The 144179-nt window shown below is 29.6% G+C and overlaps 1 protein-coding gene across 1 annotated transcript; it reads left to right on the top strand.

Annotated features, from left to right (window-relative positions):
- Nucleotides 1-24062: 24062 nt before the first annotated feature.
- Nucleotides 24063-111098, top strand: LOC145270299 (uncharacterized). Its single transcript, XM_080125946.1, has 4 exons — nt 24063-24994; nt 106829-107151; nt 107318-107528; nt 111062-111098. Exons 1-4 carry the CDS (start codon nt 24231-24233, stop codon nt 111096-111098), a joined length of 1335 nt encoding a protein of 444 aa, XP_079982072.1. The 5' UTR covers nt 24063-24230.
- Nucleotides 111099-144179: the final 33081 nt, after the last annotated feature.

Genomic DNA, 144179 nt, shown 5'->3' with positions numbered 1-144179 from the left:
ATATATATATATATATGTATATATTTATTTATACACTTACCTATTATATCGCCGGATAATTCCGTTTGAATCATTATGTTAGGTACGGGCAAAATGAATGCCGATGCTCAAAATGTATAAACATTTTGACCGCTCGCTTTACTTAAAAAATCACCAAAAATCAGGAAATAAACCAATTTTAATGAAATGTTCAGTATTTATCCAATAATGATCGAGGAATATAATGAACTAATTATTTTTATTTAAATCTTAGTGGAAATTTATTATTTTGTTTAAACAAAAAAACCTTCACTAAAGTTATAGTTTTCAGTAGTAAATCAATAACGCAAGAATTTTGTTTTTTATTTTTTTATATAAATAATTATTGTTTGTATTGTTGTTTTTATATAAATAAAGCATCGTAATTTGTAAAAATAAGCAATAAAACAATAAAAAAAAATAAAATAATTTTCACAGTAACATTACGAAAAAAAAGCCCTCAAGTCCATATTAATGAATTCGATATAACTCGAACGAAAATGAATTTCTCGAACTACCGATATTATCATTGAATAAAGCATTGTTCATTTAATATCTTCACACACACTAAAAAAAAATTATAATAGCAAAAATATTTCTACTTTCTTTAAATTACAGATTTCGCATAACTTTTATATGCAAGATTTTAATAATTTCCTTACTCGCAAGAATGTGAAACTTTCGGCGTCACATAATTTTTATATAATCACATAATTTTGTTTCATATAATATTGAACAATATTGAAACTTATGATAAAAATTGATACCAACGTTCAGAATTGTGATGTTTGGATGACCGTCTGGAGGGGGGAGGAGAAATCTGACCCCCCCACCTCATTTTACTATCATGACTTCATTTTGAAACAGCGTTTTGATTGTCTGAAATTTAGGCCTTCCGTATAATCATGTTTACAACCTGTTATCGGTTGCGTTTTGCCGAATGACATAATTACTTGATTTTTGAGGGCTAATTAAGCTCTGTTTTGTATAAACAAGGTGTTTTTTTAAATTTAATTCAATATTTTAGGACTTTACTTTACTAATTGTCTTTGAAATAGAAACAGAAAACTAATATTAATCTTTTAAACGATTTTTACAATGAATTTGTTTAACTTCAAAATTTAGCTGAATTAGTTAGCTCGCCGTGAAAACATTTTCATGACTTTTTTTCACGTGTACAAATAGTTTTTTTCCTTTAGAAAATTAACTTTAGTTTCTAATCTTTCAAATACAATTAATAAGTAGTCGGAAACCTACAAAAAAATATGATAAATCGGCTTTCAAATTATGTTTTATCCAATATTTAAGATTTTACAACATTGATCAAATTCTTTTGTAAAGTTTACATAGAATGAGCACATATTTATTGGTCATCACCAATTAGCAGTAATTTTATGTAAAAAAAAATATTTAAGATTTTACAACATTGATCAAATTCTTTTGTAAAGTTTACATAGAATGAGCACATATTTATTGGTCATCACCAATTGGCAGTAATTTTATGTAAAAAAATATTTAAGATTTTACAACATTGATCAAATTCTTTTGTAAAGTTTACATAGAATGAGCACATATTTATTGGTCATCACCAATTGGCAGTAATTTTATGTAAAAAAATATTTAAGATTTTACAACATTGATCAAATTCTTTTGTAAAGTTTACATAGAATGAGCACATATTTATTGGTCATCACCAATTAGCCGTAATTTTATGTTAAAAAAATATTTAAGATTTTACAAAATTGATCAAATTCTTTTGTAAAGTTTACATAGAATGAGCACATATTTATTGGTCATCACCAATTAGCCGTAATTTTATGTAAAAAAATATTTAAGATTTTACAAAATTGATCAAATTCTTTTCTAAAGTTTACATAGAATGAGCACATATTTATTGGTCATCACCAATTAGCAGTAATTTTATGTAAAAAAAAATATTTAAGATTTTACAACATTGATCAAATTCTTTTGTAAAGTCTACATAGAATGAGCACATATTTATTGGTCATCACCAATTAGCAGTAATTTTATGTAAAAAAAAATATTTAAGATTTTACATTTTGGCTTTTACGCCTTAAAAATATTTACTAATGGATTAAAAAAATAATAATACATTTGTTTTTAGATTTTTGAATATGAATCACTATTCTATATAATTCAACATAATTTTTTTAAAAATTCAATTTCACCTAGAGATCGGAGGTCTTTATCTAATGTTTCTGCCATTCCCTTAGATATGTGCTTATTTGTTTTCCCCTCGTGCCTGTTATAGTGGTGTCATCAGCAAATATACCCATATAAAAAACGATTCTATCAGGGAGGTCAATTATGAATATCAGGAATAATGCAAGTCCTAGGATAGACTCCTTAGTTACTCCCGCATGTATATCATATTGTTTAGATGTATGACCATCGAGGGCAACTTGGAGTTTTCTCTTACTTAAAAAGGATGTAATTGCATTATGTATTCCTCTAGTGATACTACATGATCTGATTTTCCTTAGAAGACCATCGTGACAAACCCTGTCAAAAGACTTAGATATATCGAGGGCTGCCGCTTTTCCCTGGGATTACAATCAGGATATCTGCTGTGGAACAGGCCTGCCTAAATCCATATTAATTGTTGGTCAGAAGTTTAGCAGCTGTAAGATGATGGACTACTTTCTTACAATTACTTCTAGCTTCTATAAACTTCTGTCTGTTTAAACTAGACTTTTGTCGGTTTAATCTGTGGTACGCATATTGTCTTTGAGCAATGGCAGCTGCACAAGTAGATATGAACCATTGGAGAGAGTGGCGCTTGCCATAGAATTTCCGTGGGGGAACATGTGATTCAATTGCAGTTTTGAACTATTCAGTGTCTCATTTGCACTGTTCAGCAGGAAGAAAAAAGACATTTCCTGATGGGGCATCAATAATGAGATCCCTGGTGGCTTCCTAGTCAGCCTTTTTCGAAATAACTCCTGGTTTTTAACAGTGGCTCTTCAGTTTTGCATCAAGAATTTGGGGTTATTTCTATAATTATCACAACGTGATCAGCATTCCAGAGTGGGTTTTGCGGATTTGTTATATAATCATTGGTGGTCAGAAATAGATCTAGAAGTGAGGCATGTTGATCTTGCTGCTCTTTGAAACATGTGGGAAATGTAACCGTTTGTGATAGGGAATGAGATATAGAGAAGCTATGTGTTGTGCTACCAGCTGCGTCTGTTAAAAGAAAGAATCTAAGCCAGTTACAGTAGTGGACACCGAATTCACTAACTACATGAACTTGTGCGCTATTATCAAGGGAAAATGCTGTATCTATGTTGTCAGAGACTTTGTATATTAGGGTACAGTCCTGGGTCGAGGGAGAGCAGTAGAGAAAATACAAGTAGCTAATATTGCATGTTAAGTCTAAAACACATACAAGTATGGTAATCTGATTCTAGTTTCGTTTCTCCTGTTAGGGGGAGTGTGTTTTGAATATAGACTCCAAGCCCGTGATTATGTCTGTCTGAGTCCTATGGCAGGACAAGTGGTTGTGCAGAATGCCAAGTAGACCATCAGTTGACTCCTCATCTACAAGGATTGTAGCGTCAGTAAAGCCTAGCAAAGATGAGTGCAGGGTTTCTTTCCATTCACTACATGGCACTACAATAATCCTGATATTATACAACTGTTGATAGAGCATCCGCTCTAAACGCTACCAAAGAGTTAGGGAACCTGTACGATCAGTTGTAAACAGCAGCCAAAAAACTCAATCCGGTACCCTCAACCTATCAGAAAAAAACTCAGCCCAATCCAACTACACTGGCAGCATATATGACACTCAAGCATCATCAAAATGTCCAGCTGAGGGGGATGGCATGTGCTAGGAATGGTGTTCATTGTCTTAGTCAGTAAAACAAATTGTAAACAGGAGCAGATATGAATGAATATATGAAAGGAAATAACATAGTTTAATAGACGTTACACAATAAAACATATTGTAAACAGAAGCAGATATGAATGAATATATGAAATGAAATAACATAGTTTAATAGACGTTACACAATAAAACAAATTGTAAACAGAAGCAGATATGAATGAATATATGATAGGAAATAACATAGTTTAATAGACGTTACACAATAAAACATATTGTAAACAGAAGCAGATATGAATGAATATGTGAAAGGAAATAACATAGTTTAATAGACGTTACACAATAAAACATATTGTAAACAGAAGCAGATATGAATGAATATGTGAAAGGAAATAACATAGTTTAATAGACGTTACACAATAAAACATATTGTGAACAGGAACAGATATGAATGAATATATGAAAGGAAATAACTAAATTTAATAGACGTAGAGATTCAACATCTCTATCAACTGCGCCATGGGCCCCAAAGGGCGATCAAGGTTGGATTTTTTGATCTTATGAATCCACGTTTATTAATTATTTGATCTTCCATGGTCGGGTCCATACGGAATGGTATATATATATAAATTATTTTAATTGGAATTCATTATTGAGATGAGTATTATTTATATTAATTTATTTATTGCAAACTATTATCTTCATCTTTATTAGTTGTTGTTTCACAACCTTTCGGCCAACTATTCCTCTGGCCTTCGTCAGGTGGTAACCACGACAGATACGAACTTCGAATCTCTCAACTGCATTCTCATCAATCATTGCCATTCATATTGTAATATATGTTTTTCTTCTAATTTTGATTTACATCCGTGTATCTATAAAAGTGAACGTGTCTGTCTGTGTACATTTCTCTACGCAGTAACTCTGTCAATTTTCAGTCTACAGACTCGAAATTTGATATACAGAGTACTGAGATTTGGCAAAATCTTTGTAGTCATTTACAGCCAGAAATTTGCTGTTAAGGGGTCAAAATTCAATGATTTGACCTTTGAGAACTCTACCAAACTCCGCCAATTTTGGGTCTAAAGACTTGAGATTTTATATACAGGTTCCTTTAATATGGATCTAACTTAATAACTTTATTTGAGCCCAAAACAGTAAATATTAAGGGGTCATAATAGGCGTAAAAGTTTTAAAAAATTTACCTTTTTTTTGCTAATCTTACACCTCCAAACACCCGGGCAAGTCATGGTTGAAATGCTCGTCATAAAAAAATGCTATAATTTCAACAGGACTATATCTTGAAATAACACATGTATGGAGTGGATCTGTTTCAAGTTAGAAATATCTTTTTATTTTCGTAAAGTGTTTTGTATAACTTTTTTTAGATTAAATTAATCTAGATATTGAATTCAATCTAATAATATTAATAACAATGAACAAACATAATACTAATATTTGAATACAACTATTAAAAATATTGAATTTCATTTAATTTTGCAGATGTTCCTGATTGGACGCTATTATTCAATTTTAATGGAGTCTCATTTTCCTAAGCATCATCCTATACACAATTATTACTTCATTTGAAAGAGTACACCGACATCTGATACAAGATTTTACTTTGTAATGAATTTTGTGAAACATTGGTGAAAACATAACACATCTTAAAGGTAATATATTTTTGTTGAATAGAGACAAAAGGTAATAAGAGATCAAATTGCAGAAAAGTATGTGAGTTTAAGAAGACAATATTTTTACAGCACCCGAAAATATAGCAATAAGAAACATTTTGTGGAAAGAAAAGTATGTGGCTTTAAGAAAACAATATTTTTACAACACTCGAAACTATTAAACTCATAAAAATTTTGTAGAAAGAAAAGTATGTGGCTTTAAGAAGACATGATTTTTACAGCTCTATAGTTTTATAGAAGTAAGACAATATTTTTACAGCTCTATAAAAATAAAAGTATGTGGTTGTAAGAAGACGGTATTTTCTACAACACCCGAAAATTATAGAACTAAGAAAAATTTTGTGAAAGAAAACTAACACCTTATAAAAGCTTAATTCTTTGATGTAGCAATTTGCAAAGATCACTCGGTTTAAATATATAAGGCTGTGGGTAAATGTTTGGTATTTTAAAAGCTTATTATCTTCAAGTTTAACAAATTAATAATAAAATTGCAATAAAGATAAAATTAATGTTTCCCTAATGTGTGTAAACCATTGTTGAATTCACACTATAAAAATGCGACATTCATGTAGATGGTGCAGATATAATTGTTTTGTTGATATTCTTGTTCTAAAGCATCAGACTTTGTTCAACATTTAACACTTGACAAATTCTTATGAAGTGCGAAGATATTCTTGTTTTACTAAACAAATGTCAATGACAAAAAATCATTATAAGTGAAACATATGAGAACTCTAGACAATTGCACTTAAGGGAACAAAGAGAATACTAAAAAGAGCTCTCGCTTGATTTCAATAAAATAACACGGCAATTTTTGCAGATGGTTTGGCTTCCCCATGCCAACCATTACAATCTTCAAAGGAAAACAATATGTAAAAGGGAAAAGCCACATACTTGTGAAGTGTGTGAATATACTTCTTAAAAATAAGTTTGTAATACATATGAAAATCAACACTCCTGAAAAGCCATATACTTGTGAGGTGTATCAATATTCTCGTTCTACAAAATATATACTTAGTCATACATATGAGAACTAACACTGGGGAAAAGCGCCATTTGTACATAGTGTGTGGATATTCCTGTTCCAAAAAAACAAATTTAGTGAAACATATGTGAACTTACAGTGAGGAAACCCCACATATCTGTAAAGTGTGTAAATCTGTTTTTAGTCTTAGTCTAACATAACTCACACTGGGGAAAAGACATATACTTGTGAAGTGTGTGGATATTCTTGTTCTGAAAAATCACACTTAGTCTCACATATTAGAACTCACACTGGAGAAAAGCTGAACTTGAATGCCTACTAGACACTATCCTCGAGTGTCTAAGGTCTCTCTGTACAGGGGTTTGTCAGAACAATCTGGCATGAGGATACTTTTCCAAAGAAGTTAACCCTGACAGGTGCAATTGTCTTCAAAATCATATAGTATTTACAGCCCAAATAAGATCTCCTCACTACGGTTACCCCACATCTTTTCGGAGGAATGGTGCACCTTCTCCAAGTGATATTACCTCAAGTAATAGCACGAAGCTGGATACTCCACCAGACTAGATAAGATCTTTTCCTGGAATTCAGTAAGACCATGAGACCAACATGAAAGATATACTACAACGTATAAAAATGGTTAATTGGGAAGAGGAAGATTATGTTCTCAATTTCTTTACTAACTTAGTGCTTGAGAGATAAATAACTTTAATGGAACATTCGAATATCTATGTATCTCATATAGACTTCAAGTGTTAGCCCCAGGTCGTGGACCCCTTGATTTCTGAGAAATTCAACTGAAGTAAAATAAAACAAAAGAGAAAAGCCACATACTTGCGAAGTGTGTGGATATTCTTGTTCTGAAAAATATATCTTAGTCAAAAATATGAGAACTCACACTGGAGAAAAGCCACATGCTTGTGAAGTGTGTGGATATTCTACTTCTAAGAAATATGTCTTAGTCACACATATGAGAACTCACACTGGGGAAAAGCCACATATTTGTGAAGTGTGTGGATCTTCTTTTTCTAAAAAATCAATGTTAGTTAGACATGTTAGAACTCATACTGGGGAAAAGCCACATACTTGCGAAGTGTGTGGATATTCTTGTTCTGAAAAATCAGATTTGGTCATACATATGAGAACTCACACTGGGGAAAAGCCTTATAGTTGTGAAGTGTGTGGATCTTCTTTTTCTCGAAAATACGGCTTAGTTATACATATGAGAACTCACACTGGGGAAAAGCCACATAGTTGTGAAGTGTGTGGAGCTTCTTTTTCTCGAAAATACGGCTTAGTTATACATATGAGAACTCACACTGGGGAAAAGCCACATACTTGTGAAGTGTGTGGATCTTCTTTTACTAAAAAATATGTCTTAGTCACACATATGAGAACACATACTGGTGAAAAGCCACACAATTGCGAAGTGTGTGGATCTTCTTTTTCTCAAAAATCAAAGTTAGTTAGACATATTAGAACTCACACTGGGGAAAAGCCGCATACTTGCGAAATGTGTGGATATTCTTGTTCTGAAAAATATGTCTTAGTCAAACATATGAGAACTCACACTGGGGAAAAGCCACATAGTTGTGAAGTGTGTGGATATTCTACTTCTAAGAAATATGTCTTAGTCACACATATGAGAACTCACACTGGGGAAAAGCCACATATTTGTGAAGTGTGTGGATCTTCTTTTTCTCAAAAATCAATGTTAGTTAGACATGTTAGAACTCATACTGGGGAAAAGCCACATACTTGCGAAGTGTGTGGATATTCTTGTTCTGAAAAATCAGATTTAGTATCACATATGCGAACTCACACTGGGGAAAAGCCACATAGTTGTGAAGTGTGTGGATCTTCTTTTACTAAAAGATGTAACTTAGTCACACATATGAGAACTCATAAAAGGTAAAAGCCACATAATTGCGAAGTGTGATAATCTTTTTCTCAAAAATCAAGCTTAGTCAGCCATAAGATAACCCACACTGGGGAAAAGCCACATACTTGCGAAGTGTGTGGATATTCTTTTTGTCAAAATGCCTACTAGACACTGTCCTCGAGTGTCTAAGATCTCTCTGTACAAAGGTTTGTCAGAACAACATGGCATTAGGATACTTTTTCCACTAGAAGTAAACCCTAACTAAATATTCAAAATCACATAGTATTCGCTGCCCAAATAAGATCTCTTCACTATGGCTAATCCACCCACATTAGTTTTTACAAGGAATGGCGCACCCTCTCCAAGTGATATTACCTCTAGTTACAGAACGAAGCTGGATACTCCACCAGATTAGATAAATTCTTGTCCTGGAATCCAGTAAGACCAAGAGACCAAAATGAAAGATATGCTACAATTTATAAAAATGGTTAATTGGGGGGGAGGAAGATTATGTTCTCAATTTCTTTACTAACTCAGTGCTTGAGAGATAAAGAACTTAAATGGAACATTCGAATATCTATTTATCGCATATAGATTTCAAGTGTTAGCCCCAAGTTGTGGGCCCCTTGATTACTGAGAACTTCGAGTGAAGTGAGATAAAACAAAAAGGGAAAAGCCACATACTTGCGAAGTGTGTGGATATTCTTTTTGTCGAAAATCAGAGTTAGTCAGACACATGAGAACTCACACTGGGGAAAGGCCACATATTTGTGAAGTGTGTGGATCATCTTTTAATACAAAATATGTCTTAGTCACACGTATGAGAACTGACCCTGGGGAAAAGCCACATATTGCTGAAGTGTGTGGATCTTCTTTTACTCAAAAATCAAATTTACTCAGCCATAAGATAAGTCACACTAGGAAAAAACCACATACTTGCGAAGTGTGTAGATCTTATTTTTGTAAAAAGTCAGACTTAGTCAGACATATGAGAACTCACATTGGGGAAAACTAACTCAGTGTTTGAGAAATAAAGAACTTAAATGAAACATTCGAATATCTATGTATCTTGTAGAGTTCAAGTGTTGCCCCAGGTAGTGAGCCCCTTGATTTCTGAGAACTTCAACTGAAGTAAAAAAAAGGGAAAAGCCATATACTTGCGAAGTGTGTTGACATTCTTGTTCTGAAAACTCAAATTTAGTATCACATATAAGAACTCACACTTGATGCCACTGTATGAGGACCCCAAACAACACTAAGAGGGGGAGTGGATACATACAATTAAAGAGTCTGTCAAAGGCAAACGAGATATGCCACCACTAAAAATAACGAAAGATTCTATAAGAAAAAAAATCACCCACTTTAGCAACTTTAAAAGCCTAGGAATTGACAAGATTCTAAATTTCTGGCTTGAAAAACTCACAGCACTTCATGAACATAATACGCAGGCATTTACTCGCATTGTCAGCGGTGAGGAAGATTCACCAGAGTGGTTAATTCTTGGTAAAACGACTATGATAACCAAGAGCCAAGATACTCACTTGCCCAATAAATGCAGGCCTATCTGCTGCCTCCCAACCACATACAAGTGGCTTACAGGAATGATTGCAGATGTAATCAATCAACACCTGACCGATGGCAAATACCTTGAAAACGAACAAAAGGGATGTACCAGGAATAAACTTGGTACAAAGGACCAACTTCTCAACAAAACCATCCTCAAGGACTGCAAAAAGCGTCAAAGGAACCTGTCAATGTCTTGGATAGACTACAAAAAGGCATTTGATAGTGTGCCTCACTCCTGGATACTGCGATGTTTGGAGATATATAATGCCCATGAAAACATAAGGACATTCCTTAAAAAACAAATCACTATGTGGCAAACATCAATTGCACTACGCCACATGGAAGGGACAATGCAAACTTCAAATCTCAGTGTCCAGCGAGGTATATTTAAAGGTGATAGTCTGTCACCACTGCTCTTCTGCCTTACTATTGACCCACTCAGCAAACTCCTCAAAAAATGTGATGCTGGGTACAATCTTAGTAAAGGAAGGAAAAAAGAAAAAAGCAAAAGAGTTGATCATCTACTTTTAATGGACGATCTCAAACTCTATGCAGAGACAGAAAAACAGCTTGTCTCTCTGATAGAAAATGTAAAGACTTTTACAGAGGATGTCTGCATGGAGTTTGGATTTGACAAATGTGCCAAATGCACAATAAAAAAAGGAAAAAAGACGACATCCGAAAATATTCGGTTCAATGATGGCTTGATTGAAGATCTAGGAGAGGACACCACATATAAGTACCTCGGTATAGAGGAGAATGTAACTGTGGAGCATGAAAGAATGAGACATAGGGTGGAACAAGAATACACATCACGCCTTAAAAAGATCCTCAAATCAGAATTAAGCCCCAAAATAAAAATAACTGCCATAAATCAACTTACAATCCCTGTCATCACATATGAGTTTGGCATGATTGACTGGCCTCAATGCAATATCAATAGGTTATATACAAAGACCAGGAAACTCCTAACCTTACATAAAATAATATATCGAAACACATGTATGGACAGGATATACCTATCACGAAAAGAGGGTGGCCTCGGTCTCACTGAAATAAACCATGCATATCGAGCCACCATAGTAAGCATGGGGCAGTATATGAAAAGCTCAACAGATATGTCAATAGAAATAGTGAGGGACCATCATGAACGCCTACCCCAACCAACCTCAGTCACAAAGCTTGCTGAAAACTGGGGGTGTCATACTGGAAAATACCGTCAAGGTATATGATGAACCAGCAACATAGAGTGCAAGAAAAAAAAAAGAAAAAAATACACCGAAATCTGGATAGACACAAAAAGCAGGGATGGGAACAACATAAAAGAGCAGGAAAATTCCTAGAGGAGCTTAAACAGGAATATATAGACAAAGATGCTTCACTCCAATGGCTCAAGAGCGGGAGACTTCCATTTGATGAGGAAAGACTCATTATAGCCAGTCAAGATCAGGGCTTACTCATAAATGGATTGAAAATAATGGTGGGCCTACAAGCAAATTGCCAATGCCGGTTTTGCCACTCAGCAATTGAGAGCCCATACCACCTATTGTCTACAGGTCCAATCTTATTGGCAGATGGCCTCCACACTTTCCGCCACAACAAAGTATGTAAGTACCTTCATAGGAAATCTGTGGAGAGATGCAACTTGACAGAGCGACGAAAATTTGGGAACATGAACCACCACCAATAACATCAAATGGAAAAGTGACCATGTTCTATGACAAAGACATACAGGCGGGCAGATACATAAAAGACAAGGCCATCAATCCAGACATTGTAATATTGAACAAGCCTGAAAGAACTGGTCTCATTATCGATGTCACAGTCCCAAATGATTTTAGAGCGGAACGGGAAAGGATAACAAAATACCAAGACCTAAAATATAATCTAAAAACGACTGAAAAAATTAAACATTATACCGGTTGTGATGGGAGCAACTGGCTTAATAAAAAGGAATCTTCATAAATACTTAGAAGCGATCCATTGAAGACCAAGCTGTAATGAAATACAGATAGCAGCCATAAAGGGAACAGTATCTATTCTTAAAAGAGCCCTCGGATATAAATTTAAATCATAACAGAATTAAGAGTTAGCTCCAGGAGGGAATCACTTGATATCTTAAAACTTACTTAAGTAAAATAAATTTTAAAAAGTGAAAGGAACAGTGATCAAGTTCTAATTGAAAGAAATACAGGCAGAGAGATACAAAAAAAGTAATTAAACCATTAAATCAGACGTTGCATATGAAACGGTTGAACCAGACATTGCATATGAAACCATTAAACCAGACATTGCATATGGGGCCATTGAATTAGACATTGCATATGGGACCATTAAACTAGACGTTGCATATGAAAGCATTAAGCCAGGTGTTGTATATGAAACCGTTTAACCAGACGTTACATATGAAACCATTAAACCAAACGTGTCATATGAAACAATTAAACTAGACATTGCATATGAAACCATTTAACCAGACGTTGCATATGGAACCATTAAACCAAACTTTGGATATGAAATCATTAAACCAGACGTTGCATATGGAACCATTAAACTAGACATTGCATATGAAAGCATTAAGCCAGGTGTTGTATATGAAACCATTAAACCAGACATTGCATATGAAACCATTAAACCAAACGTATATGAAACAATTAAACCAGACGTTGCATATGAAACAATTAAACCAGACGTTGCATATGAAACCATTAAACCAGACTTGCATATGGAACTAGCTTGAAAGAACTAGTTGTGATAGGAGCAAGTGGCTAAATGAAAAAATATTTCCCATGCAAAATTTCACAAAATGATGCTTCCCCTATTAAAATACTATTCAAGGATTTGAGTTTACATAGACGATGTAATTGATTGTGATGATGGTGATTATGAGTTTACATAGACGATGTAATTGATTGTGATGATGGTGATTATGAGTTTACATAGACGATATAATTATATATAGCAGAACTTTCAGTGAACATTTAAACATCATTAAACAATTTTGTCTGAAGCCTGAAGAAATCAAGCTGTATGCAAATTTAAGCAAACGTGAATTCTGCCAAGCGGATTATGTCGGCTATACTATTACTCAGGGACGGGTGAAGCCTATCTCGGCAAAATATAGACGCTATTGTAAAAGATACTGTCATTAGCAATAAAAAATCAACTGTTGCTATTTCTTGGCATGGTAGGATTCTGTCGAAGGTTTGGTTAAAAATTCTTATCAATAGCAAGTCCTCTCACCAATGAAAATTGCAGTGAGCATTTCAATAGAATTAAGTCGAGTATAATCTTTTCTAAAGTATTCAAATTACAAGTCGATGTCATTGATGTTAAATTGGCTGAAACACCCGCCCAAGTAAATTATAAAGGAATCGACAAAGCCATTCTCTTAAAAATTAATAACTTACCAAAAGAACTACTCTACAATCAGAATAGAATGTTTTGCAGTGCTACCAACCTTGCGACCCTTTGACTTTTATTTCAGTGTGACTGTGCATCCTATTCCAATCTATACTGACCATAATCCTTTAACTTTTCTACAAAAGATGATTAATAAAATTCAAAGACTCACGAGATAAACTCTACATCTCTATGAATATAATATTATAATTGAACATAGCAAAGAAAAAAGAATATTATTGCAGATGTTTTGTCTAAAATAAAATTTTATCTTGTAAAACAAAAATAAAAAATGCATGAAACGTATCGCATTTTTTTATATTTGATAAACATGTTTTTTGCATTTCTTTTTGTTTGCTTCCAAACTTCTATTTGCATGAACTATTTCTGCTATGTGCAATGAAGTGAATTTCCACTCAGCATCTTAACAAGCTTAATAAATTAAAGAATCACGCAAAGAAAAAAGAAAGACAATTAAAATATGGAATTAGTAACTCGCTAGCCGGCAAGACATGTCCATCTGTCTTATAAAGAATATTTGTATAGAGTAACATTTTCGAAAGAATAGATATTTATATAAAGAGAGTTAACTTAATAGACGTTCAATATTCAGAGTTCAAATTAAATCCCTATTTTGTTTATTTTTAGAAGATTGATTTGTGCTCATGAAAGTAACCGCATTCCAGAGGCGTTTTAATCGTACTCCTTTCTAGGGCACGTTAATAAAAATCAAGGACTCACGAGCTAAACTCTACTCCTGTAGGAATATAATATTATAACTGAACATACCAAAGAAATAATAATTTTGCAAATGCTGTGTAGAACATAATTATATTTTGTAAAAGAACAAAAATAAAACATAAAAACGTATAATCATTGCATGTTTTTATATTTGAGAAAACTGTATTCCTTTTTGCATTTGTTTTTGTTTGTTTCAAAATTGTTATTTACAGAAATTATTTCCGGTATATGCGGTCAAAAATAAAACGCTTAAGATTTACATATATATATATATATATATATATATATATATATATATATATATATATATATATATATATATATATATATATATACAACCTTCAGTTCTTAACACATTTTAAATTCACAAATGTCTCTTTTCGTCACTGGATGGAACTCAGGCGGATAAAGAGGAGGTCGTGGAGCGTTTTGCAGAGCTGATTCCTTCTCGAGATTTCGGCGCACTCTGTTTTTGAGCGAGTATTGGCTTTTATATTAAGGTCATGGGTTGGAGTGGACGATCCACCCAACCAATCAGCGATCCGTTTCCTGCGGATTTTCAGATCTAAATTGCGCATGTGAAGTTCAGCCATAGTAGAGAGTTTTGTAAATCTGAGACCAAAATGAAATCAATTTCATATGACCTCGGGATCAGTACCCATCATTCAGAAAGCCAGTCTGAACGAGTGCTTTTCAATATAAATCTCGTTCCACAATAATATATATATATATTGAGCTTTGGATAACTTATGTGACAGGAAATAAATCAGAATTTCCTCTAGTATGCCAGGCACGGAGCCTTACTTCTCAGGACACGGTTGGGTCAGCACCGCCCCTATACATGTGTCACTCGCGTCCGTATACAGATGCATAGGCTTACTTAGGTCCGGATATGCTCCTTCAGGGCGTCAAAAGCCCTCTGACATTCTGGAGTCCATTTATAGCGGGCATACTTTTTCGTTAACGCTATTATAGGAGCGGCCAATCAAGTAAATGCAGGTATAAATCGGCGAGAATAGCCGATCATTCCAATGAATCCTCCCACTTGTCGCACGGTTTTCGGCTCAGGTAGAGACCTGATAACCTCCACCATGTCTATGTCCAGTCTTATTCCAGCCTCATTAATCACAAATCCCAAATACTTGGTTTCCTTCTTAAGAAACTGATATTTGGGCAACTTTATTTTCAGTTGATGTTGGCGTAACCTCTCAAATACTGCAGTCAAATGTGCAAAGTGCTCGTCAGGCGTTTGTGAGAAGATTAGAATATCGTCCAAGTATGGCACTGCAAACCCTTCCAACCCCCGAAAGACTATCGACATCAACTGGGAGGAGACCACTTGTGCATTATAGAGGCCAAACGGCATTACTCTGAAATTAAATAGTCCCCCATGACATGCAAACACCGCTTTCCCTTGATCCTACCTATTGAAGTCTATCCGCCAGTAACCTGATCTTAAGTGTAGGGTGGTAAAGCATCTCGCTTTACCCAACAAAGCCAGTATTAGGGGCAAAGGCACCGCTAAGGGTTTGATAATAGCATTCAACTTCTGGAAATCCACACAGAATCTGTGTCCCCCGTCTTTCTTTTCTAGGATCCCCACGGGGAAACTCCACAGTGAGGTGGAGTGTTCAATTATTCCCGCCTCCAACATCTCAGACACCACTTGCTCTACAATTTTTCTTTTATGAATCGGGGTTCGGTACAGTTTCAATCTAACAGGCAGTTGGTCTCGCGTATCAATACTCATCGTTACTGTGTTTGTACATCCCAATTCCCGATCGCCGGAAGCGATAATATCTCGATTATGCTCTAGCAGTTTTATTACCTCCCTTTGGTACTCAATCAGTGCTATCACTTCCTCTGTTTTTATTCTTGATGATTCCCTCCGATTCCTTGTCGCCTCTCTACCCCAGGTCCCTATTCTTTGAACTGTTTCAACAGGGTAGGCTTATCCCACCTGGGTTCCACGTTTAACCCATACCATCTTACAGGAATTATTTGTTAACAGCACCAGGAAGCTTCCAGGTCTACTCACTATAGCATCTCTACGTCCCCATCTCCCTATTCTAGGAAGATCACGTGGTACCCACCAGGGCTTCCCTTCCTTCGCTCCTGGATCTTTCCCGTTGTGGACACTATTGTTCAGGGTGGAATTTCCGTATCCTCTGAGGTCACCACTGGGAGGTCCTTTAGCTGTGTTCGGCCACTTTGGGGAATAGCCCTCCTCCACCTCAATCACAGGGTCGGTGGAGCAAAGGTGACCGCTGCTCCAATTTCTTCTAGCCAATCGTATCCCAATATTAATTCTACACAAAAAACGGGGGCCACATAAGCCCGCAATTGCCTCATCATCCCCTCTACCTCATAGGGGAGCCTGGTCAGTCCTTCCAGGGATAGTTGTCCCTGATCCGCCTGTGTCAATTCTTACGCCTTTTTCTGTTCTGAAAAAAAACCATCTTGTTTGTTACTTATTTGCTGGTTTATTTGACCAAGATATTGTAATACCCGGAGTCCGTGGAAAGTTTAAATGTGATGTTAGTTTTCAGCATACCCGAAAACCAATAAAAGTCGTAATTTAAAAGGTGAGTGTTGTTACATATGGAATAAACACGAATGATCTCCATTTGACTTAGTAACTGCCGCCGTCACTCTTGACTGCAACCTCCCACTACCGTTGAGTGACACTCTTTTTAGTAGTAAACTGCTTTGTTTCTATTCAGTGTAAATAAATTCCTCGTTACCATACCACGTGCGTTTCGTCTCTTCAATGAATGCTCCACTAACAAATTACTAACATGATTCTGACTAATATTCACCTGTATCAACCCATAATATAAAAGGTGTTGAGCTAGAATGCTCTCTCCTTTTATTTATTTATCTTTTTTTATTTTATTTTCTTTTGAACGTGAAATATCATTTAATAACACATACTTAACAGGAAGAGGCGATGATGTTTAGAAATTGTCCTGTTGGACCGAATGTATAAAAATGGCCAATTTTTTTTAATTTAGGAAAACTCGTCTCCGGAAAACTCGTCTCTGGAAAATTCGTCCCTGCTTGCTAGGTAGGAAAAATGGTCTCTTATTGAATAAATAAGGGGACAGTTTTTCTACCAAGCAAAAAGGGACAAGTTTTCCGGGTACAAGTTGTCCAGAGACGAGTTTTGCGGGCACCATTTTTTTGCAGCGGGGGCATTCTCAGTTTAAGAAAATGGCTTTTTCCACTAAGTGGAAGAGGGTGAGCAATCTCAGAAAAGTGTTTCCGGTAGGTGGCAGCGTCAGTCGTAGATAAGTAGATTTGCGGATGATCGCCAAAATACGATTTTTTTTTATATCTGTATAACTACTTATTTCTGCAAAGTTTCAACGCGATTTTCGTATTCAGCATCGAAATCGAAAACCGTTAAAAGGCGTAATTTTAAAGAAAATGGTGGAGGTGGACATGGGTTAGGGTTAGGGTTAGGGTTAATACCTTTTTTTTGTGCAAATCTATTTTTGTCCTTTGGTTGACTTCGCCGTTTGTGCTGTTCCGTTTTCTTGTTTGATTGAAATTATGTTAAATATTCAGTTTTTTGGATTTCGGACATCTTGAATATTAACAGTTGTTCGACTAATCCAAAATATAATATATTTTATTTTTAAATTACTTCGACACATAAAAGGTAGATTTACTAATAAACTCACAACAACTCTTAAGCATTGACAAATATAATACAAAATTGACAGGAAAACAATTCGCCACACTTAACTAATGAACGGACATATTTTATACGCGGAACGAAATAATGATTTCACCGTGTGACGATGACCTAAATTCAGTGTTCTTTAGCAGTTAATTTTCTATTTAAATAATTTCTAGTTTAAATGGTGGTTTTCATCGTTTAATTTTGATTCTTTTATATTTCCATATATTTTAATTTCTTAATGAATTGAACACACAAAACAAAATTTGTATCAATTTACTAAAGACATCCTAACAAACAAAACAAGTTTCCTATTTTGGACACAATCGAAAAAGGAATTCATCCCGTCAGGTTGTAATTCCTGGAATGAAAGGTAAGGGTTTTTTTTTTTTTAGTACTTTTTAAAAATCAGGTGTGATATATATGGTGCTAGTGCACTTACTGAATCGCGCTATTTTTTTTAAATCGTATTTCCAAGTTTAATTAAAGTTTTATGATATGTTTGTTTTTTATTCAATTGTAAGGTATAAAACACCATCCCCATGTTAAGAATGGCTTTTTTTTTAAAAATAATACCGCTATTATTTACGTCCGGATCACTCACTGCACTAGCACCAAAAATTCTATTCAATAACTTATAAACTACTTTTAAACATTATAAAACCGTTTATTTTTTGTTGCTATTCAATAAAACAAAAATATTGATCCCACCATGCATTATAACAGACTTGCATATAAAAGTAAAAATCTCTAATTAAAAAAATCTCCTAACAATATATTATTTAATTTGACATTAGATTTTTGTCAAAAAAGTTTAGCAAAGTAAAACTTATGGTATTTTGAAGAAAATAGTAATGTTCGTCATAAACAGAATAATTTAATTGTTTTCTTTTCGATATTTAATTGTTTTAACATTTAAAAAAATATATTTACACTTTTTCTATTATGTCGCTAGAGAATTCTGTTTGATTTTTTAATGTTTTATCAAGTATTTCAGGTGTTCAAATGAGAATCGCTTTCTTTTATAAAGTTTACATAAAACAGGCACACATTTATTGGCCATCACCAATTAGCAGAAATTTAATGTAGAAAAAAATATTGGTAAATCTTTACAATCTAAATCTACTTCTTCTTCTTCTTCTTCTTCTTCTTCTTCTTCTTCTTCTTCTTCTTCTTCTTATTATTATTATTATTATTATTATTATTATCATCATCATCATACACAGCCTTAAATACCCTTTGCAGGTTGAACAATCACATTGTCCTTTTTTTCTTTTTTTTTCTAAGATGGTAAATGAATGCCGACACCCTGCCTTTACTTAAAAATTCACCCAAAATAACGGAATTAACCAATTTTAATAAAATTTTCAGTATTTATCAAATAATGATCGCAGAATATAATGAACTAATTATTTTTATTTAAATGTTAGTGGAAATGTGTTATTTTGTTTAAACAAAAACACCTTTACTAAAGTTATGGTTTTCAGGAATAAATAAAAAAAACGTAAGACTATTTTTGCTTTTTTTTATGTAAATAAAGCATCGTAATTTGTAACAATAACAATAAAATAAAATGATTTTGGTAAATTATTTGTTAAATTTTGTGGGTTTTCAAGTACGCTGAGGGCGAATATCGCATTTATTTTTTGCGAAAATACGCAATCATCCCTATTTGAAGACATTCAGTATCCAACGTAATCTCTCTCATTTTTAATGGCGGCCATCTTGTTTTCCAATAACGAAAAAACGCCAAAAATGACTAAATATGCTACATGTAACTGGAATCCCCTCTTCCCCACCACCGGCGTTGGCGCAAAAAAAAAAAAAGGTTTATTGGAGGGGGGGCAATTTTCAAGAAATCTTGAGCGAAATGAAAGAACGTAAAGACAAAACTACAAATTAAAAACAATATTTAGAGTAATATTTATTAAAATAAATGAAAAGGTAAATATTACCTTTTCACCACAGCAGAACAGAACACCGACCACTAATTTATTTATTTTAGGGATATTCGATGTTGCTGGCCACAAATCTGATGATCAAATCTGATGATCAAATCCGTCACAAATTTACAGTTTGCATTGTATTAACCCCTTTTAATTGATCTAAAATATTAAGTTTCCACGAGCGGTTTGCAAAAGCATATTTTATGTTTTTCATTCTTTTTTTCAATTATAGAACTGTTTACATTTGGGGAAGGCGGTGGAGGGGCAGGCCGGGTGTGTTGTTGCGGCCGCGGCCACCACAACATACCCGCCCCCACCCCTCCACTGCCTCCACCAAATGTAAACACAGAATTTCTGTGAAATGTTAAAGAGTATTCTACTCAGTAAATGTTGGCGCGTTATATATGGAAAAACGGTTGATTAAACTGCAGAAGCACCTGTTAAACTACACAAGTTCTATAATTGAATACCCCTAAAAAAATAGAACGAAAGACATAAAACATGCTTTGTAAACCGCTCGTCGAAACTTACTAACAGCAATATTTTTATGATTAAATGAGGTGAAAACTTTTTATTTTATGAAAAATATTTCTTGTCATTTAAAATGTCCACTATGTGAAAACGTCAAGTTACTATGTCAAAATGTCCACTTGTGAAACGTCAAGTTACTATGCGCGTGTGCGCATTTTAGTAAGAAAGGTAAAAAATTAAAAAAGAGAAAAAAATTAATCTAATTAAGAAAGTGAAGACAGATTGTCTGCTTCGAAATCGGGGAGCGGAAAAATATCTTAAAGGGTGAATTGCAGGGAGAGTGGGTTCATTTCGGCCTTGAAACCGAAAAATATTTTTTGGGGTCATGTTTTGGCCCTTTTAGCTCCGTTTGGCTTTTTTTGGCGTTTTTTTTTCTAAATGAGATGGCCGCCAGCAAAAACAATAGTGATTACTTTGGATATTAAATGTCTTCAAATATTGATAACTACTCGTTTGTGGAAAAAAAAATCAATGCGATATTCTTTCTCAATGTACCCGAAAATTTATAAAAGTCGACAAGTTAAAGGTGAATGCGGAGGGGGCGGTAAACTAAAAAAATACCATAATTTTTGCTGGAACATTACGAAAAAAAAAGTTTGTATTAATGAATTGAACATAACTCGAAGAAAATTGAACTTCTCGAATTATCGATATTATCATTGAATTAAGCATTGTTTATCTAATATTGTCACAAAAAATATATAATTGCAAAAAATATTTCTACTTTTTTTTTAAATTACAGGTTTCTCATAATTTTTATATTCAAGATGTTAATAATTTCCTTGCTTGCAAGAATATGAAACTTTCGGTGTAACATTATTTTTTATATAATATTGAACAATAATTTTAAAAAATTACAAACAGGAACATAGACAAATAATTAAATTAAAAAATGGAAAAAAATTATACAAAAGTTCAGAATAGAAATGTACTGATGCACATCTGAGAAAAAAGTAAACTATCACACCCCTTCCTCCCTTTTAATTACATGACGTCATTTTCACAGTCTTTCAACTGCCTGAAATTTTGGGCCTTCGTATATTTCATGTTTACAAAATTTTTGTTTGTTGCATTTTGCGAACGACAAAATCACTCGGTTTTTGGGCTAATTAACTTATGTTTTGTACAAACAAGGTGTTTTTTTTAATTTAATTCAATATCTTAGGGTTTTACTTTACTAAGTATCTTTGCAATAGGCACAGAAAACTAATATTATTCTTTTAAAGGATTTTTACAATGAATTTATTTTACTTCAAAATTTAGCTGAATCATGTAACTTGCCGTGAAAACATTTTTCATAACTTTTTTTTTTCACGTGTACAAATATTTTTTTTTTCCTTTTGGAAATTAAGTTACTCTTTAATCTTTCAAATACAATAAAAAGGAAGTCAAAAACCTACAAAAAATTATGATAAATCAGCTTTCAAAACTAAGTTCCCCTATTTTTGTCTGCCAATTTTTGTCCGTACCTACCTTTTAAAGAGCCTTCAATGCCCTTTGCAGGTTGGACAACAAGTGCACATTGCGTTTTTCTTTTCTTTTTCTTTTTGCTATAATGTTTAAACAGCATTATGCCAATTGAATTTTATTTTCTTTACAAACATATTTATTCCAATAAAAAAGTTGGTACTTATGCATTTATGCTACCGTGCGGAAATAATAACGTTATTATTTGAAAGGACATTTTTAACATGGGAAACGCGTTTTGTAACTATTCCGTACTTTCATCTAACAATTAATTTTTTTTAGATATGAAACTTCAATTTAACTTGAAAATATTATTTAAAAATAGCACAAGCCTGGAGAAGTTTCTTTCTTTGTTTTTACAAATTCATTTTTTTTTACAAATATAAAGAAATATTTTATCATAGTCCACTCCCTCTGCATGTTTAGAAAGGTTTCTATATAACATTGTTATTTTTTTAAAAATATTTTTTTAACGGATCGAGGGGGTGTTATCAAATATTCTTTACTTTCACATAATTTAATAATAACAAAAATATCGTGACACTTCATACCATGGATAATGGTACAAAATTAAGTAAATACGTTAAAAGTATTATTAATTGTTTCTACTCTGTTTCCTTGCGTTTGGTATATACTACTATGCGTGTCCTTCTTTTTGCAAGGATAGTTTGCCTTAGATCCAAAAAACAATATTTATCGATTTAATTCCAATGTGATGCGAGTGATGTTGGGCGGACTTCCTTGCACTTGCAATCTCGTATAAACCAGCACGTTCCATCCAAAATTACATAGGGTAGAGCGGGATCTGTGAGTCTCCCTTTCTCTACCGTTTTGGACTCTGCTATTGGCCAACATTTGGTTGAGAATCCTTGTTGTGCCAATCAGTATAAAATAGAGTTTAGATATTTCATAGAGTGGATTCTAAGAATCATTTTAACATTTTAGAATCTGTCTCTATCGCAATTCATAAACCTTCTTTGTGCCGGCAGAAAAAAAGTGTTAAAAGCGTTAGATCTCTTCGGGGAACTTTAATCACCTCCCTTCTAGAATTTTTAGATGAAAAGGTGAGTATGAGAGCCTTGATATACCATTATCAAGGCTCGAAAGCCGTTCATGGATAAGGGTTATTGTAAGTACAGTACGTTAGTGTGGATATTTTAGAGTGTCTACTTAAGGGAGCGATTCATCAGGAATTTGATACGCTGGACTTGAAGACATCCAAGTTGTAGACAGGAGGGAAGCAGACAGAAGGAACAGAGTTCCACCGGCATGCAGTTCTAAGAAAGAAGCTTTGTTCATGGAATCTACGTTTTGATTTAGGCATAGATAAAGAGTGAGGAAAGTTTTTGACAGTGGATTCAGCTAGACGGGTGTTTTTTGTAAAAGATTGGCGAGGGGGAACCAGAGATTGGAGTTCACACGAGCACCTGGCATAGAACTTGAACCACCTCCCTCCTAGAATTTTTAGATGAAAGGGTGAGTGTGACTTACCCATAAAGATACAGCCTTGATATGAAGATAGTTCCAAAATTTTCATAAAAAAGGAAAGTTTAAAATTATATACGAAGTCCAATATAAGTTCATGTTGGGGTAGTAGGTTTCATAACAAGTAGGGTTATATGTATATAATTATATACTTACATATGCAGCGAGCTAAATAAACATATAAACGGGCTTGAAAGACGAAGAGGGTCCAATGCAGATCGACATTGCTGGAGGGGAATGCAGCGGCCTTGATACGGGAGATTGCGACACCCAACATTCCAGGTATACTTTGATTTTTTTCTCTGACGGAGACATCTAATCAACGGGTCTTTGTCGTGGACTGTTTCCAGAACAATTAGGTAACATTTGGCTCGGTCACGTACCAGCGACTGGGCGGAATGTGTTATAATTTGAGTTATAATGTTTGTTTATTTGGGCTATTCTTATTTTTATTATTAGAATTTATTATCACTTGCTATAGTTGGCGTAGTGGAGAAAGAATATATATATATATATATATATCTATATATCTATATATATATATATATATATATATATATATATATATATCATTGTTTCCTGTTTTCTCACCAGGATGTTAATTGTACACGACTATATCAGAAACATTTCGCTATCGTCTGGTTCTGTGTGAAGTTAGAAAATATCTAATTATTTTTCTGTTTCATATGACATTTTCGATAAAATATAAAAGGTTTGTGAGTTCTATATTATCATTTTTACAACAAAAAACTGATATGTAATCGACAATACTAAAAATATTGAATTTGTGTTATTTTTTATTTACAGGTGTTCCCGCCTCTCCACGTTTATTGGATTTTAAGGAATTAGCATTTTTTTTTAAATAATTGTTGTCTTGTATTTTTCTCAAATCTGCAGACACCTGTGAATTCAGACTAAAATACGAAAGTAAAATGCCATATTATTTATAAACACATTGACAATTTTCAGTATTAGTAAAACATGCAGGTATATAATAGTGAAAAGCCATATACTTGTGAAGTGTGTGGATATTCTTCTCCTGTAAAATCAAGGTTAGTAACACATATTAGAACTCACACTGGGGAAAAGCCACATATTTGTGAAGTTTGTGGATATTCTTCTTCTCAAAAATCAACATTAGTGAGACATATGAGAACTCACACTGGGGAAAAGCCATATTCATGCGAAGTATGCGGACATTCCTGTTCGGAAAGATCAGATTTGATGAAACATAAGAGAACTCACACTACAGAAAAGACATATTCATGCAAAGTATGTGGACATTCCTATTCTCAAAGATCACATTTGGTGAAACATATGAAAGCACACACTGCAGAAAAGCCACATTCTTGTAAAGTGTGTGGATATTCTTTTTCTGTAAAATCAAAGTTAGTAAGACATATGACAACTCACACTAGAGAAAAGACATATTCTTGTGAAGTGTGTAGATTTTCTTGTTTGGATAAATATAACTTAGTGGCACATATGAGAACTCACACCGGGGAAAAACCACATTCTTGTGAAATGTGTGGATATTCTTGTTCTAAAAAATCAAATTTAGTTGCTCATATTCGGATTCACACTGGGGAAAAGCCATATTCCTGTGAAGTGTGTGGACATTGCTATTCTCATAAATCACATTTAGTGGAGCATATTAGAATTCACACAGGGGAAAAGCCATATTCTTGTGAAGTGTGTGGATATTCTTTTTCTCACAAATCAAAGTTAGTAAGACATATGATTATACACACTGGGGAGAAAACTTGAAGGCCTACTATACATTGTCCTCGAGTGTCTAAGTGTACAGGGGTTTGTTAGAACAATCTGGCATGAGGACACTTTTTCCATAGAAGTAAACCCTGACCAAATATTCAAAGTCACATTTTGTATTCGGAGCCCAAATAAGATTTTACGAGGAATGGTGCACCTTCTCCAAGTGATGTTACCTGAAGTAATAGCATGAAGCTGGATACTCCACCAGACTAGATAAATTCTTGTCCTGGAATCCAGTAAGAACAAGATGAAAGATATACTACAACGTATAAAAATGGTTAATTGGGAAGAGGAAAATTATGTTCTCAATTTCTAAAAAGTTCTTTATCTCTCAAACACTGAGTTATTACTAACTCAGTGTTTGAGAGATGAAGAACTTTAATGGAACATTCGAATATCTATGTATCTCATATAGAGTTCAAGTGTTAGTCCCAGGTTGTGGGCCCCTTGACTTCTGATAAGTTCGACTGAAGTAAAATAAAACAAAAAGCGAGAACTTGAATGCTTACTAGACACTATCCTCTAGTAGGAAAGGTCTCTCTGTATATGAGTTTGTCAGAACAACCTGTCATGAGGATAATTTTTATCTAGAAGTAAACCCTCACCAAATATTCAAAATAGCATATATGCCGCCCAAATAAGATTTTCTTTTCTATGGCAAACTCACTCTACCTTTTACAACTTTATTAAGTCAGTGTTTGAGAAATAGGGAACTTAAGTGGAACATTCGAATATCTATGTATCTCATATAGACTTCAAGTGTAAGCCCCAGGTTGTGGGCCCCTTGCATTCTGAGAACTTCGACTGAAGTAAAATAAAAAAAGAGAAAAGGAGAGAAGTTAAATGGCTACTAGACACGATCCTCGAATGTCTAAGGTCTCTCTGTACAGGGGTTTGTCAGAACAACCTGGCGTGAGGATACTTTTTCCAAAGAAGTAAATCCTGACCAAATATTCAAAGTCACATATTATTCGCTGCCCAAATAAGATCTCCTCACTATGGCTAACACGCATTAGCTTTTACAAGGAATGGTGCACCTTCTGCAAGTGATGTTACCTCAAGTAATAGTGTTAAGCTTGATACTCCACTAGATTATATTAATTTTTGTCCTGGAATCCAGAAAGACTGAGAGCAAAACGAAAGACATGGAACTGCTTAATAAGGGAGAGAAAAATTATATTCCTAATGTCTGTACAAACTTAGTGTTTGAGAAATAAAGAACTTAAATGCAACATTCGAATATCTATGTATCTCATATAGAGTTCAAGTGTTAGCCCCAGAACTTTGACTTAAAATAAAACAAAAAAGGAAAAATCATGGTAATTTTAAGTGTGTGACTATTCTTGTTCTGAAAAAATTAAAACTTACTGGCCAAACATTTAAAGAAATCAATATTATAACTCTTGTGATAGAAGCAACTAATGAAAAAATGAAAACTTACTGGCCAAACATTTAAAGAAATCAATATTATAACTCTTGTGATAGAAGCAACTAATGAAAAAATTAAAACTTACTGGCCAAACATTTAAAGAAATCAATATTATAACTCTTTTGATAGAAGCAACTAATGAAAAAATCTGAAGAAATACTTAAAAACAAGATGTGGAAGACCAAGCTTGCAAAACATACAGATAGCATCCATTCCATTTTTGATTCCATTATTTATCTGTTTTTTACATGAAAAATTAATATATTCCAAATAACGTAGGGAAAATTAAAATTAATATATTTGAATAAACATAATAAATATAATATTAATATATCCAACCTAAACTAAAATTTTTGCATTTTCTCTTCATTATTTTAATAAATTCTCGATTAACTCAGAAACGTGACATAAAATAAATACAGCAAACAAAATGAAGTAAGTTTACTATTGAGATAAACAACTTAACAATTAAAATTTGTTTAGGATTGATGGTGTTGATATAAACGTGAGAGTTATACTCTTTTTGTAAAACATAAAAAAACATTTAATCAAACATTTTCGACGATTATTAAAATAATATTATGTAATTTGGATTTGCTACGATTATTCTAAGTGGCTTTAATTATCATAAGTAATCAATTTATCAAGAAATGTATTGCACACATTTTTTAAATGAAATATTCGTATCCTAATTCGATACATTATTAAATCATTTTAATATTATGTGATTAAATTATTAATCAAATTATCAAGAAATTTATTGCACACATTTTTTTAAATTAAATATTCCTATCATAATTCGATACATTATTAAATCATAATGTGATGAAATTATTAATTAAATTATCAAGAAATATATTGCACATTTTTAATTAAATATTCGTATCCTAATTCGATACATTATTAAATCGTAATGTGATGAAAATATTAATTAAATTATCAAGAAATATATTGCATATTTTTTAATTAAATATTCGTATCCTAATTCGATACATTATTAAATCGTAATGTGATCAAATTATTAATTAAATTATCAAGAAATATATTGCTCATTTTTTAATTAAATATTCTTATCATAATTCGATACATTATTAAATCGTAATGTGATGAAATTATTTATTAAATTATCAAGAAATATATTGACATTTTTTAATTAAATATTCTTATCCTAATTCGATACATTATTAAATCGTAATGTGATCAAATTATTAATTAAATTATCAAGAAATATATTGACATTTTTTAATTAAATATTCTTATCCTAATTCGATACATTATTAAATCGTAATGTGATCAAATTATTAATTAAATTATCAAGAAATATATTGACATTTTTTAATTAAATATTCGTATCCTAATTCGAGACATTATTAATCGTAATGTGATGAAATTATTAATTAAATTATCAAGAAAAATATTTCGCAATTTTAATTAAATAATTTAATAATAATTCGATACATTATTAATCGTAATGTTATGAAATTATTAATTAAATTATCAAGAAAAATATTTCACAATTTTAATTAAATAATTTAATAATAATTCGATACATTATTAAATCGTAATGTGATGAAATTATTAATTAAATTATCAAGAAATTTATTGCACACGTTTTATAATTAAAATATTCGTATCTTAATTCGATACAATTTTAAATCATTGTCATATGTGATTAAATTTTTTAATTGTCAAGAAATATATTGAACACATTTTTAAAATAAATATTTTATCATAATTTGATAAAATATTAAATCATTGTAATATTATGCGATTAAGTTATTAATTAACTTATCAAGAAATATATTGCACACGTTTTATAATTTAAATATTCTTATAATTCGATATAATATTATGTAATTTGGATTTTGTCACAGCAAATACTACACGGTTTTATATTATTTTATCGAGTTTGCATATAATGTATCTTTGTACAATTCATCGTCTACAAGCATTGGTATATTGTCATGTTTACCATTGTCAATCTCAGTCACTGTTTCAACCGTTTTACTTCTAAATTTTTAATTTAGATTTACAGGTATTTTCATTATAATAACATTAACAGATTGGTACTAAAATTATTTTATATATAAACTTATTTCTTTTATTCCTATCAAGTTTATACTAATTTTCTGCTAGTTTTCCAAGTGTTCATTTAAGCTAATATGTATGCATCTTAATTTATTAGTTATTAATAAATAATCATTTTTGTCTTTATCATGTTCTCATATAAACGAATGATACAAAATTTTTGCAGTTGCCATTTTTGTTTTAAAAATGTTTCGAAAGTTAAAACTTTTATTTGAATAACGTTGATAATATAAACTTTTCTCAGTTGCATCTTTGTTTTACCCATCAATACAGATTCAACAATTTAAAATTCCACAAAGTATTTCAGTCTAATTAAACACTATTTTATTGAAAACAATCAATATATTGACGGAGGCTCTCATTATCTTTTGATAATATTAAGTACCTTGTGAAGTTTTTTTGAAGGTTTTAATATTTTGTACATATATATATATATATATATATATATATATATATATTCTATGACTAAAAAATAGTTTTAATATTTTGTGCATGTGATTATATTAGTTTTTACATTGATTGGGAATTTAATCTATTAAATTGAATTCATTGTATTAAATAAATTGCAAAAACAATTACAAGATCAAATATTAATATTCAATTCAATTGTGTTTAATTATTACATATTGAAATTTTAAAATTCCACCAAATATTTCAGTCTAATTAAACACGATTCTATTGAAAAAAAAACAATATATTGAGGTACCCTTCCGAAAAGTGTTTGTTGGAATAAGCATATCTTAACAATATGAAATATGTTAATTACTTTGCGCCCAATAATTACTATCGCCTTCCTTATGTTGATTATATTGACAGAATAAGGGTAGATCCGTCAGGTAGATTTTGAAACCCTTTAAAGAAAAGTGTTAATAGTTTGTACAAGTTTTTTTTAAAATGTGGTGAATTGGAGAGTCTTTTGTTGGGTTTTGTTGTATATGTGTTTTGCAGGTTTTTTTTAGTCTTGTTAAAAATGGTATTGTTGATAAAACACTTTAATCCAAGTCCAAAGTAATCTCTCTGCACAACTTACATCTAAAACTCTAGTAGAGGTTAGAAGTAAAAAACAAAAACAAATTGAGTCAAAACTGTAGGTGAACCTCATGCGACTGTCGATAAAATAAATGGTCTGCGATGTAATATTATGAGACGCACACTATAAATTGAATAAGAGTCCAAGATACTGGTGTAGTTTTTTGTTTCGTTTTAATATAATTTAATGTTAGAATGCATGTATGCACTCAAACTAGTCGTACAACGTGAGGACGATTACAAGTCAGAATTTTTGTGGAACTGGTGTTCCTATATAGTATTCCCTCATGAAAGACGTTCCTGGTGGAACCTACTATATCCCTTCCTACACAAAAAATGTTTGTCATCTCGGTTTCACGGTTAAGGGAAATAATGTTTCTTTAAACATATGAGTTTAGAGTTTGTAAGAACTTTCACTGCAAGTCAGCAGATGTGGCCTCTGACGCTGTCGAAACTACAATGGCCATAATCGTCCTCTCTGGGAGTTCGTTACAAGATTCTTCTACGTTGCAGGCCTCGTTGTCGGTTCCCAATGGTGAAAATGAATTAGCTGCTCACAGGGGTTTCTAGTCTACTAAAAACTAATTCCTGAAATTATAGGTGTGTTACATATGTACAATTGTTCTGTTCGTTTACACCAGAAAACAATCTGCAATCTTATTCTTCCTTCTCCACGATGGCTACCGTGATAGACAGGAGGGGGTGACGTTTTCTTGAGTAGGTGTTTTCGCCTCGAGATCTAGCTCCAATCTGCTTATGTGGGCCCGGGCATTCATTTATATTCCAAGAGAAATAGTTCGTTGGGGAAACCTGCTAGACCAATCAGAATTCAACACGTTAATCCGGGGAATTCCCGGTTCCTTGCATGTATGCAACATGCACCTTCACAGGCCTGCGAATCTGGGGGCCAGAACTCAAATTTATTAACACGCTCGCCCTGACGTCTGACCCCTGCGTACCCTTTTCAAAGCTCTGAATATTTAGGAGTTAAATCGAAGTCATTTTTTCTTGTTCTCATGTAACGCTTGACACTATATATATTTAGAACCGAATAATCTTTTAAAGTTATAAAAACTACTAAAGAAATTTCCAGATAGATAGAAGAGTAACTGTTTTTGTCTTTGATAACATTTATTTTTGTATATATATATATATATATATATATATATATATATATATATATATATATATATATATATAACTACCTAATTTACTCACATAAAATCAATATAGGAAAGTATAGATTTATGCGTAAACTTTAAGTATTTACTTCAAAAGTGCTCAATACGGAGGTAGAGCTAGTTAGTAAGCTATAAAATATATATGGCGATTAAGCTACACTGATTATTCCGTGGTGGATACTAGAAAGCTGATTGGCTACCTAAAATCTCAGCAGAAGATGCGTATATTAAAAAGACAAACAACCACAAAATTCGCGCATACGCCTGAAGAGTCCTAGAGGGGATGAAACGCGGAATATTCAGTGTAGTTAATCGCCATATATATTTCATAACTCTCTCTCTCTCTCTCTCTATATATATATATATATATATATATATATATATATATATATATATATATATATATATATATATATATGTGTGTGTGTGTGTGTGTTATCAAAAACAAAAACAGTTTTACAATCCACAGAATATATATATATACACACACACACACACATATATATATATATATATATATATATATATATATATATATATATATATGTATATATATATATATATGTGTGTGTGTGTGTATTCTTTGGATTGTAAAACAAATTCGAATTGTTCGGTTAATCCTGACTCATGTTTTCTTTGTCCATGAACGTTTTTCAATATGTTGCAGTGGGTTTAACAACCAGTTATAAAAACCAGTTGACAACCGTACAACTAAAATATTAAGACAGAGGCTAAAAGAAAAACAGGGAAAACAACAAGAAGAGATGACAAACGCTACTGCGTTAACGAATATAAATCCGTGCAGGTTTATTTTTAAGAGAAACTGAATACTGATAGGAGGTTTCAGGCTGAGGAAACGCATGCTTGAAATCGAGCCTGTCGACAGCGAGTGACCGATGCTGCTGCTACTGGGTTCAGCCGTTGTCAGGGAGTTAGTCTAACCCGTTCTGTGTGGATATGACTCTTGTTGCTTCTGCTGAATTGGGCTGCTGAAGGGCCAACCTCGTCATGTAGCAATCTAGCCGCGACTGATTATTTATTTGTTTTACACAAAACAAAATGTTACATAAGGTCGGTTGCTGAAAAAAAAAACGCTGTATTTATACTCGTCCGGCGAACATAGTTGTAGACACCGAAGCTTGAAGCGCTGGTCGTGATTTTCATTCTTGATTTATGTTTGTTGTCCAGTTTTTAAAGTGCTGTAGGGAGTCGTCTGTTTGAGCTTTGTATTTGTGTGTTGTATCAATTTGAATTTTGGAAAATTGTGAATATTATTCTAGCGGGAACTGTACTATTCAAAGTTCCACAAGATAATTATTCATGTCGAAGTATTTGTCGAAGAGTCATCGGCTGTGGTTTTTACGTGAGGGCAGCGTTAGGCACAAGATCATATTTTAATGTGGGGAAATCCAGCTCCTCAAAAAGGGGTACTGTGGGTAGGACCAAAAAATTAAATATTCTCAGTCATGAAGGATTTCTCCACCACCGAACAAGGACAGAAAATATGAAGTGTAGTAGAACAGATACTACGCTGTGATTATATTGGCATAAGGGTTTTTCCGTCCCCTCCAACCAGAGGACAAAAAAGAATGTAAGTGTAAATAAAATGTTTAATGTCGTAAACTTGTCTTTGTTTAATTTGTCCTTATATTTATTTATTTATTTATTTATTTATTTAGCGTTTATTAAGTATTAGCAAACATGATAAAAATGAACACATGTATTAATGGGCACTTCCCCCCCTCTTATTTGTTTATGCGAACAAACATGATAAGAAAACAAATTAACACACGTATTATGGGCATGTTATTTGAGTTGTTTATGCGAAATGTCCAGTTTGTCAGTTTTTTTTTTATATGAGGATTATTTGGATCATTCGGATTACTGTTGAATTATTAGTGACTGCCAAATGATTGTGAAGATTGGACCGCATGTTTCCGTGACGTCAGACTTGTGTTAACTATACGAACTATGGAAAAGCAGAAGCGGCTTAATGATTTTTAAAACCTTTGTTTATCTTCTTCAAACTGCAATTAATAATTAATATTCGTTATAATTTTGTTAGGTTTTAAGATTTACACAGTTTAATGATGGATAATATTATAAATATTTATATATTACATATGAACTTCGGTTTTTGTGAATGTTCTTTTGGTTACCTACGGGCTTCCATATTTTGTTCGGGATGGCTACAAAATGCTTAATATTTTGCGATATTTTTTTTTCAAATTGGTTTTAATCTAGCGATAAAATAGCTGACAAGAGTCATGTTTCTATTAAAACTTAATATTAAAAAAAAAATTAAACACAATAAAAAGGCTGTTGTAACGGAACATTTTGAAATAATGGAATTTTAATCGTTTTAATCTTTTAAAATTAATTAATGTTTACGAAGATTCTTTTTCTTGCCAATTCAACTGATTATAGCATATATTAATTTGAAAAAACGCTATTAAAAAAAGCATAATAATATTTATTTTATTACATTTTCACCCCAAACAAGGCATAATGCCACTTTGTTGTAGGGGGCTACTATGAGGGACAAAGGCATCAGGGGTACTGTGTAGGGAGTTGGGTAGCAAGATGTCGGTTCACGTTGCACTTGAACTTCTGTATGTCAGTACAATGCGGGAAGCAGGGACCCGACAGGGAATTCCAAAGTCTAGCTGTCCTGGGGAAGAAACTACTGGAGTAGAAGGCTCTCTTACAGCTAGGGATCTCTACTGTGAAGGGGGGGATTTAGCTGCTTGTCAGGTTTTTCGGGGGTATTTACGTCGAGGAGGCACAAGTGCTTGCAGTTCGTCAGAGCATTAACCGTTAGGGATGCAACATTTCGTCGATGAGACAGGGGCTGAAGGTTATATGACAGTTGAGGGCCTATCAGATTGGCGACTATCTTTTGAACCTTGTCTAGGGGCGAGAGACTAGTGGCAGATGCACCAGCCCAAATATGACAACAATACTCCATACATGGGTCTTATAGAGGTGTAGGATTCTTTCGGGCGTTTGTATCTTTCTAGCACGGTAGAGAGAACCTACATTCTTCGCAGCGGTACTGGCGATACTCTCAATGTAATTGTTCCAATTCATGTTTCCCGAGAGCGTTAGTCCGAGGAGTTTACAGGATGTACTTTTAGATAAAGAGTCATTGGCCATTGCTATTGGTTGTAGAGAAGGTTTCTTGTAATTATTGAAGGAAACGAGTTTAGTCTTGGCAGCATTGAATGTGACCATCCATTTATGTCCCCATTCCACTACAGATTGGAGGTCATCCTCTAGTGCTTCTGCCATTTCTTTAGATATGAGTTCATTTTTTTCCTGTCGTGTTTGTTATAGAGCGTCGTCTCGTCAGCATATATACCCATCTCACAAACAATTTTGTCAGGGAGGTAATTTATGAATATTAGGAATAATAGATGGCCAAGGATAGACCGCTGAGGCACTCCAGCATTAATCTCGCATTGTTTAGATGTACGATCGTCGAGGACAACCTGGATTTTTCTCTTATCTAAGAAGGATTTAATTATGTTTAGTATTTTTACAGTGATACCGTATGATCTCATATTCCTGAGAAGACCTTCACGCCATACCCTGTCAAAAGCCTTAGATATATCTAGAGCTACCCCTCTACCCCCCCGCTTTGTCCAGTGACTGGTATATACGTTCTGAGATTACAGTTAGGATGTCTGCTGTTAAACGGGCTTGTCCAAATCCATATTGTTGGTCTGTCAGAAGTTTAGCATCTGTAAGGTGATGGACTAGAACTTGGTTAATTATTGTCTCAAATACTTTGGCGAAAAGTGGGAGGAGGCCATGGGGCGATAATATTAAGTTTATATCAATTTTTTAATTGCAAATTCAAGGTAATTTTTTGTTCAATATGTTTATTCAAATCTAAAAAAAATAAATATTTTTTTTACTTATTTGAACTCTTATGTTTTATAATAAATAGAAATTTCGATAGAGTTAAATATATTTTGTTCGAATTTTGACAAAATAAATATGGGGGAGGGGAGGGGAACACGCACTAAAAAAATATTTCCCCTCGTATATTTTACGAAAACTGAATTCCCTATGTTATTTCGTTCTAAAATGGATAAGTATCGAAAATTTCACGAAAATCTGATCCTTAGGTGCTTTTTGCTAGATTTATTAAATACGGATATGTTTTAACGCTCGGAATGTCTACTATATGGGAACGTTATTTTAAAACACCAATTATGTAAACACGATATTCGTCTCGCAATTTCATTATTTTCGTTCGATTAAAATTTTGTTTTTAAATTATTACTGGTTTATGTTGCCCTTCTACTTTTAAATGGTACAAAAATTATACTAATAATATTAATTTATTATAAAGTTACATTGTGTTACATATAGGGTGGGTAATTCTGTGGCGACTTTTGACAGTCCCTATGGATTATTTTTTCTCATTTAATAGGAAAACAATTCGGTACATTTAACTAATGAACAGACATTTTTACACGAATGGTTTTTATGTCTTCATTTTTTTACAAAATATAAATTTGAAAAAAATCGTAACAAACTTTAAATATTGATAAATATAATCTAAACCTGATAGAAAAACACATTAGATACATTTAAACGGACATTTTTACACGAGGAAAGAAATAATGATTACACCGTGTTACGATAACCTAAATTCATTGTTCTTTAGAAGTTGATTTTCTATTTAAATAATTTCACGTTTAAATCGTATTTTTCATCTTTTAATTGTAATCATTTTATATTTTCATATATTTTATTTCTTAATTAACTGGATACACAAAACAAAAGTTGTTTTAATTTTTTAAAGAAATCAAAACAATCAAAACACTTTTTCTGTTTTGAACACAAAAGAAAAACGAATCTTGAAAGGTAAATTATATTTTTGCTCTTCTTTTTGTTTTACACTTAAAAAAAAATCATTCGATAACTTTTTTAAATAATCTTTAATATGAAATTAAGTTTATTTTTTTTTGCAATTCAATAAAAATATTCCGTCATGCTTTATAACATACGTGATTTTAAAAAAGAAGTATGCATTGTGAGAAAACTCTCTCATAGCCTGAAAATAGGCCCAGTGTCAGACGTAACAAAATGAAACAGAACTTACCGTGGTCTTGAAGAAAAAGTTGACTGCCATAGGTAGGTCTGTTGCAAAATTAGTTGGTCTTATTTTGCTGGCATGGGCCGAGTAGTTCATAATCCCTTGATGAGATTAATGTACAGTCGTTGCATTTAGGCTCTGGGAGACTTGGAGTGGTTTTAGTCAATCCTGTCGAAGAATACGACTACCAGGCCATTTCCTGCTGTCTTTTTTCACGACTGTCTTCAGCTAGGAATTTTTTTTGGTAAGCCAGGGAAATTAAGATTTCCCGCTTAAAGAAAAAAAGGGTTTGGTCGGGGAGGCCCTTTAGTGGCCAATCCCCGATCTTGTCTCATTAGCGACAAGACCAATCAGTGGTCCCGTAACATCGTGTTATTCCTGACAGCATCTCTGATTAAAAAAAATCTGAAAATATATTATATTGAACCTTACAATTTTATTAAAACGGATATCATAAGACTTTAATAAAATTTTAAAATACTTAAAAAAAAAAAAAACGCGGATCAATAAGTGCACTGCACTAGCACCAACACTTTTGACGTCTGAGAAAATAATAAATTGTAATATGAATAGTAATAATTTAATTCACATTTCGTCCAATTGTTAAAAAACTGAGCACAAAAAAATTTTCGACATTTAATTGTGATAACATTTTCAGTGCTAGTGCACTTAATGATCCGCGCTATTTCTTTAAATCGTATTTCCAAGTTTAATTAGAGTTTTATGGTATGTTTTTTTTATTCAATTGTAAGAATAGTTACAAAACACCCTCCCCTCCCCATGCTAAGAATGGCTTTTTAAATAATAACGTTATTATTTCAGCACGGATCATAAGTGCCACATTTTCAAAAATCTTTTTCCTGTTCACACCCTAATCAGTTGCTAAAGATTTATGTTTAATTTTTAGCAACCTCCAAAAGTCACCAAAGAAATAACCCCCCACCATATGTAAAACGATGTAACTTTATTATAAATTAATATTATCAATATAACTTTTGTGCCATTTAAAAGAAGAAGGGCAACATAAACTAGTCATAATTTTAAATAAATTTTTCATTGTAGGAAAATAATGAAATTTCGAGTTGAAAATCATGTTTACATAATTGGCTTTAAAACAACGATCCCATGTAGGAAGCATTCCGAGCATGAAAACGTAATCTAGCAAAAACCAACTAATGGTCAGATTTTTTTTTTAATTTTCGATACTTATCCATTTTTGAATGAAATGCAGTTTCCGTCAAATATACGAGGAAAAATATTTTTTAGTGCGCGTCCCCCCCCCATATTTATTTTTTCGAAATTTGAACAAAATATATTTAAACTTATCGAAATTTCTATTCCTTATAAAACATCAGAGTTCAAATAAGTAAAACATATTTATTTTTTTTTTAAATTAAATACACGTACTGAACAAAAACTTACCTTAAAGTTGCAATTAAAAAATGATATAAATTTAATACTATTATGTTTTTAAATAGCGTTTTTTCGAATTAACATATACTATAATCAGATTAACTGTAAAGAAAAAGAAACTTAATAACCTTAATTATGTTTTAAAGATTAAAACGATTAAAATTCTATTATTTCAAAAATGTTCCGTTACAACAAAGATTTTTAATTAATTGTGTTTAATTTTTTTAAAAATTAAGTTTTAATATGAACATGGCTCTTGTCAGCTATTTTATCGCCAGATTAAAACTGATTTGAAAATATTATTGTACAAATATTAAGCATTTTGTAGCCCCCCCCTCATATTTTGTTTGTTTCTTTTTACCAAACAAAATATGGAAGCCGGTAGTTAACCAAATGGTTATTCAATAAAACCGTATTTCATATTTAATATACAAATGTTTATAATATTATTAATCATAAAACTGTGTAAATCTTAAAACCTAACAAAATTATAATAAAAAGTAATTATTAATTGCAGTGTGAAGAAAAATCATTAAGTCGCTTCTGCTTTTCCATAGTTCGTATAGTAAACACAAGTTTGACGTCACGTAATCATGCTTTCTTTTTTCCACATTGTTTTGCCTATCACTATTGTTTTTTTTATGTTTAATCCAAAATTTAAGATGTTAGAATGGGGATCGCTTTCTTTTATAAAGTTTACATAAAATGAGCATCCATTTAAAGTAAAAGATGATCACACTTTTTTAAGACACTTTTTAAAAGTAAAATTTAATTGAGAAAATTTTTGAAAACTTTGAAGTGTCGAACACAATGATAAAATCATTGTTTATTGTTTTTTTTTTGTAAGTCCTATATTTCGCTAATACATAGCCTCATCAGGGTCGAAAGTCCGGTTCGTGAATTTCTTTTTCTTCATTTTGGTGTTATGGCGAAGAGACGAGAATTTACGTGTTAGACCAGTGGTTTCAAGTGTGTGGTGCTCCAGTTTCGAGCAGGATTTAAAGTAAAAGATGGTCACACACTTTTTGAAGACACTTTTTAAAGTAAAATTTAATTGAGATCCATTTGTTGGTCATCACCAATAATAGAAACTTAACGTTGAAAAAAAATATTGCTAAATATTTACAATCTTTCTCAGCATAGTTCATCCTCTAAAAATTAAAAAAATATAATTAGGTTTCAAATAAGTAAAAACATATCCGTAAAGAAGGAAATGATTAAAAATAATAAATAATTAAGATTTTAGAGTTGGTGATCGTTTAACAATAAAAATTTAACGGACAATGAGCATCCACTACATGACCAGTTAGTGGTCAACAAGACATGTAATCGTTCGTAGTTTCCAATTTTTGTAGTGGAAGAGAGTACGAGAGGCGGGCTCGTATTGGTTATTATTTTCTTTTTTTGAGGGGGGAGGTAGAAACCATAGGTTGTTAACTGTTGAGCAAAAATTAATATGTTCTACTTTTTTGGAGGAGGAATAGAGCCCGTATGTTGTTAACTGTTAAGTAATAACTAATATTAGTCACCTCTTTCACCCCGACCACAATAATTGGAAACTGTAAACTATTCATTGTCTCCTTGACTGCTAACTGGCCATGAAAGGAGTATTCATTTTACGTGAAATTTATATAGGAAGATGAGCCCCCATTTTAAATTCTTAGGTATTTACTATTTTAAATTCCTTCTTTGTTGATATTTTTAAGGTTTTTTAATAAAGGTAACAATTTTTATTTCGACTATTTTCATAATTTTATTTTTAGAGGGAATTACAATTAAACTTAAGGGGGCGTTGTTAACTATTCTGTACCTAACTTTAACAATTTAATAAACAAAAGAAATGTCTTCATAACTTGATAATTTATATAGTTTATTCACGTCATAATATTATTCTGCATGTGAATTTCTCTTAGGAAAACACCTGCGTTTTAAATCATTACGACCTGGCTAAGCCTTTGCACCCCCTCCCAATCCCAGATTTGAGTACTGCTAGAAATTATGCCAACCGAAACTGACAAACGAAACTGGCTGGTTAATCCCCTTACAGAAAAAAAAATGTTATAAATGAAAAGCAAAAAAACCCCAGCAAATACAAAGAAATTTCCAAATTACTTAAGGATTCACCGGTAATATTCAGGATAAATACTGAAAAAGCTATCCAAAAAACAACCATAAACACTTTTTATTGAGTATAAAAAATCACCAAAATTATTCTAGATGAATTTGTAGTTCAAATAGCTCCTGCTCACACCTTTCATTTTTACAATTCCTGGATGTCCCTCATGGAATGCCTCTAAGAGTTCTTTCATTTTTACAATTCCTGGATGTCCCTCATGGAATGCCTCTAAGAGTTCTTTTCATTTTTACAATTCCTGGATGTCCCTCATGGAATGTCTCTAAGAGTTCTTTCATTTTTACAACTACTACTCGGTTTCCCCAAAGTAAGTATTCCTCCATAGTCTCCAATTCTTTTTTTTTACATAGACGTCACCACTTATCAAGGCCGATAGGCCACTCAAGGATTAGGGTTAAAGAGTGTAGAGTAGTCAAAAGGACAATATAGTAATCGATAGTAATGGAAGTTCGGTAAATTTTTTAACCTAAGTGGAACGGCTCATCAAAAACTTGTTCACGTTGGACTTGAAGACAACCATATTATAGAAAGCTGGAAAGCAGGAAAACGGAAGACAATTCCACAGGCGTGCAGTTATAAGAAAGAAGCTTTGATCATGGAGTCTATGTTTAGGTTTAGGTACAGATAAAGAGTGGGGGGGAATTATTGATAGTGTTTTCAGCTAGTCTAGTGTTTCTTGTGAAAGTTTGGCGAGGGGGGACCATAAATTGAAGCTCAGTCGAACACTTTCCATGAAAATAACGATAAAGCAGAGACAAACTCGCAACATCTCTTCTGTGAGACAGAGGTTGCAGCGAAGAGAAAAGGACATCTCCCACCAAGCCCCGAAGTATATTTTGAACTCTATCAAGGCAGGACAAGTCTTTTCTAGCAGCTCCTGCCCATATGTGGCAACAGTACTCCATCCTTGGACGTATCTGGCTCTTATATAGATAGAGAATTGCATCAGCAGTGAAATATATACTGGATCGATAGAAGGATCCGACCATTTTTCCAGCGGCCTTGGCAACAGATTTGATGTACGTATTCCATTTAAGATCAGGAGTAAAGATCAAGCCACAGTTCCCAATTCATGTCTTCTATTGAAGTAAGGGTACCAATCGTCTATTGAAGTAAGGGTGCCAATCGTCTATTGAAGTAAGGGTGCCAATCTTCTATTGTAGGACACTTCTCTGGCCACCAATTTTTTACATAGTCCAGATTTTTCCTGTCCTTTTCTGTCCACCTCGCAATTTCTTGGTATGTAACTGGAGTTTGATCCAGGTATTCTAGCAACATGATGTTATCCTCTGATATGTACACTTCTTTGTGTGTTGGCATAATCATTCTTCTTTAAGAGATTTATTCCAGAGCAGTTACAGTGGGACGGTTATTTGGTGTTAGCAATTTTTCAGAAGTTACACATTAAAGCCATCGAGTCCTGCTGCTGCCGACTTAGACGAGATTTTGTCAATGGTCGAGATTATATCAGTCTTTGTAACCTCTACACTTGAGAGTTGATCTGTTGTTCCTAATACAGTATGGGGTTGTTGACTTTCATTTCTTCCATAGGTGGACTGAAGAAATTTTCATATTGTTGCTTGAGCATCTCCGCCATTTTGCTCGGGTCACTTTCTAATTCCCCTGTAGTTATCCTAAGTGGTCCACTCACCATAACATAACATAAGTGGTCCACAAAACATAACAACACCCCATGTTATGTTTCTTCTTGGCATATGCATAGAAGAATTTTCTATTTGTTTTCATGTTGGATATGGTTGTTGACTCCTCTTTTAATCTTTCATCTTCATGTGATTTGATTCTAGTTTAAGTTTTATTCATTCAAGTTCCTTTTCTAATTTAATAAAGAAAAGGTTACGTGATGTCACAAAAATAAATAAATTGTAAAGAGGAAATTATATGCAACTGTCTATGAAAATAAATAACGTAAGGCATAATATCTGGAGTTAGGCTTCGTATATTTCAAACCAAGTGGGGTTATATGTATATAATTATATATTTACATATACAACAAAATAATATACATACATAGATATCAGCATATCTTTCTATCCACATGCTCGAATCAACAAGCCCCAAAAAGGAGGAACTATCATTCTATTTTGATAGAGAATTTCCGTATAAATCATTTCCCCCATAGAAAATTGTCAGATCCAATTTAAAGTAGATAGACATTTACTGTTGATTACGCAGACATTTTGGGTGAGTGCATACTGGATTTCCAATTATATGACGGTCAACTCTCAAGCACCAAATATCACCATATGCGTCTATAGGCGTCAAAACTATATATCCATACACGAGATGAAGAAATTGGTGTTGAGGCTCAGAGTTGGAGAAAATATAATGTACAACGGAGTTTGAACTGACTCAGTTTACCAGTAGAAAGCCACAAAGAATCCAACTGTCCTGGGGTGGAGTGAGGTAGCTACTAGCGTGGCTTCCTATTGTTATGTGAGGAAAAATGTAGAGTAATATGTATGATTTTATGCGATGAAGAAACTTTCTATGCTGATGATTACACAAGGAAGGGGGCAGCAAGGGGTCAAACGGGTTAGGAATAGCTAGGAGTCGGGTGTTTTTGAAATGTTCTTGTCTTTTCTAAGCACGTGGAAATGCCAATTTTAAAATATTTTCTTGCAAGTTAGAATAGAATTTACTCAAGTCATGCTATGTGGTTTATAATCAAAGGAAGCAGTTTATCACAAGGTGAAGGCTGAGTTGTGAATGATATCCAGATGTTATTTCTTAAGCATGCAAAGCTTATGAGGTTTATAAGTGTTTGAAGATGTTGTGTGCGCAGCTATTTTTAGATGGGTGGGTATCTTTAGATGGGTGAATATTTTTAGATGGGTGAATATTTTTAGATGGGTGGATATTTTTAGATGAGTGGGTATTTTTACATGGATGAGTATTTTTAGATGGGTATTACGTAATGTGAGTCAAGAGTAAATCTATTTGTTTTTGCTTTCTATTTAAAGACATTACTTAATATTATTGTGTGTTGTGTAGATGTATTTTGCTTTGGAATTTTATTTTTTTATTTAAAGACAGTACTTTATATTATTTCTCCTTAGGTTTCTGATGAGCGTTGGTTAGATGTGTTTTTCTTTGGAGTTATGGTTTCTATTTAAAAACATTACTTTATATTATTTCTCCTTAGGTTTCTGATGAACGTTGGTTAGATGTATTTTGCTTTGGAATTATTGTTGTTTATTTAAAGACAGTACTTTATATTTTTTCTCCTTAGGTTTCTGGTGAGCGTTGGTTAGATGAATTTTGATTCGGAATTATTGCTTGAGAAAAATATGTGGTTTCCGATGCAAGATTTTATAAAATAAGAGGAAAATACTATATGATTGTGGATATTTGAAGTTGGGCCATTGTATGTGGGTTGGATAGATTAGGTGGGTAATGTTGTTTTATTAGGGGTATGTCGAATTGCAAATGCAACAGAATAATTTACAGCAGTTGCGGTGATTGATTGTTTGGGTATTGCATTGATTAAGGCTTTGTTTGCGTGTTGTGTTGATCAAGGCTTCGAGTTTCACTTCAGCAGTAGTTGGCTATTGGGTTTTGGTGGGGAATGGTGAAAGTTGCTATGTTTGGGGTAATTCAATAACTGTACATCAATAAATCACAAATAGGCAGTTATGCTCGAATGCTGCTGTTTAGAAGGATTTAGTTTTAATTAAAACATTTGATTAGATATATATAAATGTATATTATAAATTATATATATATATATAAATGTATATTATAAACTTTGTTTTACTTTATTTATATAAATATTTAAAATGTGTTTTATCTTATCATAATAAAAACAAAACTAATATGTGATTTACAAACTAAAAATATTTAATTTCTTTTATTTTTATTTACAGATGTTCCTGCTTCATCACATTTATATAATTTTTTTTAACATTCTCTGAACAATTGCTCACTTGTATGAAGAAAAGCATTAGCAGCAATGTATGTTATATTCTTATGAAGCAGGTTTCTGTAATCAATTTTAGTGAAAAATGCAGGTGCACAGTGATGAAACGACACATACTTGTAAAGTTTGTGGATATTCTTGTTCTAAAAAATTAAATTTAGTGATACATATGAGAACACACACTGGGGAAAAGCCACATTCTTGTGAAGTGTGTGGATATTCTTGCTCTACAAAATCAAATTTAGTGAAGCATATGAGAACTCACTCTGGGGAAAAGCCATATTCTTGTGAAGTTTGTGGATATTCTTGTTCTGTAAAATCATCATTAGTGACACATATGAGAACTCACACTGGGGAAAAGCCATATTCTTGTGAAATTTGTAGATATTCTTGTTCTACCAGACAAAGTTTAGTAATACATATGCGAACGCACACTTTTGAGAAGCCATATTCTTGTGAAGTATGTGGATATTCTTGTTCTGAACAATCAAACTTAGTGATTCATATGCGAACTCACACTGGCGAAAAGCCATATTCTTGTGAAGTGTGTGGATATTCTTTTTCTACTAAATCAACGTTAGTTCGACATATGAGAACACACACTGGCGAAAAACCACATTCTTGTGAAGTTTGTGGATATTCTTGTTCTAGAAAATCAAATTTAGTGACACATATGCGAACTCACACTGGCGAAAAGCCATATTCTTGTGAAGTGTGTGTATATTCTTGTTCTGATAAATCAACATTACTTACACATATGAGAATGCACACTGGCGAAAAACTACATTCTTGTGAGGTTTGTGGATACTCTTGTTCTGCAAAATCAAATTTAGTGAAACATATGCGAACTCACACTGGTGAAAAGCCATATTCTTGTGAGATGTGTGGATTTTCTTGTTCTGAAACATCAACATTAGTTAGACATATGAGAATTCATTTCAAATGTTAGCCCCAGGAAAGAGCCACTTAATCTCGTCAAACTAACAAAAGTAAAATTTAAAAAAGGAAAACCATATTCTTGTGAAGTATATGAATAGACCCACACCACCAGTCTTAATGGATCAAACTCTACAGTCTGTCATGTGTGTGGATATTTTTATTCTGCAAAATCAACGTTATTGAGACATATAAGAACTGACACTGGGGCAAAGCCACATGCTTGTGAAGTGTGTGGATATTCTTGTTCTATAAAATCACATTTAGTGACACACAATAGAAGATGTAAAAGAAAAAATATTCCCTCAATTCCAAAAAAAAAAAATGCAAGTCTAAAGCAAAAAATATTACATAAGCATGGCGACTAAAGAATATCATCTGCTCAGTTTCCAATGTAAACATAGAAGAGATGAAAAATGTTGCAAAAGAACTAGAGGACAAAATAGAAGGCCAGATGCAAGCACTAAAGGATCCAAGGAAAGAGAACAAACCGAAGACAAAATAGCATAATAATCTCTTCAGAAGTAATGTAATGCTATTCTACATAGTGACTTAGAGACCAATTGTATCCTAGAAGAAATAAAAACAAGCCAGAAATTCTGATAACATCTAGAATGAAAAAATAAAAAATAAAAAAAACTAGAAATACAAAAAAATATAAATAAATATATAAAGAAATATAAAAACACTAGAACACAAATGGAAATACAAAAAACTAGAATTGACAACTTTCCATTGTTTTATATTTTCATATATTTTATTTGTTAATGGACACACAAAACAACAGTTTTATCGATTTACTAAAACGAAAACGAATTTACAAAGCAAAACAAATTTCACTTTTTTTAATTGAATTCTTGTAATGTAAGTTTTTGTTTTATTCTTTAGACATTTAAACAATCCCATTCTATATGTTGTAAAATAATCTTCAATATTAAAAAAAATATTTTTATTCATTGCAATCTAATAAAAAAGATATATTGATTCCACCATGCTTTATAATAAATTTGAATAAAATTTATAAATTTTTTATTAAATTTTTATTTATTTATTGCAATCTAATAAAAAAGATATATTGATTATATCATGCTTTAAAATAAATGTGAATAAAATTTATGAATTTCTGATTTAAAAAATCCTGTTAAATATTCAGTGCTATATTAGTCTTTTATTCAAAATGTATTTATTTTAAGTAAAATGTTCCACCTGACATTTGGATTTCTGTCAAAATTTGTTTATTTAAGTAAAAATTTTGTGATTTCTGAGAAAATAATAATGTTTACCATAAACTAAATAATTTACAATAAAAACAATTTAATTCAAAGTTGGTCAAAAACTGCTTTTTCGATAATTATTTGAAAATTTTATACAATTCTTTTTTCTCTATACGTACCTACAGGATAATCTTTGATTTTTTATATTTTATCAAATTATTAAGGTTTTAGATTAGGTGCTAACTTTTATATAGTTTACATAAAGTGAGAACCCATTTATATTGGTCATCACCATTTAGCAGAAACTTAATGTTGAAAAAAAAACGATAATTTTTTACAATCTACACAGCATAGTTTATCATCTACGAATTCAAAATCTACTTTATTTTTTGTTATTATATTTCAAAAGACTATAAAATATCTGGAAAGAAATAATTGATAAAAAATAAATAATTAAAATTTTAGAGTGTGTGATCATTTAACAATATAAATTTAATGTAAAATGAGTATCCACTTCGTGGCCAGTTAGTAATAAACAAGACATGTAATCCTTCGTAGTTTCTAAATTTTATGGCACAGGAAAGTAGGAGAGAATGCTCGTGTCAGATTTTGTTTTCTTTTTTTTGGAGGGGGAGTAGAGCCGATACGTTGTTAAATAACTGTTAAGCAAACACCGATAAGTTTTTAAATAACTGTTATAAGCCACCCATTCACCCTAATCACACTAATTGCAAACTGTAATCTATTCAGTGTCTTCTCGGTGAATGCTAAAAGGGGTGTTCATTTTACGTTTAATTTTCATAGGAAATGATCCCCAATTTTCAAATCCTAACTATTTACTATTTTTAATTCGTTTTATTTTCTAATAATTGTTTAAACGTAATAGTAAAAAAATAACGGTGTAATCTACACTTTGTAAGATTGTAAAGATTTACAAAATATATATATTTTTTTTATTTTGACTTTTTTTATAACGTGAACATTTCTTGTGTGGGGTGGGAGGCCATTTTAAACACAATTTTTATTTCGTCTATTTATATAACAGTATCAATCTTATTTTAAAAGGGAATTACCATCTTTGTTTTATTTCTAAAATTCTAAACTACTTTTCGAAGAGCACACATATAATTACTTGATACAATTTCATAACTAACGAGAATTGCAACTTTCGATTAAAAATATGTTCAGCAGTCAACAGTGAATTGTGAAAATCAGTTCCTTGTGTAATTAACGCATACGGAAATCTAGGTTACCTACTTTTTAATGCTTTTTAATTGATCTAATAAATAAAGTTTTCATGAGCGGTTTACAGGAACATATTTTCATGTTTTTTTTTTGTTTTTTGGGGGATGGGAAATCAATTATAGAACTTGTGTAAATTAACAGGTGACTCTGCAGTTTAATTAAGCATTTTTCTCGTAAGTAATGCGCTGATAGTTAGAATACGGTTTAACATTTCACACAAATTCTATTTACGGAGGGTCAGGTGTGGTGGTGGCCCCAACTGCACAAGTTCTATAATTGAATACCCCTCCCTCCAACAAAGAACGGAAAACATAAATGTATGTTTTTATAAACTATCAATTTAAAAAAAATACTGTTTAATATTTCACACAAATTCTATTTATCTTATATATATCTTTTATATATATATATATTTATATAGCGTGCATATATAATTCTACCGTTTAATATCGTCTGTGTAACCGTGTTCGTGTTCATAGGTGTCGCTGAATGTATGTATAATAGTGTCTTGTTTTGTTACTATATAATGTCGGTTGTTTTCTGTACGCGGGTATATACACACACATAAACACTGTTCACAAACACGACAAATAACGTATGTAAGATAGTTCGTTTACAATTTAAAATGAGAAACATAGCTTACCTCTTTGTTTCTCACTCTCTCGGAGCTTTTCACACTACAAGGGAGACATCTTCAGCCAAAATAAAACACTATAACAACAATTTATATTTTCATATATTATTTATTTTACACCTGAAAGTGTCTTCTCGCTGACTGCTAAAAGAGGTGTTCATTTTCGTCTATTTACATAACAGTGTCAATTTTATTTTGTTTCTGCAGTTTAATTAAGCATTTTCCGTAAGTAATGCGCCGACAGTTAGAATACCGTTTAACATTTCACACAAATTCTGTTTACATTAGGGAGGGGCAGGTGTGGTGGTGACCCCTACTGCACAAGTTCTATAATTGAATATCCCTCCCTCCAACAAAGAACGGAAAACATAAAACTATGTTTTTATAAACTCATGAAACCTTTTTAGATCAATTAAAAGACATTAAAATAGGAATCACAAAAGTGAACCACTTTTAAAAAATCTTTGTTATTTCACATGTCCGCTCAGGATTCCTCCGACATGTGATAAGTCAGTTAACTAGACGATTCCACTTCATTTTAAATTTCTAAATATTTACATATAGATTTGTTGGTTTTTGGTTTCTAACTACTGTAAAATACCTATGTAACGTCCGCATAAATATTTGCTAACATAAAATAATAAACTTGGGTCGGAGATTGTATTTGATGAGATGATATTACTACATATTTTTATCCAATGTTTTCCATGCGATTGATTAAAATTAGTTGGGCAACTAAAAGTGTATTTCTTTTTCAAAACGAGGCCGTTATTTAGCTAAATACCATTTGATTTTCTTCATAATTAATTCAAAATAGCCGATAGTTTGTATGCAAAATATGAACATTGTGTAGAGACAGAATAGTTGACGAAGCCTTTTTATACTGCCGCCTCGAACTACAATAGCACCTAAATTTGCATTTATCTTACTTATGGTACCAGCCAACCCTTGGCGCTTATTGCTGTGGTTCTCCATTATTACAACTTGACAAATTCCTTTTTCACAGATTGTTTATTGTTAAATTGATATATAATAACATGATTTTTCACCACATCTTCATATAAACATGCGTTTTTGGATTATTTGATGGTTAATTCAATGGACCGTAGTGTCACGCGAGTGTCACATTATTATACGCATTTTGATAATCAGATTTACTTGCTTTTTCTATGGTCGTCAATAATTGTTTGATTCGCAACAACATTGAAATTAAAACCCTCACAAATAACATCATCCAATGTGCTGAAGACTACAAGTATCTAGGATCACACATCAGAAACTCTAATAAAGTCTTTAATATTAGAAAGGCCATGGCCTAGACTGCGTGTAACAAAACGGATAAGATCTGGAAATCCAATCTTGCTCGCAAATTCAAAATCCAAGTTTTCCGTGAGCCAATCTTACTCTATGGATCTGACAGTTGGACACTTTCAGCAAAACAACAGCGTCGTTTGGATGGATGTTACACACGTCTTTTGTGAAATGTACTCAATCACCCAACTCTATAAATGATATATGGAGACTTGTAAGCACTCCAGCATTTATTCAGCAACAGATTTTCGGCAGGATAAAGAATACAAGAAAGAAGCTGTCGATTTGGTAGATTCTTTTTTTCGGACGTTGAAAGCAGAGATTGTTATCGTGCAATGTAAAAACATGTGCATTCTAGTAACCAATCCAAGCAATGCTTAGATTTCTCTATCGCTTTCTATAAACGTCAATAACGATCTTGTTAACCGACAAATGCTTCTTGAACACAACACAGTTCCTATCACAGTCAGCAGATTCTTTTTTGAAGGACTCTAAAGGCGAATGACTCTAGGGCTCTTCAAGATGAGAGGCGAAAGACAATGGCTCATAGATTTTGTATACAAATAGGCCATGGGAACGCATGTGTTGTATCTCTCTCTCCCTCCCTCTCTCTCTCTCTCTCTCTCTCTATATATATATATATATATATATATATATATATATAATGTACGTATATATTTCTACCGTTTAATATCGTCTGCGTAACCGTGTTCATATAAATGCGTCGCTTAATGTATGCATAATAGTTTCTTGTCTTGTTAGTATATAGTGTCGGTTGTTTTCTGTACACAGGTATATACACACATAAACACTGTTCACAACAACGACAAATAACGTATGCAAGAAAGTTCTTTTACAATTTTGATCAGACAGTTTATGGTATACCAAACAAAATGAGAAACATACCTTTCCTCTTTGTTCCTCACTCTGTGCTTTTCACACACAGCGGAGACATCTTCCTCCAAAATAAAACAATATAACAATATTTATTTTCATATATTATTTATTTCACATTTCTTACTTCTCTTTGAGTTGCATGCAATGTTCGTATGTTTTACATTGTTTCTAATTGCTTTCAGGATTCGCAAAGGCAAAACCTCATCCACGTCTGCTGGTCAACCCAGATTCTGCCTCTGTAAAATATGTCCGTTTTTTTTATTAAATTGCATTCAAACGTTCTAGGTTAATATTTATGGACTAAATTATTAGTTACTCTTACCACAACACGGATAAAGTTTATTTGATTCAACTCTAATAAAATTAAATATATTTGGAATGATGATATCAGGAATATGCAGTTTTGTTCAGGCTTGTCACATCTTACAATCTCTGACTTATTATCTTTCTTCTTAATGTTATCCTGTTGTTGTAAAGATCATCTGCCAATAGGGCAGGAAAGTAATACAGAACTTTTCTAAAAATCCAATTGTAAATAAACCCGATCTTGACTAGCTATGACTATTTTCTCATCAATGTAAGTTTCCTACGCTTGAGCCATTAATGGGAAACATTTATATATGGTTAAGCATTTCCTGCTCTTTATGCTGTTTCCGTTTTTGTGTTATTGAGCCCATCTTGATTTCCGTGTACTTCCTTTTTTTTCCTGTCTTGCTGATCCATTATATACCTCGGCAGTATTTTCCAGTATGACGCCCCTCAAACATTTCAGCAAGGTTTGTGATTGAGATTTGTTAGGACAAACTTTCATATGATGATATCAGTAATATGCAGTTTCATATGATGTTTTGTCGACTAATTTTTCATGATACGTACATTCTTTATCAGATTATTGTTTTAGAAAATTGTAAGTTTTTTTCGTAACACTGTATTTATGAGAACATGGATATTAAACTAATGGACGATACTATAGCTTTCCAAATTTTTTATTTTACATAAAATCATGTGATTTCCTCTTAGGGATGATATCAAATTTCATTACGATTAAAAATATCTCTGTGCTTTTTGGTATAGTCGCTTTAATGATGTGCATTTGTTTTACAACAGTTTACTTTTCCAGAGATTGTCTTCAGGTATTTCTTCAGAGTTTTTGTTTTAGTTTATTTGATCGTAATACAATCGTTTAGAGATTTTGCCGTTTTTAAATGATTATATACTTCGTCATATTACATTATATTATTCGATTTAATCTTAAGAATCCTGTTTGTTAGAGAAAAAAATAATGAAAAAAATAAAAAATAAAATAATAACGAAAGAAAACTTGAAGGGGAAAGTGTAATATCCCTAACTCCTCATCCCTTGAATGAACTTTTCCGTTAACTATAAATGCTGCGTAATAAACGCTATTTGTGACTTGCTTTCATTTGTGAATAAAATTGTAGTGAAAAACGAAGAGCCGAATACCTTTGTAAAGGTTTTATTCACAAAAGAAAGCAAGTCACAAATAGCGTTAATTACGCAGCAATTATAGTTAACGGAAGAGTTCATTCCTTTTTTAATTAGTGTGCAGTAATAATTAATCGTGCTTAATCAACTGGAAATTTATCAAAATAAATCTTTCTTTTTTTATTTTACTTCAGTCAAAGTTCTCAGAAATCAAGGGCCTCACAACGTTGGGCTAACACTTGAAGTCTATATGAGATACATAGATATTCGAATGTTCCATTTAAGTTCTTTATCTCTCAAGCACTGAGTTAGTAAAGACATTGAGAACATAATTTCAACTCCCAATTAACCATTTTCATACGTTGTAGTATATCTTTCATTTTTGTCTCTTGGTCTTACTGGATTCCAGAACAAACATTTATCTAGTCTGGTGGAGTATCCAGCTTTGTTCTATTACTTGAGGTAACATCACTTGGAGAAGGTGCACCATTCTTCGTGAAAGCTAATGTGGGTTAGCCATAGTGAGGAGATCTTATTTGGGCAGCGAATACTATGTGATTTTGAATATTTGATCAGAAAAGTATCCTCATGCCAGGTTGTTCTGACAAACGAAAAGTATCCTCATGCCAGGTTGTTCTGACAAACCCCTGTACAAAGAGACCTTAGACACTCGAGGACAGTGTCTAGTAGGCATTCAAGTTCTCTCCAGTTTTTCACAGTGTGAGTTCTCATATGTCTTACTAACAATGATTTGTCAGAACAGGAATATCCACACACTTCACAACAATATACCGTTTCTCTATTTTATTTCTTTTCTTTTTTATTTTACTTTTGTTAGTTTGAAGAGATCAAGGGGTCCCTTCCTGGGGGTAACACTTGATTCTATTACAGTTTAAATTTTATATCCGAGGGCTCTTTTAAGAATAGACAATGTTTCCTTTATAGCTGTTATCTGTATTTCCTTACAGCTTGGTTTACCAGGTATTGCTTCTAAGTATTTCTAAAGGTTCTTTTTTATTAGGCCAGTTGCTCCTGTCACAACTGGTATTATGTTTATTTCTTTCAGAGACCATGTTGATTTTAGATCAGTTTTTAGTATGCAGTGTGAGTTCTCATATGTCTAACTAACTTTGACTTTTGAGAACTTGAATATCCACATATTTCACATGAATGTGGTTTTTCCCCAGTGTGAGATTTCATATGTGTCAGTAAATGTGATTTTTGAGAACAAGAATATCCACACACTTCACAAGAATATGGCTTTTCTCCTGTGTGAGTTCTTATATGTATCATTAAATATGTTTTATTAGAACAAGAATATCCACAAACTTCACAAGAATGTGGTTTTTCTCCAGTGTGAGTTCTCATATGTCTCACTAACATTGATTTTTCAATGCAAGAATATCCACACACTATACATGAATTTGGCTTTTCTCCAGTGTGAGTTCTCATATGTCTTACTAATCTTGATGCTTCAGAACAAGCATATCCACACACTTTACAAGTGTGTGGCTTTTCCCCAGTGTGAGTTCTCACATGTTTTACTAAAGATGATTTATAAGAACAAGAATATCCACACACCTCACAAGAATATGGCTTTTCCCCAGTGTGAATTCTCATATGTTTTTCTAACTCTGATTTTTTAAAAGTAGAATATTTACACACTTCACAAGAATATGGCTTTTCCCTAGTGTGCGTTTTCATGTTTCACTAAGACTGATTTTTAAGAATAAAAACATCTACACACTTTACAGGAATGTGGCTTTTCCCACGGGTGAGTTCTCATGTGTGTAACTACTTTGCAGAACAAGTATATTTACAAGAATATTGATTTTCTCATGTGTGATCGATATGTTTTATTAAATCTGATTTTAAGAACTAGAATATTTAAACACTTTACAAGTCAGGTGTGAGGGTTTATATTTTACAGATTCTATTACATAATTGTGTCCAGTATATTAAATCATCCAAAAAGTGTCGCTGTAATCTCTCAACTAAAACAATGACTCTTTAAATAATATTCCATAAAAATTCACTGGGGGCAGTCACTCAGGAACATCTGAAAAAAATACATGAAATTCAATATTTTTAGTATCGCCATTAATATAGGAAAATTCTGTTCCTTAATTATTATGGTGAAGTTACAATTTCATGATGAATTTAATCTAAAAAGTTATATGAAATACATTAGAAACATGTTTGTTCATTATTATTGTGAAATTACAACCTCCATCTGAGATGCATCAGAAAAATGTTTGTTCATTTTTATGGTGAAGTTATAACCTCATGATTAATTTAATATAAAAAGTCATATGAGGTCCATTATAAAAATGACTAAATATTCTCTACCTTGTGCTTAAGATGTAGTTTAGTTGAAATTATATCTGGCGTTTTTATGATTTACATCGTGATGAGAATATATATATATATACATATACACATAATATTCCACATACATATACATGTATCATGATGCATCAATAAATGTAAATCACAATAAGTAAATCACAAAAGTATTCTCATCTTCAAGCGCATACATATAATTAGTTTATGTTTACAAATCTGCAGTGATATTCTATGCATTTTTATTGTTATTTATTTATGTTTTCCTTGTATATTTATCGATTAAACAATCATATTAGTCTACTACAGGTTTGTTTGAGAAAATATATCTGTTTATTTAGTTTAGCAATTATCTGTTTTAAGTAATTTATCTGTTTTTATTAGGAAATAATTTCAGGACATTACAAAGACTTCTTAAAACAGGTGGGTTTTCCCAACACTGTTGTAAAATTACACAAAACTGCAAGTATCTTACCGTTCACAAAGCTTACATTAACATCAACATTGAATAGTGTTGCCAGATGTGGGAGGGTGAAACTAACATAACTATCTTCGTGTTATCTACCATCTTTTGTGCAAAAAGAATGACATGATTCTCGAATGATTTGGAACTTACAATGTAAAGTGGGTTCTTTACGACAACCGGCGATGCTCAACTTTGTGGCTAGACACCGACAAATCTACACAATACCAGCCAAATTTCACCAAAAAAGGTCACGCTAACAGTTCGGTGGTCTGCAGCCGGTCTCATCCATTAGCAGTTTTTTTTACAGCTGGCGAAACCTTTATAGCCGATAAAATTACGCAAAAGAGTCAAATTCTCCTCTATGACAATGCCTAAACATATGCTGGAAAACCGACTTTGAAGTTTCATGAATGGGGCTACGAAACTCTGCCTCATCTGATATACTCTCCAAATCTCTCATCTAGCGACTAACATTTTATATTTTATTCTGATAACTTTCTGGGGGAGAAATACTTAAAAAATTAGCGACATTAAAAACAGCTTCAGTAACTTCATTGCCAACAGAACATCAGATTTTTACGTTACTCGCATGAATACACTTACTTTGCATTGGCAAATGTTGATTATGGTGTGTGTTTAAATGTTTAACGCCACCTAACCATTGATCTACGAATCAAAAACTAAACGTGTTTATCAATTTATAATTTGTTTTTAAGCTTGCAAACAGGTTCTTCCTATTTTATGATAAAGATTTTTTAATTGGTTTCAACGTTTTTAATATTGCATAAAAAGTTATGCATTTTTCAGAAAATATTTGAAATAAATATTTAATTAATTCAAAGGTTAGCTTACTACTGACGAGAAACACAGTTATTTTTGAAACTCTCAAGCTTATAGAACCTGTATTTTTCTTTGAATATAAATAATTACATTTTATGCCTTGGGCTGAAAAGGGATGATATATTTCTGTATTAATTCTGTATATAAAGGGACGGTAGTCATTTCTGTATGAATGTTTCGAGAGAAAAGAAGAGTATGATAAAAACATTGTAAAAAAACATAAATCATTGGTGAGTTTATTGCAAACCAAACCTATTAAAGCAATTAAAATGGAATTTTTGTAAAACATAACTCAATCCCTATATAAAGTAATACCGTACTGTTATACTTTATTAGATACTAGCATGACCAGCGAAGCAGTGTTTCCTGGTTGAAGCATGCTCCTCTCCTCTCATAGAAAAATTAAAGTACAGTTTGTTACTGCTGTTGTTGTTACCCAACACCCAATCTCCACATGTTAAGAACGGCTTTCAGAATAGACACTCCCAACCTTCTCATGTAAAGAACAGTTTTCGGAATGGTCACCTGCAACATCCTCATGTTAAGAACAGCTTTCAGAGCAGACAACTCATTTTGGTAGTGGAGGTGACTTTCAAAATATTCGCCACAAATTTAACCTTGATAATCAATGTCAGGCTCCCCGCGCACAAATATTATAAACCAACAAAGAAATTTTTGGGTGGCAGTCTCAGTCGATAATTAGATTTATTCCTCCTGACGGGCAGTGATTTACAGCATAATACAAGACTTTATATCGCTAAAACTACTTGTGTCCGCCAAATATAAATGAGATTTTCTTAATTAGCATAGTGAAAAACCTAAAAATGTTGTCATTTTAAAGGATAGTGTGTAGGTCGATCTAAGGTTAAGATTTATCTTTAAAAAAACGAAAAACAATTAGTCTACAATAAAACAGGCTCTTCTTGTAAAAGAAATAAAGTATGGGTGTTGTTGTTGTTGCCAACCTCCTCAGGGTAAGAATGGCTTTGGGAACGGATACCCCCAATCTCATGTTAAAAATGGCTTATGGTACAGACATTCCCAATGGCTTTCAGAATAGACATCCCACCCTGTGAGTGAGGAGGGGAGTGGGGGTTTCAAGATATTTGCTCCATATTTAACCTCGATAATCGCTGTCATGATACCGAGGCGCAAATTACAAGCAACATTCAAGTTGTCATATTAAAGAAAAGTGTGTCTATAATTTGTCTATCATCAAACACATGCATGCAATATTAGCGTGTCATTCTGAATTCTAAAGCAGACAATGGTGACCATAAATAAAAATGTTATGCTTCACGGTTGTATGGTTTTTTTTTTTTTTGCGAAGGTAATGTGTGCATAGTGTCGAAAAAATGTAAAAAAATAAGAATGAAACGTCCCATTATAAAACAAAGCAAAACAAAAAACATAATTCCATAAGTGAAAAAAAAACAAAGCTATCCATAAATGTTGTGCATTTTCTTTCAGGAATTGTTTATTTGTAAGGGTAGTTGTGCATAAATGTTAGGTTTTAAGTACGTAAATTTATGATTATGAGTGTTTAATATTTTTGTATTTTGCTTAATATTCATAAAACTATTGGTTCCTGTAAAGAGAGCGGCCATATTTGTAAAGATCTGACATGTTCCTTTTTGTAAGGTGTGTATTTTGGAATTTTAGATTTTTATGTTTTCAGCTAAGGAGAATAGCCGGATTGCTGGTAGGGAGAAAATATTCATTTTCGAATCGGGAAGTGAAAGGATAATTTTATGTCTATGTGTATGATATAGTTAAGAAGTGTGTCAGGCCAATATAATTATAATGTGTATATTTCTTCTCAGTCTTGACCGGAAGCGGTGGGAGGACTTTAGATTTAGAGGGTAAAATAGGAACTACTTAATCTAAAGATGGTGTGATTGTGACGAAGTTGCTCCTAGGATGGAATATAGAATTGTTTTATAACGACTAAATGTATGAAAAATATCGTTTTAATTTCTGCAATAATTTTATTATATAGAAGATATACTTTTTAGATAAAACTGTAACTACTGATATTTCAAGGGATAGGTTAAGTTATATAGTAATTGCAAACTAAAATTTGTTAAAACTATTAAAATTGATTTGTTTGCAAATGTAACTCAATCCTCATACTATTAAATTTTGTTAAATATATTTTTTCATATATTAAAATATAAACTTTAGTGTAACAACTGTAGGCTGAAATAGGTAATTATGAAAAGAGACTTTTAATTAATTTGCACAAACATAATTGAGTATTTACGTATTAAATCCCACATATTACCGGTAAATCTAAAAATCAAAATTATTTTGATAAATCTTTACTAACAAACCAGACGTAGATTACCCCCTAAGAAAAATCCAAATTGACTTTTTCTTAGCTAGTACATTTCAACAGCTCTTAAAAATATCATCACTAAAAGAATTTTAAAATAATATATATTTATGATATCAGAGTAGGGTGATCAAATTCTTATATATATATATTTATTATAAAATGAGCACCTACTTCATGATCAACCAGATATTTTGGTTTTTAACGTTTTTTAAGGCGGGATTAGAAACCAAGTGTTGTTAACTATTCTGTAGTTTTTTTCTTAAAAATGTAATGAATCAAAGATACCGTAAACATATCGTTGTTGGCTTTCTTTAATGTTACTATGCAAATTCATATTTTATATTTAAAATAAAATGGGGGTGGTGTCATCTTGTTTTTAAATTTCAATTTAAAATTCAGAGTGGGGGCATTTTTTTTTACTCATACATTCTAGTTTTTGTTGTAAATAAAAAGTACCTCCCATCATTAGAAATAAGGTTATTATTCAGAAAGTATTAACATAAGAAACGAGGTATTTGCTAACTAATTCGTACTTTCAACTAACAATTTACGAAATACGAAATGCATTTTTGTGTTATAACTTATTTACTTTGAAAGAATTAATATCGAGGCTTATGTTAGAAGAAGAAAAATTATTTAAAACAAACCTGTCATCAAAAAAGTCCCGATAATCCTTCTAAAATCGAAAAATTAACACAATACTGGAAGTAAACCACCAAATAAGTTTCAGGGTGACAGCTTTTGCAAAGTTTTGATACGTCCAACGAGTTTTACGGTATATTTATTAAATTGTTAAATGAAAGTACAGAATAGTTAACAACACATTAGATTGACATAAAAAACAAATTAAGAAATCAAAAGTTGACATGGGGTTTCTCTTCTCCGTCTTCCACAAAAATTGAAAACTACGAAAGATTACAGGAATCACTGACTACTAACTGATCATTAAATGGGGGTTCATTTCACATTAAATGTATATAAGAAAAGGATCCATACTCTAAAATCTTAAATATGCATTCTTTTTGTTTTTCATTTCTTTAGCAGATATTTCTTTAAGGCTGTTGTAACATAATAGCCTAAAATAAAGCCATTTTTTAAAATTATTTTTAAAGAGAAAAATATGCTGAGTTTAATTGTAAAGATTTACTAATACTAGTCGGAGATACTTTTTTTTATTCACATTTGTTATAACGCATGAGAGAATCACTGAATTTAATTGGATTTCAATAAAAATAAACTAATAGCCTAAAATAAAGCCATTTTTTAAAATTATTTTTAAAGAGAAAAATATGCTGAGTTTAATTGTAAAGATTTACTAATACTAGTCGGAGATACTTTTTTTTATTCACATTTGTTATAACGCATGAGAGAATCACTGAATTTAATTGGATTTCAATAAAAATAAACTAATAGCCTAAAATAAAGCCATTTTTTAAAATTATTTTTAAAGAGAAAAATATGCTGAGTTTAATTGTAAAGATTTACTAATACTAGTCGGAGATACTTTTTTTTATTCACATTTGTTATAACGCATGAGAGAATCACTGAATTTAATTGGATTTCAATAAAAATAAACTAATAGCCTAAAATAAAGCCATTTTTTAAAATTATTTTTAAAGAGAAAAATATGCTGAGTTTAATTGTAAAGATTTACTAATACTAGTCGGAGATACTTTTTTTTATTCACATTTGTTATAACGCATGAGAGAATCACTGAATTTAATTGGATTTCAATAAAAATAAACTAATAGCCTAAAATAAAGCCATTTTTTAAAATTATTTTTAAAGAGAAAAATATGCTGAGTTTAATTGTAAAGATTTACTAATACTAGTCGGAGATACTTTTTTTTATTCACATTTGTTATAACGCATGAGAGAATCACTGAATTTAATTGGATTTCAATAAAAATAAACTAATAGCCTAAAATAAAGCCATTTTTTAAAATTATTTTTAAAGAGAAAAATATGCTGAGTTTAATTGTAAAGATTTACTAATACTAGTCGGAGATACTTTTTTTTATTCACATTTGTTATAACGCATGAGAGAATCACTGAATTTAATTGGATTTCAATAAAAATAAACTAATAGCCTAAAATAAAGCCATTTTTTAAAATTATTTTTAAAGAGAAAAATACGCTGCGTTTAATTGTAAAGAGTTACTAATACTAGTCGGAGAAACTTTTTTTTATTCACATTTGTTATAACGCATGAGAGAATCACTGAATTTAATTGGATTTCAATAAAAATAAACTAATAGCCTAAAATAAAGCCATTTTTTAAAATTATTTTTAGAGAGTAAAATACGCTGGGTTTAATTGTAAAGACTTACTAATATTTTTTCTACATTAAAAAAATGTTAATTGGTGATGGACAATAAATATGTATTCATTTTATGTAAACTTTATAAAAGAAATTGATCCCTATTCTAAAATTTTAAACATTTGATAAAACATAAAAATTCAAACAAAATTCTCTAGCGTAAAGAATTTTTTTTAAATTTTTAATCGAAAAGCGTAAAGAATTTTGTATTTTTTAATTTTTAATCTTAAAACAACGAAATGCCGAAAAAGTAGCTTCTGTGATGAGTAGTTAACTTCTAATCAAATTATTATTTTCTCAGAAATCACAAACGTTTTTGTTTTTTTTAAATAAATAAATAAACATTTTTTTAACAAAAATTTTTATATCAAATTGAATATATTTTTAGGATTTTTTTCCTAGTCGGAGATACTTTTTTTTATTCACATTTGTTATAACGCATGAGAGAATCACTGAATTTAATTGGATTTCAATAAAAATAAACTTGTTTTAATTTTTAAGTTAAATTAAAAGTTATAAAATCCATTTTTTTTAACGTAAAAAAGAAAGAAAGAAAAATATACCAACTTACCTTTCATTCCAGGAATTAAGTACGAAAAATAATGGGATGAATTCTTTGTTCTTTTGTGTTCAAAACAGAAAATTTGTTTCTTTAAGATTTCTTAAGTAAATTGATACAACTTTTGTTCTGTGTGTTCAATTCATCAAGAAATAAAATATATGAAAATATAAAAGAATCAAATTTAAAAGATGAAAACACGATTTAAAGTGAAATTATCAAAAGAAACAAATCAACCGCTAAAGAACAAAGAACTTAAGGTCATCGTAATAACACGGTGTCATCATTATTTCGTTCCTCGTGTAAAAAATGTCTGTTAATTAGTTAAATGTTCGAAATGTTTTCCTATAAAAATGTTTTACTAGCAAGTTTAGATTAAAAATTGTCAATACTTCATGCTAAATTCTTCGGAGAATCATAAATTAATAAAAAACATTTTTTATGTTTCTTGTTTTTATAGGTTTAATTTGTTCATGGTTTATAAACTTGTGTGTCAAAAAGTGTTTTGGTATTTTGAAATTAATTTATTTGACTGCTGAGATTTGCACACATTTTCATGAAATGTATATTCATCTGGAGACATTACTCTACAATGAAAGTGTAGTACCTGTTTCTGATTTATGTACTCATAGCAACCATGTTTTACATTATCATTATCACGACAATTTAAAAACGTGCTTTGTGCTTTCCTTGTTGAAATTTGTTAAAGTTCAGTTGAGTCTTATTAGTTGCATAATCCGGTACTTGTACAGTTTAATCAAGACATCAAAAAATGAAAATATGGATAAAAGTTTAAATTGTACGTATCTATTATGGAATAAGTTCTCCGAAAGAAATTCTCTTGATTTCATCAAGTAGTTATTTTTATTTTTTCTTATTTTTATTTTATTTTTTATTTTGTTTTACAGCGAAAAAAAAAACTAATGATACCGAGCAAAAGGTTCGATTTTAAAGATGGGGAAGGAGGGTCGGCCTTTTAAATTGAGTTATCTCCACATGGCGTGTTCCGAAAATTCCAAAATGTCTTATGAACTGTGAAAAAAAACGCGTGTTTTTTCCGCTGTAAAAAGAAAGAAGAAAAAAAAAACTCGATCAAATTGAGTGATTTTTTAAAAAAAAATTTTTTGCTGAGATCTTCAGTACAGATACGTACAATATAACCTTTTTTCGATATTTTTATTTGTTTATGCCTGGATTAAACTGTACAAGTGTCCATAATCCTGTAATTTTGCCACCTTAGAGGCATGACTCCCAAAAGAGTTACTTGTCCCTTAAACGATATATAAAGGGAAAATATGTTTTTAAAGCTGACGAGTTAATTAATTATCGATTCGTGTTCTTTTTTTTTCTTTTTTTTTACATAGGCATCACCACATTATTAAGGCCCAGAGGCCACTCAAGGATAAGGGTTAAAGAGTGTACAGTAGAAATTGGACAATATAGTAATCATTAGTAATGAAAATTTGGTAAATTTGATAACTTATATAGAACGGCTCATCAAGAACTTATTTACTTTAGACTTAAATACAACCATATTGTAGTCAGCCGGAAAGCAGGAAAGCGGAAGACAATTCCACAGGCGTGCAGTTCTAAGAAAGAAGCTTTGTTCATGGAATCTACGATTAGGTTTAGGCACAGATAAAGAGTGGGGGGAATTATTGATAGTGTTTACAGCATGACGAGTGTTTCTTGTGAAAGTTTGGCGAGGGGGGACCATAGATTGAAGCTCAGTCGAACACTTTCCATGAAAATAACGATACATCAGAGGCAAACTCGCAACATCTCTTCTGTTAGATAGAGGTTGCAAGGAGGAGAAAAGGACATCTCCTACGAGGCTACGAAGTCTATTTTGAACTCTTTCAAGGCAGGACAAGTCCTTTCTCGCAGCTCCTGCCCAGATGTAGCAACAGTATTCCATCCTTGGACGTACCTGGCTCTTATATAGATAGAGAATTGCATCAGCAGTGAGATATCTACTGGATCGATAGAAAGATCCCACCATTTTTCCAGTGGCCTTGGCAACAGATTTGATGTACATGTTCCATTTAAGATCAGGAGTAATGGTCAAGCCCAGAAGCTCGTCAAAGCTTGAGGCCTCCTGAAGACGAGAGCCATTCATTTCAATTGATGCCAATGTGGATTAGAATGTTGATGATGTAAAGAGAGAAGCTTGGTTTTAGATGCATTAAAAGTAACTAGCCACTCCTTTCCCGATTGTACTACGTGCTCAAGATCAGAGGAGAGAGAATTGGAGAGAACTTGGTCGTTTACTGTCTTAGATGTGCTACCATAAATCGTAGTGTCGTCAGCATAAATGTCTACAAATGATGTAAGGATGTGATTTGGAAGATCATTAATGTAGATCAGGAAAAGAGTTGGGCCCAGAATGGACCCCTGAGGGACACCGGCATTAATACTGTGAGCCTCTGATTTTTGCCCCTCAACTACTACTCTTATGAACCTATCAGAAAGAAATGATTTAATAATTGAGAAGACATTTCCAGCTATACCATAGCTAGCGATCTTATTGTATTTTCATATATACTCACACCCGCGCGTCGGGGCATTTCACATCATTTCATCTGGCGAGGAGAAAGAAATGCTAAGGTTTTAAAAAGCAACTATTTCATTAACAATCAACCCTCGATGTATTTTCAAGCTCATGTTCCCTGTGAACGTTAAGCTGATGCGTTTAAACATTCAGGCAATGTTTTATCAGCCAATGCTATTGGTGGTTGAAAAGGTTTCTTGCAATTATTAAATGAAAGAAGTCTTGCCAGCATTGAATGTTACTATCTACTTTTGTCCCTATTCCACTACAGACTGGAGGTATTCCTCTCGGAATTTCGACATTGACTTAGATATGTGCTCTTTTGTTTTCCCTACTATTGCCTATTATCAGCAAATATACTCATTCAAGAAATATTTTTATCATGGAGATCCTTTATGAATATCAGGAACAATAAAGCTCCAAGGATTGACCCTTGAGGTACACCCGCATTATATCATATTGTGTTGACGTACGACCATCGAGGACAACCTGGATTCTTCTCTTATTTAAGAAGAAATGAATTATGTTAAGTATTCGTCCGGTGATAGCATATGTTTAGATTTTCTTGAGAAGACCCTCGTGCCATATCCTGTCAAAAGATTTCGATATATCAAGGGTTACTGCCTTACCTTCCCTGTCTTATTCAATGCTTGACAAATACGTTCAGTGATTACAGTTAGGATATCAGCAGTAGACCCGTCTTGCCTTAATCTATATTGTTCGTCGCACAGAAGTTTAGCGACTGTAAGGTGGTTGACTAGGGTTTGATTAATTATGGACTCAAATGTTTTGGCTAAAAGAGGGAGGGGGTTAATTAAGTGATAAATTAACGCGTGAGGTCTTTCGCAATAGTTTTTGCAAACTGGTACCACAGAAGCATTTTCCCAGTAGTCAGAAAATAAATATTCGTTAAAGCATATGTTGAGGAGTCTGAGAAGAACTAAATCAACCTCATCGGATCATTTCTTTAGTAGTAAAGCCGGGATGAGATCAGGTCCACATGTTTTTGATTGTTGGATGTGTGTATGTATCTGTGTATGAGCGCAGGTCATGTCATATGCTACTGGTACCATGTAACCCAGTACTACCTGCCTCATGGTCGGGTCACCGGCGACTAAACTGGTTCCCCCACCAGACTTGTTTGGTGAGGAGGGCGGCTGGTCTCCCTGAAGGATTAAAAACAAGACCTTCCAAAGGGCGAATGAACTCCTTTTCTGGGTCAACGGCCAACTAGCACTGTGTATATTTGTGTGTGTGTGTGTATGTGTATTGCCGTGGTGAAGGCAACCTTTCTAGGAGAAGCAAATCTCTGATTTAAAAAACCATAAAGCAGAACACCAGTAACCGCATTAAGCTGGTCTGCAGTTTAATTTGTTGCTGGCTATCTTGCTCTTGCTTGTTGCTGGATCTCAACATTTTGAACCGAGAGAGAGACTTAGCTGTCGTACAAAGCTAAGACTCTGTAACATCATATTTGTATAGATACTTCCTCAGGCATTTGGGCTCATGGATTTTAAATGATACGGTAATAAAAAATAAAACGCATAGTTGCTCTACAAGAGTATTGAGCACTTTCTTCAGTTATTAATAAGTACCATTTCCACTAAATATATATATATATATATATATATATATATATATATATATATATATATATATATATATATGTGTGTGTGTGTGTGTGTGTGTGTGTCTGTGTGTGTGTCTGTGTGTTTCTGTGTCTGATCATTATTTCATGGATACTGCTAACTTTATTAAAAGATTTAAAGAAAACTAATCCGTTCATTATAAAATCCGTGATCATAGATACTGAACACTTGATTAAAAGTAGTAAATTCCCTGATATTTGGATGAATTTTTTGGGAGGAGTCAAAATTTTAATAAATTTTTAGCATAGCCATTCATTTTGCACGTACCCATCGCTATTGTTATTCAAGTGGATTTGTTTTATTTCTCAGTATGCGATAACCATCAACACATTGGATCCGTAGTTTTGGTGTTGCTTAGTATAGTTTGACTAATGTTTAGGATTTTGTAAAGAGGAAGCACAAAACCATTTATTAAAATTATTTAAATATAAAAAAAACACAAAGATAACTTGGCATTTCATAGTAAGGGCGCTACAGATTGGTGAGCAATTAAATTCATATCGTAGGAGGAATTAATGCATGGGATGATCTCTCATAAGACACAGACAAACTATACCTAAATTCCAGAAGCAAAACTTGCATTTAACTTGCCGTAATAATGATAATGCTAAACATGGTTGTTATGAGTACATAAACACGGCAGGTATGACAGCACAAACCAGAAACAGGTACTACACTTTCACTTTAATTTACTGTCAAAACTTTTTTACACACGAGTTATTGACAGTGATAAAGGATAAAACATATAAAAAAACTTACAAATTAACAGGAATTTCACGTTGATTTTAATTTATTGGCAAAACAATTTTTTCTACATACAAGTTTATTGAACAAAAGAAGTAGAAATTTAAACAAATAGTTTTTTTTATGACTTTACGATTCTTCGAAGATTTAACACATTTAACGTTCAATATGAAAACTACTTAATGGATTCGGAATTATCACGTGAAAAATGCCCGAGAACGACACACTGACATAAGTTATTTCAATAGAGGAGTACATGCATGGGAGAATACAACTCATGACAAGTAAAGACTGCGTTTCTCTCGCCAGACTAATGATAACCGGAATCATGACACACATCAGAACTCAAAACACAAACAGATACTTCAAGTTAGTCCTTATTCTCTGGGTCCTGATTGTACGCCTAACAGGAAATTAGCAGTATTAAGTTTGAAATCAGAAGATCATCGTAAGTTTAACCGAATCAAGTTAGATAAGTTACAAGTTTCATAATGTATTTTCGTTATTTAACTGACTTCCAGCTCTTCGTGTGCTCAACACAACATGCAAATGTCTGCGCCAACTTTCACTTGTGAGAAGGCATACGTTTACCTGGTTCACGAGTCCAAACAAGGATCTAACCCCGTTGATATTTGTTGAGGTAGGGAGTTCAGGATGGCTTTTGTCGTTATTTTTTGTGCGTTTAACCCTGTTCACTGTAACTAAAACTCCTGCACACTTCAATATAATGACACTTTTGGATTAAACACATTCCTTTTTGGCATGATGATTTATATAGTCAATACTGTGCCAGAACGAAGATTCTAATGGGTTATCCCATAGAAGGCTGTATATCGGGTTTTACGAGTCATATCTATAGTAATGTCATCAAACCGACGTGTGCAACCATCTCTCGATTCATGGAATCCTTGAAGGACTCGACAGTACCTTTATCGGCCCCATTCGGTAATTAACGTATTAGCGTCCTATGTGGCTCGAGATAAACGGTGGTACTAATTCTACACATCTAGTAACGTTTTTTTTTTCTGATATGTGCAGACCTGATTGAATGGAGAGTTGTGATGCGTTTCCCTCATAGTGGCATAAAAAAACGTCTGCATTGCGGACCCACCCTTGTTTTTGCATTATTAAACACCAAGTAGTACTGCTACCGGTTCTATTATAGTTTTCTCAGTACATGTCTGGATCTTGCATGAGTTTCAGACATCATAGTCATCTCCACTGTAACTGAGGAGGTAACTCTAAGGCACACATTTTAAATTGCTCCCCATCCCACTAAAGGTGAGGTACGTTCGTCGGCTGTGTTGTATAAGCAGAAAATTATCCGAGTCAGCCATAATCAAAATGTCTTCCTACTTTTCCATACTTGTCGTTTCCGTTCTGAACCCTCAAATTTATGGCATACCTTTTTGACATACATCACCCCATCCTCCGCAAAAATGGCACATGACTCCACCTGCTGGACAATCATTTAACTCATCAATCCTCTCAAATGTGACGCCTACCTGCAACCGTTGCAACGTTTGGTATATCGTGGGGGTTAAAGAAGCCTTTTCCTCGTAGTTATTGTGTTCTTATTTCGACCTCTGTACGCCAGATAGCACAAGAGGGTGGACGGCATTGTTAAAGAGAGAGTTGACCTTTCTGTCGTCTCTAGACAGACCAACCGTGAGATCATCTGCTCTAATGTAGTAAACAAAGCAACTTTCGATATTTTGAAGCCCAGCTATCATCTGCCCGGCAACCATATCGTCTAAATAGTTCCCTTACAGCCAGCAAGTCTTTTCGTCTGGACATTTAATTCAAAATTCATAAAATTTGATTTGATAACAGTCACGGTAAGGCATGAGTTCCTGACTTACCCTTGTTCTGTTTCATGGAGTGGAATTTTTGTCGATGCAATCCTCGTAGTTGTATCTTACAAAGAAAGCAATCCCCTGAGGCAGAGTTGAACCTTTCTGAACCTCCAAGTTCAAAAAGTAACCTGTTTCTTCCAGTGTATTTCATTCTAGATTATGGCTGGGTCTTCCAATTTGCATACCACCTTTTATCGAATCTAGGTGTCCATAAATTAAGGCAACTATTAAACATCTCTTCCCTGCGGAGTTCTCTTTTTGTTCCATGGTATTTTGGGGGTGAAAATTTCCCCTATGCCCAATGTTGTTTTCACTTTAAAGTTCGTAGCGGCATATAATGGTGGTGTAAATGTCTGCTATCTCGCTGACACTTTATACTTTAGCGAAGATCACCACTAGTTATCTTCTGTTCAAGGGAGAAAATCTAGGTAGCCTCATGTTGTCAGGAAGAAACACATCATGACTATACAGAGTTGTTTATTTGAAATATTCAGTGTCGCATTTTTTTTAAATTGGCTAATTGTCATCTTTTCCCCAGTGAGTCCTCATGCGTAACTAATGATGGTTTTTGAGAACAAGAATATTTACACACTTTACAAGAATCTGGCTTTCCCTTTTTTTAATTTAACTTCAGTAAGTTTTAAGATATCAAGGGGCTCCCTCCTGGAGCTAACACTTGATTCTGTTATGATTCAAATTTATATCCGAGGGTTCTTTTAAGAAAAGATGCTGTTCCCTTTATGGCTGCTATTTGTATCTCGTTACAGCTTGGTCTTCCAGGAATTGCTTCTAAGTATTCCTGAAGGTTCTTTTTTATCAAGCCAGTTGCTCCTATCACAACCGGTATACTGTTGGTTTCTTTCAGAGACCATGTTGTTTTTAGATCATTTTTTAGGTCCTGATATTTTGTTATCTTTTCCCGTTCAGCTCTATTAAGGCCAAAATCATTTGGGACTGTGACATCAACAATGAGCGCAGTTCTTTCAGGTTTGTTCAATATCTGGTTTGATAGCTTTGTCTTTTATGTATCTGCCTGCCTATATGTCTTTGTCATAGAACATGCTCACTTTTCCGTTTGATGTTATCGGTGGTGGTTCATGTCCCAGATGTTCGCTGCTCTGTTTATTTGCATCTCTCCACAGATCTTCCAATGGAGGTACTTACATACTTTGTTGTCACGGGCAATATAAAGGCCATCTGCCAATAAGATTGGACATGCAGACATTAGATGGCTTGGGCTCTCAATTGCTGAGTGGCAAAACCGGCCATTTTTTTTTATCAATTTGTGAGAAAGCCCTGATCTTGACTGGCTACAATAAGTCTTTCCTCATCAAATGGAAGTCTTCCGCTCTTGAGCCATTGGAGTAAGCACCTTTGTCTATATATTCCTGTTTAAGCTCTTCCAGAAACTTTCTTGCTCTTTTATGTTGTTCCCATCCTTGTATTTTTTGTGTGTCTATCTCGATTTCTGTGTATTTCTTTCTCTTTGTATAAGCAGAAAATTTTCCGAGTCAGCCGTAATGAATATAAATATCTTCCTACTTTTCCATACTTGTCGTTTCCGTTCTGAACCCTCAAATTTATGGCATACCTTTTTGACATACATCACCCCATCCTCCGCAAAAATGGCACATGACTCCACCTGCTGGACAATCATTTAACTCATCAATCCTCTCAAATGTGACGCCTACCTGCAACCGTTGCAACGTTTGGTATATCGTGGGGGTTAAAGAAGCCTTTTCCTCGTAGTTATTGTGTTCTTATTTCGACCTCTGTACGCCAGATAGCACAAGAGGGTGGACGGCATTGTTAAAGAGAGAGTTGACCTTTCTGTCGTCTCTAGACAGACCAACCGTGAGATCATCTGCTCTAATGTAGTAAACAAAGCAACTTTCGATATTTTGAAGCCCAACTATCATCTGCCCGGCAACCATATCGTCTAAATAGTTCCCTTACAGCCAGCAAGTCTTTTCGTCTGGACATTTAATTCAAAATTCATAAAATTTGATTTGATAACAGTCACGGTAAGGCATGAGTTCCTGACTTACCCTTGTTCTGTTTCATGGAGTGGAATTTCTGTCGATGCAATCCTCGTAGTTGTATCTTACAAAGAAAGCAATCCTCTGAGGCAGAGTTGAACCTTTCTGAACCTCCAAGTTCAAAAAGTAACCTGTTTCTTCCAGTGTATTTCATTCTAGATTATGGCTGGGTCTTCCAATTTGCATACCACCTTTTATCGAACCTAGGTGTCCATAAATTAAGGCAACTATTAAACATCTCTTCCCTGCGGAGTTCTCTTTTTGTTCCATGGTATTTTGGGGGTGAAAATTTCCCCTATGCCCAATGTTGTTTTCACTTTAAAGTTCGTAGCGGCATATAATGGTGGTGTAAATGTCTGCTATCTCGCTGACACTTTATACTTTAGCGAAGATCACCACTAGTTATCTTCTGTTCAAGGGAGAAAATCTAGATAGCCTCATGTTGTCAGGAAGAAACACATCATGACTACACAGAGTTGTTTATTTGAAATATTCAGTGTCGCATTTTTTTTAAAAATTGGCTAATTGTCATCTTTTCCCCAGTGAGTCCTCATGTGTAACTAATGATGGTTTTTGAGAACAAGAATATTTACACACTTTACAAGAATCTGGCTTTCCCTTTTTTTAATTTAACTTCAGTAAGTTTTAAGATATCAAGGGGCTCCCTCCTGGAGCTAACACTTGATTCTGTTATGATTCAAATTTATATCCGACGGTTCTTTTAAGAATTAATGATGTTCCCTTTATGGCTGCTATTTTATCTCGTTACAGGGATTGCTTCTAAGTATTTATGAAGATTCTTTTTTATTAAACCAGTTGCTCCTATCACAACCTGTATAATGTTTGTTTCTTTCAGAGACCATGTTGTTTTTAGATCATTTTTAGGTCCTGGTATTTTGTTATCTTTTCCCGTTCAGCTCTATTAAGGCCAAAATCATTTGGGATTGTGACATCAACAATGAGCGCAGTTCGTTCGGGCTTGTTCAATATCTGGTTTGATAGCTTTGTCTTTTATGTATCTGCCTGCCTGTATGTCTTTGTCATAGAACATGCTCACTTTCCGTTTGATGTTATCGGTGGTGATTCATGTTCCCAGATGTTCGTTGCTCTGTCAAGTTGCATCACTCCACAGATCTTCCAATGGAGGTACTTACATACTTTGTTGTGACGGACAGTGTAAAGGCCATCTGCCAATAAGATTGGACATGCAGACATTAGATGGTTTGGGATCTCAATTGCTGAGTGGCAAAACCGGCATTGCCCATTTGCTTGTAGGCCAGCCATTTTTTTAATCAATTTGTGAGTAAGCTCTGATCTTGACTGGCTATAATGAGTCTTTCCTCATCAAATGGAAGTCTCCCGCTCTTGAGCCATTGGAGTGAAGCATCTTTGTCTATATATTCTTACTTAAGCTCCTCTAGGAATTTTCCTGCTCTTCTATGTTTTTCCCATCCTTGTATTTTGTGTCTATCTCGATTTCTGTGTATTTCTTTCTCTTTTTTCTTGCAATCTGTGTTGCCGGTTCATCATATACCTCGGCAGTATTTTCCAGTATGTTACCCCCAAAGTTTTCAGCAAGCTTTGTGACTGAGGTTTGTCGGGGTAGGCGTTCATGGTGGTCCCTCACTATTTCTACCAGTGTGAGTTTTCATATGTTTCACTAAATGTGATGTCTGAGAAAAAGAATGATCACATACTTTACAAGAATATGGCTTTTCCCCAGTGTGAATTCTCATATGTCTCACTATATTTGATTTAAAAGAACTAGAATAGTTACATATTTTACAAGAATATGGTTTTTCCCCAGTGTGAGTTCTAACATGTTTCACTAAAGTTGATTTTTCAGTACAAATGTATGTACATATTTGACAAGAATATGGTTTTTCCCCAGTGTGAGTTCTTATATGCCCCATTAAACTTGATTTAACAGAACAAGCATAATCACATATTTCACAGGAATATGGCTTTTCCCCAGAATGAGTTCTCATATGTTTCACTAAATTTGATTTTTGAGCAAAAGAATGTTCACAGAATTCACAAGAATATGGCTTTTCACCAGTGTGACTTCTCGTATGTTTAATTAAACTTGTGTTTGCAGTACAAGAATATTCACATATTTTACAATGATATGGTTTTTCCTCAGTGTGAGTTCTTATATGCCCGACTAAACTTGATTTAACTGAACAAGAATAATCACATATTTCACAAGAATATGGCTTTTCCCCAGTGTGAGTTCTCAAATGCTTCACTAATTGTGATGCCTGAGCAAAGGAACGATCACATACTTTACAAGAATATGGCTTTTCTTCACTATGAGATATCATATGGGTAACTAAATTTGATTTGTATGAACAAGAAAATTCACATAGTTTACAAGAATATGGCTTTTCCCCAGTGTGACTTCTTATATGTGCCACTAAATTGGATCGCTGAGAAAAAGAATGATTACATACGTTACAAGAATATGGCTTTTCACCAGAGTGAGTTCTCATATGTGTAACAAAATGAGATTTTTTAGAAGAAGAATATTTGCATTTTTTGCAAGAATGTAATTTTTTATCTCTGTGAGTTTTCATGTGTTTAACTAAATTTGATTTAACAGTGCAAGAAAATTCACATTCTTTACAAGAATACATCTTTTCACCAGTGAATTAAAAGATATGTTGATCAATGATTACATACGTTACAGGAATATGGCTTTTCACCAGAGTGAGTTCTCATATGTGTAAAAAATATGTTGATCAATTTAAATTCAGCAATGTCCTCCAACCACAATAATCTGCAAATCAAAAAATAGAAATACATTTTTTATAGATTTTTACTCAGTTTTTTCATATTATTCTGTATTAATATTTATAGATTTTATATTATCCTCTTATATTTAATATTTTATAGATTTTCACTCAGTATATTATAATTATTCAATATTATATTTAATATTTTATAAATTTTCACTTAGTTTTTTTCTTATTCTGTATTAATATTTATAGATTTTATATTATCCTCTTATATTTAATATTTTATAGATTTTCACTCAGTATTTTATTATCCTGTATTAATATTTATAGATTTCATATTATCCTCTTATATTTAATATTTTATAGATTTTCACTCTGTTTTTTAACATCTGTACTAATATTTATAGATTTTATATTATCCTCTTATATTTAATATTTTATAGATTTTAACTCAGTTTTTTATTATTCTGTATTAATATTTATCGATTTTATATTATCCTCTTATATTTAATATTTTATAGATTTTCACTCTGTTTTTTATTATTCTGTATTAATATTTATAGATTTTATGTTATCCTCTTATATTTAATATTTTATTGATTTTCACTCGTTTTTTATTATTCTGTATTAATATTTATAGATTTTATGTTATCCTCTTATATTTAATATTTTATTGATTTTCACTCGTTTTTTATTATTCTGTATTAATATTTATAGATTTTATGTTATCCTCTTATATTTAATATTTTATAGATTTTCACTCGTTTTTTATTATTCTGTATTAATATTTATAGATTTTATGTTATCCTCTTATATTTAATATTTTATTGATTTTCACTCAGTTTTTTATTATTCTGTATTAATATTTATAGATTTTATATTATCCTCTTATATTTAATATTTTATAGATTTTCACTCATTTTTTTATTATTCTGTATTAATATTTATAGATTTTATATTATCCTCTTATATTTAATATTTTATAGATTTTCACTCATTTTTTTATTATTCTGTATTAATATTTATAGATTTTATATTATCCTCTTTTGTTTAATATTTTATAGATTTTCACTCATTTTTTTTATTATTCTGTATTAATATTTATAGATTTTATATTATCCTCTTATATTTAATATTTTATTGATTTTCACTCGTTTTTTATTATTCTGTATTAATATTTATAGATTTTATATTATCCTCTTATATTTAATATTTTATAGATTTACACTCAGTTTTTTATTATTCTGTATTAATATTTATAGATTTTATATTATCCTCTTTTGTTTAATATTTTATAGATTTTCACTCTGTTTTTTAACTTCTGTACTAATATTTATAGATTTTATATTATCCTTTTATATTTAATATTTTATAGATTTTAACTCAGTTTTTTATTATTCTGTATTAATATTTATCGATTTTATATTATCCTCTTATATTTAATATTTTATAGATTTTCACTCTGTTTTTTATTATTCTGTATTAATATTTATTGATTTTATGTTATCCTCTTATATTTAATATTTTATAGATTTTCACTCGTTTTTTTATTATTCTGTATTAATATTTATAGATTTTATGTTATCCTCTTATATTTAATATTTTATTGATTTTCACTCGTTTTTTATTATTCTGTATTAATATTTATAGATTTTATATTATCCTCTTATATTTAATATTTTATTGATTTTAACTCAGTTTTTTATTTTTCTGTATTAATATTTATAGATTTTATATTATCCTCTTATATTAAATATTTTATTGATTTTCACTCAGTTTTTTATTATTCAATATTAATATTTATAGATTTTATGGTATCCTCTTATATTTAATATTTTATTGATTTTCACTCAGTTTTTTATTATTCTGTATTAATATTTATAGATTTTATATCATCCTTTATATTTAATATTTTATAGATTTTCACTCAGTTTTTTATTATTCTGTATTAATATTTATAGATTTTATATAATCCTCTTATATTAAATATTTTATAGATTTTAACTCGTTTTTTTATTATTCTGTATTAATATTTTTAGATTTTATATTATCCTCTTATATTTAATATTTTATAGATTTTAACTCAGTTTTTTATTATTCTGTATTAATATTTATCGATTTTATATTATCCTCTTATATTTAATATTTTATAGATTTTCACTCTGTTTTTTATTAGTCTGTCCTCTTATATTTAATATTTTATAGATTTTCACTCAGTTTTTTATTATTCTGTATTAATATTTATAGATTTTATGGTATCCTCTTATATTTAATATTTTATTGATTTTCACTCGTTTTTTATTATTCTGTATTAATATTTATAGATTTTATGTTATCCTCTTATATTTAATATTTTATAGATTTTCACTCGTTTTTTATTATTCTGTATTAATATTTATAGATTTTATGTTATCCTCTTATATTTAATATTTTATTGATTTTCACTCGTTTTTTATTATTCTGTATTAATATTTATAGATTTTATGTTATCCTCTTATATTTAATATTTTATTGATTTTCACTCGTTTTTTATTATTCTGTATTAATATTTATAGATTTTATGTTATCCTCTTATATTTAATATTTTATAGATTTTCACTCGTTTTTTATTATTCTGTATTAATATTTATAGATTTTATGTTATCCTCTTATATTTAATATTTTATTGATTTTCACTCATTTTTTTATTATTCTGTATTAATATTTATAGATTTTATATTATCCTCTTATATTTAATATTTTATAGATTTTCACTCATTTTTTTATTATTCTGTATTAATATTTATAGATTTTATATTATCCTCTTATATTTAATATTTTATAGATTTTCACTCAGTTTTTTATTATTCTGTATTAATATTTATAGATTTTATATTATCCTCTTTTGTTTAATATTTTATAGATTTTCACTCATTTTTTTTATTATTCTGTATTAATATTTATAGATTTTATATTATCCTCTTATATTTAATATTTTATTGATTTTCACTCAGTTTTTTATTATTCTGTATTAATATTTATAGATTTTATATTATCCTCTTTTGTTTAATATTTTATAGATTTTCACTCATTTTTTATTATTCTGTATTAATATTTATAGATTTTATATTATCCTCTTATATTTAATATTTTATAGATTTACACTCAGTTTTTTATTATTCTGTATTAATATTTATAGATTTTATATTATCCTCTTTTGTTTAATATTTTATAGATTTTCACTCATTTTTTATTATTCTGTATTAATATTTATAGATTTTATGTTATCCTCTTATATTTAATATTTTATAGATTTTCACTCATTTTTTTATTATTCTGTATTAATACTTATAGATTTTATGTTATCCTCTTATATTTAATATTTTATTGATTTTCACTCAGTTTTTTATTATTCTGCATTAATATTTATAGATTTTATGTTATCCTCTTATATTTAATATTTTATTGATTTTCACTCAGTTTTTTATTATTCTGTATTAATATTTATATATTTTATATTATCCTCTTATATTTAATATTTTATAGATTTTCACTCAGTTTTTTATTATTCTGTATTAATATTTATAGATTTTATATTATCCTCTTATATTTAATATTTTATAGATTTTCACTCGTTTTTTTATTATTCTGTATTAATATTTACAGATTTTATGTAATCCTCTTATATTTTATATTTTATAGATTTTCACTCTGTTTTTTATTATTCTGTATTAATATTTATTGATTTTATGTTATCCTCTTATATTTAATATTTTATAGATTTTCACTCGTTTTTTTATTATTCTGTATTAATATTTATAGATTTTATGTTATCCTCTTATATTTAATATTTTATTGATTTTCACTCGTTTTTTATTATTCTGTATTAATATTTATAGATTTTATATTATCCTCTTATATTTAATATTTTATTGATTTTAACTCAGTTTTTTATTTTTCTGTATTAATATTTATAGATTTTATATTATCCTCTTATATTTAATATTTTATTGATTTTCACTCAGTTTTTTATTATTCAATATTAATATTTATAGATTTTATGGTATCCTCTTATATTTAATATTTTATTGATTTTCACTCAGTTTTTTATTATTCTGTATTAATATTTATAGATTTTATATCATCCTCTTATATTTAATATTTTATAGATTTTCACTCAGTTTTTTATTATTCTGTATTAATATTTATAGATTTTATATAATCCTCTTATATTAAATATTTTATAGATTTTAACTCGTTTTTTTATTATTCTGTATTAATATTTTTAGATTTTATATTATCCTCTTATATTTAATATTTTATAGATTTTAACTCAGTTTTTTATTATTCTGTATTAATATTTATCGATTTTATATTATCCTCTTATATTTAATATTTTATAGATTTTCACTCTGTTTTTTATTAGTCTGTCCTCTTATATTTAATATTTTATAGATTTTCACTCAGTTTTTTATTATTCTGTATTAATATTTATAGATTTTATGGTATCCTCTTATATTTAATATTTTATTGATTTTCACTCGTTTTTTATTATTCTGTATTAATATTTATAGATTTTATGTAATCCTCTTATATTTAATATTTTATAGATTTTCACTCGTTTTTTATTATTCTGTATTAATATTTATAGATTTTATGTTATCCTCTTATATTTAATATTTTATTGATTTTCACTCGTTTTTTATTATTCTGTATTAATATTTATAGATTTTATGTTATCCTCTTATATTTAATATTTTATTGATTTTCACTCGTTTTTTATTATTCTGTATTAATATTTATAGATTTTATGTTATCCTCTTATATTTAATATTTTATAGATTTTCACTCGTTTTTTATTATTCTGTATTAATATTTATAGATTTTATGTTATCCTCTTATATTTAATATTTTATTGATTTTCACTCATTTTTTTATTATTCTGTATTAATATTTATAGATTTTATATTATCCTCTTATATTTAATATTTTATAGATTTTCACTCATTTTTTTATTATTCTGTATTAATATTTATAGATTTTATATTATCCTCTTATATTTAATATTTTATAGATTTTCACTCAGTTTTTTATTATTCTGTATTAATATTTATAGATTTTATATTATCCTCTTTTGTTTAATATTTTATAGATTTTCACTCATTTTTTTTATTATTCTGTATTAATATTTATAGATTTTATATTATCCTCTTATATTTAATATTTTATTGATTTTCACTCAGTTTTTTATTATTCTGTATTAATATTTATAGATTTTATATTATCCTCTTTTGTTTAATATTTTATAGATTTTCACTCATTTTTTATTATTCTGTATTAATATTTATAGATTTTATATTATCCTCTTATATTTAATATTTTATAGATTTACACTCAGTTTTTTATTATTCTGTATTAATATTTATAGATTTTATATTATCCTCTTTTGTTTAATATTTTATAGATTTTCACTCATTTTTTATTATTCTGTATTAATATTTATAGATTTTATGTTATCCTCTTATATTTAATATTTTATAGATTTTCACTCATTTTTTTATTATTCTGTATTAATACTTATAGATTTTATGTTATCCTCTTATATTTAATATTTTATTGATTTTCACTCAGTTTTTTATTATTCTGCATTAATATTTATAGATTTTATGTTATCCTCTTATATTTAATATTTTATTGATTTTCACTCAGTTTTTTATTATTCTGTATTAATATTTATATATTTTATATTATCCTCTTATATTTAATATTTTATAGATTTTCACTCAGTTTTTTATTATTCTGTATTAATATTTATAGATTTTATATTATCCTCTTATATTTAATATTTTATAGATTTTCACTCGTTTTTTTATTATTCTGTATTAATATTTACAGATTTTATGTAATCCTCTTATATTTAATATTTTATAGATTTTAACTCAGTTTTTTATTATTCTGTATTAATATTTATAGATTTTATTTTATCATATATTTAATATTTAGTATACGGATACACATCAAAATATATTAACTGTTACATATGCATGGTACACACACATGTAATTTAATTAAAAAATTAATCAAAACATAGCTTTTCATAATCGTAATAATATGCAACCCATATACATGCATTTAATTTTATGCAAAAATTAATTAAAACATAGCATTTCATAATCGTATAAATATCCAACCCATATAGTTGCATAAAATACTCACTATATAGTAAGCATATGACTTCCTCTTAATTATATTCTTATTGAGATTCACACACACACACTTACTTCTCACAAAGTAGTTAAAAATATTTAAATATACATCTTTATTAAAAATAACTTTTCTTTTTATGAATTATGAATAACTGAAATTCAATACAGTTTTAACTATTCAAAAAACCAACAAGCTGTTAAAACGTTATAAGAATTTGACGTATTGATATGAGGGTTTTGCAGTGGAAATTTATCTTTTAGTAAGACTTTATAAAATCCTGTTTGCAAAATCGGGCAAATGTTGATCTCACAATTTCAAGAATGTAGGAATTTCAATAACATTTAATTGGCATTGTTTACTAGAGCATCCAGTTTAGGCGAATATACTCCCCCCAAAAAAATTCTGCAAAAACCGAATTTAAAAAATTAAATGTTCGTATAATAGCGATGTTTAGCTTGTTTTTTGTCTTCGCGGATCAAGCATTTTATAAATACTTCCTAAACATCTTAAACTGGAACAAAATCCTTTATTTTGATTTAAATCGCTTATAGAACTAAAAACCTTTGTATATTGTAATAGAAGTAAAAGCATTTATATATTGTATGTTGTATAGAAATAAAAGCCTTTGTATATTGTATGTTCTATAGAATAAAAGCCTTTGTATATTTTGTTGTATAGAACTAAAGGCGTTTGTATATTGTAATAAATGTAAAAGCCTTTGTATATTGTATGTTGTATAGAAGTAAATGTATTTGAATATTGTATGTTGTATAGAAGTAAACGCCTTTGTATATTGTATGTTGTATAGAAGTAAATGCCTTTGTAAATTGTATGTTTTATAGAAGTAAAAGCCTTTGTATATTATATGTTGTATAGAAGTAAAAGCCTTTGAATATTGTATGTTTATAGAAGTAAATGAGCTTGTGTATTGTATGTTGTATAGAAGTAAAATCCTTTGTATATTGTATGTTCTATAGATGTAAAAGCCTTTGTATATTGTATGTTGTATAGCAGTAAAAGCCTGCGTATATTGTATGTTGTATAGAAGTAAAAGCCTTTGTATATTGTAATAGAAGTAAAAGCCTTTCTATAATGTATGTTGTATAGAAGTAAAAGCCTTTGTATATTGTATGTTTTATAGAAGTAAAATGCTTTTTATATTGTATGGTGTATAGAAGTAAAAGCCTTTGTATATTGTATGTTTTATAGAAGTAAAAACCCTTGTATATTGTATATTATATAGAAGTAAAAGCTTTTGTATATTGTATGTTGTATAGAAGTAAATGCCTCTGTATATTGTATGTTGTATAGAAGTAAAACCCTTTGTATATGGTATGTTTTATAGAAGTAAAACATTATGTATATTGTATGTTGTATAGAAGTAAAAGCCTTTATATATTGTATCTTGTATAGAAGTAAATGCCTTTGTATATTGTATGTTGTATAGAAGTAAAATCCTTTGTATATTGTATGTTCTATAGATGTAAAAGCCTTTGTATATTGTATGTTGTATAGAAGTAAAAGCCTTTGTATATTGTATGTTGTATAGAAGTAAAAGCATTTGTATGTTGTGTGTTGTATAGAAGTAAAAGCCTTTGTATATTGTATGTTGTATAGCAGTAAAAGCCTTTGTATATTGTATGTTGTATAGAAGTAAAAGCCTTTGTATATTGTATGTTGTATAGAAGTAAAAGCCTGTGTATATTGTATGTTTTATAGAAGTAAAAGCCCTTGTATATTGTATGTTGTATAGAAGTAAAAGCCTTTGTATATTGTATGTTGTATAGAAGTAAAAGCCTTTGTATATTGTATGTTTTATAGAAGTAAAACATTATGTATATTGTATGTTGTATAGAAGTAAAAACCTTTGTATATTTTATGTTGTATAGAAGTAAAAGCCTTTGTATATTGTATGTTGTATAGAAGTAAAAGCCTTTGTATATTTTATGTTGTATAGAAGTAAAAGCCTTTGTATATTGTATGTTGTATAGAAGTAAAAGCCTTTGTGTATTTTTTATAGAAGTAAAAGCCTTTGTATATTTTATGTAGTATAGAAGTAAAAGCCTTTGTATATTGTATGTTTTATAGAAGTAAAACATTATGTATATTGTATGTTGTATAGAAGTAAAAGCCTTTGTATATTGTATGTTGTATAGAGGTAAAAGCCTTTGTCTATTGTATGTTGTATAGAAGTAAAAGCCTTTGTATATTGTATGCTGTATTGACGTAAATGCATTTGTATATTGTATGCTGTATAGAAGTAAAAGCCTTTGTATATTGTATGTTGTATAGGAGTAAAACAATATGTATATTGTATGTTGTATAGAAGTAAAAGCCTTTGTATATTATATGTTTTATAGTAGTAAAAGCCTTTGTATATTGTATGTTGTATAGAAGTAAAAGCCTTTGTATATTTTATGTTGTATAGAAGTAAAAAACTTTATATATTTAAGTTGTATAGAAGTATAAACCTTTATATATTGTACGTTGTATAGAAGTAAATTCCTTTGTATATTGTTAAAATCTATATCATTTGATTTTTTCAACGATTCCAAAATTCTGTGATGTAGTATAAACTTTGACAATAGTCAAGGCTCTGGTGCGGCATTACGTTCCAGTTATATCGACCAGTTCTGAGTAAGACGAGTTGACATAGCAGTGTTAAATTGTCCAAATTTTCGTAAAATTGCTTGCTAAATTCAACGACATATTTGTCCTAAGCCTCGACTGACTGGTTCCTGGAAACTTTACATGTTGTTGTTGAATGTGAAGTTCTACTATTCTTGAGCACATTGTTGTTTAATGTTACGTTCTACTATGGTGGACTATTACTAAGCTTATATCTAGAACTAATCGAGATTTGGGGATAAGCAGTGGACCAAAGATTCAGGATGATTTGGTCTCTTACTACCAACTTGAGCTGACGACTTAATTTAGAATCTATGGGAAATAAAACAAGACTAGATACTAAATCATATTGATACATGAAGTGAAATGGTTATGATAAGAAGGAGCACTAAGCTCTAGGGATTAAAAAGGATGCCTTTGTTCCAAGTCTCAGTGTTTATATCTTAAAGTCTCATCTTACAATCTGGAATCAGTCAACATTTCAAGCAATTCGGCTCTGTTAACTGATAGGCTTAGAAGACAATTGTTTCTGATTTTACTAGCATTGATGCGAGACAAGATCTGGAAGATTTGCATGTAAGTTGTCTACAGAACAGATGACTTTGCTCTTCTCGGCCTTACTTAGATCTTCCATTGTTATTATAAGGTTCGCATTAAAGCCAAGAGAGATATTTTTCATCTGGCTTTGCTGAAAGCATGGTGTCTGTTGCATGTGTCTGTCAAATAAGTGAGGTAATATAATGTATATTATATAAAACTATCATTTTTATGTAGGTTTATTATCGTAGGTGTTTTTATAGTGCTTGGTGAAGGATATATACGCTAATGAATTTATATTATGAATATGATATTTTGGTGCATATAGGCTGAAAGTTGGACCAAACCAAGTTACATATTTTTTTTAATTGGAATTCATTATTGAGATAAGTATTATTTATTAATTTATTTATTGCGGACTATTATGATAAATATTATTTATTAATTTATTTATTGCGGACTATTATGATAAGTATTATTTATTAATTTATTTATCGCGGACTATTATGATAAGTATTATTTATTAATTTATTTATTCTCATCTTTTGTTTTTAGCTGTTGTTTCATAACGTTTCAGCCAACTATTCCTCTGGCCATTGTCAGGTGGTAAACATGACGGGATAGGAACTCCAAATCTCCTAACTGTATTCTCAGTAATTACTGCCTTACATAGTTTTGGTCGTCTCACCACATTTGGCGACTTTGGGTAGGATTGAAACCACTATCTTCAGACATTCCTCTGGCCCTCGAAGCTCAGTAAATATACCGAATTCATAAGACCAAAAAATTCAACCTTTGGAGCACATGGCTCAGTGAATAAAGACGTTGAATCCCTATGGTTTCAGATGAGAATTGTCTGAAGATACCGATTTCCATCCGACCCAAAGCCTGGTAGATGCTTACTTGGCCAAAAATGTAGTGAAACGACAACAACTATGGAAGGCAGTAATAAAAGAAAATTAAGGATAAAGTCCGCAATAAATAAATAAATTCACAAATCAGGTTAGTTTGACATAATCCCCTTCACTCCATACCACCAAAATTGAAAACTGCGAACGATTACATTTCTGGTTGACTACTCACTGGTCATGAAGTGGGTGCACATTTTACAGAACATTTATATAGGAAAGTGATTCCCCACTTTAAATCTTAAATATTTTTTAATTCGTTTTTGCAGATATTTTTAAGGCTTTATGATTCTACTAATTTAAGATGGGTGATAAATAGATTTTTAAATGGTTTGTAAAAAAAGTTTATAAAAAGAAAGAGATCTGAATTCGAAAGAAAAAATATTAGATTAAACATAAAAAAATGCAGCAACATTTTTAGCGGCATAATAGGTAAATATGGACATTTTTTTTAATGTTAAAACAATTAACTATTGAAAAAACCTATTTTTTTAAACAATTCACCCAACTTCGATTAAACTTGTGTTTTTACTAATTATTACTATTTTCTCATAAATCATAAGATTTACCCAATTAAAACAATTATATTGAAAACGACATTTTTAGCGACAAAGTAGATAAGTGTAGACAGAAAAAATATTTTTTCAAATATTAAAACAATTATACTATCGAAAAAACTGTTTTTGTTTAAACTGTTTTTTTTTTGTTTTGTCAACCAACTTCAAATGAAATTATGTTTTTGTTAGTTATTACTATTTTCTCATAAATCATAAAATTATTGTGTTTTTGTTAATTATTACTTTTTCTCAGAAATAATAAGATTTACTCAAACAAATACATTTTGTACAAAAATCTTATTGTCAGATTAAAAAAATATTTTTATGAGATTTATTTTAAAATAGAAGATCCATACTTTTTCTTTTTATTCACGTATGTTGGAAAGCATTAGCAGTGTCAGAAACCGATCTTAAGAATGCGCGAAAAAAATTGAATAATTCGACCTCCTATTTTTACAAGCTAATAACTACTTGAAAAATGTAATTCAACCTCTATTTTTTTTAAATTAAAGGGGCAAAGATCATTTTTTTAAATAACAAATTTAACAGCAAATTATGCAATATTTGTTTTTTTAAATCGATTTTCTTTAAAAATATTATAAGAAAATCAACGAAATTTTACTTACTTCAGTTATAAAAAAGGATATACAATCAAACAAATCACTTACCTATAAAAATACTATCTAATGTTTAGTTCGATTCTTCATTTTTCATAATTTATCCATATTTATATTTTAAATTCCATTTATTTTTTAAATAAAAGAATTTTTTAAACGACGGTTTGAAAAAAAAAACACACTAACACAAGCATTTTTACATCTTCATCGAAAAACCGGAAGTCGCCATTTGTCTTTGTTTGAACTATGGATGATCAGAAGGCAGTAAAAACCACACGTTCGCATTAGCCATGTAGCCTTGTGTATGAAGAAATGTGTTCCCATAGTTTAAAAATAGTCAAATTTTACTTATAAGATTTCGTCTTAAAAAAACACGAGGAATTTTTCTTTTCTTTTCTAAAAGAAATAGATAAATTTTGATTTATTATATTTTCATTCTTTTTTATCGAGTTAATTTTTTTTTTAATATCTAAAAAAGAAAACATTGAATTTAATAGAAAAAATGTAGTCATCGACCATTACTTACTGGATAATTATAAGCAGAACATAGGCTTCCAATTAAAAAAAAATTTTTTAAAAATCAACATGGTTAAAAGAAAATACACTTTGGACTTTACAGGTAAATTAAAAAAAAACACTTCTTTTTTGTTGTTTTTATTTACAATATATTATTTATTGATCTTTTATCTTCAATTTGTGAGATATCAAACTTTGGTACATAAATTAATTATAAAAATTTTAATATACGTTTCAAAATGGGGGGAGGTGAATTAAAAAAGAAACGTTTGTCTAAAATATTACATTCAGTTTATTGGAAATAGCATAAAAGTTTACACTGACTCTAAAAATATCGTAAAAATTTAATCAATAGAAAAATTTTGATAGATTTTTAAAGTTTAAAAATTGATTAAAAAATAACTTGTAAAATTCAATTGATTTCATTACGTAAACAAAAAAATGGCTGCATGTCGGCACTTTGTAAACACAGCTTTTTTTAAATAAAAAAAATATTTCTATTATTTTTAAAATAATTTTAATATTTTATTTTGTGAGTATATTCTATAAAGAAAATAAACAACCCATTTTAAAAAGAGAAACTACGAGTTTTTGGGTTTCTTTTTAAAATATTTTATTCGTGTTAGGGGTGTCAAAAATTCACAAAAAATTCTGATACATCAAGTAAAGGATGACGAAATTAATATTTGTTTTATTAACTTATTTGGGTTTGTATTACTGTACACATAGATTCGAAAAACCGGATAAAATACTGTTAAAAACTCGTAAGTTTGGGAAAAGGTGTTATAAATAAAAACCCAGATAAAATTCTGTTAAAAACTCGCTCAATATATGTTACTGTGACATAGGTTTACATATATTCGCCGGGTTTTTAATAGTATTGTGTATAGTTTTTTATTTATAACACCTTATCCAAACTTACCATGTTAAAGAGAGAATCAGACGCCATCTTGAATTTTCGAATACATCGGTAAGCACTGTATGTTTTTCGAGCTGAATAAACATGTTATATTGAATAAAAACACGAAAATATATCCAGTTTGGTAGAAAAGTAACTTATATTGCCTTTGATAACATTTATTTGTTATATATTTGTTTTTTGACAACTTTTTCGAACCTATGTGTACAGTAATACAAACCCACTTATTTTAATATTTCAGATTATTTATTTATTTTTTTAATATTGTTTGTCAATTTGTAAAGGTGGATAAAGAAGAAAAACTTACCTTTCTTTGCTGAAATTAAATACGAAACAAAAGTAAGATGAATTTGTATTTTTCTTTTGTGTTCAAAATAACCATGTTTTTTTTGTTTGTTCGGATGTCTTTAGTAAATTGATACAACTTTTGTTTTGTGTGTTCAAGTCATTAAGAAATAAAATATATGAAAATATAAAAGAATCAAAATTAAAACAAAAAAAAAACACTATTTAAACGTGTTTTAGAGAAAACTAACTGCTCCAAGAACAAGGAATTTAGGTCATCATAACACGGTGTTATCATTATTTCGTTCCTCGTCCGTTAATAAGTAAAGTGTGTCGAATTGTTTTCCTATCAAGTTAGATTATTTTTGCCAATGTTTAAGGATTCTTGGGATTTCTTCAGTAAAATTTCCTTTTGTTTGTCCAATTCATTAAATAATACAATATATGAAAAAGCAAAAATATTGTTTATTTTTGATCAGTCGAACTACTGTTAACATCTAACGGTCGGCTCGACATAAACAACAAATAATTCTCATAAAGTATTTTTTTTCACTGAATATTTCATTTAAAAACATGCGAAGGTTTCAGTCACATAAAAAAAAACAAATCGGTAAATTTTCAGATTAGTCCACCTCCACAATTTTATTTTAAATGACGACTTTTGGAGGTTTTCGACCATGCTGAATACGAAAATCGCCTTGATATTTTGCAGAAATAATTAGTTATCGAGATATAAAACGTTTTATTATGCATTGTATTCTGCGGCGGCCATCTTTGTTACGCGCGTAGATTTGTTTATGGCGCGCGCATGCGCGTAAAAACGATGGCCGCCAAAGAATACAATGCATAATACAATTTTTTATATCTCGATAGCTACTTATTTCTGCAAAATGTCAATGCGGTGTCCGTATTCAGCATAGGAGAAAACTTACAAAAGTCGTCATTTGAAAGAAAATTGTGGAGGTGGTGGGTGGACATAATCAACAAAAAAAAAAATAAATAAATAAAAATACCAACAAATCAAATAAAAAGAAGGAATTGCACGAACGGCGAAATCCCGGATTTAGGTCATACATTAGTTATGTGTGTGAATAATGCTTAATAAATTCTTATGTATAAAACGTTATATGTCTGTCTCTCTGTTTGTCTGTTTGTCTGTCTGTGTCTGTCTCCATCAATCTCTATCTCCCCCGAAACTAAAAGTCGCAGAGAGACACGAGGAGCCTCAAGTGATTTGATTTTACGCACCATTTTCTTATGCGACTATAGTTTGTAAAATAGATTTAAGGGTCCAATATTTTGTACGTTCATCTTACCTTATTTGTAATTTATAATTAGTTTAATTTATGAGTTTTAAGCAGTTCATGTGCGTGTCACGTTTGTACAGTTGTAACGTCACCAGCTTTGAATGCTGTAGTTTCGGTTTCGATTCAAGCCGATAGCACCTAAATGCTTTATATATATATATATATATATATATATATATATATATATATATATATATATATATATATATATATATATATATATAAATCATGACTCAATACTAATGTATATGAAATCTGGGTAAATTAAAATATAATATTTATGTGTTACTGTTTGCCCCGGGTAAAAGCTAGTGCTAAGAATAAATAATAATAATAATAATAATAATAATAATAATAATAATAATAATAATAATAAGATAATGCAATTTAGTACATTTCTTTTTTGTGTGTCGAATTTATATTTAAAAAAAAATGAAATACATGAATATAAAAATGAAGTTTATTTTTTCTAAGTAGGTGCAAGCAAAATGAATAGCCGATGCTCAAAATGAATAAACATTTTGACTCCTCCCTTTACTTAAAGCAGCTTTTTTCTTTTAATGTTAAAATAATAAAAAATATCGTCCCGTACTAAATTCTGAGATAAAAAAAAAAAGTTAACTGATCTCTTTGTAATTGCACGATGACAAATTGTAAAACAGCGCCAACAAATATAATCTCAACTCGATAGGAAAACAATTCAGCACACTTAACTAATGAACGGACATTTTAACACGAGGAACAAAATAATGCTGACACCGTGTTACGGTGACTTTAAGTTCTTTGTTCTTTAGCAGTTTTTTTTTCTCTCTCTCTCTTTTAAATAATTTCACGTTTAAATCGTTTTTTTTTTTTTCATCTTTTAATTTTGATTCTTTTATATGTTCATATATTTTATTTCTTAATGGATTGGACACACAAAACAAAACTTTGGTAAATTTACTAAAGAAATCTTAACAAACAAAACATTTTTTTTGTATTAAACACAAAAGAAAAAATGCCTTTTTGTTTCGTATTGAATTCCTGGAATGAAAGGTAAGTTTTTTGTCTTTTATTTTTTTTTACTTTTTAAAAAAATACAGTTCAATAACTTAAAACTAATCTAGATTAATCTTAAGTATATGTTTTTATTACTTAAAAAAAAATACAGTTCAATAACTTAAAATAATCTTAATTATTCTTAAGTATGTTTTTTTTGCAGTCCAATATGAAAGGTAATTTTTTGGGTGCTAATGCAGAGAGTGATCCACGCTATTGTTTAAATCGTATTTCCACGTTAAATTAAAGTTTTATTATTATTTTTTATTTTATTGAATTGTAAGGGTTAGGTACAGAATATGTACAAAACACCCTCCCCATGTTAAGAATGGCTTTTTAAAATAATAACGTTATTTAAAAATAATCTTAAATAATCTTAAGTTTTATTTTTTGCAATCCAATATGAAAGGTAAGTTTTTTAAAATAATCTGAAACAGAAAAAAAAATGTTTTTTTTTTTGCAATCCCCCTCCAAAATATTGATTCTTAAAATAATCTTAAACATTAAAATAAGTTTATTTTTATTGTGTTTTGCTGCTAAAAAAAATCAAACTTGAAAAAAAAAGGTATGAATCCCCGATTTAAAAAAAAAAAAAACAAATCTTCCTTATAATAGATAATGCAATCTAAATAGTTTTTTTTTTTCCACAAATGAAGTAAATCTTTCTTGATTTATTATAAAATAATGTTTACCATAAACGTAATAATTTGATTCTAAGCACAAAAAACTGTTTTTTTTAATTTAGTTTTACTATTAGTTTTCAGTCCACACATACTTATTATGTTGCTAGATAATTCCGTTTGAATTATGATATTTAATTAAATGTTAAGGTTGACGAATAAAGAGAATTTTCTTGGTACTTGTACAGTTTAATGAAGACAGTAAAAAATGTAAATATCGAGAAAAAAAGAGTTATATTATACGTATCCGTTATGGAATGTAATTCTCAAAAAACACATTCACTTACTTTCATCAAGTAGGTTTTTTTTTAACAGTTAAAAAACAATTTGTTATGATACCGAGCAAAAGGTTCGATTTTTAGGAAGAAAGGCTAGTATTAAAGATGAGGAGGCAGTGTCGGCGCTTTAAACTGAGTTATCTCCCCGTAGAATGTTAAAAAAATTTCAAGATGGCTACCTTCAATGTGCTGTCATAAAAACGTGTTTCCGCTGTGAAAAAAAACTATTCAAGTTAGTGAAATTTTTTCGGAGATCTTCAATGCCAATATAACCTTTTTTTTTTTTTTTTTTAGATATTTTCATTTTGTTAATGACTTGATTATAAGTACCATTTTCTTTTATAAATTTTACATAAAATGAGCACTCATTTATTGGCAATCACCAATTAACAGAAACTTAATATAGAAAAAAATAATTGGTAAATGTTTACAATCGAAACCAACATAGTTTTGCTGTTAAAAAATCAAAATGAACATCTTGTTTACAATTACGTTTGAAACGCTATTAAAAAAAATATCCCCAAAATCAATGAAAAAACAAAAATTATAAATATTTAAACCGTTGTTATATAAATTTGACTTAAAATGAGCACCCACTTCATGGCCAAATTGCAGTCAACAAAACATAATCGTTCACAGTTTTTAATTTTTGTGGTGGAGGAAGGGGAGAGGGAAGAACTCGTATCGAGTTTTGCTTTGGTTTTAGGAGGATATGATTAGAGCCCATCTATACTTTCACTTAACAATTTAATAAACAAAAGATATCCTTTAAACATCGCTTGTCATAACAAATATTGTAAAGAGTTACATTTATTAAGTGACTTTCTTCGAGCAATTTTTTATTTGTGAATGATTACCGGGATTCACAAATAACTGTTTCATGTCAGGCATTGTTTTTCAAAGAAAATAATCGCTTTAAAATAAGTTAGAACACACAAAACTTATACATGTAATTAACATTCATTCATTATTATTTGTATTTTTTGTTTCTTTATTGTTTATATTTCAATATGCACCTTTTGTTTTTGAAAGTGTTGAGTGAAAGTACAAATTAGTAAGTAAGGACCCATCTTATGTTAAGAATGGCTTTCAAAATAATATTAATGAGGGGAGGCTTTTTAAAAAAAATTCTAAAGAACAAATAACCAAGAAATAAATCATGCATTTTTTATTGTTCTAATGTAAAACCATGGATCAACTATTTTTCAAAGTAAATAAACGCTTCAAAATAAGTTCCAACACATAAAACATATCCATGTAATTAACATACCTTCATTTTTATTTTATTTTTATTTTTGAGTTTTGTTTATAGTTGATGTCACCTTTTTTTTCTGAAAGTGTTTGGTGAAAGGACATATAAGTTAGCATGAACCCATTTCTGGTTAAGAATGGCGTTCTACACAATACGGTTATATGAGTGAAGACGTTTTTTTAAATTTAAAACAGAACAAAAAATATAATAAACAAGTAAAAAAAAAGTGCCCTCCACGAATCTAAAATTGAACCTCATTTTTATATAAGACAAAAAATATAAGAAATAGAAATTGAACCTCATTTTTATAGAAGACAAAAAATATAAGAAATAGAAATTGAACCTCATTTTTATATTAGACAAAAAATATAAGAAATAGAAATTGATCCTCATATTTATACAAGACAAAAAATATAAGAAATAGAAATTGAACCTCATTTTTATAAAAGACAAAAAATATAAGAAATAGAAATTGAACCTCATTTTTATAAAAGACAAATATATAAGAAATAGAAATTGAATCTCATTTTTATAGAAGACAAAAAAGATAAGAAATAGAAATTGATCCTCATTTTTATAAAAGACAAAAAATATAAGAAATAGAAATTGAACCTCATTTTTATAAAAGACAAAAATATAAGAAATAGAAATTGAACCTCATTTTTATAGAAGATAAAAATATAAATAGAAATTGAACCTCATTTTTATAGAAGACAAAAAATATTTGAAATAGAAATTGAACCTCATTTTTATAAAAGACAAAAAATATAAAAATTAGAAATTGAACCTCATTTTTATAAAAGAAAAAAATATAAGAAATAGAAATTGAACCTCATTTTTACATTAGACAAAAAATAAAAGAAATAGAAATTGATCCTCATATTTATACAAGACAAAAAATATAAGAAATAGAATTTGATCCTCACATTTATACAAGACAAAAAATATAAGAAATAGAAATTGAACCTCATTTTTATAGAAGACAAAAATTATAAGAAATAGAAATTGATCCTCATTTTTATAGCAGACAAAATATATAATAGAAATTGTACCTCATTTTTATATAAGACAAAAAATATGAGAAATAAGAAATTGAACCTCATTTTTATAGAAGACTAAAAATATAAGAAATAGAAATTGATCCTCATTTTTATAAAAGGCAAAAAATATAAGACATAGAATTGCAATTTTTAAAATATCAAATATGAATTTGACTATTAAAATGTAAGAAAACCAACAGTCAACGATGACCTGTCGTCCTTGGGCGTGACATTCTATGAATACACTGCTTCCTGAACAGTGCATCTGTTTCTTGCTGCAATTCACTTAATACTGCAGTGACATCATTCTGCAATGCCATTACCTAACTAGCGGAAAACTCCTTGAATTCCTTACTGGTAAATTCAGTGTTCCATGCTAAAAATTTATTGACTGAAAATGCTGAATGATGTATCTGGAGTCCTGCTGCGACAAAATCTGCCAAATCATAAAATGGATCGCAATCAGTGAGCATCACGAAATGTTTGCCATTAAAGTGTGGTATATCAATATCCAGCCCTTGCCAATTAGCTTGTACCGCCAATTTCTCTGGTGTCAAATTAACTGGGGATGGACTAATCGTCCGACATTCCTCACATTCTCCGATATCTGACCTCACATCAGCTTTGGTAATTGTTGGGCAAACTCACCGAATTAAATATGCTGTGCGTTGGATGCCTGGGTGTCCACTACTCTTATGCAGTTCATGATCTGACTATTAGTCATTGCGTTACTCTTTGCAGCACAAGTCAGAGGTACAGGCTCAGTTGTGGATTCCATCCTATCAAGCCACCTTAATGGAACACGTGTTACGGGGTCTGCCAATTCTAACCCTAACCAGACGGGACCAAAGCAACGTCTATTGAAAGACCATACTCTTCTACCAGTGATTTTTTCATGTCCAATCATTGGCGGACTAACATATCGCTTGTAGTCTTTCTACATACTCGTTTTTCTAGTGACAGTGTCCACTAACAAGTAATACATACTTACTGAGTCCGTTTTTAAGTGTATAAATTTGCACTTTCAGTATAATGCAAGGTTGATGCCCTTCAACGCCACATCCAGTTCAGCCAAGTTTATATGCTGCACGTCGTTCGTGGATCGCAGCCAACATGCATCTTCAAAGACAATAGTATCATATTCCAAGAGCACGCCAGTCCCCAGGGAACGTGTCCACCCATACATTTACACACCATAAACCCTGTAAGGGCTCGCTCTACTTCACCCTGGCTATTATTTCCTGGAGCATTTGTTGAAGTCGGACGTCCTTTGTGGTGTCGTCCCATCCTTGGGTTACAGTGTTGGCCCATCGTTTTATGATTCCTGTTGTTGCTCGTAGCCATCAACACACTGACAGATGTCCGCACAGAGAGAAAATAGCTCGATGTGTCACAATCTCTGGAACATCTAGAATCATATAACCACACTTCCATCGCAGAGTGCTATGCTCCTCCCAGACATCCAATCCAAGCACTTGTGCGCCATCTTAAAGCTGCTCTAGTTTCTTGCTCTCCAATCCAAACCAAAGAAAATGCTGCTTCACTCGTTCTGCAGGCCCAACACTTTTATTGATGTATAGATCATCTATATATGTCAATGTTTCTTCTTGAACAGTTACATCTATACAGTTACATGGTCGTTTAGTCTGTTGTAATCCATAACAGCACTTTTCCCTTGTTATACTGAACAATCGACATTAGTGGGTAGGTAGACCAAGCTCTTTATATCAGATCATGTTATATATGTGTTGCTTATATCTTTATATAAAATTTATCTAGAGATTGTGAATTCAATTAAATAAAATTGACAACAATAAACAGATTACGAATATGCCATGAAAATAGTAAAAATATATATTTTTTTATTTTCATTTACAGATGATCCTGATTGAAAACTATTGAATTTCCTTGGTCTCAAAAATCTCGTTTAATGAAACACGAGTATGCATACTGGGGTAAAACCACATTCTTGTGAAGTGTGTGGATATTCTTTTCCTGAAAAATACCATTTAGTGACACATATGAGAACTCACACCGAGGAAAAGCCATATTCTTGTGAAGTTTCTGGATATTCTTTCTCTCAAAAACAACATTTACTGACACATATGAGAACTAACACCAGGGAAAAGCCATATTCTTGTGGCGTTTGTGGATATTCTTGTGCGGAAAAATCAAGTTTAGTGAAACATATTAGAACTCACACCGGGGAAAAGCCACATTCTTGTAAAGTGTGTGGATATTCTTGTTCTGAAAAATCCAATTTAGTGAAACACATGAGAACTCACACTGGTGAAAAGCCACATTCTTGTGAAGTTTGTGGATATGCTTGTTCTCAAAAATCACATTTAGTGAAGCATATGAGAACTCACACTGGTGAAAAGCCATATATTTGTGAAGTTTGTGGATCTTCTTTTTCTGAAACCTCAGCATTAGTGAGACATATGAAAACTCACACTGGTGAAAAGCCATATTCTTGTGAAGTTTGTGGATATTCTTCTTCTCAAAACTCAGATTTAATGAGGCATATGAGAAAGCATACTGGGAAAAAGCCATATTCTTGTGAAGTGTGTGGATTTTCTTATTCTCGGAAATCTTCTTTGGTGACACATAGGAGAAAGCATACTGATGAAAAGCCACATTCATGTGAAGTGTGTGGATTTTCTTGTTCTCGAAAATCCTCTTTAGTGACACATATGAGAACACATACTGGGGAAAAGCCACATTCTTGTGAAGTGTGTGGGTATTCTTGTTCTGAAAAATCCCATTTACTGAGTCATCTAAGAACTCACACCGGGGAAAAGCCATATTCTTGTGAAGTTTGTGTATATTCTTCTTCTGAAAAATCACATTTAGTTAAACATATGAGAACTCACACTGGTGAAAAGCCGCATATTTGTGAAGTTTGTGGATCTTCTTTTTCTGAAACATCAACATTAGCGAGACATATGAAAACTCACACCGGGGAAAAGCCATATTCTTGTGAAGTGTGTGGATATTCTTCTTCTCAAAAATCAGATTTAATGACACATGTGAGAACACACACCGGGGAAAAGCCATATTCTTGTGAAGTTTGTGAATACTCTTCTTCTAGAAAATCAAATTTGATGATACATATGAGAAGTCATACTGGGGAAAAGCCATATTCTTGTGAAGTTTGTGGATTTTCTTGTTCTACAAAATCAAAGTTAGTAAGACATATGAGAACTCACACTGGGGAAAAGCCATATTCTTGTGAAGTGTGTGCATATTCTTGTTCTCAAAAATCACATTTAGTGAAACACATGAGAACTCACACTCAACCTCTTTACTAACTCAGTTTTTGAGAGATAAAGAACTGAAATGGAACATTCGAATATCTATGTATCTCATATAGAGTTCAAGTATTAGCCCCAGGTTGTGGGCCCCTTGATTTCTGAGAACTTCGACTGAAGTAAAATAAAACAAAAAGTGAAAAGCCACATATTTGTGAAGTTTGTGGATGTTATGTTTCTCAAGTCAACTTTAGTGAGATATATGAAAACTCACACCTTGGCAAAACCATATTCTTGTAACGTTTGTGTATAACCTTCTCTAAAATCAGAAAATTGGAAACAGTTTTCCTCTCCCCAATTAACCATTTTCATATCTTGTATTATATATTAAATTTTTGTCTATTGGTCTTACTGGATTCGAGGACTAGAATTTATCTTGTTTAGTGGAGTATCGAGCTTCGTGCGGTTACTAATGTGAGTTAGCCATAGTGAAGAGATGTTATTTCGGCTGCAAATACTATATGATTTGGAATATTTGTTCAGGGTTTACTTTTAGAGAAAAATATTCTCATACCAGGTTCTGGCAAACGCCTTTACAGAGAGACCTTAGACACTCGAGAATAGTGTCTAGTAGGCATTCAGGATCTCCTCTAAAACAGAGAGACATCTGCATGGACAAATGCGCTAAGTGCACTATAAATAAAGGAAGAAAGACAACATCAACACACTCCCTGACAATGTTAAACATATGAGAACTCACACTGGAAAAAAGTGCGGGGAAAATACTTCAAGCGACTTAAATAATCCTCTCATCAGAATTATCACCGAAAAACAAAATTACTGCCATCAATCAATTGTCAAAACCCGTTGTCTCTTATGGATTTGGCATAAACAGTTGGCCACAAAACTTCATTAATAACCATGACGTAAAAACTCGGAAAATTCTGGCCCTTCATTTAGAAACATCAGTGCATGGACGGGCTGTACTTACCAAAGAGAAAAGGTGATTTAGGGCTCACTTAAATAAACCACGCATACTGATCTTCAAGGGTTAGGGTTAGTGGTAAGCATAGACCAATATATCAAATGTTCTTCTTACCCGAAAATAAAAATGGTGAATGAACATCACACCAAATGTCTGCTGAGGCAGACAACAACTACAAAGCTTGGCCTTGGCTTGGAACGCCAAACTGTAATGAAATACAAATAGCAGCCATAAAGGGGGAAACATCTATTCTTAAAAGAGCCCTCGAATATAAATTTAAATCATAACAGAATCAAATGTTAGCTCATGGAGGGGGTCCATTGTTCTCTTAAAACTTACGAAAGTTAAATAAAAAAGGGAAAATTTATATTCTTGTCAAATTTGTAGACAATCTTGTTTTGAAAATCAAATTTTATGAAGCATATGCGAACTTAATAAAAAAAGAATCTTCAGAAATACTTGGAAGCAATCCCTGGAAGATCAAGCTATAACGAAATTACAAATAGCAGCCATAAAGGGGCAGTGTCTATTCCTATAATAGCCTTCGGATATAAATGTAAACTGTAACAGAATCAAGAAGGAGCTGCTTGATTTCTTCAACCTAACAAAAGTAAAATAAAAAAAGGAAAAGCCACATTCTTTTAAAGTGTGTGGATATTCTTTTTCTCGAAAATCAAACTTAGTATGTGAAGACATGAAGACACACAGGCCATATTTTTTTATGTGTGTGGCTTTTTTGTGTGAATATCACATTGACTCACACTGAGACCACATCTTTTTAAAGGCGTTTCTCATTTTATGAAGCCTTTATCATTCTTTGATGATCATAATACTAAAACAAAATGCTGACACTATACAAAATAATGTACAGAATCCATTGTCACCAAGGTTGCATTTGTTTCAAGTAGCAAATGATATTGGTTTCTCGGAGATTTACCACCGAAACCAAGCCATAATGGATGAGCAAAGTATCCAAACCTTAAGATTGTATATGAACACCAGGAGGCAAAAACAGTAGAACAAAACTTCCATCACAAAACTGACTAAACATTTTGTACAAATGACACAAAAATAAAAACAATGCAAAAGTATCAAAACCTTAAAATTGTATGTGAACAAAACGTCCATCACAAAACTGACTAAACAAATGGTACAGAAACAAACAAAGGAGAGTAGAGTCTTCTCACTACAAATGTTATTAGTTTTGTTTACATAAATTAACTTTACTGAAACATATTAGGAGAATGCCACATTCGTGTGAAATGTGGATATTCTTGTATTTCCACATTTAAGAAATCTCACAGCAAATGTGAATATTTTTGTTTTTATAAATGGCATTTGCTAATACATATTAAAAGCCACAAGTAATAAAAGCTAAGAATGTTAATTATATTGAAAATCTATATTGAGGAATCTATTCAATGTGTCTGAAAAGATTAAAAAAACATTATCCTAATAGTCTAATAAAAAGAAACTTAAAGTATACACTTTGTCAATATTAATGCTTTTCCTGAAAAATCAAACAACTATGTCTTCAAGTCCAACATAAAACAAATTCCTGATGAACCGCCCCCTTAAGTAGACACTTTATCAAATGTCAACATTAACGTACTGTACACGCAATAACCATTATCCCCGAGTGACTTGATAAGTGGTATCACCTTGTAAAAAAAGAGTAATGGTGTCAGCAATGAAAATAAATGCAGGTTCTGCCACACAGAAATAGACGGACTGCTCGGGGACGGATACTATACAATGCGACGTAATATCAGTAGCAAGATTCTTGTAAAGTGTGTGGATATTCTTGTCAAAAATCAAAGTTAATATGGGATCTCATATAGGAGCTAGACAGGTCATCGAACATCTGGGAACATGAACCACCACTGATAACATCAAACGGAAAAAAGTGACAGTGTTCTATGACAAAGACATACAGGCGGGCATATACATAAATGACAAGGCCATCAAGCCAGATATAGTAATATGGAACAAGACCGAAAGAACTGCACTCATTATCTACATCACAGTTCCAAACGACTTTGACCTTAATAGAGCAGAATGGGAAAAGATAACAAAATAGCAGGACCTAAAAAATGATCTAAAAACAAGTGTCTATTCTTAAAAGAGCCCTTGGACATAAATTTAAACTGTAATAGAATCAACTGTTAGCCCCAGGAAGGAGCCCCATGATCTCTTTAAACATACTGAAGTAAAATAAAAGCTAAGAATTTTAATTATACGACATACTTATATTGAAAATCCATATTGAGGAATCTATTCCAAAATACTATTGCTATATTAGACTGAATCGATGGTGGAATCTATCAGAATATAATGAAATAAAGAATGGTTAAAAACGACAATGTCTCTGAAAAAGATTAAAAAAAACATAATTCTTGGTGTTGTAGAAACGAATCGTCTAATAAAAAGAAACTAAAAGCATACACTTTGTCATTATTAATGTTTTTCCTGTGAAATCAGCCAATTTACAAAAGGCATATTCTTGCACACAATGCATTCACCGCCCGATACGTTGTGATGAAAGTGTTGTGAGAACTATCTATATTGTACCATTAAAAATATTGTGCAATTAACAATATTGTACAATTAACAATATTGTACAATTAACAATATTGTGCAATTAACAATATTGTACAATTAACAATATTGTACAATTAACAATATTGTATAATTAACAATATTGTATAATTAACAATATTGTACAATTAACAATATTGTACAATTAACAATATTGTGCAATTAACAATATTGGGCAATTAACAATATTGTACAATTAACAATATTGTGCAATTAACAATATTGTACAATTAACAATATTGTACAATTAACAATATTGTACAATTAACAATATTGTACAATTAACAATATTGTGCAATTAACAATATTGTACAATTAACAATATTGTACAATTAACAATATTGTACAATTAAACATTAGGAACATGACAAAATGACGGCAAAGACCAGTTTTCATACACATTTCGTCAATATTTTTGTATTTGTAAAATAACCAAAGACAAGATTACGGTATTGTCTCTTTACGCGCTCTTCTAAACGTGTACGTGTTGAAAACGGTGATTGCCATTAGAATGTCTCTTCCAGAGATTTGTTCCGGCCAAATTAAACACTACAATAAATGTTACATAGTTTGTGATGAATAAACTTTTAGAACCCGTTTAAATCATTATGTTCCTGGAAAATCACATTAGTTTATGAAGTATTCAAAGAAAGTAATAATAGACCATTCGGAGTTACATAAAAGAACCATCTCCTATCATCAATGAAACAGACTACACCCCTTTCACAATTTAGCAACGTCAAACTGATTGAATGCTACAAATATTTTGTGCAATTTTGCTTTTTTATTTTTATTTATTTTTCAAATTCAAAATATAATCATTTTCTCAGCATATAACTGCGTTATTCATTTATGCTTTTCTATTTAAAATTTGGTTTTTTTTAAAGTATTCATATAAGTCGATAATAAGAATGTTACGGTTATTTTCCTTTGTATAAAAAACGTTAATGAAGTCATCACGTGTGAAAAATGTTTAGTTTTAAGAAACCAGTAAACTAATTTTATTCTTGGTTTCAGATTAAAGGTTTAACAATTATCTGATTAGGAAAACAGTTCCTAGGAAGCTTATTGCCAGATTATCTTATTTTACACTGACAAAAAGAATAACTGTTTTGTCATTTGTGAGGTATCATTAGTAAAACATGTTCATTTTCCGTTTATAATCAACTTTTTTTCAATATTAAAAACACTTCAGAGCATTTGATTTATCATTACAATAATTGCCTTCGCAAAAGATCATCAATTCATTTCGATTTAATTAACTTTCCGCAATGAAATTCAGAAACATCCCAACTTTTATTTTTATTTAATAATTAGTTTCCTATTAAAATACCAAATATATTTCAATTTTTTAAATTAATTTATTATTAAAGATAATTCATTCTTGTAGCTCATTTAAATTCAGAATATATTTCAAATTTTTTAATTAATTTATTATTAAAGATAATTCATTCTTGTAGATCATTAAAATTCAGAATATATTTCAAATATTTAAATTAATTTATCATTAAAGATAATTCATTCTTGTGGATCATTACCAAATTCTTTTCGAATTTAGAAATTCTTAAAAGTAATTTATTCTTAAAAGATCATTTAGAATCAACCCATTATCGTCACACATGAAAGTTAAATCAGTTAATGACCAATTTTGTATAATTTAATAGCTTAAGAAAACTTAAGTTTCAACCATCTCGAACCTACATTAAATTCAATTAGATCAATGTGCAAAATCTGTCCTCATTTAATGAAGGAGATATCCTTCTAGACTGAGGAATTTTTTTCAAGAATCAATTTAATTTTTTCAAAATAATTTTCAATCAACACTTCAGCAACATTTATAATTCGGTTTAATCCCGATTAAACCTTCAATTAAGGAATTTGCTCGAATAATTCTTCCTTGAAAATTAGTTACCAGGAAGATTCCCCTTCGAGGTTGGAAAGCTTCTTAAAGAATTTGAGTCGCTGTTCAGTGAGGAAATTGGGTGTTTAAATGATATTAAGGTGAAAATAACCATTGATAAGACGGTGAGTCCCAAATTTTGTCGGGCAAGACCAGTGCCTTATGCCATAAAAGCGGATGTGGAGAAAAAGCTAGATCGCCGGGAAACCCAGGAAATTTTCAAAAGAGGGGAGTACCGGAACTCCGGAGATTACAAGCAAACAGTAAATCGGGTATCACTATGTGACAACTACCCCATTTATCGGACAGAAGATATATTTGCTCCTTTGAAAGGGGGTCAGAAATTTACCATGCTCGACTTGCGCCATTCCTATCAACAACTGGAATTGGATGAAGAAACCCAGGAACTGCTAACAGTAAACACTCACCAAGTATTATATACTAGCCAACCAGACTACAATTTGGGGTACACAATACTACAGGGGTTTTCAAAGGAAGATGGACAAAAGATTGAAGAACATCCCTTTTTGCAAGGTATGTGTGGACGGCATCTTGGTTTCAGGTAGTGATGACAGTACTTATCTGAAGAATTTGCAGAATGTATTTGCTGCCCTGGATAAGACCAGATTAAAATTAAAGAAAAGTAAGTGCAAGTTTCTCCTTCCTGAAGTAACATATTTGGGTTTCAAAATTAGTAAGGAAGACACAGCGCCTCTTCCAGATGAAGTAGCCGCCATGACAGTGGCACCTCTGACACAAAACATCACGAAATTAAAAGCCTTCCTCCCGGTACTTAAATATTATCATAATCATTTGCCGAATTTATCAACAATACTGGGACCGCTTCATAGCTTTATGAGGAAGGCTGCTCCCTGAGTATGGAGTGCTGGACAAACAAGGACCTTTGGAGACCTATTTTAGTACAAGTGGATGCTTCTCTCTATAGACTGGGAGCTGTAATAGCTCATAAAATTGAATATGGAAGGAAGAAACTAGTATGCTGCATATCACGAACGCTGCCTGGTCAGAACGGAATTATACGCACATTGAGAAGGAGGGGCTGGCTTTAGTCTTTGCAGTGAAAAGGTTCTGATACAACTGCGTGGTCGGAAGACCCAAGTGGAGACAGAACAGAAGCTGAACACAGTTCAGGACAAGTTGTGATAAAGAGGTCTAGGAGACTTGCATACTGGCCGTCAATATCGGGAACACGATCTGAGTGAGGTCATAAGAAATGGAGAAATCATAACAGAACCTCCCCTCATCATCGGTCTTCTTTGCGTGAGTTAAACATTTCACATTGTGAACATTGAAGTTTCCACAGACCTGAATATTAGCTGAAGGATAAGCAGATAGGGCGTGGTCAATTTTCTCAAGTATGCTTTTAAAAATAGTAACTCCGCTATTGTGGGGGCGATAGAGAGCAAATATAAATGTAGTAGTTTGAGTAAGTGCAACCTGGGAGCACATATAGGGTAAGTTACGATCTTCTCTGGATATGTCCCTACCACATGGAAAGCCATCTTTTATATAGGCACATATTCCATGCCCATGGTGATGTTGAGGGTCAGATTTGGAAGTTAAATTAGAGTATCCTTTAATTATGAACTCATCTAGGGAAATGGTCTGTCTAATGCCAGTTTCACTTAGAAATAATATGTCTGGTTTAGTCTCCTGTAATTGGGTTTCAACCTCTGGAAGGTTAGAACATAGACTCCTTATGTTCAAGAAGAAGAAATGGTAGCGTAAGTCTACGTTAAAAGTTGGTTTAATCGTGTGTGTTTTTATTGAGACTTTTCATGGTGGAATTTTTGGATTTGTGGACTTGGTCGACAGACTTGCTTGAAGCAGAGCAGAGAGGGAAAGTAAGAGAGAAATAAAAATGAAGAAATATTTTTTGTAACACATGAAAAGGTAATATGGCATCGAGAGGCCCTACCAGAAGCTACTGCATAGTCCAGAATCTTTTCACCAAATGGCAATACAGCAGCCCCAGTTCTTTGCACCTGCTGATAGGACAGCCTCCTTAGTGGTTAACCAGGTGGATAACGTCAACTCAGATGAAACGTTTATCTCCAGCACCCTTACTAGTGACATGGCTACAAGGATAGACATAGATACAGAAAATCACCGACAAACTGGCGGCTGTTCACGCAAAAATACTGCCAACCTAGAAAACAGGTTTTTCTTCTCCCTCTGTCAGAAAAATCACTCATTAAAAATGAGGACTGAAAGACAAATAAAGAGAAATGAGAGTAACGAGAGCTGCCGATAATGCATCCACAAAAATATTTTTAATGGAGAGTAGACAATGCATTGTGGATGCAAAACAAAAATATTATTTAGTATTGTACTTAATAAAATTCCATTTGGTGTGTTTAAGAGGGGGTTAGGTGAAAGATTCCTCTCTCACCAACTGAAAATGAAAACAATTTCCAAATATATTACGCTATCAACTTGGAAAATATAAACATTTAAGGATTCGGCACATCTTTCCACGAGAAAACCATTTACACAGTTAATAAAACAATGAAATAAAAATAAAGATTAAAAACTGAAATAAATATAATATGAACACTTGCATTTAGAAAAGAAATATTACAAAATTCATAACTTAACTGACGGACGGGGAAAGGGGAAATGTCATAAGAAGAAAAAACTAATTGCCTGAAGCATTTCTTTTATTTTGCTAATGATCTTACAAAAATAAATCAAAATAATTTTTATGTGTAATTATTTTATTCACTAGATTGATGTATAAAGATTTTTGTAAAAATAAACGGATCAAGTAAAGATTAGATACCCCGTAGCAAACGACAAAAATAGGCGAACAATTCAAGGGGCACCGTTTGTTCGACCTTGACATTTTTTTCTTTTAAATCTTTAAAAGTTTTGTAAATATATTTTTTTTTTTCAATCTTGCTCGCGAACATTCGAATATGTCTGCTATTTGTCCTGTTTACAAGTTTAGAAACAACTAACGGCAATGTCAAGGTCGAACAGACGGTGCCCCTTGAATTGTTCGCTTATTTTTGTCGTCTGCTACGTGGTATCTAATCTTTACTTGATCCAAATAAACTTTATTCAATTTAATCTTTAGAAAAAAAAAATGATATGCCCTGTGGTTGCGATAATCAAGAAACTGTATTCCGTGAATGAAATAAAGGGATAAATATGTACTGTACATTTAAATAATAAAAAAAGGAAAGTTTATTAACGTATTTACGGAGAGACAATGTGTAGTGTTTATCATGTTCAAGATCAGGGAGGGTCTTTCTTCTCGTATATCCGGTGACCAATGTTTGCAATTAAAGGGACATAACTCTCAGAAGAGTTACCTCCCCCTGAAACAATATATAAGGTAAATTAAAGAGCGTTTGATCAAGTTACACGGCGAGCAGTAGATTGTAAAGTATTGATTTGTGTCCTTTTTCTATTCTCTACCATATTCACAACCGGGAGCCGGTGCATCGTTTTACAACATTAAACTACTTCTCTATCAAAGACACGTAATGCATGGGAGGATGGCACAACCCATGACAAATAAAGCCTCTCTTGAACTAGCTACAGTGATGATAACGCAAAACATGGCTGAAATGAACAAACAAATTAGAAACAGGTACTACACTTTCATTATTGTCCGTTTAATGCTGATTTTCTGTTAAACAGGCAGACTAATAAGCAGGTTTAAGTCTGGATTAATGAGTGAAGGTAATCGTAAGTTTAACCGAATCGAGTTTGATAACAATAAGTTGCAAATTCCATAACGTATTTTTGTCATTTGACTTCGCATTTTATGCAATTCCTTCCTCTTATTTATGTTGTTTGAGTGAAATATTTAGATTTACAAATTGTTAACAGTAGTTCAACAAATCCAAATAATAATGAAATGTTCAATCTTAAAAAATAAACCTGATATAATTTCTTTTTTAATCAATTGAGCACGAAATAGAAATTTACAATAGAATTACTTAAAAGGCTTTAGACTTGACAAATATAATCTAAACTTGAAAGGAAAACAATTCGGCACACATAACTAATGAACGGACATTTTTACACAAGGAACAAAATAATGATTTCACCGTTTTACGATGACCTTAATTCCTTTGTTCTTTTGCAGTTGGTTTTCCCTTTAAATAATTTCACGTTTAAATCGTGTTTTTCATCTTTTAATTTAGATTGTTAGGTATTTTCATATATTCTATTTCTTCATGAAGTGAACACACAAAACGAAAGTATCAATTTACTAAAGAAATCATAACAAACAAAACAAACTTTCCGTTTTGAATACCAAAAAAAAAAAAAAAACGACACTTTCCTTGTATTGAATTCCCTGAATGAAAAGTAAGTTTCTGTCTTTTTTATTATTTTTAAACACATTTAAAAAAATATCATTCAACAACTCTAAAATTATCCTGAATATTTAAATAAGTTTATTTTATTTCTTAATGACAAGATAAAAGTTGTATCAATTTACTAAAGAAATCATAACAAACAAAACAAATTTTCTGTTTTGAAAAAAAAAAAAAAAAAAAAATGAAAAAACGACACTTTTCACGTATTGAATTTTCTGAGTAAAAGGTAAGTTTCTGTTTTTATTTTTAAACATTTTTTTAAAATGTCATTTAGCAACTTTAATGCAATCTTAAACAAGTTATTTTTTTTATTGCAATCCAATATGAAAAATAAGTTATTTTTTACGCTTTTAAAAAATTCGTTTGAATAATCTGAAACAGAAAAGCAGTTTGTATTTTGCACCTCAGAAATATTGATTCTTAAAAAAAAAGTCTAATTACAAAAAAAAGGTTTGTTTTTATTGCGATCCTATTAAAATATTTATTCCACGGTAAATCTTTACAACGTGACCCAGCGTGCTTTAACTCCTAAAAAAAGGAAGATCTATCTTTTATTTTTTTCCTAATGCGTTTACAAGGTCTTTATAAATAATATGAAAGAAGAAATTTTGAAAAAAAAATAGCATTTTATATCAATTTAACGTCAATGAGCACCCACTTTTTGGCCACCTAGCGTTCAACGAGACATGTCACCCCTAGCATTTTTTCAAGTTTTGTGATGGGGGGGGGCAGCAAAACATGAAAAATTAATTTTTTGGGCGGGGGGGGGGGGGCAGGAATTACATTTGATACAAATTTGTAATTTGAAACACAAATATCATTTTTGTAAATTTTTTATGAGACCATTCTGTACTTTCACCTAACAATTTTATAAATAAAACGAACCTCAAAATATGTCAACTTTAATTATTATTTTTTTTTTTTTTGGTGATGGGGGTGAGATTACATCAGACACGTAAATTAACGAAAAATTTCATATTGATATTTTTTAGAATTAATTTTTGGTAAATGTGGTCCGGTAGATCAACACACAATCTACCTTTAAAAACTTGTTTTCAAAGGTTTTCGGGTGTACTGAAAGCGAATATCGTATTTAAAATTGAGGCCGGTAACTAGATTTTAGGATATTGCAAACATTTACAAAAATAATAAATGAATGTTATATTTTATTTATTTATTTCTCTTTTTTTTTTAAATTATTTATAATAATAATAATAATAATAATAATAATAATAATAAAGATTAGCTCCACATTATATTGTAATTACATTATGTCGTCCCCCCTCGTTTCTGTGCGCTACATAAAGAATATAGCCACAACTTTACATTGCAACATCAAACATGCGGAAAAGTATGTTTGAAATATTAAAAAAAACTAGTTGCCAGCCTTAATTTTAAATGCAATATTCGTTTTTAGCACACCGCGCACCTTAGAAAGCAAGTTTTTAAAGGTAGTTTTTGTTGGTCTACCAGGCCATATTTACCAAAAATTCATTCAATTCATTGTGTTCTTTTGTTTCAACCAACACCCAAAAAATGTTAATTAAATTTATCGTTATTTTTATGGATCGAATGTAGTTCTCCACCCAACGCCCTTCCCCAAATTAATTTGTCATGTTGTGGCACCCGTTTTGTTTATGCAAATAAAATTGAATTTGTCATGTTTGTCCCCTCCTGCACACCTCTCTGTCATCAAACTTGAAAAAAATATACGAATGACATGTTTCATTGAACGCTAGGTGGCCAAAAAGTGAGTGATCATTTTACGTTAAATATATATAGAAATGTGATCTATGCTAAAATGTTAAACTTTATGTTTTTTTCAAAATTTCTTCTTTCATATTATTTATAACGGTTGTTTAAACATATTAGGCAAAAAACGTAGATCTTCGGGGGGATATTTTAGGGGTAAAACGACGCTACGTAATTTTACTGATTTTGCTATGTTTTATAACATGAATAAAAAATATATGAATCTTTGATTAAAAAAATATTCCTTAAAATATACTATTCAATGTGACAATAAGATTTTTGTCAAACTTACATGATGTTTGTAAAACTTACATGATTTTTAAGAAAATAATAATGTTCACCATAAACAAAATAATTTAATTCGAAGTTGGTCGAATTGTTAGACAACTGAGCACAAAAACGACTGTTTTTCCGATATTTGTTTTAAAATATTTTTAAAACCAGTTTTCCGTGGGAATTGTCATGTTTTATTCAATATTTCAGAATAGGGAACACTTTTTTTTTTAAATAAATTTTACATAAAAATGAGCACGCATTTATTGACCATCACCAATAAACAGAAACTTAATATAAAAAAAAATAATTGGTAATAATTACTATCGAAGTCAACATAGTTTTGCTGCTAAAAAATCAAAATCTACTTTTTATTTGCCATTTAGTTTGGGGTGAAAATGTAATAAAAAAAATAATATGGTTGATTTAAATTTTATGATCTGTTTATAGTATTTGAAATATTTTGTCTTTGAGCCAATCATATATGACAACAAGAACTGTTAGATGTGAGACTTCTTTTCAACTTTGTCTTCGATGAAGATAGTTATGGTATTTTGAGCAATCCATATATGACAACAAAACTCAATGCATTTGCTAATGTGGACGTCTATGATTATCTCAATTTAAGGTAATTTTAAGCAACGTTAAAAAAATCCCCCTTTTTTACAAGGTTTTGTATTCTCAACTTATTTGCCAGTGTATTATTGATTCGTAAACTAAAAATATATTCGTATTGATATTTAAAGAAAATGGAACATAAGTTAAACAATTGCAGTTACATATAATTTTATATCAACATTGTATGTATTACAGATGAAATATTAAAAAGCTTTTTTTGATTTTCCCACAAGAGTAGTTAGTCTTATATTGTATTTCATTGTATTTATCTTGTAGTATTGTATATATAAGTACTAATGTTTTATCTCTCACTAAGATCTAAATCATAAAAACATTAAGAAGACTATATTTTAAGCAAAACGTCTATCGACTGGCTCTGTGTCAAGTTAGAAAATATTTGGTTATTTTTCTAACTTGTCTCATATGACTTTTTTATAATAAATTAATGCAAAAATTGTAAGTTTAATCCAGTAAGATTGACAACAATAAACATGTAGATGCAAATACTAAAAGTATTGAATTTTATTTTTTACAGATGTTCCTGATTGAATTCTATTATACAATTTTAATGTAGTATAATTTTTTAAAAAATATATTATTAACAGTTATTAGTTTATTTGGAAGACTACAGGGACATATGTACGAAGATATTCAAATTATTTAACGAATTTTATGAAACAGGTAAAATCACAATACATCTTTAAAAGGTGATATGAATTTTTATATCTGTTTAATGTTCAATTGTGTAGAATATTCTTGGTCTGTAAAATCTGTTACTGATACATATGAGAAGTCACACTATGAAAATGATTCCCACTTAAGTAAAACGAAACTCTTGTGAAATGTGGGGATATTCTTGTTTTAATAAATAAATGATAGGGACACACGAGGAAAAAGCTACGTTATTGTGAAATGTGTGATTATTCCTGCCCCCCAAAAATCAACGAGAACCATGAAAAATAACACTCGAGAAAAAGCACATTCTTGTGAATTGTGTGGATATTCTTGTTCCCAAAAATCAAAGTTAGTAATACATATGCGAACTCACACCGGAGAAAAACCTTATTCTTGTGACGTGTGTGAATATTCTTATTCTGAAAAATCATCTTTAGTGAAACATATGAGAACTCATACTGGGGAAAAGCCATATGCTTGTGATGTGTGTGGCCATTCTTTTTCAGATAAAAAATCTTTAGTGAGACATGAGAAGTCACACTGGGGAAAAACCACATTCTTGTGTAGTATGTGGACATTCGTTTTCTCAAAAATCAAACTTAGTGACACATATGAAAATTCACATTGGGGAAAAGCCACATTCTTGTGAAGTGTGTGGTTATTCCTGTTCTCAAAAATCATCGTTACTGGTACATATGAGAACGCACACTGGAGAAAAGCCCCACAGTTGTGAAGTTTGTGGATATTGTTTTTCTGTAAAAACATCGTTAGTTCTACATATGAGGACGCACACTGGAGAGAAACCACATTCTTGTGAAGTATGTGGATATTCTTTCTCTAGAAAATCAAATTTAATGAGTCATATGAGGACTCACACTGGAGAAAAACCATATTCCTGTGAAATGTGTGCATATTCTTGCTCTGAAAAATACTCTTTAATTAGACATATGCAATCGCATACTGGTGAAAAGGCAACGAGAACCATGAAAAATAACACTCGAGAAAAAGCACATTCTTGTGACGTGTGTGGATATTCTTGTTCTCAAAAATCAAAGTTAGTAATACATATGAGAAAGCATACTGGCGAAAAACCATATTCTTGTGAAGTGTGTGAATATTCTTGTTCTGAAAAATCATCTTTAGTGAGACATATGAGAACACACTCTGGAGAAAAGCCACATTCTTGTGTAGTGTGTGGATATTCTTGTTCGGAAAAATCAAATTTAATGAAACATATGAGAAGTCACACTGGGGAAAGGCCACATTCTTGTGAAGTGTGTGGATATTCTTGTTCTGATAAATCAAACTTAGTAAAACATATGAAAACTCACACTGGGGAAAAACCACATTCTTGTGAAGTTTGTGGATATTCATGTTCTGAAAAAAGATACTTACTGACTCATATAAGAACTCACACTGGTGAAAAGCCATATTCTTGTGAAGTTTGTGGATATTTTTGTTCTGAGAAATCGTCGTTAGTGAGACATATAAAAACTCACACTGGGGAAAAGCCACACACTTGTGAAGTTTGTGGACATTCTTTTTCTTTAAAAACATCGTTAGTTCTACATATGAGAATGCATACTGGAGAAAAGCCACATTCTTGTGAAGTGTGTGGAAATTTTTATTCTGAAAAATCATCTTTAGTTAGACATATGAGAACTCACACTGGGGAGAAGCCATATGCTTGTGAAGTGTGTGGGCATTCTTTTTCAGAAAAATCAACATTAGTAAAACATATGAAAATTCACACTGGAGAAAAACCATATTCGTGTGAAGTGTGTGGATATTCGTTTTCTCAAAAATCTAACTTAGTGACACATATGAAAATTCACATTGGGGAAAAGCCATATTCTTGTTCTCAAAAATCATCGTTACTGGTACATATGAGAACGCACACTGGAGAAACGGGAAAAGACAACAAAATATCAGGACCTTAAAAATGATCTAAAAGCAACATGGTCTCTGAAAGAAATAAACATCATACCAGTTGTGACAGGAGCAACTGGCCTAATAAAAAAGAACCTTCAAAAATACTTAGAAGCAATCCCTGGAAAGCCAAGCTGTAAGGAAATACAGATAGCAGCCATAAAGGGAACAGTGTCTATTCTTAAATGAGCCCTCGGATATAAATTTCAATTATAATAGAATCAAGTGTTAGCCCCAGGAAGGAGCCCCTTGATCTCTTCAAACTAACAAAAGTAAAATAAAAAAGAGAAAAGCGACATTCTTGTGTAGTGTGTGGATATTCTTTTTTCTCAAAAATCAAATATAACAAAGGAAATTAGCATGACATGAAAACTCACATCGGAAGAAAAGCCAAATTATTGTGAAGTGCGTGGAAAATTGTTGTTCAATAAAATTATCGTTACATATGAGAACACACAATAAGGAAGCACTTAAAGGAACAACAATAAAAAGTAGGGAGAAAATTTACAAAAAAGGAAAAGATATATTCTCATGAATATGCTTGTTCTAAAAATCAAATTTAATGCTACATGAGAATTCACTCAGCAGTAACAACAAGTGCAGATTCTGTCATAAAGAATTTAAATGTGTGAGCCATGTGCCATCTAGTTGTAAGGACACAATGGAGTGTGGAAATATCTCCAATAAAATATCTCTTAAAACATGAATATCCAATGTAGTAGACTAGGGAGAACAGAGCATATCAATTTAAAGTAAGTTCATATCAATTAAAATATATTAATATCAATTTAAAATATATTAATATCAACTTAAAAAGGCGTAATGAGTCTGGTCTTAACTGAAATGGAGAACCCTAAGGACATGAATTTTTGAGATGAGGATTGGTTATTTGTATTATTATTCATTGGACTACTGTTCTCATATTGAGTGTGATTTTTAAAACATTTCGGTCGATATAACCTCCGACCTTCTTCAGGTGTATATTGTCGAACTTGAGGATGTTTCTGTCAAACTCGGGAATTTGGACGGAAGTTCGAATGGAACCCTTTTTTATTCATGGGGGTAGCGTGCTCTTGTTCCATCAGCCATGACTGGATAGAGGTCCTAAGTAATTCCCAAATGTATTTTTCGATCGCCCACACTGAAGATTGAACCTTCAACCTTCAGGAGAATATTACCTTTACAATTGTTTTTTCCAGTACTCTAACCACTGCGCCAGGGATCCTTGCGAATTTTAGGAGCCTTAAACCTACTTTTATATTTCTAGTTGTAAATATCACTATTTATTACTAATTATTACCATATATTAATGTATATCTATATCTATACTTATTACTTGTATGCATCAATTTTTTTAATTATCACTTGTATATATTATCTATTGTTTATAATTGCTGGTTCCCATATCGTATTAAATTCTATACTAGGTCTACTTAGCAGTTGAAGTGCCTTGAAAGTTAGTTTGGGTACTTTTCTAATATAGCATTCAGAAGCTTGTCCTTGTCATATACTTATATATATATATATATATATATATATATATATATATATATATATATATATATATATATATATATATATATCAGACCAATATAAAATGCTTAGCTGGGAACATATATGAAAATTTGAAATATTAAAATCAAAAGAACGAAACACAAACTTGTTTAGAAAACTATTTCGAATATTTGTCAGCAAGCTAAAATGTCAAAGAAGAGAAGAAATTTGGTGGGAGAATTTTGTAAAGTAATAAACTGTTGTTATCTCTTTCAAATGTGTTGAATAAATACCATTATTGCTGTTTTCTTCAGAAATAACGTACTTCCCACCATGAAACTGAGTTCTTTTTTTATATACATTTCTTAAAACATCAAAAGACAATACTGAGAAAGTTTACCATTTCTCAAGAAATATTTTGCAGCAGTGATAGTCTACATCATCTCTTTGTATATGACAGGATGGAAATGGTAATTGCTCAACCAGTAGCTTAATAATAATAATAATAATAATAAAATAATAATAATAATAATAATAATAATAATAAAGAATATCTTGTTAGTTCAACAGAAAATTAGGGACCTTGTATGTTAAGCATTGTGACTTTCATCAACCACTGTGGTAATGATATTGGATTTCCATTATACTATATCTTGTAAGTTTAGCATTGTGACCCTTCACAAACCACTGTGGTAATGGTATTGGATTTCCATTACACTATACCTTGTAAGTTTAGCATTGTGGCCCTTCACAAACCACTGTGGTAATGGTATTGGATTTCCATTATACTATACCTTGTAAGTTTAGCATTGTGACCCTTCACAAACCACTGTGGTAATGGTATTGGATTTCCATTATACAATACCTTGTAGGTTTAGCATTGTGGCCCTTCACAAACCACTGTGGTAATGGTATTGGATTTCCATTATGCTATACCTTGTAAGTTTAGCATTGTGACCCTTCACAAACCAGTGTGGTAATGGTATTGGATTTCCATTATGCTATACCTTGTAGGTTTAGCATTGTGGCCCTTCACAAACCACTGTGGTAACGATATTGGAAAATGGTTATTTTCATGGTATTGGATTTCCAACATACTGAAGCTGAACATGTACATTTTTGTTAATCTAGAATTCATTGAATTATGGAAAAGTTGTTTCATTAAAATTAATTCGGAAAATTCATACATATTTTTATTTAAAAAAATGAAATTAATGTGGCAACATTTTGTTTCTTTCACATCCTTGAAACTCTATATATATATATATATATAATATATATATATATATATATATATATATATATATATATATGTGCTAAAGTAAAAATTGCTAAAACAAATGGTAATCCGTCATGTTTTTGGGAATTTCGATCCTTCATTAGCTTGACCTGAATTGAGCCTTTTTACTTGTAATTGACGTAAATAAAAGAGGTGTTTGAGTGTGCCAACCACATGCATGAGTTTGACTTTAATTTGATTTAAAAAAATATTAAGAGACTTTATACTCTTGGTGAAGTTTGTGCAATTGATTTTCTGGCAATGATTTTGAAATGTTTCTTATTATTGTGTTAAATGCTAATAAGTTTAAAAAAAACTTATTTGTATTTGACAAAGTAAACTTTGGTAATTCGTCAATCTGACAGTCGAGCCCCCCCCCCCCCGTCTCCCCAATTTTCGAGTGACCTTGTGCCAAATCTTTTGTTTTTCTGTGTTTTTGTAACATTTCATTAACATATAAAATATGTAACTCAAATGAAACAACTTTGTATTCTTTGCGTATATCAAATCATGAATTAAACAAAAAACACGATCCAAAGAATTATTTCTTTAGTTATATTAAAACTTTCTATTTCTTTACGTATATCAAATCACGATTGAATAAAAGACATTACGATCCAAAGAATTGTCTTTCCTTACTCGAGCAGTGTAAGGCGACGTAATTGTTCCGACAGTTTTTTTTTTCAGATGGAAAGGCAGCAACAAAACAATTGTAGTCTTGTACAGCACACGTCATCATCATCATCATCATCATCATCATCATCGTCGATATCATCGATAATATATCATAGTTCCTGGCTTTTGGTAAGTGTCGTTAGTTTATGTTTGTTGTTATAAGTAATTGACAACCAAGTTGTGGTTTTATTTAATATAGAATTTTATTGACATATTTACATAAGAGAGATTGAATGTACGTGTGTAGAGGTCTATGCCATGTTGTCGAATACGAATGTATTAGGCGGTTGACATCAATATTCATACGCCATAATTTACTTGTTACGCGTATGAAAGTAGTTCTATGATAACACTACATCCCCCTTACCAGAAGGAAGAAAAGTAGTACACATTGTTCAGATATTTATTGTTTAAATCTGTTTGGCCTATGGATTTCACGACCATGTATTGTTATATTTGGTGTGTGTTTCTTAGTGTTTATTTGGTTTGAGATGCTTGTGTTAGGAAGTCCAGATTGAGATTGAGTTTGGTTACTGAAGTGAACATGTTTATGGGTTGCTTTTCCATCTGCTCTGAGATGGACTCTGTTACGTCTTTTTGACGATCCATCTGGCAATTTGAGGATGTACGATCTAGGTTCTGTACATTTGCTGAGAATTGTTGCTGGTTTCCATTTTCCAGTTTGGTTATCCCACATACGTACGTGTTGTCCAGGGACAAGTGCTGGTAAGTCATGGGCTGTTTTGTCATGATAGGTTTTTTGTATATCCTGTCTGTGCTTTAGTTCTTCGTGGATATGGTCACGGTTGGGAAATCTGTGATTCGTGATTTTTGCAATCAGGTTCGATTTCATGATGCGACTGTTTAGAAGTTCAGCTGGGCTTGGATGTTTGTGGCTGATAGGCGCTGTTCTTAAACACAGCATTGCAAGGTTGATATCTTTTCTTGCTTGTTTTGCTTTGACTATTGTACTTTTAATGGTTAGAATCTGTCGTTCAATAAAACCATTTGATTTAGGAAACCTTGGAGATGATATGATATGATCGAATTGCCATTTTTGAGCAAATTCTTTAAATGCTTCACTGGGGTACTGTGGTCCGTTATCACTAATAACTCTGGTGGGAATACCATGTTCTGAAAATATCTGCTTCATTGTTGATATGACCATGTTGCTTGTGGCCATGCCATTCTTTTTCCGTATGATTGGGAATTTACTATAATAATCGGCAATTATGAGGTATTCCTGGTTGTTACAGTGGAACAAGTCAGTGCCAACAACTTCCCATGGTCTGCTAGGGATGTCATGTGGTTGTAAAGTTTCCTTTGGTTGTGCTGGGAGGTTTTCCTGGCATATTGAACACTTTTTGATCATGTTCTCAATATCAGTGTTAATTCGCTCCCAGTATACAGTATCTCTAGCTTGCAGACGTGTCTTTTCGATACCTTGATGGCTGTAATGTAGTTGGTCCAGGATAGTTTTCTGCTGGTTTTCAGGGATAATAATCCTTGAGCCTTTCATGATTATGCCATCACTGACAGATAACTCCTCTCTGTATGACCAGTACGACCAAATTGTCGGTGGTACTTTCTTAATTGAGTCTGGCCATCCTGTTGTTATGGTTTCATGTAATTGGTTGAGTATTGGATCAGCCTTTGTTTCCTTTTTTATTTCATTCAGGCATTCGCTCCTGAATCTCACCAAGTCAACTCGAATATCTAAGTCGATCATGTCAGTGTTTTGAGTACTGGGGAGGCGACTTAGTGTATCAGCTACAGTCATTTCTTTGCCTGGTATGTATTCTACTTGTATCTGGTATCCCTGTAATTTGGTCATCATTCGTTGTAACCTAGGAGGTGCACTGGTCAGTGGTTTCGGTAGTATCATGACCAAGTGTTTATGATCGGTGTGTGCCTTGAACTTCCGTCCATATAGGTAGACATGATATCTGTGAACACCAAATACAATTGCTAGAAGTTCCCTTTATATGCATGCATACCGTTGCTCGACGTCTGTTAGAGACTTTGATGCATATGCAATAGGTTTTTATGTTTTGCATTAATGCTGCTCCAAGTCCTTTTAAACTCGCATCAGTTTGCAGTATTGGTACTTCATTCGTGTCGAAGTACGTTAATGTGGAATCTTTGGTGATTATTGTTTTAAGCGTTTCAAAGCATACCTTGTGATGCTCTTCCCAGAGAAAAGGTACGTCTTTCTCCAACAAGCCTCTTAATGTATGTGTCTTGTCAGCCAAATTTGGGATGAATGGTGATAAATATGTGATAAGGCCTAAGATTTCTTGTAGTTCTTTTTTGCATGTTGGATATGGCATGTCTTTTAAGTCTAAGTTTTTCTGGGTCTGGGCTAACACCATTTTCACTATATATCATTCCAAAGAAAGATATATTTTTTGATTTTATTTTGCATTTTGCTGAATTAAACACAAGACCATTTTTGCAGCTACTTGCATGAGCCTGTACAAGATCTTATCATGCTCTTTGCCCGTTTTACTATAGACAACAATGTCGTCTGTAATTCCAATTGCTCCGCCAACTTGTTCGAGTATCTGGTCCATTTTCATTTGAAAAATGTCCTGGGATACACTTAACCCAAATGGTAATCTCTGGAAACAGTATCTTCCAAAAGGGGATTGAAATGTCGTTAGCAGCTGAGATTCCTGATCCAAATGTATGGACCAATAACCAGCTTTGGCATCAAGTTTAGAGAACAGCATGTCACCTGCAAAGTGGTGTATTAGCTCCTCCACTGTAGGGGTTCCATGGTGTGTTCTTTTTAGCGCAATGTTTAGGTGTCTTTGGTCTAGACAGATTCTCAGGCTTCCATCTTTCTTATATGAATAAGCTAGGCTGGAAACCCAGTCTGTTGGCTCTGTGACTTTTCTAATTATCTTGTTGCTGACCATTTTGTCTAGTTCCTGTTTTATGTTGTCCTTTAGGGCAATTAGGGTTTTTCTTGGTGGGTCAATGTGAGGTATGTTTTTGCTCGTTGTTAACTTGACATGTCCAGGCATAGAGCCTATTTTATTGAATTGATCTGGATAGATCTGTACCCAGTCTTCGATTTTGTTGATTGGTTTGACTATATTTGCTCTTTCAACGTGCAGTGAAGAGTGATCATTTTCAGTATTTCCAATGATGGTAGTCCTAGAATTGCTGGCCCATTTACATCTACTATATAGAAGGTGCTTTCGTGCCAATCAGAGGTTTGGTAGTTGCATGGTATACTGATATTGCCATAGCACTTTATCGGTGTTCCATTGTAGGCTATTAATTTTTTGTCCTTAATTTGTTTGTTTTTTAGTTTTTGGAAGCCATCAGTGGTTAATTTCTCAGGAAACATTCTACGGAATGTAAAAATTGGTAATGTATTACCTTGGGCTCCAGTATCGACTTTAATTCGTAGTCTGTGAGTCCCGTTTCGATTAGATAATTTTATATTTATATAAGCGAAGGCTTCATCTCTCTGTGTTTGAGAGGGTGTGTTAATGGTGGAAAAAGTTAAATTTTCGAATTGTTCATTTAGTTCCTGGCTGTTGTTCCTGGATAATATATCAGTTTGGATGAAGTGGTTTTTCTTGGTCTGGTTCATGTTTAATGGTTTTTGTTTTCAACGGTCTCTGTTTTGCGACCTTGACCTTGATCTTCTGTTATATAAACATACTGTTGCCCAGTGGTTATATTTTTCACACGTTTTGCATTTGGAACCAAATGCTGGGCATGCTTTACATCGACGTTCGTGACTTTTTCCGCAATTAAGGCAGTTGTTTGTCTTTCTATTTTGTTTATATTTTGTAATTGCTTGCATGTCAGTATTGGCGCTATTGTCCTCCTCGTTATTGGTGTTTAACATATCTCTAAGCTGTTTAATATGTGCGTTTGTTGCTTCGTACGTTTTACCAATTCAGATGGTTTCATCCAGTGTTAGCGTATTATCTTTTCGTAGTAGTTCTTTCTGGAATTCGACAATTGGGGTACTCGCAATAATTAGTTCTATAATTCGCTGTTCTTGTTCAGTGTCGGTTAGTGAGCATTTTAACGTAAGTTGACGACATCTATTGACGAAGTCGTCTAATGTCTTATTTTGTTTTTGTTTATAAGACATTAGTTTTAGTCTGTTAATTCTAAAGTTTTCTTTAGGTTCTAAATACTCCAAGAATTCATTAAAAATGTTGTCGGGAGATCGTTTTTCTCATCTGTTAATTTTCAAGTGTTAAATTTTTGAGACCTTGATTACCGGTCTTTATCAGTATGTAATTCACTTGTTGGTCGGTTTTTATTTTGTTTATAGCAAAATAAAGTTCTAGCTTCTGTTTAAAAAGTTTAAATGTATCTGCTGGATTTGATATTTCCCAGTCCATAAACGGAATAATGTCATTATTGGTAGACATTATTATTAACGGCTATGTATTCTTTCGATAAACAGAAAATTCAATATGTCTGCCAGTGTGCGAAAATCCATACGTGTTTACGGGGACATATACGATAACAACAGTTGACGAAAAAAATTCAAAATGTCTGCTATTGTGCAAGAATTCACACGTGTTTATAGCATGTACGAGAATGACAGCAAAATTTTATAAAATCCACAGATGTGTAAATTAATAAAAATTTGTTTACATGCCTTTTTTTGTTTTTTGTCAACGTATTTTTTCCTCTCGTGTCTGTTGCCGAAGTTTTGTCTTTTGTGAAAGAAATGTTTTTCCTTTCTGGTCTGTTGCCGAATTTTTTTATTTTTTTCGTTTTCTGTTGTCGGTTGCGACTAGTCAATCAAACTGAGTGAGTTTTTTTTTGTTGTTTTAACTGTTATAAATGTTCAGTATCCATTCCGCTGCCACCATGTCGTTAGTTTATGTTTGTTGTTATAAGTAATTGACAACAAAGTTGTGGTTTTATTTAATATAGAACTTTATTGACATTATCACATAAGAAGAGAGATTGAATGTACGTGTGTAGAGGTCTACGCCATGTTGTCGAATACGTATGTATTAGGCGGTAGGTGTGTCAGAAATTTCGTGAAAATAGTGAATAATTCCACCCCATCTTTCCAAGCTTATAACTCCTCGAAAAATGTAATTCAAGCCCTTTTTTTTTCAATTAAAGGAGCAAGGACCAAGGTTTCATTAAAAAAATACAAAAAAAAAACAACGTGTTTTTTTTGAGGTTTTAAACTTCGGACTTTACAGGTAAATTTCTAAAAAAACAGTGCTTTTTTGTTTTAAATTTGAATATATTATTTATTGACCTTTTTTCTCCAATCTGTGATATATAAGATTTTGGTACATAAATTAATTATTTACTTTTTAATAGACATTTCAAAATGGGAGGCGTGAATTATTCGACCCCCTGTCTTTCCAAGCTTATAACTCCTCGAAAAATGTAATTCCAGCCCTAATTTTTTTTCAATTAAAGGAGCAAGGACCAAGGTTCCATTTAAAAAAAAAGACAAATCAAATAACGTGGTTTAAAAAAAAGGTTTTAAACTTCAATCTTTATAAGTAAAATTCTAAAAAACACTACGTTTTTTGTTTTAAATTTGAATATATTATTTATTGACCTTTTCTCTTCAATTTGTGAGTAAATTAATTATTTACTTTTCGGTGAGTAAATTAATTATTTACTTTTTAATAGAAACTTGAAAAGGGGGGGCGTGAATGAAAAAAAAAAACGTTTGTCTAAAATATTATATTCCATTTATTGGAAAGAACATAAAATTTCCCATTGACCCTGAAAATATCGTAAAAATAGAATCAATAGAAAAATTTTGATAGATTTTTAAAGTTTAAAATTTGAAAAAATATTGAGTTCGGAAAATTCATTACTGTTTTTAAAAAAAAATTATTTCTATTACTTATAAACCAACTTTAATAGTTTATTTTGGAAGTATAATCCATAAAGAAAATAAATAACCCACCTTTAACAGAGAAATTACGAGATTTTTATATTTTATTCGCAGTTTCGTGTTAGGGGTGTCAAAAATTCCTACAACATTTCTGATACACCTTATTAGGCGGTTGACATCAATATTCATACGCCATGATTTACTTGTTATGCGTATGAAAGTAGTTCTATGATAACAGCACAGTAAGATGTGGGCCTGTGCAAAATGGGGAAAAAAATAAGAGGACATAGTTTTGAAAGCTGGTTTATCATAATTATTTTGCAACTTTCCGACGACTTTTTGATTTTATTTTAAAGATTAACGACTAAAGCTAATTGCAAAAAGAAAAAAAAATATATTGTTACTCGTGTAAAAAATTATAATAAAAAAAATGTTTTCACGGCAACACGGCAAGCAAACAAATTCAGCTAAAATTCAAATTTAAATAAATTCATTGTAAAAATCTTTTGAAAGATAAATATTAGTTTTTGGGTCTGTTTCAAAGGTAATTAGTAAAGTAAAATCCTAAGATATTAAATCAAATAAAAAAACACTTCTTTGTAAAAAAAACGAAAAAACAAAACAAAAAAACGGCTTCATTAGACCCCACTCTCACCCCGATTCTAGCTTCGTTTAAGTGTAAACAAAATGAAGTCGTGTAAGTGATGATACTACGAAAGTCCAAAATGTCAGAAAGTCAGAAGTCTGACTGAAAATGACTTCAGGTAGTTTGGAGGGAGGGAGGGCTGTATTTTTTAAGCAGTCGTGCATCCATATATTCCTATCGTGAAAGTTTGTATAATTTTTATCATTTTTTTTATTTACTTTTTTTCCTGTGTTATTCATGTGATTACGTTTGTTTTATGTTAAACTTTTAGCCCATTTGACAATTTTGGCGTTATTTTTACGAGAGATTAAAATTTATAGGGTAAAACTTCCCTCATCGCCAATCATGCGAGGGTTAGAGGAGAGCCTATTTGTTCACTTAAAGTAAATATCAGTCACTTAAAAATACAACTTTTTACCAAACCAACAATAAACATAACATTTATTTTAATTAATTTATTTTTCATGTAAAAATGTAAACACACTTCTGCAAATAGTTTTATTTTCTTTCTTTTTTTACAAACAATACCGAACTTACATACCCCCCCAAAAAAAAAAACAATAGAAAGACAATAGTTCGCGAAACTATGCATATAATGAAGAATCATCTTAAAGCCACCCCCCTCAAAAAATGGACAAATATAATGTAGTGAAAAAATAATACACTTCAAGCAAGTAATTAAATGTTTCGATGTGATTAAGAGTCCAGGTGATGGAATCACATGTGATTAAATATCTAGTGATTAATAGTCCTGTGATGAAATGGATGATGAAAAGACCGTACACCAAATCTTATTCTTTTGATTATTTTCGATCGTATTGACGCATGCGCAAAAAAAGAGAGATTAAAACGGAACGAATTTAAATTTCCCTTCCATTTTCAAAACAACCCTAAAACAGAACGCTCTCTACAAGTTTTACCCAAAATAAGAATTAATTAATGAATTGCAAACATTGAAAAATATACTGTAAACTTGATAGGAAAACAATTCGGCATACTTAGTGAACGGGCATTTTTACACGAGGAACGAAATAATGATTACACCGTGTTACGATGACCTAAATCATTGTTCTTTAGCAACTGATTTTCTGTTTGAAATATTTCATATTTAAATTGTGGTTTTCACCTTTTAATTTTGATTCTTTTATATTTTATATATTGTATATCTTAATGAATTGGGCACACTAAATACTAACAAACAAAACAGTTTTTCTGTTTTGAACGCAAAAGAAAAAAAACGAATTCATCCTGATCTCTCCCCCCACCCCGTACTGAATCCCTGGAATGAAAGGTAAGCTTCTTTATTTATTACACTTAAAAATATCATTCAATAACCTGAAAAATAATCTTGAATATTAAATAAAGTTTATTTTTATTGAAATCCAATAAATAAATAAAAACTATTATTTCTGGCATGCTTTATGACATACATGAATATAACGTATGGCTCTCTGAAAAAAAACACATACTTCAAATACATTATTCAATCTAACATTTAGATTTCTGTTAAAAATGTACGAAATTTTGTTTAAAAAAGTGATTAATGAGAAAGTAATAATGTTTATCATAAACAAAATAATTTAATTCGTAGTTGGTCGAATTGTTAGACAACTGAGCACAAAAATTGTTTTTTTCGATATTTAATTGTTTGAACATTTTTTTTGTTGTCGATACTTATCTGTTATATCGCTAGATTATTTTGTTTGCGATTAGATTGGGAATGACTTAATAAAGTTTACATAATATGAGCTCCGATTTGTCATCATCAATTAGTAGAAACTAAATGTAGAAAAAAAATGCTGGTAGTTTACCCCTAAAAAAATAAAAATCAATTTTTTTTATATTATTATTTTAAAACAGCTTCAAAAATATCCGAAAACAAAAATAAAAATAAAGATAAAAACACATTTCAGATTTTAGAGTTAGAAATCAATGTCTTATATAAATTTAACGTAAATGAGCACTCACTACAATTCCATATTTATTGTTATATATTTACAGAGCTTATAGTTAGGATATCTGAAGTAAAACATGCTTGCATAAATCCATATTGTCTGTCGAAAAAGAGATTAGCACTCCTGATGTAAATAACTAGTGCTTGCATAATTAAAGACTTAAAGATTTTGGCAAAAAGAGGGAGGAGGCTAATGGGGTGATACTTTATTTCGGTTCTCTCTGTAAAACCATTCAAAACTGGTACCAGAGAAACAATTTTACACAAGCCCAGAAAGCAAAATTCAGCAAATCATTTGTTGAAAAGTTTGGAGAGCACTCAATCCAGCATTTTAAAGGGATACGATTTGTATAATAATAATGATAATAATAAACGGAACATTTTTAATAGTATATCATGTGATTATTCAAGCTTTGTATAATAATAATAATAATAATAATAATAATAATAATAATAATAATAATAATAATAATAATCATAATAAACCATAATAAACGGAACATTTTTAATAGTATATCATGTGATTTTAATTGTATATCATGTAATTATTCTAGTTTTGTATAATAATAATAACAATAATAATAATAATAATAATAATAATAATAATAAACGGAATATTTTTAATAGTATATTATGTCATTTTAATTGTATATCATGTAATTATTCAAGCTTTGTATAATAATAATAATAATAATAATAATAAATCCTAATAAAAGGAACATTTTTAATAGTATATCATGTCATTTTAATTGTATATCATGTAATTATTCTAGTTTTGTATAATAATAATAATAATAATAATAATAATAATAATAATAAACGGAACATTTTTAATAGTATATCATGTTATTTTAATTGTATATCATGTAATTATTCTAGTTTTGTATAATAATAATAATAATGATAATAATAATAATAATAATAATAATAATAATAATAATAATAAACGGAACATTTTCAATAGTATATCATGTCATTTTAATTGTATATCATGTAATTATTCAAGCTTTGTATAATAATAATAATAATAATAATAATAATAATAATAATAATAATAATAATAATAAATCCTAATAAAAGGAACATTTTTAATAGTATATCATGCCATTTTAATTGTATATCATGTAATTATTCAAGCTTTGTATAATAATAATAATAATAATAATAATAATAATAATAATAATAATAATAATAATAACAATAACAATAATAATAATAATAACAATAATAATAATAAACGGAACATTTTTAATAGTATATCATGTTATTATCATTGTATATCATGTAATTATTCAAGCTTAGTATAATAATAATAATAATAAACGGAACATTTTTAATAGTATATCATGTCATTTTAATAGTATATTATGTAATTATTAAAGCTTTGTACATTAATAATAATAATAATAATAATAATAATAATAATAATAATAAATCCTAATAAACGGAACATTTTAATAGTATATTATGTCATTTTAATTGTATATCATGTAATTATTCAAGTTTTGTATATAATAGTGCAGCACGGATTAGATATCGATCAGACATCTTCAAAGTGTCTAGGTTTATTATGATATCCCGAACATGTGACCAAGTGTTTTTCAAATTATCGAGTGTGCTTCTGTCCACAAAGAAAAGTTTAGGAAGGAGTGATAAAGTGGAATTAGATGCCAACTACAGAGCAAACAGGTTAACCTAATTTGTTTCTTCTTTTATCTGCAACGATTTCACGCTTACAAGTATTTCTAGTTTCTATACACTTTTTACTATTTGTACTGAACTTATGTCAGATAAGTCTGTGATATGCATGCTGCTTTTGAGCAATGACAGCTAAAAAATTAGAAGCCAACCATTTAGGAGAGTAGCGTTTACTATAGAACTTTAATTGCTGTTTTCACCCATTCAGTAGCCTCTTTTTGCACACTGTTCATACAGAACAGAAAGAATACTCCTCCATTAAGTATCTCACTCAGCCTTCTTGAAGTACCTTGTCGTTTAAAGCAATGGTAATTAAACTTGGGGTCGAGATGATTTTTAACAATACAATAGCGCAATAAGTATTACGGAGTGATAAGTATTATTGAGTGATAAACATTATTAAGTGATAAACATTACCGAGTGATAAGCATTACCAAGTGATAAACATTACCAAGTGATAAGCATTACCGAGTGATAAGCATTACCAGATGATAAGCATTACCGAATGATAAGCATTACCGAGTGATAAGCATTACCGAGTGATAAGCATTACCGAGTGATAAGCATTACCGAGTGATAAACATTACCGAGTGATAAGCATTACCGAGTGATAAGCATTATCGAGTGATAAACATTACCGAGTAATAAACATTACTGAGTGATAAGCATTACCAAGTGATAAACATTACCAAGTGATAAGCATTACCAAGTGATAAACATTACCAAGTGATAAGCATTACAGAGTGATAAACATTACCGAGTGATAAGCATTATCGAGTGATAAGCATTATCGAGTGATAAACATTACCAAGTGATAAACATTACTGAGTGATAAACATTACCAAGTGATAAACATTACCAAGTGATAAGCATTACCGAGTGATAAACATTACTGAGTGATAAGCTGTGAACATTTGTTCACATTCAAGACATTGTTTTTACTCTTTTTCACAACAAACAATATATGAAATGGACGTAAAGAACTATTATTTGGGAAAAAGCATTAAACTGGGATGGGGGGGGTAAAAATCTAGCAGACCAAGGCAAATAACTATTAGATTAGAAATATTCCCTGTATGTATTAATTAGGTGAAATTTTTCTGCTTACGTACATCATAACACACTGCAGCAAAATACTTGTAAAATAGGCATAAGGATACAATATATTACGTATATTCTGTATGAACATTTGTTAATATTCAAGACGTTTTCTTTTACCACAAACAAAAGGGACTACTATTTGGGATCATACATACCAGGGGCGTACCTGGATGTCTTTTCACATTACATTTAAACTACTTCATTTCAGTAGAGTCAGGAAAGCAGGAAATAGGGATATTTCAAAGTCTGGCAGGCCAAGGAAGATAACAATTAGAGTAGAAAGATTTCTTGTACCTAGTAAATAGTGAATAGGTGAGATTTTTCTGCTTATGTCAAAGGGGGAAAATTGCTGCAAGTACATCATAAAACATTATTATTGAATGTTTTAGCTTTGAACGCAGAGATCAGGAAGAATACCACTCATAAATATAAAATATAAAATATAAAGATTCGGGATTTTTTATATAGAGATTTCACTATTCAAAATACGTTTATGCTTTTACCAATATTTCAAAAATGTTGACAAGAAAAAAATTATATTTACAATATCAAAACTGTTTAATTCATCGGAAAATTTAAAACAATCACTTAAGGAAATTTTTATGTTGCATTGGTCACACATGTCTGAACTGAAGTTTAAATGTTTTATCTCCATATGAGATTTCATATTTGAGGATCTGTTATTTCTATATGATCTGCTATTTCTGAATTCTGTTAAAGTTGTTCACACTGATTGTCATAAGTGTGGGGGGTTCTATCGAGATAGGACTTTATCAGCATGGTTGTTCCTCTGTTGTGAGTATTTCGTGATGACGTTCTGCAAAACTGTTTAAAAATCTGAATGTAGTCTCGCATGAGATTGCGATATCCCCCCATGAAAATAGTTAAAGATAAAAAATACATGTTTGCCCATGTGTATTTGAGGTAAACAGATATTTCTTATCACAAAATTTTAGATGGAATAATAGCATTAAAAAATTGAGTAATATATATATCAGAAAAACATCAAACAAGGAAAAACATACAAAAATGATATAATTTTACAACAAAATTAGTGATATTTGAAGCACTGAATAAACTTCTAAGAAAATGTCGATATTTTTGGTAATTGCATATTCATATAGCAAGTATATGTTTTTGTTGTAGAAGGCAGAAACAATTGTATGCAAAAAGAAAAATGACTAGCCTCGTATAAGACAGAGGTCTGTTATTGCCTGACGATGTCTTTGAAGATGTACACAGTAAATTTGTTGTATCTTAATTTTGTATACCTAAATTGAAAAAAAGTAGTATCTTATTTTTTTAATATCGAAAACCAGTGTTTTTTACTTTTCAGGTTTTAAACCTAAAATAATATATATATTTATTTCTGTGTGTGTGTGTCAGAGTTTTCTCTTTTCCAATCACTATAAAATAATCAGATAATAGTTACAGCAATAAACAAACAGAATACAAATATTTGAATGCAAATACTAAAGATATTGACTTTCATTTATTTTTTATTTGCAGATGTTCGTGTTTGAAAGCAATTATGGAATGTTTCATTGATCGTCGTTTTAAAAAGAATTTATTAAATCTATTGCTGTATAAACAAGGCAACATCGACATCAGTGAAAATATATTTTGCTGGATATTAACATGTTACAAATCCTCTGAAATAGGTGCAGAAATCCGAACATCTTGAAGATAAATTATTAAGAAATATGTGTCTAATGTTGAAATACATCAATACGTATGAATCGCAAATTGCAAAAAAATTATGTGGCCTTGAAATATAGGAAACCATAGAACCAAATATCTCTTGTGAAAGTAGCACTAAATAACTGTAATATCTAGTCAAGTAGCTTGTATGGAAAGCAAATTTGGTGAGCCATACCAGAACGCATACGGGGGAAAAGCCACAATCTTGTGTGGTGTGGGGATAATCTATTTCTAAAAAATTCCATCAAGTTACAAATATGAAAACTCACACTGGGGGAAAGCCACATTCATGTGAAGTGTGCGAATATTCTTTTTCACGAAAAGCACTGTTAGTGGCACATATGCGAACTCACACTGGAGAAAAGCCATATTCTTGCGAAGTTTGTGGAAATTCTTTTTCTCAAAAATCACATTTAGTGTTACACATCAGAACTCACACCGGGGAAAAGCCATATTCTTGTGAAGTGTGTGCATATCCTTTTTCTACAAAATCAGAATTAGTGAGACATATTAGAACTCACACTGGTGAAAAGCCACATTCGTGTGACGTGTGCGGATATTCTTGTTCTGAAAAATCAACATTAGTACGACACATGAGAACTCACACTGGAGAAAAGCCATATTCTTGTGACGTATGTGAATATTCTTGTTCTAAAAAATCAAATTTAGTGAGACATATTAGAACTCACACGGGTGAAAAACCACATTCATGTCAAGTGTGTGGATATTCCTGTTCTGAAAAGTCAAATTTAGTGAAACACATGAGAACTCACACAAAAAGTACATAGCCAGCATACCCGGTGAACCAAGTGCAAGTGAAATACAAACGATTGCACTGAAAGGGACGGCTAGAATCCTGAAAAGATCTCTTGGTTGGACTCACTAAAATAGGGGTAAATGTCAGACATCTGGTTGGATGTCCCATCCCCTAGAAGAAAAAGTTTAAGAAAAATGAAAAAAAAAAGGAAAAACCATATTTATGTGAAGTATGTGGATATTCGAGTTCTGAAAAAATAAAATTTAGTGGTACACATGAGAATGCACACAAAATATCAGGACCTAAGATGACAAAATATCAGGACCTAAGATGACAAAATATCAGGACCTAAGATGACAAAATATCAGGACCTAAGATGACAAAATATCAGGACCTAAGATGACAAAATATCAGGACCTAAGATGACAAAATATCAGGACCTAAGATGACAAAATATCAGGACCTAAGATGACAAAATATCAGGACCTAAGATGACAAAATATCATGACCTAAGATGACCAAATATCAGGACCTAAGATGACAAAATATCAGGACCTAAGATGACAAAATATCATGACCTAAGATGACCAAATATCAGGACCTAAGATGACAAAATATCAGGACCTAAGATGACAAAATATCAGGACCTAAGATGACAAAATATCAGGACCTAAGATGACAAAATATCAGGACCTAAGATGACAAAATATCAGGACCTAAGATGACAAAATATCAGGACCTAAGATGACAAAATATCAGGACCTAAGATGACAAAATATCATGACCTAAGATGACCAAATATCAGGACCTAAGATGACCAAATATCAGGACCTAAGATGACCAAATATCAGGACCTAAGATGACCAAATATCAGGACCTAAGATGACAAAATATCAGGACCTAAGATGACAAAATATCAGGACCTAAGATGACAAAATATCAGGACCTAAGATGACAAAATATCAGGACCTAAGATGACAAAATATCAGGACCTAAGATGACAAAATATCAGGACCTAAGATGACAAAATATCAGGACCTAAGATGACAAAATATCAGGACCTAAGATGACAAAATATCAGGACCTAAGATGACAAAATATCAGGACCTAAGATGACAAAATATCAGGACCTAAGATGACCAAATATCAGGACCTAAGATGACAAAATATCAGGACCTAAGATGACAAAATATCAGGACCTAAGATGACCAAATATCAGGACCTAAGATGACCAAATATCAGGACCTAAGATGACCAAATATCAGGACCTAAGATGACCAAATATCAGGACCTAAGATGACAAAATATCAGGACCTAAGATGACAAAATATCAGGACCTAAAAATGATCTAAAAACGACGAAAGAAATAAATATTATACCGGTTGTGATAGGAGCATCTGGCTTAATGAAAAAGAATCTTCATAAACAAATATATGCAATCACTGGAAGACCAAGCTGTAACGAAATACAAATAGCAGCCATAAAGGGAACATCGTCTATTCTTAAAAGAGCCCTTGAATATAAATTTAAATCATAACAGAATCGTGTTAGCTTCAGAAGGGAGCTCATTGATCTCTTAAAACTTACTGAAGTGAAATAAATATAAAAGGAAAGATGGCCGTGTTTAATGACAATGACAACGTCTACAGGCGAGCAGATATATAAAAGACAAAGCCATCAAACGTGCAAAAACTGCGCTCATTATTGATGTCGCTGTCCCAAATGATTAAGGCCTTAATAGAACTGAACTAGAAAAGATGAGCAAGTATCAAGACCTCAAGAATGACTTAAAGATGACACGGTCTCTGAAAGAAATAGACATTATACCAGTTGTGATAGGTGTAACTGGCTTAGTGAAAAAGCATCTTGGGAAATACCTGGGAACAATCCCTGAAAGACCAAGCTGTAACGAAATACAGATTGCAGCCATAAAAGAAACAACATCTATTGTAAAAGACTAGCTTAATAAAAAACAACATCTATTGTAAAAGACTAGCTTAATAAAAAAGAACCTTCAGAAATACTTAGAAGCAATTGCTGGAAAGCCATAACGAGAACAACATCTATTCTAAAACATCCTCAGATATAAAAAAAATATTAAGTAAAATAAATAAAAAAGCCAAATTCTTGTGACGTGTTTATATATTTGTGTTCTAAAAAGTTAAATGAAAGAAATAAACCTTATATTTCTTGTGAGTATCTTTTATTTCTTGTAAATTTAAAGTGAATTGAATCCAGCGTTTACTCAAGGAGGAAGCCCCTTGATTTCTTTCTTCTGAAGTAAAAAAAATATTAAAAATCAGATTTAATGTTACATAATAGAACTCAGATTGGTTAAATTAAAATTTAAAAGGACAAGCCACATTCTTGTGAAGTCTGTGAATATTGTTTTGAAAAATCAAAATTAGTGATACACATGAGAGAACTTGAATGTCTACTAGACACTGTCCTCACGTGTCTAACGTCTGTACAGGGGTTAGTCAGAACAAACTGACATGAGGATACATTTTCCATAGAAGTAAACCTTGACCAAATATTCAAAATCACATAGTATTCGTTGGTCAAATAAGATCTTATCACTATGGCTAACCCACATTAGCTTTTACGAAGAATGGGGCACCTTCTCTAAGTGATGTTACCTCAGGTAATAGCACGAAGCTAGATACGCTACCAGACTAGATAAATTCTTGTCCTGGAATCCAGTAAGACCAAGAGACCAAAATGAAAGATATACTACAACATATAAAAACGGTTAATTGGGGAGAGGAAAATTATGTTCTCACTTTCTTTACTAACTCAGTGTTTGAGAGATAAGGAAGTTTAATAGAACATTCGAATATCCATGTATTTCATATAGACTTCGAGTTGTGGGTCCCTTGATTTCTGAGAACTTCGACTGAAGTAAAATAATACATGAGAGAAAAAACTTTGTGAATATTCTTGTTATGATTAGGAAGGTTACCTTAAGTAATAGATCGAAGCTGAATACTCCATCAGATAAATTCTTATTCTGGAAAAATATATTACAACATATGAAAATGATTAATTGGCGAGAGGGAAATTATGTTCTTAATTCTTCTAGTAACTCAGTATTTGAAAGATAAAGAACTTAAATGGAACATTGGACGATCTATATATCATGTAGAGCTCATGTATTAGCCCCAGGTAGAGGGCCCCTTGATTTCCAAAAACAAAAAAGCGAAAAGCCACATTCCTGTAAAGTTTGTATATATTATTGTTCTAAAAAAATCAACGTTTTTTTTCATATGAGAACTCACACTAGTGAAAGCCATATTCTTGCACAGTATGGGAATATTCATGTTATTATAAATCAAACTTAGTGAAAATAATTAATAAAATCAATATTTTTGACAAATAAGTAGATAATCCGGTTCTAAGAATTCGCATTTATTTATATCAGAACTTTCCACTAGACTGTATTACAGTGAACACACCTGGAAGATGTATAAAATAATTCCAAATTTTTCCATAGTCGTATGTAAAAAGAAGAATATAACATTATATAAGGAACGAAAGTATTCATTAAAACGACATATGAAACATATAAACAATATATATTATACGTATAGCAGCAAATGGATTGATATAAATCTAAATTATATTCGTATAAATATAGTAGCAAATCGATTAATATTAATCTAAAGAAGTATTAGAAACAATTTTAGCAGTAATAAAAACTACAACGTCCATACTTAAATGAGTCTTCTATTATATAATGGCATCACAAAAAAAAGCTTGGTGTATATAATCGCTATGGTATGCATATATTGACAGATATAAATCTAAGGGAATACTTAGACACAATATATTTATATTTGTTGCTTACACACCCTCTGAGGTTTGGAATTAAGCAACGATGGGCGCCATCTTGCATAACTATATAGCTTTGGAATCAAGCAATGATGACGCTGACCAGTACCAGATGAGTGACCATTTTTGGAATGCTAGTCGTCGTATGTGTCTGGTATCACGGTTGGTCCACCATAGGTGTATTAACGAGAACTTGCCGAAAAAAATGATCGTATTTTTAGTAAAAATGCGCAGTTATTTATCATTACTTTCTTCTTTGGTATCGATTCTTCAATCATTTTTCTATCCAATGGTATATTAGCAATATTGGGCTCTCTAAAAGAAAATTATCAACGTATTTTTCGAAGATTTTATATTGATTTTTTTATATTTAATGAAAATATTTATTTATCATTACTTTCTACTTTGGTATCGATTCTTCAAACATTTTTCTATCTAATGGTATATTAGCAATATTGGGCTCTCTAAAAGAAAATTATGAACGTATTTTTCGAAGATTTTATATTGTATTTTTTTATATTTAATGAAAATATTTATCATTACTTTCTTCTTTGGTATCGATTCTTCAAACATTTTTCTATCTAATGGTATATTAGCAATATTGGGCTCTCTAAAAGAAAATTATGAACGTATTTTTCGAAGATTTTATATTGTATTTTTTTATATTTAATGAAAATATTTATTTATCATTACTTTCTTCTTTGGTATCGATTCTTCGGATTTACAATATTAAAATTTGATACGTGTGCAGTTCTTTTTTGTTATTATTTTTTATTATTTCTTGTTTTGTTTTTTTTATCCACAATTCTCACTATACAATATATTTTTCTCGGTCTCGGCTGATTATTTTTAGCATATTTGTACCCACAAATAAAGAATGGGCGTACGCATATATATATATATATATATATATATATATATATATATATATATATATATATATATATATATATATATATATATATATATATATATATATATCGATTATGAAAATAAAATACACAATTATAAAGTTAGGTCTAACAATCGGTGCAATTTCGTATTGATTGACTTGCTTTTTTGGTAAATTAAAATATTTACTCCCGTTTTGGTCGTTTTGCCTAATTTTCATTTCCTTGAAGTCTAAAGCCCTTTTTATTTTTATTAAAAAATCAAACGATCATTGTTATTTAAATAAATTAACATTCTATTTAAATTTTATTCTAATAAATTGATTATACAAAAACATCTCAATTACATGAATTAACATTGTATTTAAATTTTATTCTAATAAATTAATTATACAAAAAACATCTCAATTACATGAATTAACAATCTATTTACATTTTATTCTAATAAATTAATTATACAAAAACATCTCAATTACATGAATTAACAATCTATTTAAATTTTATACTAATAAATTGATTATACAAAAACATCTCAATTACATGAATTAACAATCTATTTAAATTTTATTCTAATAAATTAATTATACAAAAACATCTCAATTACATGAATTAACATTCTATTTAAATTTTATTCTAATAAATTATTATACAAAAATATCTCAATTACATGAATTAACAATCTATTTAAATTTATTCTAATAAATTAATTATACAAAAACATCTCAATTACATGAATTAACAATCTATTTAAATTTTTTTCTAATAAATTAATTATACAAAAATATCTCAATTACATGAATTAACAATCTATTTAAATTTTATTCTAATAAATTAATTATACAAAAACATCTCAATTACATGAATTAACATTCTATTTAAATTTTATTCTAATAAATTAATTATACAAAAACATCTCAATTACATGAATTAACAATCTATTTAAATTTTATTCTAATAAATTAATTGTACAAAAACATCTCAATTACATGAATTAACATTCTATTTAAATTTTATTCTAATAAATTAATTATACAAAAACATCTCAATTACATGAATTTACATTCTATTTAAATTTTATTCTAATAAATTAATTATACAAAAACATCTTAATTACATGAATTAACAATCTATTTAAATTTTATTCTAATAAATTAATTATACAAAAACATCTCAATTACATGAATTAACATTCTATTGAAATTTTATTCTAATAAATTAATTATACAAAAACATCTCAATTACATGAATTAACAATCTATTTAAATTTATTCTAATGAATTAAGTATAAAAAACCATCTCAATTACATGAATTAACAATCTATTTAAATTTTATTCTAATAAATTAATTATACAAAAATATCTCAATTACATGAATTAACAATCTATTTAAATTTTATTCTAATAAATTAATTATACAAAAACATCTCAATTACATGAATTAACATTCTATTTACATTTTATTCTAATAAATTTATTATACAAAAACATCTCAATTACATGAATTAACATTCTATTTAAATTTTATTCTAATAAATCAATTATACAAAAACATCTCAATTACATGAATTAACAATCTATTTAAATTTTATTCTAATAAATTAATTATACAAAAACATCTCAATTACATGAATTAACATTCTATTTAAATTTTATTCTAATAAATTAATTATACAAAAACATCTCAATTACATGAATTAACATTCTATTTAAATTTTAGTCTAATAAATTAATTATACAAAAACATCTCAATTACATGAATAAACATTCTATTTAAATTTTATTCTAATAAATTAATTATACAAAAATACTTCACTTACATGAATTAACAATCTATTTAAATTTTATTCTAATAAATTAATTATACAAAAACATCTCAATTACATTAATTAACATTCTATTTAAATTTTATTCTAATAAATTAATTATACAAAAACATCTCAATTACATGAATTAACATTCTATTTAAATTTTATTCTAATAAATTAATTATACTAAAACATCTCAATTACATGAATTAACAATCTATTTAAATTTTATTCTAATAAATTAATTATACAAAAACATCTCAATTACATGAATTAACAATCTATTTAAATTTTATTCTAATAAATTAATTATACAAAAACATCTCAATTACATGAATTAACAATCTATCTAAATTTTATACTAATAAATTAATTCTACAAAAACATCTCAATTACATGAATTAACAATCTATTAAAATTTTATTCTAATAAATTAATTATACAAAAACATCTCAATTACATGAATTAACATTCTATTTAAATTTTATTCTAATAAATTAATTATACAATAACATCTCAATTACATGAATTAACAATCTATTTAAATTTTATTCTAATAAATTAATTATACAAAAACATCTCAATTACATGAATTAACAATCTATTGAAATTTTAGTCTAATAAATTAATTATACAAAAACATCTCAATTACATGAATTAACATTCTATTTAAATTTTATACTTATAAATTAATTATACAAAAACATCTCAATTACATGAATTAACAATCTATTTAAATTTTATACTAATAAATTAATTATACAAAAACATCTCAATTACATGAATTAACATTCTATTTAAATTTTATTCTAATAAATTAATTGTACAAAAACATCTCAATTACATTAATTAACAATCTATTTAAATTTTATTCTAATAAATTAATTATACAAAAACATCTCAATTACATGAATTAACATTCTATTTAAATTTTATTCTAATAAATTAATTATACAAAAACATCTCAATTACATGAATTAACAATCTATTTAAATTTTATTCTAATAAATTAATTATACAAAAACATCTCAATTACATGAATAACAATCTATTTAAATTTTATTCTAATAAATTAATTATACAAAAACATCTCAATTACATGAATTAACAATCTATTTAAATTTTATTCTAATAAATTAATTATACAAAAACATCTCAATTACATGAATTAACATTCTATTTAAATTTTAGTCTAATAAATTAATTATACAAAAACATCTCAATTACATGAATTAACTGTCTATCTAAATTTTATTCTAATAAATTAATTATACAAAAACATCTCAATTACATTAATTAACAATCTATTTAAATTTTATTCTAATAAATTAATTATACAAAAACATCTCAATTACATGAATTAACAATCTATTTTAATTTTATTCTAATAAATTAATTATACAAAAACATCTAAATTACATGAATTAACAATCTATTTAAATTTTATTCTAATAAATTAATTATACAAAAACATCTCAATTACATAAATTAACATTCTATTTAAATTTTATTCTAATAAATTAATTATACAAAAAACATCTCAATTACATGAATTAACATTCTATTTAAATTTTATTCTAATAAATTAATTATACAAGAACATCTCAATTACATGAATTAACAATCTATTCAAATTTTATTCTAATAAATTAATTATACAAAAACATCTCAATTACATGAATTAACAATCTATTTAAATTTTATTCTAATAAATTAATTATACAAAAACATCTCAATTATATGAATTAACATTCTATTTAAATTTTATTCTAATAAATTAATTATACAAAAACATCTCAATTACATGAATTAACAATCTATTTAAATTTTATTCTAATAAATTAATTATACAAAAACATCTCAATTACATGAATTAACAATCTATTTAAATTTTATTCTAATAAATTAATTATACAAAAACATCTCAATTACATGAATTAACAATCTATTTAAATTTTATTCTAATAAATTAATTATACAAAAACATCTCAATTACATGAATTAACAGTCTATTTAAATTTTATTCTAATAAATTAATTATACAAAAACATCTCAATTACATGAATTAACAGTCTATTTAAATTTTAGTCTAATAAATTAATTATACAAAAACATCTCAATTACATGAATTAACAATCTATCTAAATTTTATACTAATAAATTAATTCTACAAAAACATCTCAATTACATGAATTAACATTCTATTGAAATTTTAGTCTAATAAATTAATTATACAAAAACATCTCAATTACATGAATTAACATTCTATTTAAATTTTATTCTAATAAATTAATTATACAATAACATCTCAATTACATGAATTAACAATCTATTCAAATTTTATTCTAATAAATTAATTATACAAAAACATCTCAATTACATGAATTAACATTCTATTTAAATTTTATTCTAATTAATTAATTATACAAAAACATCTCAATTACATGAATTAACAATCTATTTAAATTTTGTTCTAATAAATTAATTATACAAAAACATCTCAATTACATGAATTAACAGTCTATTTAAATTTTAGTCTAATAAATTAATTATACAAAAACATCTCAATTACATGAATTAACAGTCTATCTAAATTTTATTCTAATAAATTAATTATACAAAAACATCTCAATTACATTAATTAACAATCTATTTAAATTTTATTCTAATAAATTAATTATACAAAAACATCTCAATTACATGAATTAACATTCTATTTAAATTTTATTCTAATAAATTAATTATACAAAAACATCTCAATTACATGAATTAACATTCTATTTAAATTTTATTCTAATAAATTAATTATACAAAAACATCTCAATTACATGAATTAACAATCTATTTCAATTTTATTCTAATAAATTAATTATACAAAAAACATCTCAATTACATGAATTAACAATCTATTTAAATTTTATTCTAATAAATTAATTATACAATAACATCTCAATTACATGAATTAACAATCTATTTAAATTTTATTCTAATAAATTAATTATACAAAAACATCTCAATTACATTAATTAACAGTCTATTTAAATTTTATTCTAATAAATTAATTATACAAAAACATCTCAATTACATGAATTAACATTCTATTTAAATTTTATTCTAATAAATTAATTATACAAAAACATCTCAATTACATGAATTAACAGTCTATTTAAATTTTATTCTAATAAATTAATTATACAAAAACATCTCAATTACATGAATTAACAGTCTATTTAAATTTTAGTCTAATAAATTAATTATACAAAAACATCTCAATTACATGAATTAACAATCTATCTTAATTTTATACTAATAAATTAATTCTACAAAAACATCTCAATTACATGAATTAACATTCTATTTAAATTTTATTCTAATAAATTAATTATACAAAAACATCTCAATTACATGAATTAACATTCTATTCAAATTTTATTCTAATAAATTAATTATACAATAACATGTCAATTACATGAATTAACAATCTATTTAAATTTTATTCTAATAAATTAATTATACAAAAACATCTCAATTACATGAATTAACAATCTATTTAAATTTTAGTCTAATAAATTAATTATACAAAAACATCTCAATTACATGAATTAACATTCTATTTAAATTTTATACTAATAAATTAATTATACAAAAACATCTCAATTACATGAATTAACAATCTATTTAAATTTTATTCTAATAAATTAATTATACAAAAACATCTCAATTACATGAATTAACATTCTATTTAAATTTTATTCTAATAAATTAATTATACAAAAACATCTCAATTACATGAATTAACAATCTATTTAAATTTTGTTCTAATAAATTAATTATACAAAAACATCTCAATTACATGAATTAACATTCTATTTAAATTTTAGTCTAATAAATTAATTATACAAAAACATCTCAATTACATGAATTAACAGTCTATCTAAATTTTATTCTAATAAATTAATTATACAAAAACATCTCAATTACATGAATTAACATTCTATTTAAATTTTATTCTAATAAATTAATTATACAAAAACATCTCAATTACATGAATTAACATTCTATTTAAATTTTATTCTAATAAATTAATTATACAAAAACATCTCAATTACATGAATTAACATTCTATTTAAATTTTAGTCTAATAAATTAATTATACAAAAACATCTCAATTACATGAATTAACAATCTATTTAAATTTTGTTCTAATAAATTAATTATACAAAAACATCTCAATTACATGAATTAACATTCTATTTAAATTTTAGTCTAATAAATTAATTATACAAAAACATCTCAATTACATGAATTAACATTCTATTTAAATTTTATTCTAATAAATTAATTATACAAAAACATCTCAATTACATGAATTAACAATCTATTTAAATTTTATTCTAATAAATTAATTATACAAAAAACATCTCAATTACATGAATTAACAATCTATTTAAATTTTATTCTAATAAATTAATTATACAATAACATCTCAATTACATGAATTAACAATCTATTTAAATTTTATTCTAATAAATTAATTATACAAAAACATGTCAATTACATTAATTAACAGTCTATTTAAATTTTATTCTAATAAATTAATTATACAAAAACATCTCAATTACATGAATTAACATTCTATTTAAATTTTATTCTAATAAATTAATTATACAAAAACATCTCAATTACATGAATTAACATTCTATTTAAATTTTATTCTAATAAATGAATTATACAAAAACATCTCAATTACATGAATTAACAATCTATTTAAATTTTATTCTAATAAATTAATTATACAAAAAACATCTCAATTACATGAATTAACATTCTATTTAAATTTTATTCTAATAAATTAATTATACAAAAACATCTCAATTACATGAATTAACAGTCTATTTAAATTTTTTTCTAATAAATTAATTGTACAAAAACATCTCAATTACATTAATTAACATTCTATTTAAATTTTATTCTAATAAATTAATTATACAAAAACATCTCAATTACATGAATTAACAATCTATTTAAATTTTATTCTAATAAATTAATTATGCAAAAACATCTCAATTACATGAATTAACAATCTATTTAAATTTTATTCTAATAAATTAATTATACAAAAACATCTCAATTACATGAATTAACAGTCTATTTACATTTTATTCTAATAAATTAATTATACAAAAACATCTCAATTACATGAATTAACAGTCTATTTAAATTTTATTCTAATAAATTAATTATACAAAAACATCTCAATTACATGAATTAACATTCTATTTAAATTTTATTCTAATAAATTAATTATACAAAAACATCTCAATTACATTAATTAACATTCTATTCAAATTTTATTCTAATAAATTAATTATACAAAAACATCTCAATTACATGAATTAACAATCTATTTAAATTTTATTCTAATAAATGAATTATACAAAAACATCTCAATTACATGAATTAACAATCTATTTAAATTTTATTCTAATAAATTAATTATACAAAAAACATCTCAATTACATGAATTAACATTCTATTTAAATTTTATTCTAATAAATTAATTATACAAAAACATCTCAATTACATGAATTAACAGTCTATTTAAATTTTTTTCTAATAAATTAATTGTACAAAAACATCTCAATTACATTAATTAACATTCTATTTAAATTTTATTCTAATAAATTAATTATACAAAAACATCTCAATTACATGAATTAACAATCTATTTAAATTTTATTCTAATAAATTAATTATACAATAACATCTCAATTACATGAATTAACAATCTATTTAAATTTTACTCTAATAAATTAATTATACAAAAACATCTCAATTACATGAATTAACAATCTATTTAAATTTTATTCTAATAAATTAATTATACAAAAACATCTCAATTACATGAATTAACAATCTATTTAAATTTTATTCTAATAAATTAATTATGCAAAAACATCTCAATTACATGAATTAACAATCTATTTAAATTTTATTCTAATAAATTAATTATACAAAAACATCTCAATTACATGAATTAACAGTCTATTTAAATCTTATTCTAATAAATTAATTATACAAAAACATCTCAATTACATGAATTAACAGTCTATTTAAATTTTATTCTAATAAATTAATTATACAAAAACATCTCAATTACATGAATTAACATTCTATTTAAATTTTATTCTAATAAATTAATTATACAAAAACATCTCAATTACATTAATTAACATTCTATTCAAATTTTATTCTAATAAATTAATTATACAAAAACATCTCAATTACATGAATTAACAATCTATTTAAATTTTATTATAATAAATTAATTATACAAAAACATCTCAATTACATGAATTAACAATCTATTCAAATTTTATTCTAATAAATTAATTATACAAAAACATCTCAATTACATGAATTAACATTCTATTTAAATTTTATTCTAATAAATTTATTATACAAAAACATCTCAATTACATTAATTAACAATCTATTAAAATTTTATTCTAATAAATTAATTATACAAAAACATCTCAATTACATGAATTAACAATCTATTTAAATTTTATTCTAATAAATTAATTATACAAAAACATCTCAATTACATGAATTAACATTCTATTTAAAATTTATTCTAATAAATTAATTATACAAGAACATCTCAATTACATGAATTAACAATCTATTTAAATTTTATTCTAATAAATTAATTATACAAAAACATCTCAATTACATGAATAAACAGTATATTTAAATTTTATTCTAATAAATTAATTATACAAAAAACATCTCAATTACATGACTTAAAATTCTATTTAAATTTTATTCTAATAAATTAATTATACAAAAACATCTCAATTACATGAATTAACAGTCTATTTAAATTTTATTCTAATAAATTAATTGTACAAAAACATCTCAATTACATTAATTAACATTCTATTTAAATTTTATTCTAATAAATTAATTATACAAAAACATCTCAATTACATGAATTAACAATCTATTTAAATTTTATTCTAATAAATTAATTATACAATAACATCTCAATTACATGAATTAACAATCTATTTAAATTTTATTCTAATAAATTAATTATACAAAAACATCTCAATTACATGAATTAACATTCTATTTAAATTTTATTCTAATAAATTAATTATACAAAAAACATCTTAATTACATGAATTAACATTCTATTTAAATTTTATTCTAATAAATTAATTATACAAGAACATCTGAATTACATGAATAAACAATCTATTCAAATTTTATTCTTATAAATTAATTATACAAAAACATCTCAATTACATGAATTAACAATCTATTTAAATTTTATTCTAATAAATTAATTATACAAAAACATCTCAATTACATGAATTAACAATCTATTTAAATTTTATTCTAATAAATTAATTATACAAAAACATCTCAATTACATGAATTAACAATCTATTTAAATTTTATTCTAATAAATTAATTATACAAAAACATCTCAATTACATGAATTAACAATCTATTTAAATTTTATTCTAATAAATTAATTATACAAAAACATCTCAATTACATGAATTAACAATCTATTTAAATTTTATTCTAATAAATTAATTATACAAAAACATCTCAATTACATGAATTAACAATCTATTTAAATTTTAGTCTAATAAATTAATTATACAAAAACATCTCAATTACATTAATTAACATTCTATTCAAATTTTATTCTAATAAATTTATTATACAAAAACATCTCAATTACATGAATTAACAATCTATTTAAATTTTATTCTAATAAATTAATTATACAAAAACATCTCAATTACATGAATTAACAATCTATTTAAATTTTATTCTAATAAATTAATTATACAAAAACATCTCAATTACATGAATTAACAATCTATTTAAATTTTATTCTAATAAATTAATTATACAAAAACATCTCAATTACATGAATTAACAATCTATTTAAATTTTATTCTAATAAATTAATTATACAAAAACATCTCAATTACATGAATTAACATTCTATTCAAAATTTATTCTAATAAATTAATTATACAATAACATCTCAATTACATGAATTAACAATCTTTTTAAATTTTATTCTAATAAATTAATTATACAAAAACATCTCAATTACATGAATTAACAATCTATTTAAATTTTATTCTAATAAATTAATTATACAAAAACATCTCAATTACATGAATTAACAATCTATTTAAATTTTATTCTAATAAATTAATTATACAAAAACATCTCAATTACATGAATTAACAATCTATTTAAATTTTATTATAATAAATTAATTATACAAAAACATCTCAATTACATGAATTAACAATCTATTTAAATTTTAGTCTAATAAATTAATTATAAAAAAACATCTCAATTACATGAATTTACAGTCTATTTAAATTTTATTCTAATAAATTTATTATACAAAAACATCTCAATTACATGAATTTACAATCTTTTTAAATTTTATTCTAATAAATTAATTATACAAAAACATCTCAATTACATGAATTAACAATCTATTTAAATTTTATTCTAATAAATTAATTATACAAAAACATCTCAATTACATGAATTAACAATCTATTTAAATTTTATTCTAATAAATTAATTATACAAAAACATCTCAATTACATGAATTAACAATCTATTTAAATTTTATACTAATAAATTAATTATACAAAAACATCTCAATTACATGAATTAACATTCTATTCAAAATTTATTCTAATAAATTAATTATACAATAACATCTCAATTACATGAATTAACAATCTTTTTAAATTTTATTCTAATAAATTAATTATACAAAAACATCTCAATTACATGAATTAACAATCTATTTAAATTTTATTCTAATAAATTAATTATACAAAAACATCTCAATTACATGAATTAACAGTCTATTTAAATTTTAGTCTAATAAATTAATTATACAAAAACATCTCAATTACATGAATTAACATTCTATTTAAATTTTATTCTAATAAATTAATTATACAAAAACATCTCAATTACATTAATTAACATTCTATTCAAATTTTATTCTAATAAATTAATTATACAAAAACATCTCAATTACATGAATTAACATTCTATTCAAATTTTATTCTAATAAATTAATTATACAAAAACATCTCAATTACATGAATTAACAATCTATTTAAATTTTATTCTAATAAATTAATTATACAAAAACATCTCAATTACATGAATTAACATTCTATTTAAATTTTATTCTAATAAATTAATTATACAAAAACATCTCAATTACATGAATTAACAATCTATTTAAATTTTATTATAATAAATTAATTATACAAAAACATCTCAATTACATGAATTAACAATCTATTCAAATTTTATTATAATAAATTAATTATACAAAAACATCTCAATTACATGAATTAACATTCTATTTAAATTTTATTCTAATAAATTTATTATACAAAAACATCTCAATTACATTAATTAACAATCTATTTAAATTTTATTCTAATAAATTAATTATACAAAAACATCTCAATTACATGAATTAACAATCTATTTAAATTTTATACTAATAAATTAATTATACAAGAACATGTTAATTAAATTAACTAACATTCTATTTAAATTTTAATATAATAAATTAATTCTAGAAAAACATGTTATTATAATAAATTAACATTCTATTTCAATTTTAATCTAATAAATTAATTCTACAAAAACATTGTTTTTTTTTATAAATAAACATTATATTTGAATTTTATTCTAATAAATTAATTCTACAAACACATTTTTTTTAAATAAATAAAGATTCTATTTGAATTTTATTCTAATAAATTAATTGGACAAAAACATTGTTTTTTATAAATAAACATTATATTTGAATTTTATTCTAATAAATTAAATTTATTTTAATAAATTCCTTCTACAAAAACATGTTGAATAAATTTAATTTTATTCTAATAAAGTAATTTTACAAAAACATGTGTTTTATATAAACTAGCATGATATTTAAATTTTATTCTGATAAATAAATTCTACGAAAACATGTTAAATAAATTACCATTCTATTTAAATTATATTCTAATATATTAATTATAAAAAATATGTTATTTAAATAAACGACCATTATATTTAAAATGTTTTCTAATAAATTAATTCTATAAAAACATGTTTTTAATGAATTAACATTCTATTTAAAATATAATTGAATAACTTAATTCTACAAAAACATGTTATTTTAATAAACACTCTATTTAAATGTTATTCTAATAAATTTATTCTACAAAAACATGTTTTTAAAATAAATTAACATTCTATTGTAATTTTATTGCAATAAATTATTTCTACAAAAATCGTGTTTAAAAATTTTGGTTCACTTATCAATTTGACCTTATTTTTTTGTCTTTTTTCTGTAAGATTTGGCTTCAAATATTTTGGCAGATTTGCCGTTTAGTTGTACAAATGGCCTCAAGGTGGCCGTGCTCGAAGCCTATTATCACAAAAAGGGACACATTGGGTCGACACCGATATATAGCGATTAATGTGAACAACCACGTTTTTAACAAAAAAAAAATAATAAAATAATAAAAGATTAAGTTTAAAAATGATTAAATATGTTTTATTTTATACTTTAAAATTTTATTTTATCATTTAAACATTGAACAATACAAATAATACGTTGGTTAACAAATAAAAAAAGAAATAATGAAAAATAAAGTTTTAAAATTATTTAATGTGTTTTATTTTATACTTTAAAATTTTATTTTATCATTTAAACATTGAACAATACAAATAATACGTTGGTTAACAAATAATAATAAAAAAAGAAATAATGAAAGATAAAGTTTTAAAATTATTTAATGTGTTTTATTTTATAATTTTAAATTTTTATTAGAAAAACCAATTTTCTTTTTAAAAAAACAATAAACATGTAAAAATATTTTTAAAAATATTATAGGATGTGCATTATTATCTAAAAATATACAAATTTATTTTTTTTTGGAGGGAGGGGCTCGTTTTAAAACTATATCTGCCTTAGTATTTTCTTTAATTTTCTATTTTTGAGCAATTATCCTCCTAAGACGTGATCCTCATTTTTTGTTCCTAAGTAACACTCGACATTACTTTATTATTTTTTTTTAACTAACTAAACTCTTTAAAATAAGTTGAAATACCAAAAACTGTCAAAGCTAGGTAGAAAACGAAAACTTATAAAAATTAATTAAATTTTTTAAAAACAAAAAGTAAACAAGTAAAAATATTTTAAACAAAATATTATGGGATATGTATTCTCTTTTAAAGACAATATCTTCTTCAAGAACGGTAAAAAAATGTGTTTTCAATCGATGTTTATTCAATAAGGGACCAGTTTTCCTACCTGGCAAAAGTGGACGAGTTTTCCTGGTACGAGTTTTCCGGGGACGAGTTTTCCTATATTCCTTTTTTATTTCATAATTTAAAAATTTTATTTTCTTATTTCAAACATTGAACAATACAAATAATACGTTGGTTAACAAATAAAAAAGAAATAACGAAAAATAAAGTTTTAAAATGATTAAATGTATTTTATTTTATACTTTAAAATTTTATTTTCTCATTTAAAACATTGAACAATACAAATAATACGCTGGTTAATAAATAAACAAGAAATAATGAAAAATAAAGTTTTAAAATTATTTAATGTGTTTTATTTTATAATTTAAATATTTATTTTATCATTTAAAACAGTGAACAATACCAATAGTACGTTGGTTAACAAATAAAAAAGAAAAAAGAAATAATGAAAATTAAAGTTTTAAAATGATTAAATGTATTTTATTTTATCATTTAAAATTTTATTTTAAAACAGTGAACAATACCAATAATACGTTGTTTAACAAATAAAAAAAGAAATAATGAAAGATAAAGTTTAAAATTATTTAAC

This window comes from Euprymna scolopes, chromosome 46, assembly GCF_053919585.1.
Source record: "Euprymna scolopes isolate OS-2025 chromosome 46, ASM5391958v1, whole genome shotgun sequence".
NCBI classification, from domain to species: domain Eukaryota; kingdom Metazoa; phylum Mollusca; class Cephalopoda; order Sepiida; family Sepiolidae; genus Euprymna; species Euprymna scolopes.
This window is presented reverse-complemented; position numbering and strand designations above follow the sequence as displayed.

Coding starts and splice junctions, on each gene's coding strand:
- LOC145270299 (XM_080125946.1), top strand. CDS start 24,231: ATGCAGGTATATAATAGTGAAAAGCCATATACTTGTGAAGTGTGTGGA. Junction 24,995..106,828: donor TTAGTAAGACATATGATTAT/ACACACTGGGGA, acceptor AATAAATGATAG/GGACACACGAGGAAAAAGCT. Junction 107,152..107,317: donor TAAAAAATCTTTAGTGAGAC/ATGAGAAGTCAC, acceptor CGTTACTGGTAC/ATATGAGAACGCACACTGGA.